The sequence below is a fragment of the Opisthocomus hoazin genome, chromosome 21, assembly GCF_030867145.1.
Source record: "Opisthocomus hoazin isolate bOpiHoa1 chromosome 21, bOpiHoa1.hap1, whole genome shotgun sequence".
In the NCBI taxonomy this organism is placed as follows: domain Eukaryota; kingdom Metazoa; phylum Chordata; class Aves; order Opisthocomiformes; family Opisthocomidae; genus Opisthocomus; species Opisthocomus hoazin.
Genome location: NC_134434.1, coordinates 5,278,744 through 5,422,101, shown reverse-complemented (window position 1 = coordinate 5,422,101; position 143,358 = coordinate 5,278,744). Strand labels below are relative to the sequence as shown.

Sequence of the window (143,358 nt, the reverse complement as noted above, 5' to 3'; positions counted from 1 at the left end):
GCCCAAGTGTTAAAGACATGGAGCTTGTCATCAATGGTGCTGCCTCTGGGTACTGCCCCCGGCCCTTCACCCTCCTCGGCCACCGAGCGTCCAGCCCAGCCGGAGGTATGAGGAGCATCCAGCCAGGATGGGTGCGACCCAGGGAGGTGGGTGTCTGCCTGGTGGCACCCTGTGACTCAGGAGCTTGCACAACCTTGACTGATACAATGGGGAGACCAAGAGGTGAATCTCGGGTGAATTCCTCCCACAGCAGATCTGCACCATGCCAGAGACCCACCGGCTCCGTCCATCCATCTGATGCGAATCACTCCTCAACAGAGTCTTTCTCTTACTTTGCCTCAGGCTCTCCCACCTGCATTTCTGGTTGGGCTGGCCCCTCACTCAGGCACCTGAGACACCCTGCTCTAGTCTCGACATCTCCAGCTATAAATACAAGACAATTTGCCCTGGGATTATCCAAAGACATGGACCCCAAGCCTCCTGGCAGCCTGGATGTCCACGAGGGTCGCCTTCGTTGGCGTGGCGACCCACGAGACCTCTTGTCCCCCCAGCACTCCCTGGGCTCTCCCAGGGGAAGGCAGCACCACAATGTTCTTCTCCCTCTTCACTGCAGGTCCCAGTCTACCTTTCTGAAGGTCACCCATGCCTGATCAATCAGGATCCCATCTATTTTGTGTATCTATTTGGTCCAGGTCCCTGCTTTCCAGTGTGGGCTCCTGCTCTGACCATATCACTGGGAGGATCAGGGCTGTGAAGGTCCTTGGCTCCTTGTGGATGAGGACACCTCAGACCTGGCCAGGAGGAGAGCAGAGAGGCTGGAAAACAGGGTCAGCAACTAGGCAAAGCTTTTGCTCCCAGGGCAGCACAAGGCTTATATGCCATTTAATTCCCCTTGGGGCTCGGGAGTCTGTGAGCATTGCCAGGCTCTGCTGAAGCAGATTTCTCTCCAGACATGGAGGAAAGCCTGGAAGGGGGTAACCCCTAACACCCCACAGACAGCTCCAGGGCCAGCGTCCCTGTTTGTCTCCACTGCCACCGGGTAGGGGACACAGCCTGCCATCCTGGCCATGGCAAGCATGGGCCCTGGCAGTGTGGTGGCTCTAACAGCCACAGCCCAGCAACACAGGGAAAGTCACTCTGGAAAAGCAGTGCTGGGCTGCAGGTCCAGAGTCACCCATTAATCCATCCCTGGGGGAGCTTCAGGTGGCGTATCTGGAAGAAGGGAAAGCTCACAATGAGCTGCTGTGATGTCTGACACTCCAGGGGCCCCAGGCAAAGAGGATGGGATGGGATGGGATGGGATGGGATGGGATGGGATGGGATGGGATGGGATGGGATGGGCTCTTCCCAGACACAGGAACAAGCCAAGGGGCTCTGGTTGTGCCTGGGTTACACAGCCTGGAGATAAGCCCCCTCCGGTATGCTGGCTCTGCAGCCCTCACACCATGTGTGACCCATCAGTCATCTCCACCTTGGTGCCTGCAGAGCCCCAAGCACATTCTTCAGGATTTAATCATCCTGATGAGGAGTGGGCAGGTTCCCAGGGCAGTGAGGGAGCCCGGCAGAGGGAGAGGAGAGGGAGAAGAAGAGAAGATGAATGCTCTGGGAGCAGAGGAACCAAACTGTTTTAGGTACTGTGTATAGCCCTGGTCGGGTTATTTATAAGGGCTGAGGTCAGGATCTCTGGATCAAACACACTCATTTCTGCTGCATGTGCTAACAGATCCAGGGCTCCAGGGCCCTGAGATCAACTTCCAAATACATCCTGGTCCCTGGAGGCACCGAGCCACCCTGCCAGCCTGGGCTCACAACCTCATGCTCACCAGGACTCGTACACAAAGGGGCCTTAGAGACAGCGCTGGATTAGACCAGCTCACAGGGCAGCGGGACAGGAGCCAGGACCTCGGCGCCAGCTGCCCTGTCCTCAGCACCGGCACGATCCTGCCCGTGGGGATAGAAATTTCATTCCCCAAATTATTTTCTCAATGTTTCCCTTCCCGAAGGAGGGGAAAGGAGATCCGCCATCCCTTCGACCTAGCTGGGACTTGGCCATTTGTCGAGGAGCAGCTATCCATCACCTCTCCTGCATGAAAGAATCTCACTGCCCTACTCCAGGCCAGGCTGCCACAATCCCAGCTTGGAGGCATCAGGGCTGGGGTCTGAACCAGCCTCTCCCAGCACCACTGCAGCTCCAGGCAGATCCCCTCAGCGAACGCTGAACACACTGGGCACAGAGAGTCCATGCTCCCGCTCACCCAGCCATTTGCTCTGCCCGGGAAAAGGCAGGTGTGGGGTGAGACGAAGCAGAACACAAACATTACGTTAATGCTGGCTGGCTCTAATCAAAAGCTGATGTTGCACAGCCCGGCCAACAAACATTGCTGGGGATCTGTGGGAAAAATGGGATCCACATGGCAATTCGCACTCCAGCTGCCGCCTTATCTCCTGGAAACGTTATCTCATGCAAACTTGAGCTGGAGCTATTTTATTTTCAGCTGACTAAAAATGTGTCAGTTTTATATTTATATATTAGGCCGCAATCCCATGGGAAATTAATTTGCCCAACAGCAGAAATTCTGTCATCGCACGCATCAGTCAGTCTGGGAATGGGGATCTCCAGACCAGGGCCCTGAAATCAGGGGAATGGCTTAAAATAATAACCATGGGAGGATGCAGGAGACTGAGCAAATTACGAGACTTCCTTCCCAACTGCAGATGTATTTAGGGGGCATTCCGTGGTTGATAAATGAATGTAGAACCAGAGGCTTGGTGAAACTCCTGTCTCAGCAGGTTCCTCCATGAGGAGGAAGGGCTTCAGCCCACGCACACTGTGGGATGGGGGGGACGGCTCTGGCTGAGGTGGCCCCTGCACTGCCCCTGTCCCAGTGGCTCTGCTCCAGCTGGGTGCCTGACTAGACCCTTCCAGCCAGCTGAGTGTCCCTGCAGACACCGGGCAGGGGACAAGGCTCTGGATCCTGGATGTCACTGCATCCCCTGCCACTTGCAGCACAGCAGCTCTGGGTGCCCGTCGTACACCCGGGAGTGCCTGGGCAGACTCCCAGCTGAGCATCCCTGGGTGCTTGGCAGTCCCAGGGGTGCAAGGCAGCAGCAGAGCCGAGCTCTCATCTGCACGGGGTGCTCGGATGGGCACCCTGCCTGGCAGTGGTTCTCTGGGACTGGGATGAGCCTGGCCCTAGAACTTCCCTCCCCTCATAGATGTCATGCAGCACCGGGCGCAGAGCATCCCCCAGCGCACCAGCACCACTCCAGACCTCCAGCATCATGCCCACCCCAAGCTGGGGACTGGAAAGTGGTCCAGAGGCTACTGGGACCGTGCCCTTCTGAACTGGGAGGTTGTGCTGGCTCGGCAGGCGTGTGCCTGCGGTTTTCCAGCCCCGCTCCCTGTGCCCAGCAGGTCCCCACGGGGTGACGCACGCGTCCAGGGAGCCCGTCCAAGCCGAGGGGTGTCGGGCCCTGGCCACGGAGCTGCCTCGTTGGACTTTGGCAGCCTGGACAGATGGTGTGACTGCTGCCAAGTCACGTGGAGGCATTTGCTGCCCGGACGGGTGTGTTTGCGTGGAGGGAGCAGTGGGGCATGAAGGCCCCGGGGTGGCTGAGGAAAGAGCCTAGGGGATGAGCAGGACATTTGAAGGCGATTCTGCCTGGTTTTTTTACTTTGAGAGAGGGATGGGATGAGAAGGGAAGGGAAGGGAAGGGAAGGGAAGGGAAGGGAAGGGAAGGGAAGGGAAGGGAAGGGAAGGGAAGGGAAGGGAAGGGAAGGGAAGGGAAGGGAAGGGAAGGGAAGGGAAGGGAAGGGAAGGGAAGGGAAGGGAAGGGAAGGGAAGGGAAGGGAAGGGAAGGGAAGGGAAGGGAAGGGAAGGGAAGGGAAGGGAAGGGAAGGGAAGGGAGGACATGGGCTTGGGTCCCAGCAGTGAGTTTCCCAAGCAGGGCTGGGAAGGGAGCCCTGTCACAGGGCTGCTGTTTGCCGTGGTGCTGAGCCAGCGGTGAGGGTCAGCATGGAGCATCCCAGGCATAAGGAGCTGCCTCAGCCGGGAACAGACAGGGCTCAGGGTGTAACTCATCAAGTACCTGGGCAGTGGCAGGCTGGGTCCTGGCAATGCTGTGCCCCTGTGCCGGGGGGTTCGCGCCCACTTTGCCACAGCAGCAGAGCCAGGAGCGCAGCAGGAGGCGGCAGTGGTCCGGTGGGGTGATGGGCAGTGCACAGACGGTGATGGGACCCAGCAGCATTGCAGCTGTATGAGGTGCCCAGGAACAGCCAGGGAAGGGACTGTGGCCCCAGATAGGTGGGGAGCTGCAAACCCCAGAGTGTGCCAGCACATCGCTGGGGGTGCCGCTGGGTGCTGACAGGGCTACAACCCACTGGGACCCCCATCACCACCAGCTGGCACCCTGGTGGGGCTGGTTTTCTCTTGGTGGGATGCAGCCTCCGAAGTCCACTGAGATACCTAGGACAGTCCGGAGAGCGCTGCTCCCCAAGGCTGTGCCCATGGCAGAGGGTCAAAGGTGAGGTTATTTGTGCCCTCAGTGGCCCAGTAGTGAGCGAGTGGCTGGCCCTGCCTGTCCCTCAACTCATACAGCCAGCACCACCGCTGCACTGAAAATGAGAATGCGCAGTAGCCAGCACCTCCCCACATCCATGTCCCTGAGCCACAGCTTCCCCAACAAAGCCTCTGCCACCAAGCCAGGCCTGCTTTCCCCAAACTAAGACCCATTTCTTTATCCCACAAGCCACCTCCAAACTCAAGACCCCCGTTTCTCAGCAGCCACGCATCCCCAGATGCCTCCATCACTCTCTCTGTTCCATTTTTCTGTTTCTACCCATCCTTAAGCCCAAAATGCCCTCTGAAGGGAGAGTGACTCATGCCACCCTTCACCAGGGGCTCCCATCCACATTCCAGCTGGGTCTGGGAGCCGGAGGGATCATCTGGGATCAGCTGGTGGAGTGGGACAGAGACCCCCTTCCCTTTGGGGGTGGCTCTCCCACAGCAGCGTTGCTGCCTTTCTCTGCTTTCCAGCTCTGCAAATAAATTACACTTCTTTTTTCAAATCCACGGGCTTCCTTTAAGCTTCCAAATGTTCCTGGGAACTTTTATCCTTCCCTCTCTGCTCCAGCCCCGCAGAGCGCGCGGTCTGGGCTCGGGTGCTATTATCTAGCCGGTTAATAACGCAGCCGAATCCCCCTAGGTTTAATGAATAAATCCAGCCTGTTTGCTCATGGAGACACTCCCACCATTGAAAGCACCCAGGCTGAGTTGGCGGCAGCCTGATTTATAGCCAAAAACACCAAGGCCACGCCAGCCTCTTCTTCTCCCCTTGTTTCTTTGTTTTAAGAGGAAAACTGTTCTCGGGGCTGAAGGGGGATTGACACAGAGGGAGGCCGAGATGGGCAGATGCTCCTGCGAATAACAGGGCTTTGTGGGACTCAGAAGTTCAAGTTTCACACGGTAAATAGAGACTGGCAGAAGCACGAGGCTGGAGCAGAGTTGGGAAGCACGCTCCCGAGCAGCTCCAAGGCTGACATAAGAGCAGCCCCGGAGCTGGCTTGCTCACCACATACCTAATTTTCCCATATAAGGCCAAGGAGAGCAATAACTCTCCTGGCAAGCAGATCAATAAAAACAGATGGTGGGCTTACAATTAGAGATTAAGCACATACCAATCCAGAACAAACAGGCCATAAATCATACGTGAAGGAGGGTATTTATAGTTTAGATCACATTCCTTAATTATTTCAAAATGGCCCAGAAAAGAAAATAATACAAAACTGCTCTTTTCTGCTTTGTTCTTGCCTTGCTTTTGCAAAGCTGCATTCTTTTCTTGGGGGGTGCAGGGGACGGGGTAGCCACAGGAAAGATGATCCGGCCTGGGCTGCTGGGGGAGGAAAGCGAAGGCTGTGAGTCTGGGAAGGAGCCGTGGAGCAGGCAGCGAAGCTCCGGCACGCAGCAGGGCGAGCGCCTGGGGCTTGACGGCGTGCAGGGAGCACGGCCAAGCACTGAAGTCGTCTGCACAGCCCCGGGTTCGCATCACCAGTGCCACATCCCCAGGTGGACCCGTGGGATGAAGGTGCAGGGGTTTCCCGCATGCAGCAGCTCTGGGGGCATTTCCACAGTGGGGGATGCTCCCAGGCCATAAGTCAGGATCTCCTGAAGGACAACGTGAGAGACAATTAGCAGACATTGGCATTAGCATATTAGACATTAGCACAAGTCCTTCTAACAGGGCGTTTGACCTTACAGAAGTGGCCAAGCACATTTTTTCATGCAGAAATTACTCCAGTGAATTGACTTGCTCTATAGAATGATAACACTCTCCTTGCTCTTGAGGGGACTGCCAAGCTGGAGGCAAATGCAATCTGACAGAGAGAAAATAGCAGCCAAAACTGATTAGCTCTGAAAATATACCTGAGCCCAGGATTTGCAAAGCACCTCTGTGACTCCAGCCCAAACCTCCAGGACAGTCAGGAATTATTAATTTTAATGGGAACGAGGTGCCCAAGGCCCCTGGGCAGTCCAGGATTCAGGAAGCCCCATCCTACTGCAAGTCATGCTCTGAACTCCCGAAATTATGTTGGGAGGATGGAGAGGTTTCCTCTTTGTGAACACAAAGGATTTCTCTGCCTAACTGCAAGAAGAGCTGTGTTGAAAGTAGGGTGGTATGGGGACAGGAGGCTGAGTGCTGCACAGCTCCCCTGTGCCCAGAAAGGGATGTCTCCCATCAGTGCCTCCTCCTCCTCCTCCCCTCTGCCCTCCACCTTCTCTCCCAGCACATCCCCATCCTTCCAGCTCTGCTGCTGATCGCCTCCCACCAGCCATCCCCGCAGCAAACTCCCCATGCCATTGCTGGCAGGGTTACTATTCTGCCAGGGCCATGAACTGAACCGGCCTGCGGAGGGATCTGGTGGGTCCCCATGTTGACCCATGCTGCCTTTAGCTATGTCCTGAAGCCCCAAGACTCTCGGCAGCAGGAGCTGAGCCCCATGCCCACTGCCTGCCCCCAGTTCAGGGGGAGCTGGGCTGTCGGCACCCTGTGGACATGGTGCAGAGGGAGAAACTCTCGCTCTGTCCCAGGCAGGAGAGCCAGGACAGCCATAAACATAAAGCAAGCCCTTTGAAGCTTGTCCTTCCCTCCCTGCTCTCTGGAGCACTGTCAAACAAGTGAGGCATGAAAGAGATGGCTGAGCTGATGGAGCTGGAGATCCTCCAGGACCAGGATTGACGGAGGGACCCAGAGCACAACGGAGCCGACAGCACCCAAGTGTCCGCCAGCCACCCCAGCATCACCAGCACCTCCCTCTTTCTCCGCAGCCCCTGTGCCTTGTCGGTTGGGAAACTGGGAAAAGGGAGCTATACCAGCTGGAGTTGAAAATGGTCTGTTGTTGACCAGAGGTGATTCAGGAAGAGAGACTGGCCGTGGAGCAGTGGTATGGGGCAGAAATCCACATCCATTTGCATGAAGCAACCCCATTAACACTGCCTAACACAGGGACATCACAAGGGGTCAACCCCATAGGACAAAATGGACCTCTCCCCAGCACAGCAGGTTGTGCAGAGCGGATCCAAACATCTCTGTGCCATTTAAAGTTCCTCGCTGGACAGGGCTATTTTAAAATGTCATCTGTGCCCTCCTCCCGTGTCTTCCCATGTGCAAGGGCTGTTGGGGGGGCACCATGCCCTTCCCCTGGCATGAACGATGGCTTTGCCAATTGCGTCGGCACAACGCTATTTATTTTCTTGCCACAGCTCTGCATTTTGCGGGTTTGTGGGGGGTTTGCGGACTCAAAGACATGAGAAGCAATCCCAGCTATGACGCACTTCTTGTGATAGCGATCATGCAGGCATTCACTGACAAGCAAGTCTAATCAGCACGCAAAATAGCTTGTTAGCTTCCCGCTATCATAACCAATCTGTTGACAACTTAGGCTTGCGTAATAAATCAGGACTTCAGATCATGAGGCTGTAATAACCCTCTGCAAACTGTTGCTGTGATTTTCACGGCAGCCCAGCTACTGTGCGGTGACTTTCCAGACCTGTAGTAGCAGCGAGGTCAAGGCGGGCTGTGCAGCTGCCATCGGGTGCTGTCGAGCTGCCTTCCTCCCGGAGACACATTTCAGCTCTGCTCTGCGTCTCAGAGGGCTGCGTAGTGAAGACGCTCCACTGCAGAGCAGGTAGAGGATCCCCAGAGCAGCGCTGGGGGCTATTTCACGGGCTGCCAAGATGCAAGGGCCAGGATCTTTCCCAGGAACCATGTAATTTACCGGCAAGGCTGTAACCCATGCATCACCTACTCCATGTGCTGATATAATTTCTTTCTTCCAGCGGAGATGAGGCCATCGTTGTCATGGTGCAGACACCATTTGCTGCTTGCAGGACCATTGACTCCTGACTGTCTCCAGCTCCCCCATCACCCAGCCACCATGGAACTCATCTCCCTCTCCCCCCGCCTCCACCTTTGCCTATGAAATAGACCAAAATATGCCTCTGTTTTTGCTGGATCAAGGTGGGAGCAAGTTTCCCCTTAAAATACCTCTTTGGGGGAAATGGTTTAATATTTTATTTGACTTTTAGTGAACCTTTTACATTTTTGCCCTCAGCACCTTTTTATGCACTGAAACATATTTTCATCATTTCCCTTCTTCCATTCAAAGCAAAGGCGACGTTGAAATCTTTAACCCAAAGCATTCACAAATGTTTCAATAATCAGAGGAGATTTTTCACGGGGGTGAAATTGCCTGTGAGCAGCCCCATAGCTGGGACAATCCCCATGACTGAGGAGCCTGCGGGGGTCAGTTGTCTGGGGGGAGCAAAGTTCTTGTAGCCCTGAAGCAAATGCTGTCCCTGGTTGTGCTTAATGCTGTGCTCTGCACCAAAAAGCCTCTGTCAGATGAACTGAGGAAGACCATGGTGCATTTTATGACAGGAAAGAGATGCCACAGATGGTTTCACAGGGTGTCACACTCTGCTGAGACCTGACAGAAACACCCTGGATGCAGCTGGATGGCAGGCAGGATGGACTGATGGATGGCACTTGCCCAGGTCTTTGCATGCCCGCTGCCATCCCAGCCCCATCCTAGGGATGTGGAGGTGTCTAACTGCGGAGCGAGGACCTGTCAGCAATCCTCTCCAGGCAATATTTAGCAATCCCCAGTACTGGGGATGCAGATGAGGTGTGAAGCATCGTGGTTCTGTCTCTTCCCACACTCCCGGAGTGATCCAGGCCCCGGTGATGCCTCAGCTCTGGACCTGCTCACTGCAAGCAGGTGAACATCTATGTTTTCAGCCTCCACCTTCTCAGCGGTCCTCTGCACTGGCTTTCACCCAGGCAAACTCTGCTGATGGAAATGCCACCCATCCCATCTTCATTAGTCACAGCCTTTCTCCACTGATTTGGGCACCTGCTGTTTGCAGGCTCAGCTGAACTTCCCCTGGGGACTTCTGGCAAGGAGAGGATGTCCTCTGGTCCGACAGCGGCTGTGGAGGGCTCGCGCTGGGACGGGTCCAGACCGCAGCGGAGCAACCACCTCCCCACAGGGCATTTGCATTGGTGTGAACGGTTCTGCAAAGCCCATCTCCTCCCTGGCACGGGCGAGGACAGAGCTATTTACAGGCTGTGTTACTACGACGGACACCGTGCCGGCCAACGCACAGGGATTAAACCAAAGCCCTTCAAATGCACCGTGCGAAGTGCTGTGGGGAGAGGAGAGAGCGACCCTCCTCGCCGGGCTGCCAGGGCCCCGGGCTGCCCGTGGAGCTGGACATGCTCTGCGGAACCTTGCGCTGCCCTGTGCTCACGTGTCAGCTCCGAGCAGACAGGCAGGTAGATCAAATGTGTCCCAATCAATAGGAATGGTAAGCTTGTCCTTGTTCAACACACTTGCTGTTGGTGGCTGTCCACTTGCTCCTGGGAAGAAGCAGCTCCTATCTGGCTGCTTTCATCTGATATTAAATCACTCCAGGAATCCTCCTCTAGCAGTTAGTCAGCCTCCTCCTCCCTCCCGGAAAAAGAAAAGCTGTTTTGTCAGTAAATGCGATACAAATCTCCCCTTCATCCAGATTCAAGGAGAAGCTAATAAAAATATTTACACAATCCTCATGATACTGCACTCGCCAGGGTTTTTGTGGTGTCCTGATTGCAGCAGGTCCCCTTCGAGCATCGCCCCAGCCCCATGGAGGAAATCCCAGGCTGCTGCAGCCCTGCTGCCCACCAGCATCTCACATTGCCCCCGTGCCCACTTTCCCGGGCTTGCTGTCCCCGTCCCACCCTGCTCTACCGCCTGCAAGGAGCCACGTCTGTCAAACAGCCAAAAGCCTTGCACATCCGCCGGAGCAGGGCTAGGCAATGTGTTCGTTCGCTCATCTGGCTGGGCTGGAGCAATTAAAAGAACAGCGCGTTAAAACCTGCAGTTCTGCACAGCACCGAACAGGAGACAGCACCTCACACGAACCCTGGCTACGGTCTGTCCAGCCGAGCACAGGCAGCACGGGGCTGAGCTGCCCATGGATCTGCAGATCTGCTTTTGCACATCCCGAAGCCTGAGGATCCCTTGCCAGGCTGAGCCCGTGCCCATTTCGCTCCGGGTGTGTGGACACCCGGCAGCCGGCACCTGTCTGGCTGGATGTCGAAACTTCGCGTTGCAGCATCCCTTGGGCAGGCGCATGGGCGTTTCTTCCACTTTTGTTCACACTGCAAGATCAGAGTGATGAAAAGAGCCACATCTTGGCCAGAAATGCCGACAGGCAGAGCTCCCCACGTCCCTGCTCATGAACACCACTCATGTAACAGTGACCCACAGTCATATCAAGCCTCGACTATCAGGTAGTGTCCAAGGGGACCTGCTTGGCCCCTCCAGGCCAACAGCTCTCCTGTGGTCCAGCAGCTCTCTGTCCATTCTGCCTCATCCCACCATACCCAACAGGTCTTGTCCATCTGAAGTTATCCCACCATACCCAGGGGCTGTCTGTTCACCCCACCTTGTCCTGCCCAAATATTCAGCTACTCCCACTGGTTGTGTTTGTTGTCAAAGACCTGCCTGGATGAAATGCCTGACCTGGTGGCCCCTTCCTCTCAGATTTGCAGCAGGGCTTGGTAACATTCTGGGTCATCCATCTAGCGAAGTGAATATGAGCTGCCTCCTGCAACACCCTCCAGATGGACATCATTGTCCCCAGGTAGATATGACCAGAGATGTTCTCATGAAGCAGTGGCAAATCCTGACTGAGGTCAGACCGAGACCTTGGTTTGCTTCTGTTGGCAGTTCACATGCCTCCACGCCCCCCACAGCATCAGGTTCTGACAATGGTACTGGTACTGGTGTGCCTTCACTGGTACTGGTGTGCGATTTCACCACGCGGACTGCAGCCTGGCTCCTCATTTTCCATCCATTCATGAAGCTGTGGTAATGAAGATTAGATGCTACATTTCCATTTCCACCTTTCACTGCAATTTGCTTAAATGTATTAGCACTGCCATGTGGCCCAGCCCCTGCTTGGCCAGGTGAGCCACCTCCACCAGCAATGCATTTCATTTGCATCCTTAGTAGCTGTGGTGGATCTGGGAAGGCTGTTTTAGACATCTGAGAATAAGGATCTAGAACAAGGTCATCTTTTTGGTTTGTTTTTTTTTTTTTTCCAAGCAGTATAAAGAAACCTGTGCTACTTTGCTCCTGGAGATAAGCTTTTCCTGCACCATTGTTACAGGCTGTTTTCCTTGATGTACTCTATTTTTGGCACAAATAAGCCCTAACATCCTTCTCTATATCTGTGTTCACTGGAGTCCAGTTTAAAATACATCTGGCCTTTATCTTAGATTTTCCAGTGCTGAAGCGATACTATATGTCCTTTAGACCTTATTTTTGTCTTATGAATCACCAGTCTTTAAACAAGACCCTACTGGGTCTAAAGAGCCCCTGCTAAACCACAGACAGTGCTGGGGTAGTAATGTAGCGACTCCCCGCCGTCTCCTCTCCAGCAGTAGCTCTGGCACTCGGTTTGCACCCTGCCAGAGTCTAGACGAGCATTTTTGATCCAACAGAGAAGTATTAGTTCAAGCTCTGGACTTTGCTCCCACGCACTTTTATCAAATGCTCTTGAAGTGCATTTGAAACCACTAAATCTCCTCCTGTTAACAGCCCATTTGCAGATGGAAAAGGTATTTCTGCAGTCTTGTGGGGGCAGTTTGTCAAGCAGGTTTCACTAATATTAGCTTCCAATAAATAAAGAAATTAAATATTCCTGCTGGTTTCTCCTGCGCTGGGGATTTTGGTGCTCAAGCACCAGGTTGGTCTCTGGTTCTCTGCTGCAAAGCTGGGTATAGGTGTCCTTCTGGTGTCTCACGGACTGACAGCTCCTGGAAGCATTCAGCCCCCCTTGCAGAAGAACCAAAGGTTATGAGCTGGCCACAGAGAAATTCTCATTGGAAAGTTAAAGGGGGTTGCAGCTTTTGGGACAGAGAGGGTCTGTCATGCACAGTAGGTCTTCATGGCCCAGGACGTGCCCCCCAATCCTGTTTTCCTTCGCAGCTTTGTGCTTGTCTCGTATCTCCTGGGGAATGCGGCACGCGTAATGCCCTCTGTGGGCAGGCTGAACCTCACGCCTGTTGCACATCTGTGTGGTTCAAGCTTCTAGACCTGGGGACATGGTTCCCAACACTACTCACACTCAAAGGTTTGTTGTATTCCTCTGTCATCGGAGGGGGCTGCTGCCATACCCCCAGCCTTATCTTTCAGACCTTGTTGCACTAACTTCTCACTTAGGCACATTATTTCCATTATAGAAGATTTATTCTGTTGTCTTCAATTTTTCACTGAGGCTTAGGCCAGCAACTCGGGTTGTTAAAGAGTGGCTCAGACCCAGGAATCGTGTTCCTCTACTCTTTCCTACTCAAAACATCACCTGTATAATATGAAATACCCCAAACACCATTATAAATGGCTTTATTTTTCTGTGCTACCCCCCAGTGCTGCCTACCACCCAAACGGTAGTGAGGTCAGCGTGTCCTAAATGAGAGCTCATTGCACATGCGATTGCTCCTGTTTTTCCAAGCCTACCTGCCAGAGCCCTGCTAATGCACACAACGCAAAAATATTTGGCATGAGTCACCTCCCCCAGAGCTTTTGCCCTGGAAAGCAGTGGAAATATTCCTCCTACGTATGTCGTACGTTGGGTCTGGGTGTGAGTGGAGAGTTGTGTCAGCTGCTTTCCCGCAGTGATCACTGCACACCTCCACCCTCGCGTGGGTGTCCAGAGGGATGTGCTGCCTTGGCTATCCTCTTAGACCTTCCTATGGGGAGGGACTGGGGCACCTCTGGGCTCTGCTACCTCTGCACAGAGTTGGGTGTCTCTCTGGTCAGGGGAAGATGTCTTCAAACTCCTCCTCTACAGCTCTAGCCCTCCAGCTAGCAAATATGATGCTATGAAAACTTTGTTCCTAGCACTTTTTGCCTGCTTACAGGTGCTGTTCACCCTTAGAACGCTCTTCACTGTGTATTTTTCAGTCTGTATCTACCTTTATGCTCAGATTGCTCAGCCCTTCATTGGGGAGGAGACCGCTGACCTATGAGGGATTTCCTGAGCTAGAGGAAGCACTGCCTGTGCTGACACAGCTCTGAAAAGAAAAACGGTCCTGAGTAACTCCTAGCCGCTTGTACTAATTTCATTTATTGTGTTCCTTGGGTTCACAGACACTCCCAGGCTGGCACAGCTCTGTCCATTCGAAGGGTTCGGTGTGGCCCAAGGCCAGCTCTGGGGCTCTAGGATTTTCACCCCTGGTTTCTGTTGCGGTTTGGTTTTGTGCTGGGGACTCAGTTTGCCTCCTTGCCAAACTGCATAACTGGCTCTCAGCCGCAGTCTGGTCTTCACCTCCTTGCATCTTCCACTTTAAAAGCATCTCGCTCCAGCTCTCGTTCGCCTGCTGAGAGCAGGATTCCAGAAACTTCTCCAGCAGCTTTATTGTTGGCTTTCACTGAGTTACACAAAAGCCATTAAGTGTCAAGTGCTGAAATTAGGCTGCCTCCACCTTTCCCTTCCTGTTGGCCTCCATAACCTGCATACGCAGAGGGAAGCAGCTTTTAAACCCTCTCTCCACCCTCATGGAGTTTCTCTTGCAGAGCTTTGACTGCTCCGCTCTTCCACTCCATGTATTTTTTTAGCTCATTTTCTCCTGATCCCATGGGAGGCTCAGTAGTTTCAGAGTCCAGGGCTGTGACAGAGACCTGCTTTGGCCTGATGGCTCTGCTCTGATGCATCAGTATGATGTAGAAAGCCTCTTCAGCAGCCCTGGGCACCGTTTCTCCACTGTGCAGTCCTGAATGAGGAGGGCAGCAGCATGTGGCACCTATCCATGACAGCCACGGCAGGACCAGCCTGGTAGAACCCCAGGGCTCAGGTGTGCTGGCCTGCGGCTGGGTGAGACCTCAGACCTGTTGGGATCTGCACCCCACCAGCCCTTGCCTGCTGACAGTGATCACCAATGCAGGCATCCCTATAGCACAATGTCAGGGCCACGCTGGCTCATCCAAAAACTCCTGGATGCTCCCCAACACTGTGGTCTGTCCCATCCACTCACCTGGCTCAGACCCAACACCTCCGTATCCTGTGGCCACTGCCATGGAGCAGAGGGTATTGGCGGCGTGGCCAGACCTCACTCTCCACCTCTCGGGAGCACAGCAGATCGGCTGGACCTTCCTCAGCGGTATCTCTGCCCCTTGGCAGCAGCATGGCCACCAGGGGGGCTGGCCCCATCAGCAGCCTTTGCTCCCAGAAATGCCCCACGCCGGGATCTGGCTGGGGCTCAGCACAGATTCCCAGACTAAACTCTTCCCGCCTGGCGATGAAATCACCCATCAAAAGGCACGCAGCGGTGCTCCCACCGCCAGCCAGACGTCTGCCATGGGCTGCAGGGGAAGGAGCTGGGAAAATAAACACATCTTCCTGTGCACGTACCCCGCTGCTGGGAGGATGCAGTCACTGAAACCAAACCTGTCCTCACCGCCCCGGCTATGAGCGCGGCCAGCTCGCCTCCTGGGCCATCAAATAAACACGTGTCCCTGGTCAGCAGGTACCAGAGTCACCTCCCAGGCAGGGACTTTGAGGGCCACAGGCACAATGTGCTTTGCCTGATTTTGAACATACCTGAAAATGGAGGTGGTCAAGGGATGGGGAGGAGCAGGACAGGGAGGGAGAAAGGAATTCCTGAGAAATCATGGGTGAGGATGGCTGGAAAATCACAGACCACAGGAAGATGACTGGGAGAAAGAAAGAATGAGCAAAAAGGAAGTATAAAATTTGGCCCAACGCCATGTGGACATTCCCCCTCTGGCAAGGTCCATGGTGAGGTAACACCTGCCTTGGCACTGCTCCCAGCAGCACAGGGACCACTCACACAGCCGCCAAGCACCGCTGGGGTCACTGCACCCTGGAGCCATTGTCAGAGCAGCATTGGAAGGACGCTGGGTTTGACCAGCAAAGGCTCAGCCCCAGTGCCCTACTCCAGAGCTGACCTGGCCAGGATGCTCTCCGCCAGGATGCTGGAGATGTGAGAGGGGGCTGAGAGCAGAGACGCAAAGACAGCACTGGGCAAACCACAGAAATAAAGAGAAAAACACTTCCAGGAACCCACTTCCCCACAAAACAGGGCTGCTAATCTCATCCTGGCATAGCCTTCAGGCCTCAGCTCTGCCCAAAGGCCACCCAGCTCCTAGTGCCCAGGAAGGCCCATCACGTCCCGTGATGTCTCATTGCTAAGGAAGAGTTTCAGCTCCTGGAAGACACACAAGTTGGCTCCTTCTTAATGTATTACAACTTAACAAGCTTGGACAAAGCAGCTTCAAGTTTCCCCCTGGGGAGATTCAGCGAAAGCTGTGATTTATCACGTTCTGCATGTAGCACTTCCCCGGGCCTGACTCCCATCCTGTGTCAAGTGCTGGCCTCAAATGATGCTAAAAATGCTCCTCTCCCCTATGGTCGCTGACCTGAACTTGACTCACTGAGCAGGGGGAGGACTGCGGCATTTCACAGGGATTTTATCCCTTCTTCCAAGAACACCAAAGCTCTGTGCAAATATTCATCACCCCTCCAAGGCATGGAAACACCGCTGCCATTTTAGAGGAGAAAATGAGTCATGGGACAATGAAGTGACTTGTCCATGCTCATACCAGAATGGGTCCAGCCAGCCCTGTGATACAGGAATTATGGGGAGCCCTCACTTCTGAGGTAGGAGACAAAATTTGAGGATTTTGCCACAATCCCCAAAGTCTTTCTGGTAAGAGAATACTTCCAATGAGGCAAACAGCAATAATCCAATTGGGTTTTCAAGCCAGAGAGTTATCTGAAATCCATGCCATCGCTTCCAGATATTTTTCTTGATGATCCTGTACGTGTTTCAGAGCTCCCAGGATGCACCTGTGATGCACAGTGAAATGCACTAATTACTAACCTGGAACTGGTTATGTTTAGGAGCATGAATTTATGCTGCAGGGTCATTTCAAGCTAACTGTAACAGCCTCAATTAATCCTTTATTTATGGAGAAGTAAACTGAGTGGAAACAAATGGAGGGTAAGAGGAGTCAGGATGCTTTGGTTCAGTTCCTCGCTTTTTAGTACTTTCACTGACCCTAGACATGACTTGGCAGAAGAAGGCAGGCCTGGTGGTGAAGATACTAAATAAGATTTAGGAGATCTGCATCCAACCCCTGGCTTTGTTGCAGATTCCCTGGGTGATTTAAAGTAAGACACCTGCTTAAACCTAAACCCACACAGCAGCACTTCCAGGACCGAGGTGATCTCTCTTATCAGGGTGAGCCCAAGGCTCTGCCTTCCTGGCATTAGGATGAGTGTGTTTCAGCCGTGCCAGCACAGAGGTCCCAGGCCAGGCTGAGGAGCCCTGCTTGTCAAGCCCCCATGTCCAGCACAGACGCCCTTTATTTGAGAATCCCATGCCCCAGCCATGGGAAGCAGAGGACTGTTGAGCTGCTGGAGCTCTTTGAGGGTTACCAGGGTGGATATACGGCCACCCAGACTGGGACGTTCGCAGTGCCCAAGCAGTGGTTGTGATCGGTGAGAAGGTCTTGGTCCTCTCCGGCTGCACAACCACAGATCCATGTGCTTCCCCAGTCCCATGCCGTGTATGGAGCTACAATGTATAAAAAGATCATCCAGCAGACTCATCCCACATTAAAGGTACTGCAAGTAAAACCAGAAAATACAGTTGTCTTGCCAGCAACCAGCAAGGCAACAGCCAAACCAGCCAAGCTGGATAGAAACCGGTCAGGTAGCACCACTCATCCAGGTTAGGCTGGGCTGGGAGCAAGGCAACCTGCAGGTTTAGGAAACACTTGTCAAGCTCCTTCTAGACACCTCCATTTGCGTGCCTAAAAGTCACTTTCAAAGGCATTGGCTACAGGCAAGGAGGACGGTGTGTGACCTCTCAGTCCCAGCCCCAGCAGAACTGGCTGCATCTCCTGGAGACATGGAAAATCAAGGTTTCTCCATCTAAGAGCTGCCACTGCTTGAGATGATGGCTACTCCGGGGGCTCAAAGGTGATGGAGGAGGGAGTCTGGCTTGTAGGGCTGCAGGATGAGGAACAGCAGGAACGCCCTACATGCTAGACAAGGGCTGAGGGATGCATACAGACCCTGTCTTACAGGAGTGTTGGTGTAGATGGTGTTACTTGCAGGGCTTGCTCAAGCATGACTTGTCTAGAAGATCTCGGCCCATTTTAGCGGATGATAACTTGGCTTTAGTTATTGGCTCCTTCAGCTTCTTTGCACTGACTTCTGCAAAAGGAGCGATGCCACTGGAGGCATTCAGCCTGGATTGGAGGTGGCTCAGGGGTCTGGAGAACTCAGAGATCCCTCTAAAAATGGAGAGGATCTGCTGTTCACCACCTCCTTCACTGCAGAAGCCAAAGGCCATTGGATGGAGCTAGCAGAAGACAATTTTGCTCTGTTCTGGAAATTGGAGACGTGACACAACTGGAGGGAAGATGCATGACGGGAAGTAACAGGGCAAAGGGGGGAAGGTGAAAATATCCACATCCAGGTGAAAATATTCACATCCAGGGATCCAAAGATCTTGTCTTCACCTCTGTGGCCATGTCATCAAAGCATCTATCTTCCAGGCCAGTAAATGTGAGCAGCTGCAGATGTCGGACCAAAGGGGTGCTGGAGTGAACCATGCTCCTCTGTCATCCTCTCCCTGTGCAAATCCAGTGACTTGGACTCCTGGCTGCCAGAGCTGGGAAGGCTTGAGAGCCAGTTTCAAGGCCTGCAAATGAAATCAGCCCTGTTCAGTCACCCATGGCTTGCCTGAGAAGTGATTCACACTTCAGACTTGGCTGCAAACTGTGGCTCCTGGGAAGGAGGAGATCTCTCATGGCTGTAAACCAAGGCGAGAAGCACTGAGCCACCAAGGTGGAGAAGGAGAAATGGCACAGAAGGGACCGAGGATCATTGACAGCCACAGTGGGACCGTCAGACTGCTGAGAAACATCTGCTCTGTGATATCCTGCTGAAGCCTGGCCAGGAGAAGGCCAACAATCTCACCAGTGCATGAGAGGTTCCTGGCTGAAGACCTTGACCGTCAGCTGAGAGCCTGGGCCAAGTTGAAGGCAGCCGGGCCAGGTGATATTCAGGTCTCCACTGTAGGGTCGCATCCCAGGAGCCAAGCACAGCTCGGAGATGTCAGCTGGGGAGACAAGTTGTGTGGTTCATGGAGGGCCAAGCAGGAGAAGGCTGGAGGTAGCTCCTGGCTGGTGGCCACCATGACGCTAGGAGAGCTCAGAGTAAGCTCAGGCATGGCGTATCTGAGACCCCCTCTTGCCAGGGTGGTCTCACTAACCACAAGCATTCAAATAATCCTCAGCTCAGAGTAAAAATAAACAGAGGGATGTTTCCTATCTGAGCCTTTCACCTTCACCAGCTTCTCATGTTCTAGTTGGTTTCTGCAAAGGGCATTTTGTTAGGAGAGGGGGGGGAACAACCTCTCTCTGCACGGTGCCTCTGCGGGGACTCAGGACAGTTGTGGTTTCTCCTGGTTGACCCTAGTGGTGTTGGTCAGCAGGACACAGAGTTTTCACAGCCCCAGGGTCCGTGTGAGCCCTGGGGTCATTGCCAGGTGTCGGCTGCCCACCCAGGAGGCCAGTCCCCGGGGCCAGCTGTGCACTGGGACTACGTCCCAGGGAAGGCTTTTGATGACAGGAGAAGGGGCTGTGGACTGTGAGAGCCACCAGAAACACCTGGTCCCGGCAATGGCATCAGCTGGGCTGTTTTTGAGGCTGGGCAGAACTCAGCCCGCAGACAGGACCTTGGGCAAATCCTGTCCTTCCCTGGTCCGAGCGGTCTCCCAGCCTACTCAGACCCTCTGTGTAGGCCCTGTGGCCATACGCAGAGAACCCACACGGGGTCTTATTGGGCTGCCCGCAGGTGATGGTAGCAATGGTGAGGTGCAAAGCAGAAGTTACACTGCACCCATTCCTCCAGCTCTCCACTCTCTTGCAGTGGCTGCGCATCTCCAGGTTAGGTCTTGCACAGGACTGCTGGGTCTGCACACCAGCACCTCCTCCTTCTCGCCTGCGACCCTCCAGCATGTCCTCAGCACAGGTCATCCCCCAGCAGGTCAGGGGAAGCTGGGCTGCAGGCAGGGCTGCCTGCGTTGCCAGCGCAGGGGCGGCTGCTCAGACTTGCTGAGCGCCGTTTATCTCCAGCAGCTCCCTCAAAGGCGAAGCGATGCCGGGGCCGATAGGAAACCGCTGAGCGAGCAGGGGCAGGGCGTGGGGCAGGTAACGCTGTGCCGTGACTCAGCCCTGGCTCGATCCCATTGATTTTCCACCCAGGCAGCCCATCCGAGAGCAGGGCAGTTGCTCCTGGTTTGGGATAAGGGCAGGACTCGGCTGTGTGGTCCCATCCCAGGGTTGAAGTAGAGTTTGGCTCCCATGCCAGCAGGGCAGCCTTTCCCTTCACTGCTGCTTGGACCACTCCACATCCTTCATCCCCCATGGGCACCGGTGGCAAGGAGCCACTGGACCCTCTCCGGCCCAGAGCAGGATCCGAGCTGAACCACACTGTGAAACACACACATGGGTGTTTGCCTTCAAGGGCTTTTCAGGTTTCTACCCATTATCCACTTGCCCTGCAGTTTTTACCAGGAAACACAACTTCTTCAAGCAGCAGAGGCCAGATTTTCAGCTGACATAAAGCAACATCCCCCAGCACAGCCTCCGGAGCTGCACTGCTTTACACCCGCTCACCACATGGCCCCTAGACGGGTATTTGTCACGGGCAGAACAGCTCTGCACCACAGCTCAGCAGCTTAAAAATATTTAAGGGACTTCTTCAGTGCTGGGAAGGAAAGAGCTGATGGCTGGGAGTCGGCCCAGCAGGCGCCTGGGGAAGGGCACAAGCGATGCAGAATCGTCCTCCACGAAAGGCGCAGGGTGCCGATGCGAGAGAGCTCATGGCCATGGGACGAGAGGTCGGAGCGCTGGGTGGGGAGCTGGAGGATGCTCGGATGCGCTTCAGGTCTGCGCCCCACCAAGCTGCAGAGCGTGCGTGTGTGAGAGGGGGAGACTTCTAATTAAAGCCAGTCTTTTCAGCGTTACCTCGGCCTGGGCCATCAGATGAGTTTGAATAGAAACAGAGCTGAAACTCTTGAAGCTGCTTTGGCAGGCGTAACAAATATTTGTGTGACATGCAAAAAATGGTATGAGGTTGGAGTTATGGGGGAGCTCAGATATCAGTAGTTTGGGGTGAATAATATTAAAAGGTCATTGCTCTTAACCTAAACCCAAATGTTATAAATCCAGGAAATTCGGAGCTGAGGTTAATCGTCAGGGAATTTCAGGCATGTCAGGAATGTGGAGATCAGGCACAAAACACCTGTAGTGCAACCAGGGAGGGGAGAAATGAAACACGTCTTTAAAAGCGGGTTACATCTAATCCAGCCACAACGGGTGTATCGTTCCTCGAGCGGAGAAAGCACCTCCAGCAAAGCAGAGAAAAGGAGGGGGGGGGTGTATGATTGTGAATTAACACACGCATTTGCACACAGCTCCCGTGCATGGTTTTGTGTGGTCCAGCCTGCCTGCACATGTTCCTCCCGCTACACGTGCAGGTTTTGGTTATTCTTAAGTAAGAGTGAGGATGTTTTAGAGAACAAGAGACCCAGGGGTGTGAAAAACAGAGGAAATTTAAATTTTTGTGCCTATGAAGGGAAGGGTGGAAATGTGAACAACTTTTCTGAGCTGGCAGAGAGCTGGAGGTGGGTGCTCTGGGCCATGGAGTGGCCAGGGTGGCAGCGGCCAGACAACTCTGCTAGGACCAAACTACGTGGCTTCACTCTGGCCGGGTCCGTGCCCTTTCTCATATATTTTTCAGCCAGGGATGCTGCCTGGCATGGGAACAAGTGTTTCTGCTGCAGGGACACTTTTGGTCACAGCAGCATTTGCAAAGTGGGGACCGGCCCAGTAAAAGCCAGTGGGAACTGGGGCCCAGCAGCCCATGTTGGAGAGACCGGAGAAGTTGCATGGGGCTGGCCGGGCACAGGAGCTGCCAGCCGTGGGCCCTGCACTGACGGGGCAGAGGGAGCGTGCGGCTTTGCAGCCCGGCTTGTGTCCAGCCTCCAGGGACACGGGGCAAGCCAACAGGTTGGGGTGAGTGCACAGGAAAGCACGGCTCTGCGGCTGGGCTTCTGCTGAGCTGTTTATTGGGATGGGCATTACCAACACGCACCAGTGCCCCCAGAAGTGATGCCGGGAGCAAAGGGCTCAGCCCGGATGGAAGATCCCTCTCGGGACAGCAGCTCCCCAGTGCCGGCGGAGAAGAACCAGCCAGCAGCGTGCCTGCAAAGGGGCTTCGCTCAAGGACACCTCCCAGCTTCCAGCTGTCACCTGCTGTTTGGATCCAGTCCTTGCTACCGGTGGAGCACCCCAGGAAGCCTTCGGACTTGCAGTTAATCCCTGGTGACAGTTTGCTGCCTGGATGTACGAGTGTTAACCCCTCCGGTGCTGGTGGCACCATGCTGGCTCGGCGGGTGGGTGGGCGCAGAAGGGTTAAGTCAGCAGAGCCGCAGTTAATCAGATTGGAATCCGGTTTAATTGCAGGTTGCCTGTGATCCTTGATGCCTGCTCTTACAAAGTGATGGAAAATGACAAATATTTATCCCAGTTCTGTCAGTGGCCCTTTATCTTCCCACACTGCCATCAGGCTTTTCCAGCCAGGCTTTCGGGAGGGAAGAGTGTAAGCAGATACTATATAAGGGTAAAAGCTGGTTTGGGCAGCTGTCAGCTTTTGCATTCACAGCATTCCTGGGAGGAGAGGCTGGGGGAGGAGGTGTGAGACACCGAGGTAGCACACGGGCACCCAGGTGCTGCCGAACTGGCTTCCTGGAGTCCCCACTGCCCAGTGTCCGCAAGGAGGAGCTGCCCAGTCCAGGGAGCATGGCAGAGTGGGCACCTTTGACAGGACGGAAAAACAGGGGGACCATGTTCTCCCCTGCTTAGGGAGATACACGTGAACCCTGTGTTAGGTGTTGGATAACCTGCAGTTGTCCTTGAGCTGGGGAAAGCTTTACTTGCTGTTTCATAGAGATGTGGAGTGGTGAATCGTGCTGCTGCATCGCCCTTACACCCTCACACGCCCTGCACCATGCATGCCGGGAGCACATGGGCAGGCAGAGAAAGAAGCCTTCGGGAAGGCACACGCAGAGGAAAGAAAGGCAGGCAAGAAGCTGCAGCAGCCACACCAGTATGTGCTGCTTCAGATATGGTGACATTGTGACCATGGTGGTGGCCTGGCCATGGGCTCTAACGTAGGGCCGAGCCCTCACCAAATAAACCAGGATTTCTCCCAGAGGAGTTGCAGTGCTATGAAGAGATGCAGTTGCAATCTGTTCCTGCAGCTGCAGCTGGGGAGGTCCATGGGGTTCCTTTACACCCCCTCTCCTGGAGCCCCATGATCGCCAGCGCATCCCCGTCCCTGTGGTGCTGAGCCCGGGAGCCCTGATTTTGAGGCAGGCGGCCAAGCGGGAACTCAGACTGCTGCCATTCCCCAGCTCTCCTAAAAATCAACCTGGCTTCTCCCCAGCTGCCCAAAACTCAGGTGGTTTGAGGGACCATGCCCTGACCGCTCTGCAAAGCAGCCAGCCCCCACCCTCCTCCCATCGCTGCCCGCTGGGGACACGGATGGGTGCAGGGCGAGACACCGTGCCGCTGAATGAGGTGCTCGTGGGGCAGCCGCTCGGACTTGGCTAGGCCAGTCCCACGCAGGCAGCGCAAGCAGCGGGACCCCATGTGGACCAAGCTTGGGGGGCTGCTGGAAACCCACTCTTTTGCAGCACTTCTAGCTGCTTCCTTTGGAAAACCTGGGCTGGGAACATGGAGATGTGAAACCATCTTCTGCTGAACAGGAGCTGCCCGGCCACAGCTGGTCTGTTGCTACATAAGGCTTTCCACAAAAGGGCTGTTTTCCCCCTCAAATAAAAAAAAGAAATACACAAGAGGACTTGAAATCTCTCCCTCCACCAGATGCCTTCAAGAAAGCGCATTTTTAAATATTGGAAACAAATGAATTGCATTCTGTCTCCTACGCATCGAGGAGTCCTTTGGCTACAAGGGAGCTCATCAGCCTTTCGCTGTTTATGGATTACCTTGCTACCGTGGGTTGCAATATTACCCTGAATGGGTTTGTCTCACAGACATCCTGCAATATCTTAACTCCCGTCAAGCGCTGCCTTTCTTTCCTCCGCAGCGCTTGGGGTTTGGACAGCCGCCAGCGTCCTCTTTAAACGTTACCAGAAGGGCTGGCAGGAATTCAGCCCTAACTCATTACAGGTCCCGCATACGTTCGGCTGGGGGTGAGGGCTGGCCTCTTTTGGGACCCTGACAGAAAACTTCAATTGAAAGGGAGGAGGGAGGATAAAGAGACCTATGGAAAAATAAAATTCCTGACAAGGATGTGTATATTAAAACCCCCCATTGGCTGCATCTCCTGTTGCAAATCGATAGCCCCGTCCCCTGCAGCATGGGCTGCCGCCATTGGAAATAGCTCTGGTAATTGCACAGACATGCTGATGACATGGTTATCCCACGTGTGCTCAAGCTGGGGATGGTGGGGGCTTTATACGCCCTGAAATAGTGGCTTTGCTCCCCCCCAGCCATCCCCCCAGCTAGTGCACCAGGGTTAGGAGTGTCCCCTGAGTGCGGTGGCCTCGGTATTTGTTGCTGGGGACTTATCATTTCCCTACTGCAGGGCTGAAATGAAGGGATTTCCTTCAACTTGAAGCTCTGCTCATCTCTTCTGTGCTGTTTCATCCCCTTTGGTGGTGTTTGCACCATGCAAAACCATCATTGCTCAGCACTATTTAAACACAGCCCCTGTGTGAGCACTCTGCCTCGGTGCTTATGATTTTACATTGAAAAATCCCCCGACTCTCTGCCCTGCAGGCACAGCAGCAGCAGGTTGGTCAAGTAGAAAATAATGCAATAAAAGAGTATTTTATTTTTCTGAGAATTAGGTTTAGTTTCCACCCAGTGCTGAGATCTGTTGGTGACTGAATAACAACACACATATAAAATTACAACTAAGACATAATAAATAAATAGACTAATGACAAAAATTTGAGCTACTAAAAGACATGAGGATTCATTTCAGCCTCTTTAAACCCCAGGGTGCAAATACATGTGGAGGAAGGAAGTCTCCGTTAAATATTCAGTGCTAAGATCCTTCGGTGGAGGTGGGGGAGGTTGCAGCGGCTGCGTCTCCAGATTGCCTTAAATTCGTTTGCTTGATAGGTTCATTAAACTGATGCAACTGGGGTATGTGGACTCTCTTCAGTCAGGCTGCGGACAGTTAAGTGAAGGTGGTTGCAACCGCTCCTGTGCTGATGTGTGACTACCTGCACCAGGAGCTGCACCTGGTTAACTGAACCCAACAGGGTTCATCCTTTAGCAAGAGCCGACCTTCCTATGGTGCCTTCCAGCAAAGTCAAAGAAGACCAAGGTTAACATCCATGATAATTAATAGCCTGCTTGTTTGTTTTACAAACAACCTTTTCAGATGCTCAGACCAATCTCATCCATCTTAAAGAGATAAGAAAAGGCACAAGTCCAATTAAAAACAAAATCATTGAATCATTTGCAAATCACCTTTATCTTCCTCCTAAGGCTCTACCAAGCATCATCACTATGGTGCTCGGCCATCCTCTGTGTCTGGGAGCTGGGAGCAATTATCGAGGCGTGTGTGTTAGTCCCTGGTTTCTCCATGGTCCTGACGTGGGCTGCACCCACACTGAGTGGGAAATGGGAACGCTGCCTGCACGGGAGCAGGGCGGTGATCATGGGAATGGGGCAGTGAAAATGGGAATGGGGAGATGATCACAGGAATGGGGAGGTAACCATGGGAACAGGGTGATGCTCATGGGAATGGAGAGATGACCGTGATGGAAGTACCCTGCTTGCCATAATACTCTGCCCTTTCAAGTCCTGATGTCATGAGGTAAGAAAGGTTTTTTTGTACCTCTGGCAGCCATTTCTGTGGAACCCAAGAGCTTCAAGCTCTTTGCTGTTGTTGTCTCCCACACTTCCTATGCAGTACCCATATTTTCTGCCTGCAGAGCTCCAAACAGCACCATTCACAGGGTGTGAACAAGCAATGAAGGTATTTTAAAAGTCATCCCATGTCTGAGCTGTCCCTGCTGGGATAGGCAAGTGCCTTCAGTGCTCTGCTCCAGCCCTGCGCCTATGCTGAGGTTGCCCATGGTGTGTAGGGGAGACTGAAGCTTTCCCCACCCAGCCCAGGCACGCTGCTTCAGGTCCCCATCTGCCAGCTGAGGACACCTTCACCCCTCTGCCCCATCATCCCCCAGGGCTGTGACCTGGGGACAAGCTACTCCAGCACAGTGGCTGGTGGGGTCTAGGCGCTGCTGGTGGGATCCCAGTGCTCAGGCCAGCACCAGTGCCACAGACGGGTGAGCACCCTGACCTTAACAGGGATATGCAAGCTCATTTTCTCCTTGGCATCAAGGGAAGCGCTGGCACCCATCTGACAACAGAGCTGGGTGCCGCAAGCTAATGTGCTATGTGGGCTGTGCCAGGCGTTAACTGCTCCTCACCCTCCTCATCCTCACTCGCCCAAGGGAGCTTGTTTGCTGGGACTCAGCAGAGATTGATCCCCCCATTCCTCCTCCCCAGCCCAGGGAAGGGGTTGGCACATGAGTTACAAACTCAATGACCAGCTGATAGCTGAGTATTGGCTTGCTAATTAAGCCATCAGGGTTCAGTCAATCATTAAATTGGATTCAATTAAATTGAATTAGATGGTGGCTGTGGGCTAACATCCCAGGGCAAGCCCAGCTGCCAGGGCCATGATGGGAACTCTCCGTGCAGCATATCCCAACAGAGCCGGCAATGTGGACCTGACAGGAGGATCACTGACTGCTTCCCTTTGCAGGAACATCCCCCAGGAATAATTTATCTCCCAGCCCGTATGCACTGGGCTTAGCTGCTGGGTTTCTAGGGGAGAGGGTTTCTCCAGCTGGCTGTTAACCAGCATCAGGAAGCTGGTGTCCATGAGGCCTGACCCTCCTGCTTTGAAGTCAAAGATAAATAGCCATAGAGGAGGCTTGTAAAGACCCACTGGCTCCTTTGAATGTAATAGGATAAAACAAACTGCGTGGGATAATTGATAATGAGAGGAGGAGCCCACCCTCCTCCCTTTCAGACATACTGTCATGCCCCTTGCTCAGAGATAAACTGGACCAGGGCAGAGATCCTTTATGCCTGTGAGACCAAGAAGCGATGTATCAGCATGAACGGAAAGGGCGAGCTGCAAGAGAAGAGACATGTCCTACAGTCACTGGGCCTGTCACAGTCTGCTGGATGCAGGAGGGTGACAGCAACTGGGACATGCTCCTCTGCCCCTGCCTCTGTGCTGGGGGCACTGGGACGCGCCCGAGGCAGGCAGCAGGTCCGTCCTGGACCATATCTGCTGTTCCACAGCACAAGCTGTGGTTTGCACCCTGGGAGAAACACTTGCACATCCACGTCAAACACCTCCAGGCAAAAACCTCGAGGCCAGCCTTACGGGGCAGAAAAGCCACCAACAGGCCCCAGAGCAGTGGCTGAAATGTGGCCATGCTGCTGAAGCCACCGAGCGGGACGAATGGCTCCCCATCCTGCCGGGGTCAGACACACTCATGCCCCGGCACTTGGGTCCGCTGACAGATGACCGGGACGGCTCCCGCCGGCCCAGCTGGTGAGTTATTTATTCAAAGACCAGAGAGGGGCTGCGGTGCCAGGCTGCTCGTGAGCAGGCGGCAGCTATAAAAAGCCCCGCAATTGCCTTCCAAGCTGGTGATTCAATAACAAAATGCAAAAGTAATATTAAAGCTGCCTGCTGTGCCAACTGCTGGCTGTCTACAGCAATAAAAATGCCGTAAATCAGCTCCAATTAAAGACTGCACAGACTCTAACAGGAGGCTCCTGCTGAAGCCAGAAAAATCCCCGGTACGCTGAAATCACTGGGGCAAACCCTGCGTGTTGTTGCTTGCCACTTGCAGGGGACTGGAGAAAGTTGGAGGGTGCAGTGCTGCAGCCTGGCCCTGAAAATGCTCTCTTTTAAAGTATGAGAGGGTTTTACAGGGTTAAGAGAGTTGACAGTGTCTGTGCCTCATACCCAAAGGCGAGGCAGGATGCAGGAATACTTTTCCATGGTTTTCCAGGCAGGCACAAGCTCTCAGGGTCAGATCTGACAAAGCTGAAGTTGCTGCTAGCCCTGGAAAGTGTTGGCACTCTGGTGGGACCTGCTGGCACGCTTGGGCACATCCAAGCCTTCCCTGGGTGGACCCCGAGGAGCACACGCCGCCTTGCAAGGCAGGGCGACATCCCAAACACATTATTTGTTCTCTCCTGAGGCATGCCAGCAGCCAGCAGCTCTCCGCTCTTGGTGGAAGGTTTCTCCTCTATGGTCTGTTGGATGCCATCCTTCAGCTCAGTTTTGGGCCATTTGCTTCTTGGAGTGGGCCCTGAGGGGTTTTTCTCCCCCATGGCATCTTAGGGCATTCAAAGAGCAGGTGGGAGGCAGGCATGTGGAGCTGAGGTGCGCAAGGATGGGCTCGGTTTCCAGTGCAGGTCCTCTCCTGGTCCAGCAGCATGGCCTGTGGGCTGGGGGATGCCTGGGGTAGCCCTGGCCTAAGCGTCCCCTCAGTTCTCAGCATCCCAGCCACCCTGGCATGGTCCCAACATCACCCCCAGCCCTGTAGAGAATGGCTCGCTCTGCCATGCCTTTGCTCCCTGGCCAATGGGCACGGCCAGGGCTTCCACCCAGGGTGCTGGAAGTGCCCAGATGGGAAATTTTCAGTACTGTTTCTTCTTTGCTGATACTTTAATTGGGTAAAAAAAGGACGGTTTTGGTTCAATCTCTGCCAAAAAGGAGCAAATGGTCTCAGATGGAGGTTCTGATCCAAGAGCAAGGCTTTGGTCCCTTCAGCCCGGCCAAGGGCCACTGTGGGGTGGTGAGAAATGGGCCCTGGGCAGCTGCCTGCTCCCCAGCCATGATGAGAGTACAGCTCTCCCATCCTGGGGCTTTGGTACAGTGAGCTCTTCCAGGGGCAGCCCCTCAGTTTCTGCCCTGACCCTCCAGCACACGGCCAGCCCAAACCCTGGACCATACAGGGGACTTGTGTTCCTTGGCGTCACTTTTGTATATGATAAATCTCAAAAAAACATACCTTTCTGGATTTTCCCAGCTCATTCTAATTTAGTTCAAACTAGAAAATGTTTTGTGAGCTCCAGAGCGTGGGCAGAGGGACAGGGGAAGGACAGTGAGGGGATAAATAGGGTTTCCTGCCAGGGTGGGTGCTGTGCCGGTACTGATGCACAAGCCTTGCCTGTGGGCAATGAAGATGGGGCATGAGAGAGCAGGCTACAAATAAATCCTACACCCAAAATGTGAGGAGAGGAATCTTTCCCACTGGGAGAGGTATGCGTGACGTGCTCATGCTGCTGGCATCTGAGCACCTAATCTTGCAGTTGTGCTGAGTAAAGGGCAGCTCTGGACGAGGCAGAGATCCCCAGAGAAATGTGTCCTTCACAAGAGGCTCCATGGGAAACTTCCACCATTTTCTTTACTTTTTTAAAATCTGCAAAATCTGGCTGGGTTGAACTAGATGATCTTCTGAGGTCCATTCCAGCTTGAACTACCTTCTCATCCTAATATGCCTAAGAAATATTTCATCTGGCCTTTCTACTACCTAATGGCTAAATCCTTTTTTCCTTAAAAACTGTACTGCAAGCGAGAAGTGCTTCTGCAATGCAAACTGGTGTAACTGGGATGATAATTTGGCCCGGTGAATTGCAAGCTCCCAGCTAGCCAGAAGTAAAAGGGCAGCTCCCCAAACCTGCCGCACGTGGTTTTCCTGGGGATAATTTCCGATCTCAGGGTGTGGTGAGCGAGGCGGGGGAGGACAGATCTCGCAGACAAGTTCCTGCTTTGAGGGGAAAAGGGAGGTTCAGATTTCTGTCTGTTTTTTAGCAGAGGCTTGTGAATGAGCCCTCCTTTTCCTTGAGGGAAGAGAAACACATGCCAAACCCTTGTGCAGAGGGTGGAAGGCATGGTTGCGAAAATCCTGCTCTGCCTTCCCAGCCTCTGCTCCTTCCCAGTGTGATGGATGGAGAAAGGGGGAAGGAAGAGAGAAAGGAAGGAGCGGGTGAGCACAGGTCTCTGTGGCTGTCTGGGTCTTGCTACTTGCATGATTGCAGCAGGATGATCCGAGATGGAGCTCATCCCGGGTCCTCTGCTTCAGCCCTCCACGCTCAAAGAGGCTTGAGATTTTCTACGGGGTTTCTCAGCTTCCAGCACAAACTGGTAGCAAACGGCCGCATGGTTTTTGGAGGCTTGCTCGGAGGGAATGCAAATCTTTCGCTCTGCTGCTTGGATCTTGACTCATTTGCTGCAGAGGTGGCTATTTTTGCTGATCTGACATCAGGTTCACAGCAGCCTGTCCAACCAACTATTGTGCAATCCCCTTTTGTGAGTAAGAAGCAGACTTTCCATTCCTGATTTAGCTAACTTTTTAAACTATCCAGGACTAAAATGTATGATGGGTGAGACAATGAAGCTCATATTTGACACCGATCCCTGTGCAGCGCCCTGGAAAACACCTCCTGTTTCAGAACGTTTCCTATTGACATATGAGATAAAATAAACAGTGCGGTCCTGGAGGAAAGCATGCTTCAAGAAATAAGTGTAACCTCATCTTACTGTAATTTATTACATCTCGGAAAGCTTTGAAACTCCAGCATTAAGCATGAGGCTTGAATTTCCAATTCCTTTCAAGCTTCTCCCATAGAAATGTTTACTATAAAGTAATTTTATTGTGGAATAATTTCTCTTTTATTCCTACACTTCTCTGTGTTTTGATCCCATGCAACAAAGTAGCCAGCTTTTTACATGCCTTTTCCTCGCACCTGCCTTCTGAAGATGTCAAAGCCCATGATACATCAAACATGATCTCACCTCTGAAATGGCAAACGGGCATATTGAAGTCTCTTCCCTTTGCAGGGTGAGTGAGGGCCGGGAAGGTACCGTGGCTGCCCAAAGCTGCAGCAAGTCAGGATTTGAGCTGGAAATCAAATCCGCATGGATTTTATTCACGTGTCCCCTTGTCACCACTAAGCACAGACCATGTCTGTGCATATGTAACTTCTGCATTTAAATATTTAATTCCAAACCCTGGGTCGCTGTTGTTCAGTACTTCAGGTTACTGAGAAAAAATTGACCCAGAAAGATGCTGAGATGTCCTGCTTTGCAGAGACGTGGGGCTCCTCGGGGAGGCCAGACCTGAGTCTGTAAGTCTTGGAGATGCGCCCAAATCCTGCCGCAGTCGGAAAGCAGGGTGGGGAGCGAGGACGCCAGTCTCTGCAGGAAGCAAAGGTGTCAAATAATCAAGGAACAGGAGTTGTTTGGCTTATTGGTGGATGCTGGTAGGGTTGTGGGACAGAACAAAAAGCTGTTGGATGTCGGTTTTGTGTTTTCCCCTTGCAGAAGTTCGTTCTGCCCAGCAACATCCAAAGCAGGCTGGGGATGGAGGCGCACACCACCCAGTGTGGAAATTAGATTTCCAATACATGCCACCAGTAGTAAGACCTTTAAATTAAAAATGAATGGAGCATTTTTTGCCTGAATTCTCCACATTGTTTAAAAATCTCAAGCACTGCTTTAAGCTTTAGTGGTTCTTATTTACCTGCTCAGGTTCCAGCTCTGGAAACACGCACGGGGATATGCTTTGCCTTAAGCACATGCATGCCCTAGTATCAACGGTGTCATTAGCCTTCTGTTTAAATGCAGGGCAACAATTTTAGGATTAGGGACTAGCTGCGTTTCTAATTCAAACAAAAATCCTTTACGAAAGATGTTTCTTTCTGCTCTTTCCGCTCTCCTGGGGAAGAGAAAAATATCCTTTTTCCCTCTGTCGGTTAAAGACATTCAGTGGATTTGGGGAATTCCTTCCTAACGCTGGCCTGGATAAAAATAATTGTGTGATAAAAATAATAACTCAATGCTATAACCCTGACACGCTCCACGTGGCATCTACGGGAGCCTCAAAGATTTTCCATGGAAATCATTTTCCAAATGAAACTAAAGTCTTCAACCAGCTTGTCTCTAAACAATGTTTTCTGCTTGATGTTTCTGTTTTCCTTTTAAAAGACACTGCGTGCCTAAAAATGGAAGTTTTGTGACTGAAGCCCGAAGCAGTGTGACGTGGAGGTGCTGACCCAGAGCGTGAGGGTGTTGGGATGTGGGTGCTGTGGTCACTGAGGGGTGACCGTAACCAGTGCACGATGCTGCTCCTTGGGCACGTGGTTTTTCCAAAGGGAACAAAGCACTCATCAGGCTGCTCCAGTTGCAAAGTCCTGGCACTGCTGAGGGGTTGCATCGCTCTGTGAATGCCGGCTGAGCACCTCGTGGAGACCTGTTGGCTGACTGAGGAAAAAACGTAAAACCTGGGAGATGTGGCACACTGGATACCTGTATTTAAGCAATCCAAAGTCCGCGCGGTGTTGGCCTTGCTCTGCTGCCTACGGCGGCTTGCCACGCAGCTCAGCCATCCCGGCCCCGGGAGTGGCAGTCCTTGCAAAGCAAAAAGCAGCTGGGGAGTAACCAGTTCAGCCTTTTGGCTTTCATCTACCTGCGTTTGAGAGTCAACACCCTTATTTTTCGGTGAAACAGGATGTACGAGACCTCCCACTGCAATGGTAATTAAGAGGGAGACTTTCATATAAATCCAAGTGCCAGGAGTTGCGCATGAACTGATTTGTGTGCAGAGATGAGCAGAGATGACCGAATGATTTCCAGCTCCGTGCCAGGAGCCTGGTTCCCCACGGTTTGCCTTATTGCCTCCCTTTTTGAATGGAGCAACCCGTCCAAAAACGTGAAGTTGTATTGAAATGGCAGGTGCTGCTTTGAAACACTTCCATTTCTGCAGGTAGTCCACAGAAAGTCCTGCTTCCTAAGCATAGGAGAAATGGGAGACATCCTTACTCCCGTCCCCAGGTGCTGTCTGATACCCCCAGCCCTTATCGGGATCCCCCACTGTGGCTTTGCCCCACGTCAGGCTTGATGCTCCCTCCTGCCGCTTCTCCCTGCTCCTCACCCCGCTGGCCGTCTTGTTCAGAACGATCTGACACAAATTCCGTCCACCAAAATAGCTCTGATTCCTGAGCCAGTCACATTTGCATTTGATCTGGGCGGAGAAATGTAACCTGCTGCTCCGTCGTTGGCAACCCTCGACGCTCTTCGCTGCCTGCTCACGTGGCTGGAGCGAGCCATGGTTGCGGTGAGAGGCTGTGCCCATTCCCTGGAGGTTGAATGCACCATATGTGATCCCTGAGAAGCGACCTGAGCCGGGGAGCGAAACATGGGAAAGATTTAATAAAAAAAAAAACCAAAAGGGAAGGCCATCACGATGTTGAAGCTCTCCTTCTTGAAATCCCAGGCAGTGGCAGCGCTGGAGCGTGTGGGCCAGCAGCCCCCCGAGGGCTTACACCCGAAAGCCACCTGGCACCGATTTTCGAAGTCCACGTGAGCCGATGAGACTCTCGAGATGCTGCAAATGGCTTTTTGTCGTATGCTGCACCCTCCTGCCTACCCGTCTGATGCAGAAAAGGTGCTGGCAAATGGGCGAGGGCTCCGAAACCCCTCAGGATGATGTTTAAGGGGAAAAACATGTATCTGAGCGGGAGCTCGGCCGGCTGGGGCAGAGGAGGCCGGGCTGCTGGGTGGCGGCGGAGCGGCCTCATGCAGCAGCACGCTTTGCTGAGGGGGCTGCAGGGCCAGCGCGGAGACACTCGACCGGATCCGGGGGCTGCGACACCACGCCAGACTTGCAGCGAGGGTTGGGTTTTTATTTTTAATAGTCAGGGTAATTAACCTCTGCGAGCAATTACTGAGGGCTGTGGCGCAGTTTCTAGACCTGGAAGTTTGGAAATCGGGTCCGGGTCCTTTTCTGCCGGACCGCCATCCGGACCAGGGCCTGGAAACCAGCGACCACCACCTCAGACCGGCACCGCTGAGGAGAGCGTGAGGCGACCCCCAGCCCATGGCCACGACGCGAAGGGCAGCGCCCGCTCCCAGCGCCCGGGATCGGGTTTCCCCGTTATCTCTTGCGTCGGTAGAAGCCGTCTCGGGGTCCGGGGTCCGACCATCCCCTCACCGACCCCAACGCGGGGACGCCGAGGGGAGGGGGAAGGCGGGTGAGTGAGGGGGAAGCGCGCTCCCGCACCGCGCTGCAGCACCGCGCGCGCCGCTCGCTGCAGCGCCGGGGACGCGCCGCGCCTCACGCCGAGCGTGCTGCAGCGCGGGGCGGAGCCAGCCCCGACAGGCGTGGCGGACGCCCAGTGAGAGGAGGGCTGTGGGCCGACGGGCGGGAGGAACCCGCCAGTCAGCGCCGAGGGGGCGGGGCGGAGCGGGGAGGCGGTGTTTGGAGGGTAGCGTGTGGAGGTTGCTATGGCCATGGCTGGAGAGCGGCCTCGTCGCGGGCCAATGGGCGAGCGCGCGGCGGCGGACGGACGTGTCCGCCGCGCAATGGGAGCGCGGCTGCGGCGGCGGCGGGGGCGGGGCCGGCGGCAGTGGCGGGCGGGGGGCGGAGGGCTCGGTGTGGCGCTAAAGGAGCGCGGCGGGCGGGGTGGGGGGGCGGAGCGGCGAGAGTGCTGAGGAGCCGGGCGGGCGGTGCGAGCTCCGGGCACGGCGGCGGCCGGGCGCTACGCAGGTGAGGCGGCGGCGGCGGCGCCCGGCGGCGGCCACGGCTCACCGGGGCGGGCTGCGAGGGTGGCGGGGTGCGCGGCCGGGCCCGCCCGCGGTGGGACTGGGGCGGGGCGGGGGCGGCGGGCCCGGCACACAAAGACCCCCTTGTGTGGGCCGCGCCGTCCCGCCCGCCCGCGCCGCCGCATCCCCCCCCCTCCCCCGTCCGCCGCATCGCCGCCGCTCCCGGCTGCCTGGCTGAGGGGAGGGTGGCCATTTTCTCCCTTTCCCGCAGCCTCCGCGCGGGCGGGGCGGCGGCTGGGTGGGGGGCGTGGGGCTGGGGCCGCGCTGCACGGCGGAGGAGGCGGGGAGGGCCGCTCCCGGGCCCCGCCGGGCCGAGCGGCCCCGACCGCCTCCTTTGTCCTTCGGGGCGGCGGGGCCTGCGGCCCTGCGAAGGGGGCTCCGCAGCCGCGCCCGCGGGAGCCCGGCGGCGAGCATCAGCCCTCGGCGGTGCGGGGTCTGCGGCTCCCGGGGCTGCCCCCGTCCTTGAGAATACGCGGGCCGCAGGGCGGGATTCCCGCACCACGCTTTTGTGTGGAGCAGCAAGGCCAGTGCGGGTTTTTTTTTTTCTTTTACTAGTCTTCTTTTGGGAGTGCTGGATTCCTGCATGAGAAACATGCTCATTTGTGTATTTCATTTGAATGCCATTGTTAACGGAGGAGCCGTGGGTAGGGTGAGCTGCGACTTGCTTTCCTGCTGCAGAGGGTCTTTTGTGATGGGCTCTCTGGCATTGAAAAGCCAGAGTGGAAGAATGACCCTGAAATCACCTGTGATCCCCTGATGTTAGGTATATTCCTCAGGAACCGGTATAAAGTCAGGCCACACATTCATTTCTTCAGCCTTTAATTCCGCCTGGGAACAATACCGGTTCATTTTGTTGTATGAGTTTTATCTGACCTCTAGGTTTTGCTATATCTTGGTGTGCAAAACCGAGACCAAGCTTATCATAAAAGCGTTTGGCTGCCGGTTGTACCTGGCCAGGGAGGTTTCGGAGACTTGACACCGAGGTGCCTTCGCACATGAGGGCGGCCTTGGTGTTTCAGGTCTTTGTTGGAACTTCAGCTGTAGGCCAGCACAGTGGAGACAACCAGCTTTCTCGCTTGGGCTTGGAGGCTCGGATATGAAATTTGTGGGCTTCTTCAGCCAAACATAGCATTCCTTGGCTAATTGATTGTCATTTTCCTGGCTGAGGAGTCCAGCTATCACTTAAGGTGTCCCCTTAATGGTTCCCTCTTTCTTCATTGAAGTTTTCTCTTGGAGGCTCTGCTAAAATACTTTGAATGTTGAGTCATCACCTCTTGATTTGAATTAAGCCGTCTGTGGTAAACGGACTGCTCCTCTAACATCTGGAGGGCTCAGTGACTTTGTGCTTACTTTACATTGAAGTTGGACGATGTAACGAATATCCATGCTGTAGATGGAGACACAACTGTTGTATGTAATTGCGTGTTCTTCTGAGGATGGGTGTGTTGCAGAACTTCTTCCATCAGGGTGCATGCCATAGTATGAAAGGTGACAAATGCAGTTTGCGAAACCTTGCTTGCATTTGAAGCTAACCTTTTGGTTACCTGCTGGAAGAGGCTGCCATTAGCGAATGTAACATTTTTTCAGCAGGGAAGATCTAGTGTGTGAAAACACAAGATATTTAATGACCTGCTTTCTAGGTGTCAGGCTAGACTTTGTTGCTCCTTGGGCAGTTACAGATGAAGCTGCTAGCTCTGGGAATCCTGGATGTGACAGTATTATTGACTAAAGATACAGTGGCTTCTCTTAGAGGTGAAGACGTAAAAGGAGGGTGCAGGAGCTCTTGTCTGCGGTTTTTCTTTCCCCTTCAAATTACCTGTGAAGCTTTTGGGAAATCTAGCATCTGTCCTTGCTGCCTCCTGAGCCTCAAGGTAAACCTGAGATCTGGAGACTTTTTTTGGTGATGTCAGCGCTCATGACTGAGAACAGAAGCGGGGTGTAGAAATGCAGTGTCTTGTGTTTTCAGAAGAGTATGAGCAAGGTTTAGCTAGCTTAGTGGCTTGCAGAAACCCCAAGTGTCTCAAGTTCTTGTCTGTAGTTGCAAATCCACATTTTAAAACCGTATTCTTGTGTTCTTCTGGTTACTGTAGTTAGCCATCCACTGAACACTTTGAATATTTGTATACCTATATACGTATTTTTTTACTGCTCAATTGAAGGTGGGTTTACTGGCAAGCTTTTGTTAAATTTTCTCTTCCTTATTTAAGTACAGAAGACAGATGTGTGTTTTTCCCGCTTGCAGTTCCTATGTTTGTTGCAATGTCTGTCTCTAGTTGGTGTACAATTAGAACTGGTTTATACTGGGTTTCCTGTACTGGGTCTGGAATTATACCTAACAGATCATTTTAACTTTTGTATGGCAGTTGGCTTATTCAGAGGGTGGCTGTGTGAATAGGGGCTCTCAATTGTATAGCAGCTTCTTTAGACTGTGGAAGAAACTAACAATGCTTCTTCACGTTAGTGATAGGTTATTAGGTGGCTGTGCCATAGCTCCGTTCATTTAATTGGTAAGAATATGGTATGTAACATACTCTTCGCTTTTTTCCTCTCCAATTTACAGGGTAACTGACAGTGGACACCTTCACTTCCTACAATGGCACAGAGATCTGGACAGGAAGATCCAGAGAGATACCTCTTCGTGGATAGGGCTGTAATCTACAACCCTGCCACCCAGGCTGATTGGACTGCTAAAAAGTTGGTGTGGATTCCTTCAGAGCGCCATGGTTTTGAGGCAGCCAGCATCAAAGAGGAAAAAGGGGATGAAGTGTTGGTCGAACTGGCAGAGAATGGAAAGAAAGCACTGGTCAACAAAGATGATATTCAGAAGATGAATCCCCCCAAGTTCTCTAAAGTGGAAGACATGGCAGAATTAACCTGTTTAAATGAGGCCTCTGTATTACATAATTTAAAGGATCGGTATTACTCTGGGCTCATCTATGTAAGTACTAATTATTAGATTCATTATGGGAACTAATTCAGCTGAACTTACCTGATTCCAATTCCTTTACCTATTTGAAGTGGAGGAAGAGGGTCTTGTCTCTGATTTTTGATTTTTTTTTTTTTTTTTTTTTTTTTTGTGTCCCTAGCACTTAAAATAGTCCAGGGTCCTTTTTCCATGCTGTGTACAGGCCAAGAACTCTGTTGTCATAGAACAAATAATAAAAAATTCTCCTATGGAACTAATACTACAAGCATCTTTCAAAAATAGAAGGCTAAATGGCAACTCTGGGTGCTTAGCTCATGCCACTCATGAGAGCACTTGCCTCAGACATGCTTAACTGATACAGTGAATAGTATCAAATGGCTTGTTTGAGCTGGCGAGAGATTACAAAACCTAACTTTGCTGAATTACTGTTGTTTAATTGTTCATATGAATAAGCATGTATCTTGTTTTAACTTGCTGTGTATTAAGAATGATAATAAGAGGCTATGCTATTATTTAAAAGCTGAACTTGGAGAGTGCTAGGAATGCAAAATGTCTTTTTGGAATCTAGTATTAACTTAGTGGGCCAGGAAAGAATGTGTTCAAGTGCTTAAAATAAACCAATAAGATAAAGCTTTCTTTTTCAGTGGTTTTGAAGCACCGTTTGGAACATCTGGCTTATCACTGTCTTTCTATAGAGTTAGAAAACGCAGTGCCATTGATGCTGCTTTTGACCCTGTTCCTTCCTTGAACAACATTAAATGAGTGTCTGTGCCGTACAGTTCAGAGTAGGTCCTTGTCTCTTGGCAAACCGATTGCATAGTGACTTGTTGAGTCACAGTATCGTTAAGAGCTACAAGTAGACTTTCTATCTTAAAAGAAACTGGAACATCTGCTGAAGTGCTTGGCTCACTTTAATAAACACTTGTTCTAAAGCTTAAATCCATTTTACTTAGTTCTGCTAGTTAGTTGGTGCATTTTCCCTTCCATCTAGGTATTATGGGGTACGTTTTTTGCTTGGCCCTTGGTAATATTTAGACTTATTGAAAATTATGCGTGACTTCAAAATATTCTTCATGTTTGTGCTTCTTTGTCCATTTACTATGAGGGTTTTTGGTTTTTACCCTTCCAAGGCCCTTACAGCAGAGCTGAGCAAAAAATACTTCTGGAATGCTTCCTGCAAGCTTATAAGTAGACTAATTGGGTAATTAGTAAGGACTGGATTGAAAATTAAAAGTAAACAAGTTGATAGGTCAAAAGTTTTCAGTATATGTATCAATCATAATTCTAGCTGTTATGAATTTCATTACAACTATTATAACTGTATTTCATTATGAAAGTTCAAAGCTGAAGGCCTTGAATGTCAAAGCAAGCTTTAGAGCAAGGACCCCGTACAGTAAACATAGCAGGAAATGCTGCTGGAGGATGGCGTTGAGAACCTGTCACTCTTCTGTACACACAGATGATACAGTACTGTGTTTCTTTGGATGAGTGACAAATTAAAAGACTCCCCTACGTGAAAGGGCTGGCTTATCCTACATGTGGAGTTTTAAGTGATATCCTATAAATGACTTTTTTTTTTTTCTTTCTATACCCCCTGCCCCTTTCTGCTTTTGTTCTTTAACTGTTGAGGCAGTCTCTAAAACTTGGTTCCTTGGTATTGAGGTACTGCTGTCACGTAGGAGGATTACTGCATCGGTATATTGCTAGTGACCTCTTCCGCCCCGAGCTGGAAGAAGTTGGTTAGGATCAAGAAGCTAATGGATTTCTTGGCCTTAACTGGAGGTCTGAGTTACAGGAACCTTGCTGGAGGATGCTGCTGTTACCAGGAATGTTTTTATGCAGATGTAATACTGTCGTCTTCTCTGAAGTTAAAACTCTGCTTGTTTTTTTGAAGGGGACGAAAAAGCAGTTGTGAGTACTGTTAGAGTACAGGCTGAATGCTGGCAAAGATCAATAGGCCACAGAGAGAAACTTCATCAAGAAATTGAGTTTGTGGGGATTTTAATGAGGTTCTGGTAGGGGTCTCTGTCGGGGTCCCTAAACTTCTTGCATGTGGCGCTGTGATTGCTGCTGGCTGCACAGCCTGGAGCAATTGCTGTTGCCTGCGTAACCTGCTTATGTTCCCTTGGTGTAAAGAAAAGAGCCGAAGTTAACTGAGCTGATCCAGTGAATGATGGTGGTTTGGCCATGACAAGAGTTGATTAAAGGTGTGTTTTGATTTCCAGATAGTACTCTTGTAATAACTAAACTGAAATCTTATATTTTGGTGTTGGTCTGAAGTAGTTAAGATGGAGGTGGTGAATCTGTTTTGGTTTTCCTTTAATTCACAATAGGCATCATGCAGTGTTGCCTTTCTAGGAAGTAGAAGGTGAAAGACTGTCAACTGAAGTAGATACATGTTTCCTTTCAATCCCTAGAAAGGAAACAAACAAGCCGAGGGATTTGGCCAGTGGGTCTAGTCATTGGTCTATAATCTGCCTCTTCAAGATGACACTGCTGGAGGAATAGGGAGGGCTGACTAAAGCTAGCTAGTGCCAGTCGACATGACCCGGGCAGTGATGCTCACTACATCAAGAAGAGTTTCAAGTAACATGTTAGTAGGGATGGTGAGGAGTTTCTGGAACTTCTAGCATTTCTAATGTCTGCCAAGTGGCATGATGTTGGCCTCTCGGTTGCATTATTGCTGTGCTGTTGGGGATGGACACAAGTGGAGAATTTGGAAGACCCATGGCTTCTAAAAGCATGATGTCAATGCTTGGTCTTGCCTTTATTTCTGGTCTGTTCACGACAGCACAGAAGATGAAAGGCAGCAGGACTTGTACAAGAGCTGCTGGGAAGATGGTTGGAGTGTAAACTACAGTGATCCCAGTTTTGCTCTGGAGGTGAAATAACTCAATTTCTTACTCCAATTTTAATGTCATCCATTCAATTTCTTGCCACAAGGTTAATTTTGAGTGTAACTGAAGAGTATGTTAAAAAAAAAAATATATCCTTTCCTAGAGAAGCTGTACTATCTTCGCAAATGTGTTTAGTATGTAATATATATATTCACCCCTGGGAATGGGACAAATTATCATTATGACTTCTTGCACTTTTTCTTAACCCATCAATGACAAAACATGATCCTGCAGAATCTGAGAGTCCCCGAGATGATCTCTGCTCATGTTTAAGGTTTCGTTTTCATGAAGTGCAAGTGCTGGTTCTGTGAAGGTGCAGCTGTCTACAGCAGTTTTTTCTCATTACTTCTGCCTTTGGTAGGAGCTTTCACTCTTCCTTGTATTTCACAGCTTTTCTAGGGATATTGGCATTTCTTGTGGCAGGGATGTATCATTTGAGTCGCTGATACTCTGAATTAGTCTCATGTCTTGCTGTAATGGCAGCTTCTCATGGGTTTTGCTTACCTTAAATGCTTGTTAACTGTTAATTTTTCAGCTTTGTATTCTGCCTGCTCTGCTGTAAAGTGGTCAGCTTTAACACTAGCTTCAGTGTGTATTTAGTAATATCCTTCATAGCTGTAGATCAGAAACTGGAGTTATTTCATTGTAAGGGTACCCAGGAGGAATATCCAAAGGCTTAGGCAGTCCTTTGAAGACGTGGAATAAACATGATTTTGCTTAGACTAGTTTTGTGGTGGTTCTTGAATATGCTTATACTATGATGAAGTGACTACCGGATATCTTTCTGGGGGCATTGCTTTAAGGAAGGCGTCTAGTTGTCAGAGGCTTTGTATCACCAAGGTCTATAGCCTGAGTGAGGAAACATCTTTATTTTTACATAACCTGCATGTATAATATCACTGTGAAGGTTTCTAGAAAGCAGCCCTAGATTTTTGGTTTCTGCTTAAGTCATGTCAGTGAACCCTGATTTCATTGGGCCGGGGGGGGGGGAAGATATCTTTGAATCAGACAATGAAATGTAGATAGCCACTGGAAAGAGTGGATGTTAAGGGTCCATCAGCCTTGAATGCTGCTAAGTTCTTAAGACCACTGTTGACTTAATGCCTTGTGACAAGCTATGATAGGCAAGATTACTGCTCCAGTAATTCTCCTTGTCACTGCTTCATGAGGTTTGGGGTTTCTCATGAACCACTTCCAAACCCTTCATGGTCCAACATGGTATCTGCATGTAGGAAATAACTGACTGCAGTTTTTAAGCTGCTGTGCTGTAAGCTGTAGAGGTTGAGGAGCAGTTTTGTTCATGGCTCAGAGGTTTGTGGTGTCAGTTTGATGTTGTGGGGAGTGTGTGAAGCCCAGCTGAAGAAGTAGCTTTGGCTGAGCCATAGCTGTCTCATTCAGTTGGAGCCCTGTGAAGGAGATGCTTGAAAAGGGTCTCTGGTTTTGGTGGTGAGGGATGGGGGAGTGGCAGGGGAGATAAACATGAAGGAGGATTTGGTCTGAAAATAAAGTGCTAGGAGGACAGATGCTGCACTTGGCAATATAGAGGGGAGAAAGGTGCTTTGATGGAAAGCTACAAATAAGGTCTGAAAGCTGCAAAGGAGTTTCTGGTGTAGCAAAAGGCATTTTCTCCATCTTGGCTCTCTATGCACTGCAATATCAACAACATATTACCTTCAGTGTCTATTCAGAAAGCTTATATATAGGCATGTCAGTTATGTTCAAAATTAGGCTTCTACTCAGTTTACTACACAGTTTGACTCATATAGCTGATCTGAAGGGAAGAACTGCATCAGTATTCTTTTAGAATATTTCAGTTATTTTTTACCATTTTGTTTGCTCTGCATTTGGAAGAGTGAGTGGCTACTTAGTGTGCGCTTTGATAGTCCTTTTCTTTCACTTCAGAGCAAGAAAATTCTCCTTTTTTATGAACTCTGAATGTAAATTTTGAGATACGCTATACCACTTCTAGAATTGCAAAAAGCGAATTGGTTAGTGTTCCTGATTAAATAGTGTTTCAATGGTTTGTTAGGCAGCATTCTGGATATAATTTTCATAGTATTTTGAATTATTAAATCTATTAAAAGCATTTCAGTTAATCAAAATGCAGCTGGTTGCATAGATCAGGAATGTAAAGACTGCATTTCTACTTAAAGGGAAAGCAGTATGTTCTTTGTATTGCATACACTGGCTGGAATTGGAATGAATAAACTAATGACTGTTAATACTTCTAAGTCTGGGCTAGGTGACACTTATTCCACCCATTTAAAGCTCTGCTTTTGTGTCCGTACCTCTTTTGATGGCAAGGAAGACCCTTCCATTTATCTTTTAAAGCATACTTTAAATGTCTAGATGTTCCTACCTACTCTATTATAGAGTGTGAAAACAACCTTCTGCTCATCTCGTTAACAGAAATATTTTATTAAACCAAATGGGTTTCTTGCTAAATGCACTAGTAAACACTAATAGTATGGATTCTGTAAGGGCTGGACACACCTTACTGATTTTCCAGAAAAGTATAACATCTGAGTTGTAGAAGGCTGTATTTTAGTGGTGTGACTGGTAAGTGCAGACCAGTATCTGAAAAGTTCCTAGATAAATGGCATGTTGTGGACTCAATGGGTCTGTAAATGTTTTGAGTTAGAAAAGATAATCAAACTGAAAGAAGGTATTACAGGACCGAAAGTCTGTCTTGTGCAGTCAAAAGTTCCCATTCTTGTACCAGGTGCAGTAAGATGGGATGAAGGAGTTGCTTACTCAAACATAGAGTGTAATTAAGCTACACTAAAAACTAAGATACTCAAAATCCAATGGATTTTACAATAATCTGTTTAAAAAAATGTTGCCCTTGCCACACATGTTCTAGTCTGGCTCTACTGGAGGAAGTCCATTGCCCACAGCTGATTGTATGTAGTGTGCTGATACCCCCATAAATCATTGCAATTACTGCTTAACTGCTTCATGACCTTGTTCAGTCAAAAGGATTAAAATTAATGGAATTTCTCAAATGCTTGACTTCCATTAACCCCTGTCAGTATCCAGACGGCCTTGTGCCTCGGTGCAACTGTGTTGGATATTCCTCTGGTGCAGCCTGTTGTAGGTGAAGTCAAGTTGGAGATGACTCGTTTTACTGTTCCTTGAGGAGGGACAAAAAGATGGTGAAAGCACTCTGGCGGAAAGGGTTAGATTCAACTTCAAAGTCCTTCAAGCTGTTATGAACTATGTGTCATCTTCCCTGCCCCCTCCTCCACTTTTTTTTTTAGCTAAGACTTTGTCAGAAGGGTTGGAAACTGCTTATGTAAGGCTGAAAGCTTTGGAACCTTGCTGCTAATTATTGCTCTCCATGTATATGCCTACTGGGTTTTCTTTCTACCAATAAAAAAGAAAACATGCTTACTGTTGTGCAATTAAAAATACTTCAGCAGATATTTTTTGATAATTACAAGTATTATCTCTGTAATTAGTCTGCAATCCTATGCTACTTTCACTTTTTGATGTACTTTCTATTTTGTTGGGGCATAAGAGGGAAAGAATGAGAAATATGCTGTAGTCCCTGGTTCCAGAATCTTCTGTGGGTGGAAGCTCTTATAAAACGGTGCTTGAGGAGCTGTCTATAAGCTGTAAGCTGCTGCCTCCTGTGAGGCCAGAGCGTAACCTAGAACAATCTGTGTTATTATATAAGCTTGTGTGTAATAATTGCTTTAATTTTCCTGCAGGCCTAGTTGAGAATGTTTCATGTTGCTGAGTATTGAAAGCTGGTATTAAAAGAACCTGTAAGAAATAGTTTGTTACTTACTTTCATCTTTTTCCTTAACACAAACCAGTCACTGGATCTAGTACCTAATATATTGCAGAAGTGGTGGTGTACAGATTGTAAGGGCTGCTTTGACATGAGAACTTGTTTTTAAATTAACTCTGATTTTTGGAATACTCATAAAAGTGATCAAGTTAAGAAGGTTCTGTGTAGGATTTTACTTTGTTGGAAATGTCGGAGGGATTTAAGGGAAGTGAATTGATGCTTTCCTTGCCCCCAGGCAAGCAGAATATGCAAAAATGCATGTTCTTGTCATAGATTCTCTGCTGCTATTAAAAATGTTAGATTAGCAACCTGAAAAGATGCAATAATTTGGATTATAGACTCCCATTCAAGTACTCAGTGGAATGCATAGTGTTGCAAGACACCCCTTCAAGCTGTATGGCTGTATCAGAAGTCACGGGTAGCCCATCGTAAGACTTCTGTAGGGCATTCAAGCTCCAACATGCAGCTATACAGGAGCCTTATGAAAGGACATTAATACTTTTCTGGCCCTGGTACAACCTAGGATCATGTTTAATATCTTGGCAGTTGCTGTGGCTGAAGCAGTCATGCTGTCTGAGTGGCTCTGACACTGAGCCTGTCTATCTCTGGGAGCTGGTGTATAACCTGCACTGCTGATCTAATGTTGTTTTTTCTCTCCTTAAACACATCACCTGAAGGCTATAAATGTGAAAATATGGTACTGGTGAACCTCCTCTTCAGTGCTAGCTGTAGAGAACATCTGTAGACAAGTCTTCTAAAGTTTGGGCTGTACTTTAATAGCTTGTAAGTGTTTTGTGCTGCTTGCCTTTCTTGCATGGATATTGCTCTTCAGTTGCCCTGAGTAACAGTCAATGGCTCTTGTCCTCCAGCCTCTGTCAGAGCTGAGGTTCCCCGTACCCTGCAGTGGATTCCTTACCCTTGTTGGTGCCCTTGACCCAACTTCTTGGGTGCCAGTAGGACTTATGTTTTTTTTAATCCAGCAGTTTGGGCTTGTGCAGAGATTTCTGGGTTCCAGTCTTGACTGAACATGGGCTTGGGTTGATGGTGCAAGGGCTGCTGTGGTGCTGCCTGGAGGGGAGGTGAATCGCAGCTGGGGATGAGCTGCTGTGCAACACAGAGAACATGTTCCACTCCAGGCCACAGTCTTGTTTTCCTCCTCTGAGGAGACTGAAGAGCTGTCTGCCTGCCCTGCTTTAAGGCTTGTATTTAGGATTAGGTAACTGCCCCATTTAAGGGGAAAAGGTGGTAGTACATGAGAAAACCGTGCCAAGCTCGGAGGACTTAATAGGTCTTGGACTATGAAAGGCAGGTCCCTAACCTCAGGAAGTGAAACCAGACAAGAAAATGTTATCATCGTGCAATTTATCAATCTGGAGAATGTGCTCTACCCTATTAGTGTATGGAATACTGCTTAAAACAGGGATTGCTTTCTGGGCTAGAAACTGCTGGTTTATGTTTTGGGTAATAATAGGAGATGTCTAGCAGCTTACTTCAGCTTAACTATTTATGTAGTGATAGAGTAAATCTGTCACTTTCTATATTCGAAGAACTAGAGATAAATGTTGAGCCTGGATACTTGGGTGATGCAAACTGATTGTTACAAATTCCAAAAATTTACCTGCGTCTTGCTAATGCACTCTGGAGTGATGCTTTAAAGAGGACTTTTGATGTTGTGGCAGAAGGAACCAACCTAACAGTTGTAACAGCGTATTCCTTGATGCAAAAACTGTAAAGCTGAGCTATTAATCTAAGGAATTGTACAAAGCTTTTGACACTAACACCACCGTATGTGTAAACACAGTGAAGGTTTGATATGGTTTGAAGGGAAGACAGACCGTGAAAACCTTTCTTGCTCTGGAGCCCACACTCCAAATTCAGAGCCTAAATTCCCATGTGCTTTTACCTGGAAATAATGCAGTCTCTATTTGCTAGTAGTTCACTTACATACAGCTCTTTCTCAGGTTGCTTACTGCTAGGAATACAATGTAGTTTTCTAGTAGGCCAGCACCAGGAACCTGAACTCTACAGCCTGGGGTAGCTTACCAAAATCCAAATTACTAAATGATGCACTACTGGATAAAGACTTGTAAGCATCTGGAAACATTCAAACTCCACAATTAGTGTCCTGAAGGAGAGTTTGTATAACAAACCTCTGTCAGAGCACTGCCTTAGGCTAGGCTCCAGAGACAAGTAGTTGAGAGTATGCATTCCAATATGCATTATTGCTGTTGTCTGTATCCTGTTCCTCAGTAAAGCAGAAATGTGTGTGTTTTCAAGCAACTAGGTTGTTTGCAGCTGAATCTGTGATCCTGAGGTGAATAAGCATCTTTACTTGCCTTTCAGTTCTTAATGTATGTATCTACCTCTGTCAGCTGAAAAACTCATGAAGTCTGGTTCTTCATCCAGGCTGGCTAGTTACTGTAGCTCTTCAGTGCTTGATCATAATTGTAATTCGGATCTGAGAGTTTTGGCAGAGTCCATGTGCTGCAGAATAGAGAGAAGGCACAGGGCATGACTCTGCCCCTTCAGCTTGTCTGAATGTTCTGGGCATCTTTAACAGTTGCATGGTGGTATTCATTCAGTAGGGTGTCCATTTGTAAGGCAGATGTGCAAGTATTCTGGTTAATTCTTTCTACGGCTGATCACCAAGAAGCTTTTCAAGATTTGTAAAGCAACCTCAACCTACTTTTTCACGTCTTCAGTTTGCATGCAGAAAGCCCATACGTCCATTTTGCTGTCGTAGATATAATAATGTACTGTGAGACTTGCAGATATAGCATTGCTGGATAGAATTTTTCTACCACTTACTTCCCAATTAAATTTGACTCAATAAAAGCATTCCTTCTGTGTTTATATGCCTACCAAGCCACAAAAGCAACCCACCAGTATGTTCATGTGTTGCTTTCTGCCATAGGTGATGGTCAGGAAATTTGGGAGCCATATGGGAGAACTCAGTTCCATCTTCCTTTGAATAAATTAAGGCTGTACAGTGTGGTGATGTTTTAAAAAAGGTGATTTTTAGATTCTGCAGGGAAACAGCAGGAAATTGAACCGAGTGATAAATGTGTATCAAGATGTTGGAGCTCAAGGTGCTGCATGTGACAAGCTATGTCATGACACAGACTTAATGGTCAGGGATAAAAGTCTATTGTTTAGATTTAGTTTCAAATAAATGAACCCCAGCACCACTGAAACAGTAGAATTTTGTGCTTCATAACTTCTAATTTGGCCCTGTTCAATATAGAGCCTCTTAAATGAACATTTTTCATTTGTCCAGCACATTTGCTGGTCTTCCTCTAGATTGGCTGAGTTATGTTGGTATCTAGCTGGACTTTGCTTATTCTAATCATTCCAAGTTCACCGATCCATCCAATTACTGCATCGGGAGATGGTCTAGACAGGCTTCCAGGTTAGGTATCATCAGTAGAGGTCTGAAGGATTGTTGATTTTGTTTTTATAAATTATTAATTCTTTGTGTAGCTAAATAGTAAAAACATTTACTCCGTGTCTGTGTTGGGGAAATAAACAAAAGATGCCAACTGGGGGAAGGAGGGAAGGATTATCTTCAAATAGCTGTTCTTATCCTAGTGCTTCAGATTTTTTTTTTTTTGTACTTACCAGATCAGTTTATTCATGTTTGGGGAAGTGCAGTGATACTGGGAAAAAAAACCCCAACAACTTTCCTTTGTGAATATAAAAGGACTGAAAGAACTGATAAAAGTTTTAGATGAATTTGCAGAGAGACAGAGGGGTTGCTTTTGGAAGAGGGTGGCTCTAATGTAGCTAGTGTATGCTACAGTACCCTTACAGCTTAACCACCAGTCACTGTTTTGAGAGTTCCCATCCACAGCAAGATCTGGAACTGCACCCCATGGAGGTAAATTGCAAGTCTTTGAAGCTGGGTGGGTGCAAAACAGACCAGGGCTCAGAAGTGCTGCTGGATTAGAGTCCAGAATCATCCTGGAGGAGAGAGGTCTGCTGGCTTAAGCAAGCATTGATGCCGTTACACTGGTTAGAGGGGTGTGCTGGAACAGATCTGGAACTGGATTTTGGCTGTGTGAATTCTTTTGCTTGTGACAAGATCTCATCTGCAGTCAGCAGTAACAAAGTCTTTTTTTTCATTAGATGTGGCTGTAGTGGAGAAGCACAGCTTAGGTGCTGCTCAGTGATTTTTTTTGAGCTTGGTGAATGTGTGCCTTCTAGTTTTTCTTATTTGAAGTCTAGAAGGGAAATCAGGCTTGTAGTAATTCTTGATGCCTTAGTGTGTCAGCTGTAGTGGTTGTAGATGAATGTGGGTGACCTCAGTTGAGCACAAAAGGGAAGACAACTGGCTAGGACTGAAGATCCAGTATTTATCAGTTAATTGGATCCCTGGTTAGGTGTAGCATCCTATTAAAATAACTGTCCTGCCTTCCCTCTCCCTTACAGTATGACTAGTGGCCGTGAAGGAGTTTGGTTGGGGAACTGATTCTGTTACCAGCCAATTCTTTTGGAAATTTATCTTCGGGAGTATCCAGCTCAGTAAGTTACTGCAAGGGTGCCGATGCAGGCAAGAGGGACAGTGGTAGGAACACAAGGCTGTAAACGAGGCTGTGGAGGAACTGCCCACTTGCCGACAGACCTGTGTTTATATTGAGTTAATGACTGATAAGTTGTTCATTATGCTTGGGCCAGTTGACCTGATAACATCTGTTTCCTTTCTCTTGAGAAATAAATACCTTATTACCAAAGGTGGGTAAGGCACTGCAGTACTTTTCATCCAGCAGATCCGGCCAAAGTGGAGAGATAACTTTTCTATGAGGACACAAGATGTCCTTATGTCAGGACATCTGGCATAAACCCAAGTTCTTTTTGTTTACCGGTGGAGTTCCCGACTCAATTCAGAGATCACCTTCTGTCTGTGTATCCAGAATCCCTTGTAGGTGTAGAAAGAACAGGGTACTTTTTCCTCCAGATAAAATCTTCTATATATTGAAAAAAAAGCAGATAAGGAATTTCAGCTACTGCGTTCATACAAATGTAGCAGAAATGTTCTTTAAATTAACAAATGTTACAGGAATCACGAGCTACCTACTTAATGCTGTAGGCTCTCAACAGCTGTTAATGCTGTCTGCTTACTGTCTCAATTCATCCTCTCCTCTCAGCCTGCAAAGGTAAGAAACACAATTTTCCTGACTTTCAGAAAGATACTCCCTGTTTCCATCAAAACCGATCTCTTTTGTTCCTATGCTAGTAAAGATGTGAATAGTATTAATGACCAAAAAGAACACACTTTCAAACCATGCGATGAAATAAAGGTGAATGGAGAGATTCCACTTTTCTTAAAAACCATGAGTTTAGGCTGATTCTGAAATGGCAAGAGTCATCTGGATGCCTTGGTTAAGGGAACCACAATGGATTAGTTCTGTTTTTTGCATAGTGCAAAACTGTCTGTCTGTGAGCTTAGCCTTTGATCCCTAGTAAGGCCCATACAGCCAGACCGTGCTCCTCTGTCCTTCCCAGGCAATGAAGTATGAGTGGCTGACTGTATACATGTTTCTTTCGTATATATTTGTATGATAACTTCCTTATAGATACCTTCAATGGAGCAGAAATTGACCTGTTCTGAAGGAGCCTTTGATACTTTGTTCACAGGGAAATGTGGACTTGTATATATTGTTGGCAATGCATGCTCAATTTTGTAAAACTTGAGGCGTTTTTTGACTAAACAGAAATGCCTCAATAAGAGTTAATGAAATAAGTAATGTAAAATTTGTTCTTGAGTTTCTTGATGTTATAGTAGTCCTGGTAACTTCTGTTCAGTAGCAACTCAGATAGCAGAGTATGAAACATTGTCTGCAGTGCCAGCTGCCAGGCTGTCCATCAGCTGGGGTGGGACAGTGGAGGGAATGACCTCTCCAGGAGGAGACTGCTTTGGGGTTGAGAAAGGCTGGGTGTCCTGGGTTTGGCCAGGACAGGGTTAATTTTCACCGGACTCCAGGAAGGGGCACAGCCGGGGGTGGGGGCTGACCCCACCTGGCCGAACAGAGCCCGGTGTTCCATACCCTGTGAGTCACGCTGGGTTCCGGGGGGGGCGGCTCGGCGAGAACTCTCTCGCGGCTCGGGAGCGTGCGGCGCCGGCGCGGTCTGAGAGAGCGGGTCTGTTTTTTGTTGTGTTTTCTCCTTATTTGTATCGTTGTTGTTCCTGTTTTCCCTCTGTTTGCTGTTCTGTTAAACTGCCCTTATCCCGACCCACCGGTTTCTGCCTGTTTCTTTCCATTCTCCTCCGCACGCCGGCGGGGGGAGGGGCGGCCGCGTGGCGCTTTTGTTGCCGGCGGCAGCCGAAACCAAAATACTGGGGAGCAGGAAAGACATGCCAATATGAAAAAACAGTAGGATTGCAGTAGTAGTCATGGTTGGAAATAGGCTTTTTCATTTTTCACATTATTTATTAGACTAATCAAGATGATCAGTTTCTTCAAAAAAACAAAATAACTTTGCACATTTTACTGAAGGAGTTGAACCTCAAAAACTGTCCATGGATCCTGTAATTTGGCAAATGGAAGGGAGATTTAAATAACTGTGGGAAAGAGATCAGATGTTGCACTTCATATTTACTCGTATTTATTACCTTTAAATTACTCCTTATGGAGGTAATTAGAGCCTTTCAAAAGAACTAGAAACCTTTAATTTGTATGTAGTATGTACTTTTGTGTTGCTCAACAAAACGGACCTCGATTTCATTCTAAGATAAATATTATGGAACCTGTGAAAAAAGTTGTCTGTTCTTTATGGTTCTATTTCAATACTGTTTACTAAAAGAAACGTTTATTTCTTTTCTTATTTTAAGACCTATTCAGGGCTGTTCTGCGTGGTTATAAATCCTTACAAGAACCTCCCGATTTATTCAGAAAACATTATCGAGATGTACAGAGGGAAGAAGCGCCATGAAATGCCACCGCACATTTATGCGATATCTGAATCTGCATATAGGTGCATGCTACAAGGTAAGGCCTAGTTAAATGTTACTTAACAGTTGATAACTCTTTGTAATGTACCTAAAAGTCAGGAGCTTCATTATCCAGCTATATAGTAATTTCTAACACAATGAAAAGCTTAAAAGGGGGAGTGTGTGTGTGTGAAGCTTTTAAACATTCAGAATAAAGATAACTTGGAGATTGACCCGTATTGGCATGACTTACTGAGATACAGATGCAAGCTAACACTGATAGGAAGTGTACTGTGCTAGCTGGTGGCACTGAAAGTTATAGTAGGAATACTTTCTTCTTAAAGAAAGAAGAGAAGATTAACGTCAAAATATGTTAGTGCACTAGCTTTGAATGAAGTAAGAATGAAAAAGTGTGATTGAAAAGGGAAAGCTAAAGTACGTTAATGACTTGTCTCACTAATTCTGTAAAAATCTTGGCGTTTTGGCAGCTGACAAATAATCTGAAGTGACAATGAGACAATGGTATGTGTTCAAAAAGATGTCAGGGAAATGCTTAACGGTGAAGATCTTAATTTTTTTTTTTCTCCAAACTGGTATAGGTCATATCTGTAGCAGAATAGAGAGAAGGTTTGTGGTGGGCATCTGCTTTGAATTGTGGCTTTAAGTCTGTGCTAGACAAATATGAAAACTGTGAATCTGACATCATATAGATGTGTTGAAATAAGTGCATGCTGTTGAAATTGTAGAAGTGCATTTTGGACATAGTATGTTGGAAATGCAGCTCATACTATCCAATGTTGCTTCATATTTAGGTGGCTGTTTTACTGATCTGGGAACACCAACAGGTTGTCTGTAGGAAAGTCTGCATAATGAACAGGCAGGTCTAAAAAAATGTACTGTGTTTTCTGCTCTAGACCTGGTATGGATGTACTGGAAGTAGGTTAAAAGCTATTTGGCCTAGCTCACACAAACTGAGACGACACTGTTTCTACTACCAGGTTAACCAACTACTAAAATGTAAATCTTTTTTTAAAAAGACATTTCCTGTCTTTAAATAAATCACTGTAACTCTTTGTTTCTTCAGTTGTGCCTTTGTCCTTAGGGCTGCTTAATAATAAACTGCTGGTTGCAGGATTGATAGTGCTCTTTCACCCCAGAAGAAACTATGCCATCACCACTGAGCGGGGTGATGCAGGGGCAAGCAATGGAAGAGCAGCAAGGTGGGGCCACCAAGAGTTGTCATGCTTCTCAATGGATATTTGGGGCTCTGTTTTAATGTGTTTTTATAGAAAAGAAAACCACAAAAAAACCTCAAAAAACCCAACAAACTATTTCCTACTGACCAGAATAATAGCCTCTAACAGCTCCGATCAGAGGACCCCTAATAATAAGTGTATGTGGAAGAACAGAACAAACGCTAGGATTATTTAAAGTAGTTTATTCCTACCAGTCTCAAGTGGTTTGTGGATAAGGGCTTCCCACTCTAAAAGCACAGTATCTTTTGAAATTGTCTCAAGAACTTTTCAAAAGTTCTTGAGATGAATGTCCTTTAATAAAGTAAGTCAATGTCAGTAGTTATCGCACTTCAGGTGCTCTACATATTTATTCACATACCATGCTAGTACTGATTTATATCTCTAGAGATCTTGCTGCATGTGCAGATTTTGCTATTTTTGGAAGATGAAATGAAAAAAAAAATTCACGTTGGGTCACAGTTTTGTTTTCTTTCCATACTGATATGCGAAGGCTTATATTTTGTATCAGAGCTGTTTCTCTTTGCTTGCTTGCTTTTTGATTTTGATAGTCTGAATTCATTTGAAAGAATGAAGCCATAGACTTGGAATAAGAATGGATGACAATTATGCAACAGGATCAGTTTGTTGGGGAGTAACTTCTTCAAGGTTAACTAAATCTGTGTTTCTAGTGCCGCTCACCTGTGTATTTTAGCAAGCGATTGCAGTCAGGCAGTGAACTTCCCATGGGTGGTTTCCCTTCACAATTGCATTGCCAAGGATAAGTAAAAGCTCTAGAACAGGCATGAACAGTTTTGTGCTTGTCAAATATCTTACTAAGCAAACTGTTCTTGTCTGATTGGGTTGGATCAGAGGAAGAGAACAACAGTGCTGCTTCTGAATTTATAATGGACTTATGAAACTGTTTACAGACACTGCTTCCTCTAGGAGGAAGATGGTGTACAGACTTCTTCTGGAGATATGCTTGCCTGAAGTACGAAACTCGCTATTATTTGTGTTGGTGTTTATATATAATCACCCTGGCTTTGGATAGTCTTGTGAAGCAGTGATGAGTCACGATAAGAATGACTAATGAATGTGTCTAAAGGGGGTAAGTGGAGGAGAAGCTTGGCACTAGCATTGCTCTGTGCTGGTCCCTCTTTGCTTACAGAGCCTCTAGATGGGACCTGCTACAGAGAGAGAAGCACTTCAAGCAACATAATTTAAGTCTTCATGTAAATAAAACCTGCAGTTACAACAACTAGGGTTTTCTGGTCATTAGGATGTCAAAGAATACTTAACAGTAGGAGATTATTACAATATGCAGTTTATCTTCTGGTTATCGATGTCAGCTACTGAGTGTGCTTAGAATTTGGTAGGGAGAGCTAGGTTTTCTGTGCCAGCCAAGTGTTTAACATAATGCACAAAATGTCCTTAATCTTCTAACTATGCCTTATGTTTTGCTAGACTTTCAGTCTTAAACTAATGAAACAGAAAACGTATATCAAACTTTTAGCTAGTAGAAAATAGGTCTCTAACCAAATACTAGCTGTTTTAATCGCAGCGATTCTGATTAAGTCCTCAACAGTCTCTGCTAGCATTTATTTGCAGCATAATCCTTGACCAAGATGCTTTTGCTGATAAGTTGCTAACATGTAGTTATAAAACTGTTCTTCTACAGCTCATGTCCACGTTTGTGCACATGTTGCTTTGGGAGGCGGGGGTAGGATGGTAAAGAGATAGTGAAATAGTGGAGATTAGTTCTTCCAGTACTATTCCAGTACTATTCATGATTTTGTTGCTATAGCATATTCATAGGTTTCTTTTGATAAGAATGACTTGTATGTTTCCCATATTTGACATCTGAAGTTTAATTATTACAATTCAAAACTGAAATTGAAACCATAGGAATGCAATTCCTTTGGATATGACCGTACCCGTATAGAAATACCTTAACTACCAGCTTAAGTCAATGAAAGTGGTTGGCTGTGTTTTTCTGGCCTGTTCAAGTATAATCCGGGTTTACTTTCCTTGTAGCTAATGGTAAACTACTAATTTTCTAGATGTTTGTGAGATCTGCTTACGCTGATTAACAGGCTACCTGGACCTGAGCTGTGACTCTGAGCAACTTGGTTTCTTAAAACACAGTTTTTCTGTGCTGGTAATCGGGTACAGGGAGTAACCTGTTACTCGGTAACTTAACGCTTTCATACCTTGAATTCAGAGCATGGATGATCAGCGATCTAGTTTCTGCTAATCTGAAGTTTTGTATGTTTCGAATATTTGTACTTCAACAACAAAATACAGATTTCCATTTAAGATTAGGAAAGCAAAAGGTTTTTTGGTTGGCAGAAACAACTGGTGCGTGTGCATCTCAATAGTTACTCCTTGTCTTAAATGTTGCTGGAAATACTCCATTTTGTTAAGCTGGGGATATAAACGGAGCACTGCACTTCAGTGTGCTCTGTGTTAGGATAAGGTTGTATGGAAGCATTGCTAACTGTCAGTTACCAAATTGCTTCTCTGTTCTTGTCCTCTGGAAGAATTTCCTGTTTAGGAAGGACCTTCAGCCCTGCCGTCTTCACAGGTCAGCTCCCATCTCTTCACAGGTCAGCTCCCATCGTGCCCTTTGGGGAGGAGAATGGGCTGGAAATCTATTACAGCGCTTGTTAAACGTGGAGGACAAAGGGACAGTGGGGGAAGGGCTGTAAAACAGAGAGTATGTTCAAGAAGCTCAGTTTGCCATTTTGGAGACAGAATAGTATTCTCTGGAGGGATGTGTTGGATTAGTGTAGGCTGTCACAAGAAAGAGGGAGGTGCAGAATTGTTTTTAATGGCTGCTGCAGACAAACAGTTCAGTGGTGTGCAGTTGCGGTGCACTGGGGGTTTGAGGCAAGTTTTGCAGAGAAAAGCAAACCTCATTGATAGCTGGATCTCACACATCTTGTCTTTTCTGCAAGACTTGTAGTAAGGATTCAGTGTGAACACACTCTTACTGAAAACAAGCAAGACTCTGGCTGCATTTTGATTATGACAGTCAGGATTTCTCTTCAGAGACTCATTACCTAGTGCCTTGACCTCAGAATATAATAACATTCAGCTTTACATACTGGATTTCCCCTCTCTCATCCCTAGTAATTGTATTTCAAAGTAGTGTGGGACTAGGGTAAGTGTTACTTCACAGGTGGTTTAGTGGATTTCTCCTGTGCTTTCTCTTCATTTTCCTAATGTTATGTTGAAGCAGCAAGTACACATAACCCAGGGGCTTCTGGGCATACTGATGTTGTTTAGCCCTAGACAGAAATCAAATGCATAAATGCATGGGGTTGGGCTTGATGTGCTTCACAGCAGAATTCTAGACTGAGCTTTTCACACCTGCTGGACATTTGACATGGTCGTAAGGAATTGGTGTCCTAATCCCTGTGACAACACTGACCTTAATTCTGTTTCGTAATACAATTTGCAAGACTTGCTAGTGTTCTGTACCGCTAAAAGTTGTAAGCTGTAGGAAGAAAACGTTTTGACAGGAAGTAGGATTTTCTTAAAGAAAACTAATTCTGTAAATCTAGTAGTTCATCTATGACTATTTTACTAGCAAGGGAGACTTGATTGTGTGAAAGCAGCACTAACGTAAATTTTTCTCTAGTGCTTTTACCATACTTGGCTTTCTCTTCTCCCTCCTCCCTTCCTATTCTCCCACTGTATGTCCAGAGGAAGCATGGCACTGTCTGCCTCTTTGTTCATTGACTCTTAGTGCTTTGGAAGAAATATTAAGGAAATCTTGTTTGCTTTTTGTTGCCAAAGACCAGCTTGCTTACTAATATTACTCTTGTATAATTATGCTTAGTCTCTCCTTTTTATCCTGTTTCCCTGAGGACATCTTGATGAGCACTAAATTAGCACTGATATTTCAGGACTGCCTTTAATCCTGTTGCAGAGAAGGTTTATCAGAAACAGCATAATACATGAACGCTTGGTGTTGAAGCCAGTACTGACTGCAGATGCAATACTTCTCTGTTCAAAGACACTGTATTGTTCGATATTTTTAGTTAATCTTAATTTAAGCCCTCCCTTTGGGGACAGCCCCCCAAGATGCAGAAGGAGTATATAGAACCTGTAATTTGTACAATTAATATTCTTGCTATTTTCGTTACATCTTGACTTACCAAAGATTCCCCAAAGCTTTTTAACTAGTTAAAGTTTGGGATGGCAATCTAAGCAGAACTTGCTGCTTGATAAATGTAGTGTTAAGGATTTATAGGTCTCTGTTACACTGATTTCCGTGTTTCCACTCTGTCCAATCAGGCTGGTGAGGAATACAAATACCGAGGTGACAATAATGTTAACATCAAGATTGGTTTGTATACCAGTAGGAATGTAATATACAGTGGTCTTAATGGCTGAGTGGAGGGGAAGAGATTCTTGAAGCAAGAAATGAACTAGAAAAAACAGAAATCCATCATGCTGAAACAGCCTTCTGCCTCATTATTTCCAAATTTGGAGTAAAATGAGAAATGCTTCTGTCAGCTGAACCTACTGTGCAATGTTTCATCTTGCCCTTACTCTTCCCTTCTGTCTCTTGATATTAAATCTGTGTGTGCTTCAGTGACTGTGAAGTGATTTTCATGATTTAAATTATCACCCCTTGCTAGACCATCTCTGAATGACATCAGTGGCCATTTCAATTCAGTTTGTTCAACAAGTACTTGATTTCTAGAACTAGGTTATAGTATACAGTCTTGTCTTTTTCTTAACTTTTTTGTTACTGTTGGAAAAGTTATAGTACTTTAGGAACTTGTCACAAGCACTAACCTTTGTCTTTCTCTGTGTCAAAATGTGTTTGGATCCTTGCTCTTTTTTGGTGTTCAACCTCAAGGTTACAAACTTAATTAGGCATAGTGGTATTTATAGTAAGCAACTCTTTTCTGAAGGCTCAGATGCTTGGGAGTGTCACTTGAAGTGCTTGACTTAAATGTTTTTGCGTAATTTCAAGAAATAACTTTCTTTTATTTAAAAATGAGACACGAGTCACAGTTGTTACATAAAGAATTCTTAGTTTCATCAATGCTTTTGTCCCCACTTCTGAAGTGAGGTGTTGCAGAAGATTAGTCAGATCTGTGGTCTTTTTGGTTGATATTCTGACCAACTGATGATGATTTTAACTTTAAATCTTGCTAAGCAAGCTCGCCTCATAATTGAATTGTGACTGTGCTAGCCTACAGACAAGAAATCAAGACTAAGTGCATTCAACTTCTGAAATCATTCATGAGATGAATCATTTTGTGCATATTACTCAGCCAGCACCTGCTTCTACTCTGAAGCTTTAGTTTAAATTAAACTCCATTTGCTTCTAGGTAGTTGTGAAACGGATAATTCACTTCTGCTTGGCTTTAGCCTTCAGATGACGTACATCAAGACATTATTGCTTGTGCAACAGAAACTTAAATGTATTCCAGTCTTGACAGCCCATTGCACTGTAACAGCACTGCTAGGTGTTGCGTATTTTGCACAATAACTGGTTCTTGTCAGTCATGTCTGCATTCCTCAGGGGTGTTGAACTAAGAGTTCAGCTATCCTGCTACTGCTAGCAATTGCAGTAGCTCGTTTTTCCTCCCTCTTCCTCTTTACTTAAATGTCTTTGTTACCTCTGGCAGGGAAGCATCAAGAAGTAGGAGCAATTTTTATCACTTAACACGTGGAGAGAAGTGGTGAGGGGCTGGTGGTGTTCTGCTCTTTGTCTTCAATGACCAAAGGTTCACATCACCAGCACGACTGCCAGTTTTTATCTTGATGTATATCTGACTTCCTTTCACTTGTCCATATGTGATGCTTTCGGATATTTGGCTGCTTAGGTCAGTCCTGACAGACTTTATGTACCTTCCTCAGTGATTCAGAATTGCAAGGTGTTGTGCACCTCTGTACTGTTTCATAAAGCAAGGTGAACAAAAGCTCGTGGCTTTCTGAATACTCTGGGGCATTAAAATTCTTTGTATTCTAGGGCTTTTTTCAGAGTGATGGTAAAGCTGTCAGATGATGTGTAGAAGGGAAATCCAGAAGAAAAAGCAGGAAAAATTGTCTACCTCTCTAAGTGTGTTTGCTCTGAAGCTGCTTAGGGAAATTCTCAGGCTGGGAATGTTCCTTTGAGGAAAACATCAGGGAATCACTCTCAAACTGAAGGGTTAGTAAATAGAAAAACGATGGTAGCAAACTGCAAGTACCAAAGTCCTAATCTCAGGGATGGAATAGCTGACTAACAGTGCTGCATGGGAACGTTTGGCAGAGAGCATTTGGTACCAAAGCACCCAGGTGTTAGCTGCTGGGTGCCATCTCTTTGAGATTCCTGTTCAGATCTGGGAATCTGCAGACCGATATACTGATGATTGGTGTCAAACACGTTGGTTGAAACAGTTCCAAAGTGTAAAACTAGCCTTTGCAGGAACGTACATGTGCATATACGCATATAATTGTATACAGAGACTCCATGTGGGTTTTCTAAAGAGAGTTCATGCCTTGCAGATGCGTTGATCTGTGGGTGAATCTGTACAGACAAGGGAGGGATCTCTGTTAGGGCCTGTGTGGCTTCCCAAAAGTAATTTGATAACGATCCTAATCAGAGGGTCTTAACTGTAATACGAGGAAAGGCCTTCATATGTGTAAAGAACTGGTTAAAGATTGGTCGATCTTGTCCATTGTTTTCTTCTTTTTACGGTTTCACAGGTTTATTGCTGAAAACCCTGTGGAACCTGCAGTCATCATGTGCGTGCTTCTTATTTATAAATGTCTTGCCTGGAAAAGAGAAGGGGTTGTGAGGGGATACTTGGCTTATATTGTTATCTAGGGTAGCAAAAACGAGAGCCTGATGTGAGAAACTGTACGGGATGTTAAAATAGCATGTGAGACTGTGTACCACGCCACAATGGCAGTGTACTGGGGGGAACGGACTTTGTTAGTAGTGTTGGAGCTGTTACTGCTTGAGTAGGAGCTGTAGGGGATCATAGAATAGAATCATAGAAAGTTTTGGGTCGAAAGGGACCTCTAGAGGCCATCTAGTCCAACCCCCCCGCAGCGAGCAGGGACACTGCTAACTAGATCAGGTTGCTCAGAGCCCTGTCCAACCTGGTCTTGAATGTTTCCAGGGATGGGGCCTCCACTACCTCTCTGGGCAACCCGTTCCAGTGTTTCACAACCCTCATTATAAAAGAATTTCTTCTTTATATCCAGCCTAAACCTACCCTGTTTTAGTTTAAAACCATTACCCCTCGTCCTGTCACTGCTGTCTCTACTAAAAAGATTGTCCCCATCTTTCCTATAGGCTCCCTTTAAGTACTGAAAGGCTGCAATCAGGTCTCCCCGCAGCCTTCTCTTCTCCAGGCTGAACAAGCCCAACTCTCTCAGCCTGTTCTCATAGGAGATGTGCTCCAGCCCTTGGATCATTTTTGTAGCCCTCCTTTGGACCCGTTCCAACAGCTTCACAGGATGAAACAGATCTGTGGAAATCTAAATGCAGTGTTCAGCAATGATTATAGGTCAGGTAGGGAATGTGAGGAGTAACTGGAAAAGAAATCAAATCAGGAAACACTTTTGCCGTAGAGTTTTATAATATATTTTATCTTTGACACTTTGTGCAGCTCTGGCCTTCACTGCTTTGGGCGAAGAGGAAATATGACAGGAAGATATTCAAAAATGAGCTGAAATGAACAAAACTGTATTCAGCATGGGAATGATAATTTGGGCCAGATTTAAGAGAAGTCTAAATCTGAAGAGTGGCACAGGGAGAGGGAACAGTGATCCTCACCTCATCTCTTCCTGTGAGAGAGCAAAGGGTCATTACTTGAAATTTGCAAATGACCATGTTCAAAACAACAAAAAGAAGCATTTTTTTTAACAGCATAGATAAATTGTGATAGTCTGCACCTCAGGATATAGGGGATGCTGAAAGCCTATGCTTGTCCAAAAAGCCATTTGAGGAATACGTGAACCTGAAGTCTGAGGATAATGGATCAGGAAATTGCAGGAGAACTTGCTGGTTACTGGGAAAGTGTGGTGGGGAATCACCTTTGCCCTGCTAATTTTGGCTCTGAGGTTATCTGCTGTTGGAGTAGGATACTGATTCCAATTGTATGTGGTCTTTCTTGCTATGTCAGTAAGTTTACTTTGTAAGCTGCATATAGAAGTGCACGTGGGTTAAATGGTAATTGTCTGTCTTCATCGTGCTGGTGGATGGTGGAGTGCGATGGCTTCATGTGTGCCTCACTGCACAGTGCACGGAGTGGTAGCGGTGCAGGAGTCTGCTGCAGCGGGCTTCCAGGAGGCCGAGGAGACCACTGGAAACTGTAGCACAGCTGTTTGTTATGACTGCATGGAGTTTAATTAGTCTTTATTGGGGTGCTTTCCATAAGTATTATTTCTTACTCCACTGAAGTGATAAACTGGCTGAGAAGAGGCAACTGGGTAAAATGTCATTGTATCTCTTTTTAGAGCAGTAATTGTTCATGGTGACATTCAGCATTTCAAATGAAATAGATTTAAAAGATGAGGTTAAGTGTTTTGTGTTTTTGTTTTTGTTGGTTTTTTTTTTACCCTCCATAAATCCACAGGGGAGACATTGGCTTTAGTACAGGAATGAATTCACAGTAGTTACTGGGTCAAAAATTCCTACAATGATTATCCTCCTTTTTCTTGCATCTTTTTTTTTTTCACATCTCTCTCTTATTGAAGACTAAGGCTGGAAGAGAGGGGGTATTAGGTGCTGATAATAGATGGAGAAAAGTTATAGTTGGTGGGGAGATGCTCCTCTTGTTCCCTCCCTGCTTTCCGTAGGGAGATGTTATGTCCCTTAGGGTAATATACGCTAGATTTTTAGATCGAAGCAATATTAAGCTATGTAGAGGGAAAGAAAAATAATCCAAAGTATTTTGTAAATGATTGTTCATGACCATTTCTGATAGTCAAGGATTACTTTAATTAGCAGCAGAGAAAGTGAAGCTGTCAGATGGATGTTAGTGGTTTGTAATTCCAGAAACAAATGTTTGTGTTGGGTCTATGTGTACGAGGAAGAGAGAGAAGAGGATTTCAAGGACTTCTACCTCTGTATATAGCTTAAGGAACATATGATGCTTATGTTTAGGAAAATGACAAAGGGGAGACAATGCTTGTGTGTGTGTGTGTGCGCACAAGTGCATGTGAGTAAAAACTCTTTTGACCTTAAAGCAATGAAGGTCAATGTCTTTCCTCCAAAGGAAAGCAGATTTGAATATGCCAATATACCTGTGAATTTTTCTTTGAAAACTGAAGGACGGGTTTATTTTGTGCAATTTCAAATTGTTGTGCTGAAATAGAGTTTTTTGGGAACTTAATGACAGTTTAGGCACAAGAGGGTAGGGAAAGTGTGGTGTTTGTCCTCTGAATTGTTGTAAGTTCTTTAAAAACTATTCAGAATCAAACCTAAAGGAGATCTGTGTATGAAATATAAGAAACTAGCATTAACTTGGGTCCTTTGAGGAAAGGATTGTAAAGTTTGAACTGTCTTGCTGAACTTTAGAGATTCATCCCCCTCGAACCCCCCCCATCTTAATTACAGACAAATGTTTATCTTGAACATTGTTTACTGTATGAAGTCGGTGGTGCTGTACTTTTCCACACTCACAAGGAAGCCTCAACAGTTTGGCATGTAAAATGGTGAAAGCTCACAAGCTTTTGTCTCCTGAAATGTCTCAGGAGACTGTAACAGTGACTTTTACATGCTCTCTTGGGAAAGTGTTTTAGAACTTCTTATGATGTTCAGTGACTGGAGAAAGTAATGACTCCACTGCTGAAGTACAGGTATAAGAAATATATACAGCAAATCTGGGACTTAATGAGTATGCTTATCTGAAAATATTTTCAAAGGCTTGTTATGAGTCTTGGAAAATAGCCATCAGAAAAATGCTTACAACTTTTTAGCCTAGCTATTGCTAGGTGGTGTGTTAAAATCCCTGGTGTGTGTAGTGTGGCTGAGCTTACTGGGGGTGGGGTGATGTGCTAGATGAGCTGTGTCCGGCCCTGTGTGTGACTGGGGACAAAAAGCCAAACCGCTGACTGGGTTGTGTTGAAGTTAGAGAGCCTAGCTATGTACTGTCATCATACTTGCTATCTTTCCAAACTTGTGAAGTTCAGGCATAATGAAACAGCTTGGGAAGAGCCCACTAAAGTGAAAGTTGGTTCACAGCCAGTTTTAAGTGATTAGTGCTTTCTTATTTGTTTGGGAAGGAGAAGAGCAAAAGTTAAATGAGTGAGCTTAAATGGCAGATATTGCAATTAAAGGACCTCCTTGAATCATTGTTTCAGTTGACAGTGTAATCTTTGTCTAGGCAGAATTGTGCTACACGGGAAACAGGGCAGTTTAAGCAGCGTTGATGGAGAACAGAAACCACTGCTATGCTGAATACTCTACAGTCTAAATAAACCTTTTCCAGCCCGTGGCTTGCCGACTACTACTAATCCTAGGTTACTTCTAAGCAGCATGCAAATAAAAACTGAAAAGTAAGCATAGGGACAACCTGTGTAGAAGACTTAGGAGCTGCTCGTGTCTACTAGGAAAGGTCCATGGCAGCCACAAATCGGGGCGGCTGAGGACTGCTCGCCTGTGTCATGAGAAGAGCAACAGGCGTAAGCAAGTCCTTGCAGCTCTAGCTGAAACCTTTTAAGAAGTTACTGCCTTATGGATTCTTACTGCCCTTCAGCTAAGTTAAAGCACTAAGCACTTGTGTGAGAACCATTTGTTGGCTTTGACAGATATCAGTTGTGTAAGCTGTTGTAGCTGGCCCCACTGGCTCGATGGAGTGGTGTGCTGGGAGCACTCTGTCGAAGTTGTTTCCTTCTTCATGTAGTGGCTGTTCGTACGTCTCAGCCATTGCTGTCAGCGTGGATCAGCCCTTGGGACTGTGCTGTTTTCTCTGGTGTTTCTCCAAACTGAAGGCTGACTCGTATTCTCTTAAACTACAGCAGTCACCGGTTTCAAAAGGCTAAATAAATTTGGTACTAGAATAGATTAGCGGTGTTTGCAAGTTGCCTTATAAATCCATACCTGTTTGAATGAATTTGTGTGAACAGGTAACTTCTGCTCACAAATGTAGTAAATGTTTCAGTTTCTAAGTTAGACTTACTAAAGCTTCTCCTAACAATAGTTAATAAAGGTAGTGAGGGACTGTCAGTGAAAACATAAACCATCTTTGAGCTTCTTCAAGCTTAAAGATGACTAAAAAAATTCAAATTTGATCTGGTATGTAATGGAGAAGCTACCCACAGCTTCATTAAGTGGGCAGGACATAGTCTAACAGCTATTTGTTTTCTCCTTTTGTGCTGATTCAGCCCTGGCTTGCAACTCTGAAAACAAATGTCACAATTTTTTCTTGAGGAATTTGGGTAATTTCAAGCAAATGTTGCAAATACCAAACTCGTGACTTCTAAAATAGCCTCAATTCATAGCTTGGCATACCCTTCCGGGGTGTGAAGATGCTGCGTTAGGTTAGCCGCTTGTGCTCTGTCTGTGCTGGGGCGCTTGTGCAGCAGTTTGGGCGATCTGGGGTGAGCAAGGGAATAATGAGTGTGGTCATGAAGTCTGCTGTAGACATGCAAGAAATACTTGTATTCACTGCTACAGTTCACTGTAAACAAGTTGCAGGGTAAATTGTGACTGGGGTTTGGCTGACCTCTGCTTTGCTTCATTTGCTAATAATTAACTCCATGTACTTAGCAGTAAGTCAGCAAGCAAAACTGAAGTGTGGCTGTTGTGATTTATCCCAAATCTCACATCTTTTAGAGTAAGGGGTAGAACCACATTTTTTTTTTTTAAAAAGCTTTTGTTATTTTAACTTCACAAATAACAGGAACACCTACAGAGTGTCTACATCAATGCCCCCACCTCACAGTGCAGAGGTGCTTTCTCAGTCCTTCACTAAAGGCTTGGTGGTATCTTGGAGTCACTAGACAAAGTACATGAAAGAGGCAAGAGTGAAGTACTGGTCTGTCAAAAGTGGTTTGTGGCAGTTCAGCCTGACGGCTTTCTCAGATAGGCTGGTTTCTAGGTAGAGGAAATGTAGTAGACATTGGCTGTCTGTGTCTTCTATCGTGATACATAGGAAATATTAGGTAAACAGGCAAAGCTGGGAATTGATAGTTGATTTAAAACAGCACTGTTGTGTTTTGTCTTTGAAGTGGACAGTGTTGGGCTGGACAGGGAGTTTTGATGTAATTCTTCATGGACTGGTGCCTAAGCTAGCATTGGGGGCTTGCAGTGTTTTGTGGAACAAGTGCCTGAGCACTGATGAAGCAGAACTGATAAATATTGTTGTTCTAAATCTTAAAACCACTGGATGTCCATGAGGAGTGGAGTGCACCTGAATTTGATCTTACTTCTAGTATAAATTAGTGTTGCATGTTTTAGGACAAAGAATAAGAACATCTGCAAGTCCATTGCTTGACAGGTTCAAAGAAAGAAGTCTTGGCTGTAAAATCTGACCAACAGATCAATAAGCTGATGATGACAAGGCAAGAAGAAAAAGATAAATGCAGTTTCAAGGTACATCGAGAGATACTTTTTTTTCCACTAAAGACTACTGGTGTCCTTGAATGCTTCTGACCTCCAGAGGTTCCTTCATGCTTTTAGAAGGATGGTGCAATGATTCTACTCACCTTTCTTGAAGATACCTGTGATGTCTCCATCCTTTTAGTCACCTGAAACCTCCCAAAGAGTAACCTGACAATGATACTGTCCTTTAGCACCGGTGGATGCATTGCATCAGATGCTATAGGCATGTGTAGATTCAGCTTCCTTAAATAGTACTGGCTTGATTAAATTTGGGTATTATAACTTCAAATGTCAACTTTATAGTGTTAGCAAATTACTTGCTTTCTGAAGAGTTCACTCGAATGTTTAATGAGTTACTGTTGGCAAAATACTGACTGTATTCCTGTAACCTGCTCTTGTCTTTTTGTGAAGTTGCAGAATGTATGTTGAAGAGTGAATGACTCAGCTGTACGTAGATTATTGCACAACTAAAGGTAGAGGTGAAATGTAGGATAAACAGTGCTGTTGCAGAAATCTCATGGTGAGCATTAAGTGTGTCAGGGTATATTTGGTCTGCAGTAAGGTAGGTACTCAGCAAACAAACTTGTGCCTGTCAGTCTTCCTATTATGTCTGTTTTAAGTCACTTCATAGTGTTAAGTGTTTGATGATAGTTTGTGGAGTAACTAGGCAACATTTTAAGGACAAACACAAAATATAAAGGCATGTTTCATCTCTGTAACCAGATCTCTGTGCTTATCAGTCTAGTAGGACTTGGTTTAAAGAAGAAAAAGTTATTCAGAGCTTGGAATTGAAGAACGGCAGATTGTCAGACTACCTGTGTGCTTTATAATGTTATGTAGCATTTATGACCCAGTCCTGTGAATACTTTGGTAACAGCAAAATCTGTGCTGATGGGAAGGTCTGTTTCCTCCAGGCAGTGACCCATTTTCACAAAACTTGTCAGCAATCCAGTTTTTAAATGTCCTTGAATAGATTGATATTCGAGCCTGTTCACCTACAGTAGAGGACAAATATACACAGATCTTCCAAGCCTGACATCCACAACAAACAAGACTATCAACCAGGGAACCAAGCTTTTCTTGGTTATGGTCTATGGCACCAGAGCACTGAATACTGTCTAAATATAAACAAGAACCCTCCACCACCCCCCCCACACCACTGCTTCTTTTAGAAAGATAATTTCTCCCATCTGAGAAATATCAAAGAGGTTGCCTCTTCCACCCCAACAAAAGCAGCAACTTTTTTAGTTATGCCTGCTGCAGAAATGGGACTGGCGCTTTATCACTGGTGAATAGATATTTCGTGCTCTGGAGAGATGAAAGGAAAGGCTGTGTGTCAAAATGGATGATCCACAAGAGTCTTGCACTTGGGTTTTGGTAAGGACAACCCTTGATGTACCTGCAAATAAGAACCGTTGCCCTCTCAAGTTTCCTGCTGGTTGATGGCTGGATGTGTAGAAACCCACAGCATTTTCTTCAGCCTGAGTTGGGAAAGCAGATTAATACTCGCATACATCTGTTTTCATTGCTTTTCTAGAATTAGCCTTTTTATCTTGGCACACTTAATTCATGTTCTTAGCTAAATAAAGGCTGGATGCAAAAGGGAAGACGCTTATAGGAAGGGTGGTAGGATTGCGAGACAGTCAATGTTTGTATGCAAGCTACTGTGTTTGACAGGAGTTGTAGTTGCAGTTGAAGTAGTCAGAGATAATTTAAATTTGAAAGTAATACATCTGTGGAATTGTTTTAATAGATTTACATATTTCTGCTAAGCTCAAAAACTGGCTTTCTAGTTGGGCAGTTCACTGTGGGATAGCTCCAGATGGCTGCTTCCATTCGTTCCGCATCAAATTGTGAGGGATAGATGCTGATGGGGGCATTTGCAATACTTAAGATGTCAGTGTAGTCAAGGGCAATTGGAGCAAAGACAGTTGTAGAGGGTGGGCATCCATTTACTTGTAAACTCTGTTCTGTGAGAAAATCTGTGCTTGCAATGCTACTGCCTTTGAGTTTCCGTAGGAAGCTTGAAGACAGATTCTTCCTTTTCTGTTTGATTATCTTGTACCAATTTATGAATGACTATGGTGTGACCAAAGCAGAATGAAGTCGTGCTTTTAAGAAAAGCTGCTTTGTTAAAATACAGTCATTCCTTTGTAGGCAGCCTCTATGGCTTTGAGCTATGACTTCTCAGAACATCCTGCCTGAACCAATTACTCAACAAATGTGTTTAATGTACATCTGGAACTTCCCCCAGAGTTAACAGGGGTTTTATTGGGTCTGGCCTATTAGTTAAGGGGGGGAAAGAATCCTTCTGTAGTTTGGCAAGAGAAGGGATGGGGAATAAGGTGTTTTGTATTCTGACAGTCAAAACTTCCTGCATTATATTATATATACATAGTAAGGTAAACATCAGGATCTATTCTTACTGGATTTTCAAATAAGAAAACACAGCAACTCTTTTGCAGCCAAGCTACAGGTTTGTTTGAGGAGCTGCCAACTGCTGTCCCCAGAGCATGTTTCTCTGGGGAGACGAGAGCAAAGTGGGGTTTGAGAGTGTAGGGGAAAAATGGCTTTCAGAGCTGTAATTCTTCTTGTCCTTCTTGTATTCTGGTAATTCTCCTTGGTCTCTCTTCAAAGCGTTTATACTGTTCAGTGTTGTACGACTGGGTTTCCCTAATGTGGCGGCTGCTGCTTATATCAATAAGATGTCTTTCAGCTCTACAGTAGTAGGTGTTAACACAGCAGCTGATTGTTGCCTTGATGTGTGAGAGTCTTCCTTTGGGAAGCAAAAGGAGAAGGAGAGCAAGAGTGAAAGAAACACTCCGATGTCTGATACTTCCAGATGCTAAATATATAGCTTGAAATAGTGTAAGCTGATCTATTAGCCACTGCCAAAAGAATACGACCCCCTCCGGTTATTCGTTGCTCTGTCTCCCTTGTGCTGGCTGCTCCTTTCTTCCCTTTTGTGTATTCTGATGGGATTAGTTTTCTGGTAGTATGACTCCCTGATCAGCTCGTTGTGGGTGGAGGTTCCATCAGCTACTTGAACTAGCATTGTGTGCTTCTGCACAGCTGGCTGCTGGTTCAAAGGGTGGAATAGGATGGGGAAACTGGGCAGGGGAAGCAGAGACATCAACAGAAGCTCAAGTTGAATTACAGCAGTGGGGGAGTTTCAGCCTAAGGCTACTGTCAGGTTGTATTGCCTTTGTGCTTCCAAATTCTTCCTTTCAAAAAGACATACTAGTCTACAGAAAGCTTATTTCATAAGCAGAAAATCAAATTTTGCTTTTATTCATAGTCTCTGCATCATTTTGGAACTTTGGTTTTCAAATTGGGAATACTGTGGTAACCCTTCTCTGTGCAGCTTGAAAGTTAGTCTTCGTTGTAGTTTGAGGACCTTGGGACATATTTTTAATCCAAGCTGTATATCTTTAAAGTGAACTGGTAGATTCCAATGGGACTTGTGTTGGTTTAAAACCAAAAGGTTGGTCTTATGACATAGCTTGAAGTAAGAGCTTGGTCCTCTTACTTCATGCCCTCCTACCACGTACTTGTCCTCATGTTTGTGTTCATCTGGTTGCCTGACTGTATTAAAGGAGTATCTTTGATTAGTGAGATGAGCCGCTTTGGAGCCTGTCTGATCATCAGTTAGAGTTTGCTCAGAGGACAGAAACTGTGCTGTTGGTAAGGCAGAAATGTGACATTCTTTCCCTAAGAGACTGAAAATTGTTGGTTTGCCTCAGCCTTACAACGAAACTATTGAGTTAGAACTTGAAAGGTATTGATGCTGATAGCAAAAGTTGTGTTACCTGAGTTGTCTTAAGTGCTTTTTCCCCCCTGCCCTAAATTGTCTGCATATGTGCTGAAAAGGTAACATACCCGTTGTCCAGACTATCAAGCATTCCAGCCCAATCCACTTTCTCACCCTTTGCAGGGAGTAAGAGACATCTAATGTCAACTTTGATAATCAAGAGAGTAGTTTATATTTCCTATTTCTGTTGCTCTAAAGGTTGAAGGCAAGGATTGTCCACTGACTTGTTCTGCTTTTTACTGCTGCAATTTGCTTATAAATCTCAAGGGATTTGTTGAATTGGTCTAGTCTGTATATATTCCTACAAATCTGTCTGATGCTAGAGTGATGTTATCTCATGAAGACCTTACTAGAGAGAGATGGTTTTGGTCTGTTCTTAAGAATCACGAGACATATGTGGAAACTTAAGTGTTTTCAAAATATTTTTAGGTTTCCATGGACAACCACCTCAAAACTCTGTGGCTTTAATAAAAAATTGCCATTAAAACTTTTGTAAAGGAGGGCAGATTATTTTGAAGATTTAGACATGTTCTCTGCCATAAATATCTGTCTTGTCGGCTGCCTGCTGCCCTTCACATTGAAGCTGGGTCAGAGGATCACGCAGTTTTTTGAAAGTATTGTGGAGATGTATGCCCAAGGATGAGAAGTTTAGTGCTTCTTCCCTGCCCTAGATAACAAACCTTGTAGAAGTGCCAGATAAGGGCTCGGTTCTTTCAGAACACAGGCTAACACATATGTATTCAGAGCTCTGAGGAGTCTTTAGGAAGGGGACCAGCTCCTTTGACATCAAGACTACAGATAAGTTGTGTTAGCTGGGGCAGGAGAAAACCAAAACAAACTGTAAATAACTCTTCCATGTTAGTTATACTGTCAGAATCTTTCTCAGAATGAGTCCGGAGAGATCAGCTCTTTTTCTCGGGATAAAATGCAGCTGGTATGTGATGATGCATAAAGCAGCATCCTGAGCCTTCCAGCTGCAACTCTTTGTTATTGTTAGTTGAGTGCTAGATGCTGGAACTGGCTTTTAGCAGAAGTAGGTGATCAGAAGGCAAAACTTGAAGCTTGCTATTGCTCTCCACTTTGATGATGAGTTTGTGACGTTCAGAGTCCAGGTGAACACAGAGGAGTGGGTTTGGAGTAACATACTTAAGTACCAGATAACTTTCTAATGTCTGTGTCAATTCAGGCTCCTGGACATTGAAAATAAAGCTCTGCTGCACTTGCTGGAGCTTCTGGCAATGACAAAATACATACAACTGTCCAGACTCGTAGACTTTCTCTAGGACTAATTAGATAAGAAAATTCATTTATACAGTGTCTTGCACGTTGTGGAACATGATCTTTGTGGGTAAATTGACAGGCAAAATATGTCATTATACAAAGCATTGACAAATGCACATTGCCTTTAAATAAACTTCTTTCAATTTCAAGGCAAGGGTTACCTGTGGTGTGAAGTTGTTAAGAAGTGATGAACTGAAGAGTTGTAGTTTAGAGGAGACTGTATTTTTTTGATGAAGTGACCTAGCTACAGTGATAGAGTTAGAGTTAATCTTGGATAGTAAGAAAGGGGAAAATCAAGTTGTCACGTTAGAAAAATGTCTCAATAAATATTAAACCAAGTTAATATCAACTTTCCACTCTACTCATGGTACCAACTTGGCATTCATTCAGTAGTTTCTTCTAAAAGAACAAATGATTTGTACTGTCCTATGTTATCTTGACTTTTTTTTTTTTGCTGGTGTGTGGAGTTGCCTGTGAGGTGCAGGAGTCACTATTAGTGACTCCTGGAAACAGGTCAGGGTCAGAAAGTTGCACTTTTTTCTAATTTGTGCTGACAACTGGGCATACAGTAAATCTGACTTCTGCTGAAGTTCTGGGGTTTGCCTCCTGTTGGGTCCCAAAAAGTTATTTCTGAGAGGACTTGCAAGACCAGCTGCTGTACATCAAAACCAGAAGAACATACTTTTTTTTGGACTGCTCTCTTAACGTTGCTATTGCCGTACTCCCACTGCTTTTGCCTGCTCTCAGCTTTTATTTCTTTCAGTCACAGGCTTCCCCTTTACTTTTTTTGATGTGTCTGTACAGGAGTTGCTGTACATCAGGCAGGTGTAGGAAACGATCCAGTACCATCCCTGCAGGCTTGTGGGGAGTATTGCCAACTTCTTGAATAGTATTTTCATTCCTACTTTTAGTAGTCTAAAGTAATATTCTTCTGCTCTCCTGCTACAATCATTCTGCTCTGTTAGTTACGCTGTAGGTCGGATTTCTGGAGCTAACACCTGCTTGCAGGACATGGCTGGGCCCAGGGGTGCAGCCTTTGGCTTGCGCTCCTGGTGCGGTGCAGCCCCGTGCAGTTTGTCTGCAGAATGGGCAAGAGGATTGCTGCTATTTCTTGCCATTGTCAAACAAACTAGTAGAAGGGGATCAAAGTACAACTGTTTGCATGTATTTAACATTTTTCAGTCGGAAATCACCTCATATTTTCTGTCACACTTGATATTACAATGTAGTCTAAAACTTGCCGGTAGTACAGTTCACAAGCCTCTGGTTTAGCCAGTTGTGGCAATACGCAGCAGCATCTGCCTGCCTTCAAAGCCTTGTCTTCATGTCCCTGAAACTTTCTATTCATAAACTAATATAACAATAATTTGCTGAGACCAGATCTCTTTTAGCTGCTTTGCTTTTTCAGATGTGTGGTGTCTGTATGAACATAGCCTATTGATCCAAGGTAAATGAGGGCTGGTGTGATCTCAGGTCTGCCGTCTGCCAGTACAATTTTTTGTATGGTGTATGAGGGCACTAATTCAGCTCAATACAAATAAAACAAACAAAAAAAACCAGTTTAACAGGCACCTTTCCTGCTTGCCACTTGGCTGTGCTACACTGATGACATGAGTGCTGGTGCAGTTGGAGGAATGGGGACAGGGCACAATTGCCCCTTCAACAGAAGCCTGTCTTTATTTTAGCTGCATACCCTGGTCACCAGGCTCCCTGGCAGCCTGTGCTGATCTAAATCCAGGCATCTGGCTCTGCCCGACCGGCCGTCCTGCCTGTCTGGGCTGAAACTTGTATTTCTGCCACTCTGTGACAAGCCTGCTGAGGGAGCTGATGTGGCTGAACACAAACTGTTCTTGTATCTGGGTGGTTCATCAGGCAGTGTAATGAGGGGAAACACAGCTCAGTGCTGGATTGTTTTGTTATTTTTGTACACACTACCTAGCTAAAGTTCAAATTCTGCTTTAATACCAGTTGTTATCCAATAGCGCTATGAACTTGGCTCACTGTGGGTAGGATGACCAGTTTCATACGGTTTGCAAAACTCAGCAGTAATTTGCAACTCAAGTTTAACTATAGTTTTTCTGGACCAGTTTAGAAACAGTGTGAAAAGTTGTTAACATTATTCTACTTACCAGAAATGGTCATAAATGTATTGAGGTTGTATATATGGCCATAGATCTGTTTCAGACCTTATTAAGCATGTGGGTAAGTTGCCTTGTAGCGACTGAAGCTGTCTGTTCAGCCTGCTGTTATTGAACTCCAGGTCCTCGAAGCAATAGTGATCATCACCGATTGCTCCCTTTCTGTGGCCCATCAGAGTGTCATGTCAAGGAGAAGGGGTGCATGCGGAGAGTGGCAGGGAGTCTGACATGGAGTAGTTAGCTTTACGCTTGATCAAAATAAAGCTTGATTTGTAAAGTAATCCATTACGAATTACCAGTCAGAACAGAAAACCCGTTTGGAGTTTACAGGAGGCAGCTGTGGAGCTAGTGACAAACAGCTGCAGTGTAAAAGCAAGATCTTTGTGATGCAGACTTATGAAAAAGTTGTTGAACTCATTGAAAACCCTGGCTCAAACAGGGGTGGAGAACACCTTTAACTGAAATGTTGTACTTCTTTGCAAGTGTTTTTGAATGTTTTGATTATGTGATTTTTAATATAGAGTATATGGTGTTGAAATATATTCTGTAAAGAACCTGTAATTATGAAATACCTCTTGCAGGGTAGAAGTGACCTTCTGGCATTCTTTTCAAAGGTCATGAGTGTAGCAGTGGGTGTCACAAAAGTGCTGAGCTGCACCATATTGCAGAGTTTGGCTCTGTTCAGTATTTCCCTGGATGTCCCTTTGACAAGTCTTTAATGAATAGGTGAAATTATGGAAGCACTTTAGGCTTATGTGTTAATTCAAAAAGGAAAAAAATGCTGTAGAGTAAAGCACTTGTTTGTTGGGGATGTTCATGCTATTTCAAAGTGTCTGGTCATTAGTATTGTGTATGTGAAACTGTTTTTTCTTTTCTTGCTTAATACTTACGATTTAAAATTCTTTGATTAATCTGGGAAAGGGTGCATACAGAATAAAAGATGTTGGGACAGCTTTGTCTGAAGATATGGTTAAAAAGGTTACTGTGGATTATTATTGAATAAGCCAAAATTTTGGCTTTATTGTATGAAATGGCAGAACTTTTAGGAATGTCTGAGCTGTTGTTTGGAGGGTTGGGGGTGTGAACTGGAACATGTAAAGGATATTGTAAAAATTGCTTGAAAGCATCCTTAGAATTGTTGAGCTGATAAGCTGAAATTTTAAAATTAATTTAAAAGAAACTGTCTTGCAAATTACAGGATAGTATAAACAAAAAAGTATAACCATGTTTATTCTTGTTTTGCAGACCGTGAGGACCAATCAATTCTCTGCACGTAAGTGAACACTTTTAATTTGGGCACTTTTGGAACTCTGTGTTGTGAAAGGGGTCTTTGATACAGCCGTAGTAGTCCAAACTTGGTCTTTAATCTTGACAGGCAGTGACTAATGGTTAAAGACGTAGCATGAAGTCATACTTAATGTGGGGATATATTCTTTTAATACTGTAATTCACCTTATTGTAAGTTTTATAGGCATGTGCCATTTAAGAAATGTAGTTTAAAACTGTCAGTCAAGAGAGCTAAATCAGAAACAAAAAGTGTTAAAAAGTGTACATCTGTGCAAAATGCTGTGCTGTAGCTACTCAGTGTGTAGTGCCGGAGGGGCATGTGAATCAAAAGTTGGTCTAAAAGCCCTGCTGAGCAACAGCTTGGCTTTGGATCTGCTTCAAATGGGGGAACTCTGAACAAGTTGACACTAAGGTTTCCTGTTGCTTTCTCTGTGTGCACCTGAATTTGCCCAACCCAGGAGCAAACTTGTAGCTTCAGCTTGAATTTCTCTGGGATCTGGAAATGCAGTGGTGGGGTAGTCAGAAGAGCACGAATGTGCTTTCACGTTGATGACACTACTGAGCTGGCTTGTCTTTGGGCTGCTGTTAGAAGGGGTGGTCTGGTTTCCTTTCTTCTTCCACACAGGCTGTGTGTTTCTGCAGCCTCCTGTGCTAGCACTGGGGGTTGGCAGCCAGCACAAGCCATTTTGGGGAACGAAGCTGGCAGAAAACCGACCTTGCCACAAAATGATGCTTTTTATCAGTTCCATTCTCTGGGTATGCACTCTGTGGGCTCAGAGGAGCGCTGGCCCTGCAGCAGGAGGTATGAACATGCTACGTGTTGGTAGCAGCCTGGGTATTAGGATGGTTCATCTATGTTGTGAAACCACACCTTGGCTCCATTCTGGAACTGCTTGCAGTTGGCAGTCGTGGGTATAACTTAACATATTCAGTGATCTGAGGGAGAGAGGGAAGATGCAGTAGCTTGTGTGCCTCTGGCTTGGTTATGTGAGCAGTTGACCGTGCTGTGTGCCAGTGCATACCAGCTGCATTGAGGCCATAGTTTGTGAGGATGTCTGCTTCCTGAAATAGCTCGATGGTTAGATTAATTGCTGGAAAGAGACCTGGGTTCACTTTCCTTCTTGATGTGGAAGGATTCAAATCTTCATCTTCTGCTTCTTACAAAAGTGCCTTAACTATCAGACTCTGTATAAGGCTCAAGGTGGATCCTTTCAAGCCATGCTTTTTTGAACTATGGATACTGTGAATACAGATTCGTGGGGCCTGAAGGACATGGAGGTAAATACAGTTCTATAGCTAAGATAAAAGTTGATCCAGTATAACACAGGCTTGTCTAGGTCTCTTAGCAGGATTTCTGTTTTCATGTGATGACTACTTCATGTGCAATGTACAAAACAGCCCTCAGAGTAGGGATGGGATCCCAGAGCAAAAATAAATGCTCTGTTCTTGTGTGTTTGTGGACGCTTCGACAGTAGGTGCTTGCCTCAGGCAATTTTTTTGAAGTAGCTTCATGTTTTGTGCCTGCGCATGAACCTTGCACTCCTTTACGTGGTCAGCGGAGACCACAAAGGTTGCAGTGGCAGTGCTGCAGGATTTAGTGAATGTCTGATCTGTTCATTTGCAAAATGGAAAGCCTTGAGCTCTCTTGCCTTCAGTTTTATTATTCCCTCACCTGTAAGGTTGCCATAAGCTTTTGATCCTTCTGTACTGAATAGACAATTGAACACTGTTCTGTATCCGGTACGGCACACTTCAGCATGAAATGTCTGGACCTTGTGACAGGTTCCACACCTTGGCTAGGCAGTTGGTAAGCTGCTTGCTTTACATCCATTTGCAGGGAAAAGCTTGCTTCCAGATGGTGAGGGGGGTGTGAATGGACACATGTCCTTACAGTCAGACCTCAGGAGAATGTGACCATATCCAGCACTGAAGTATGCAGCTGCTGGGGACTGCTCTGAGTGCAGTCCTAATATGAAGAACGTCAGAGATGGCCTTGAGGACTTCTCTTCTGTTGGACATGTAAAATGTTTGGTGACAAATCTACTACCCCGTGTAAAATTTCAGAAGCTGGTGCTAAGAAGCAGTGAATAATACATCTCCAAAGGATTTCAACACTGCCCTGGAATCATATAATGAAACTCAGTATTGAAACTATTAGTACCATGACACTGGACAAGTTTTGCTACCTTTAATTTAGTGTCTTGATTGTACTGGTGTTAAAGGCTACACTGAACAGGAGTGTGGCAGAGTCTTAGTAAAGCTGAGTGTCTGAATAACAGATCCCAGGCTCTGTTGGCTGTCTTGCTGCTTTAAGTTGCATTTCTTGCTGAAGTACTTACACAGCAGCATAAAGAAAAACAAGGTTAAAAATGTCAGTGTCACTGAAGATGGTTTACAAGGAAATACAAACTTTGTCAGTAATGTGGATGGATCTGTGGCCTCAGAATTACGAAAGGTAAGGCATTGTATCTCCAGACTGGATGTGTGTGACCAAAGAACACCCAGTCTAGGTCTTACCTTTTAAGACTATGAAGACACATAATGTGATAAATGCTAGAATCCAAGGTGTTTCTGTCATCTTGAAGTTGAAAACCAAAGTTCCACTGAAGCCTGGGAGATCTTAGTAACACTGTGTAACCATCAGCACCATGTAGATGCTGACTGTAAAAAAGGGTAGTAGGGGTTGCCAGACTGCTGTTCAGGTTAATAAACACTTTTAAGAGATTTGTCTTAGGCTGCTTTTCAGCTCTGTCTCCAGAGAGAAGTGCCGTCAAAGCCGTTTGTATTCCCCTGCTTGTATCTTTTGAACAAGCAGGCAACAAAGACAGCTGCGTACTGCACTGTCGCGAAAGTGGTTTCCCCCATGGGCTTCGTGGGAGAGCTGTATTCTTTTGTCTAAAAAAAGAGTACTAAACTGAGTACTTGACATCTGGTTGGTTGGATGGTTAAATCCCTTTCATGAATGGGACAAGGCCATGGCAAACTTGCTTGTGTTAGCAGTCCAGAAGGAGGTCTCATATTTTAATTAAGCGGGAGCTTCTTGGGCTTCCAGGACTTCTGTTGCATTGCTGATTCTGTCGTGAAAAGGTAAGCTGTGTGTGTTTCCCTTCCATGCCACTGATTTTAGAGGTCTTAGGCTAGGGCAGGAATAAAGTGGAAGAAGTTTCTTAACCGCACTGGAGGTGGTTTCAAGAAACTGCTTTGGCAGTTTGCACAAGACTTGAGACATCTTCTCATCCCAGACTTGTCATCTCAGGACCTGGATTGCCTGATTGCCTCTGATCTTTAGTAGAGCTGAAAGTCATCAGAATACTTTTTCTTTTCTCCAGTAAGAGTGGTTCAAGCTAGCTAGTGAGAAAGAAGACATCCCTTGTGCACTTAGATGAGTGAGCAGTTGTGGTGTGCCTGTCATTTTCCTGACTCCCACTGCCTTGACCGTAATTGTCTTTATGTACATCCTGATAAGTCTCTCCCATTGCTTGATGAAGGTCTGTCTGGTTAGCATCTTCACTTATCTCTCCCTACCTCTCTAGCTGGTCAAGTTTCTTTCATTTTTACCTACCATGGCCTTTAGAGTAGGGGGGCCAGATCAGCTCTCGGGTACTGTGTTTGAATGACAGTTTACGAGATCTCTGGATCCAGTCCCTATTTCTTCTTGACATCCAGGAATGCCGCTCTTGTGAGCTTTCTTAGGTGCAAGATTGGTGCTATTTCAAGCCTCTGGGTTTGTTTTCAGTTCTTCCTCTTCAAAGACAGTCTCTGCGCTGTTCCCAGATGCCTTCCTTTGTTTGGTTCTAACTTAGTGAATGTCCGATCCATTCATATTTACCTTGGAAAACCTTCAAACTTTTTTCTTTAATACTGTTATTACTTCACCTGCAAGATGACCTTAAGCTTTTGATCATTCTGGACTCAACTGACAACTGAATCCTGATTTATATCTGGTACACATGGTGTTTTTTACCCTAGGCATGAAAGTGTGTGACTTAAATCTGGGGCTGAGGCTGTTTCATTGTCTTCACCTGTCTAGATCTTTAGGAAATACCAGTCTGGTTCGCCTGAAAGGCCTGCAGTTACCTTCGTGCAGTCACTGTTGTAGTAAATAGCTAGCTGTGTCCAGACAGGTCATGAAACTGCAAGAGTGTTTAGTGTATCTTTTAAAATAGTTAAACCACTTTTGTAGCTTCATTAAAGAATGTCCTATCTCAGATATTATGTAGACACATGGAGATTTGTTCACACTTTGCTTCAGGAGTAGCAGGGCCTAATGATCCAGGTCTGTTCAGCAGTATACGTATATGTATATATATATGCAGGTGGATCTTCGAGGTATACAGTTTGCTGAGAATAATCCTAATCTTTCTTCCCTCAAAGAGAATTGTGCTGAAGAATAGCATGTATTCCATTGAAGTGCTGCGGATACAGGCATTCATCTAAATGCACTGTGTGGAGTGGGCTAGCCTGATGAACGGTTCTCCAAGCATGCGTCTCATCACATCTCATTTTGAAAGTAGTGGGATTACTTGGAGGCTTCCTGTCTTAACTTCATCACCTGCTGACATTCCATGAGGAGTTTGGGTTCTGATGTGCCCTAAAAATGAGGAGTTTTGCATAAACTGGTGATCTTAAAGTTAGTAATATTTTTTCAAAGTCAAGCTTAATACCAGGAGGGGAGAATACCCTCCGCTGCTGCATTCTCTGGATGCTTGTCTCAACAGAACATAATGTCCTTCACCTAACATGGAAGCTGGTTCTTCGGTAGGGTATTGCTCAGATTGCCAGCTGATGTGGCTGTAATTCAGTTCTCCAGTGCAGATTTGATGACATAAATGACTTCCTGCTCTTGCTGGAGAAAGAAGAGTTGGCTCTGAACATAAAATGGTGTGGCTTCTTCCTCTCTTTTTTGTTACCTTCCATTCTCTTCCCTTTCCACTCTCCATCTTTAAAGGAACCAAATATAGACAATTTCATTGCTGAGGAGACTAGTCTACGGGGCTTTATTCTGAGTTAGTGGCATATAAATTTATGGATATTTATGAGCTGACTTCCTTTCTTCTGATCTTTTTCATTTGTTTTGTTATGCTCCTCACTTTCCACCAGCCACATCTGTTCTTGGGAATTGGATAGTACTTGAGCCCCAGGAAGAGTTTGTAGGAGAAGCTTTTTGATGAAATTACTTAGTATAGAGAGGCTGTTCTCAGAGCGAACCAAAGTCATTTTCCCATGTCTGGAAGGACTCTGTCTGCTCCGCAGCATAACCCTGATTTCCTTAGGTAGTGGGGATATGATTTCTTACGGGCCCTTTGGCCTTTCACCAACTGAATAACCCAAATACGTGCACAGGCACATACACCTGCAGTTGCTGAATCTAATGGACAATTTATCAGACGCTGGTGGAAGCCAGATGATTGCCAGGTTAATGATGAGGTGGGAGAGCTGAACGAACAATAATGGTGATAATTTCTTCTTAGTTTTGAAGCTGGATGGTTGAATCTTGGGATGCTAACCACTAGCAAATTGTCAGTAAGGTTGCTGGAGCGCTCTGCTGCTTTGTAGTTTATCAAGTTTTCAAATAAAAAGCAAATGAGCAACCCCCAAAACCAGCACTTCTCTGGGAAGCTAGACTTGGCTAACTTCCATCTAATCGGTCCCTCTTGGTTGGAGTGCAAATGGTAATTTGTTTAGGATCTGTCTGTAAATTCTTAGTTTGTTGAAAAGAAAGGAAAGCATATGTAGTTCCAGCAACTTCATGTTCCTGCTAGCTTGTAAGTACATTATCAGCCTGTATTAGCCCAGCATCCATAAAAAATCAATTCCAGAGAAGTGGTGCTGCCTTTGCAATGTGCACGTAACTCACTATGTTCTTTCATTTCTGTAAGATGTGAAGTTGTGATGAACAGCTTTGCAGACTTTTTTTTCTTTTAGAAGCTGCAGTTGCTGATGTTTTGCTAAGTTTTGTTGTTTCTCTTTGATTATTTCTGTGTGTTAATGTTAAATGGGCATGCCAGGCTGCTGGAGGTTGATGACCATAATGAAGAAATTTCTGTTGTGGTATAGAAGGAATCTGAGAAATATTCAAACCTTTCGTGGCTTTGTCTTTAGCTGCAAAGCAACTTTTCAAAAGTCAAATATGAAAATGTGCTGCACTGCACTTTTTAAAGCTAGTATGTTCTAAATTGGAGAATCCTACCACAAGTGTATGGTATTCTCAAAACTGAGACTGGGCTTGATAAACAGTCATTTAGCAGATGCATGCAGCCCTACAAGGATATCTAATCTGAATTGGCTTCAGTAGGAGTGGTGGGGTGTGGAGGGAATAGAGGCTGCTTATTAAAGGACAACAGCAGCAAATGCCAAGCATTTTTGTATACAACCTCTGGCTAGAGTCCAGCTTGTAGCATTCCCTAGACAACTGGTGTTGAGATGATGTGAAGCATCTAGAGAGAAATGAAGGAGCTATAAAGCAGCCTTGTAAATAGTAAAGCCAATTAGGGACTCTTCTTCGCTAGTCCAAACTATCAGTTATACCTCTTTGTTTCAGAAAATTAGCCAGGTAATTAAGACATCCTTTTAATTACAGGTCTTGACTGTAAATAGCTGTTAATTTGTAGCTGGCGGAAGATCTGCTCAGTTGTGTCTGAGAATAAGTGTCTCTTCTGTTCATTGCAACTGCTGTTGTGAGAAGGACAAAAGACAATTGTCGGGGCTCTTACGCAGTCACTTTCTCCTACAAACAATTTAAGTGCAGACTTCCATGTTTTGGTGCTTTATGTAAGTGGTTGCTGTGTATGAAACAAGGCACTGCTGGCCACAGGACCCGTGAGCAGCAGGTCAGGATTCCTGTGTCTTGGGAAGTCTGGTATGAGGAGAACTTGCCCATGTGTCAAGGTGGTGGTGCTGCTTCTTTGCTTCTGCTTCCAGATGATTTTCTGATCCCAGAGCTTGTTGGTGATCAGGAATGATAGAAATAGACTGAAACTCCTAGGGCAGAGGAAAGGCTTGAGTGATCCAGGCCCTCAGCATGGAAAATACTGGCTGCTTGGGTTAGTTTTTCAGCAATTTAAGTCACAGATATGATCTGTAATGGGACAGATGACACTAACTGCATCTGACCATCCTAATATACTCCAGATGTTTATCTTTGCAAATATTGTTAGCTTGCAGTAGACTTTGTGCAAAGGTAGCAAGAGGAAGGGAAGTCTGTCTTTGAATTTTAAAGCTTTCTTTGCATGTGTCATTTTGTGTCCTTCTGTCTACGTGACTCGCAGCACTACACTGCACGTTCTGCGGAGCCCCTGATCTGCTAGTGACATTAACGGCTAGCTGGGTGGTGGTGGAAGGGTGCCAGTTCTCGCAGTGCGATTTCAGTAAGGAATTTCAAACTAGTTAAGACTTCCCTAAAATCCAGAAACTCATTTACCAGTTCAGGAAGAGGTGGTGGTGTTGCCTTGTCCTGCCAGTGCTGAGTGCTGTATGTCCTGGGTTTGGCCAGAACAGGGTTAATTTTCACCGGACTCCAGGAAGGGGCACAGCCGGGGGGTGGGGGCTGACCCCACCTGGCCGAACAGAGCCCGGTGTTCCATACCCTGTGAGTCACACTGGGTTCGGTGGGGGGGGCGGCTCGGCGAGAACTCTCTCGCGGCTCGGGAGCGTGCGGCGCCGGCGCGGTCTGAGAGAGCGGGTCTGTTTTTTGTCGTGTTTTCTCCTTATCTCTATCGTTGTTGTTCCTGTTCCCTCTGTTTGCTGTTCTGTTAAACTGCCCTTATCCCGACTCACCGGTTTCTGCCTGTTTCTTTCCATTCTCCTCCGCACGCCGGCGGGGGGATGGGCGGCCGCGTGGCGCTTTTGTTGCCGGCGGCAGCTGAAACCAAAACACTGTAGCTGTCACAAGAAGATGTGCAGATGTTGCAAACCTGCCTGACAATAAGAAAAGCAACTGTTTTGCTACCCTTTTCCTTTAGAACAGCGTCTTTCCCAGGCAGGCGTTTGACCTGTTCGTGGAATAACAACTGCCATTAGAAGTGGGCCGCATGGGAAGAGCATGCTGTTCTCCTGGAAGTCAGGAGACTGGCTTCCGTTCCTGCGTGTTGCTGATTTGCTTTATGACCTGCGAGTCCTCTCCCGCTATGTTTGCTTTACTTGTTTTCTCGATGGCGATCTGTTCAGCAGAGGAAACGCCTTTTACTTCTGTGCAAGATCTGGGCTCAAGTTGCTCGGGGGGGAAATTGCAGCTGGTTGAGAAGTCAGTCACTAATTTTTGCTAACCAAATTGTAGCTGAGATAAATTTGCCTGAAAAGTACTTTCCTTTATTGGAAAGGACCCTATAGCTTTACACGCAATGAATTTAAAACCATGTAGAAACTTCAAAGTGCTTATGCCAGCTGAGCTTTTTGTATTTTAAATGTGTTTGAAGCTGCTTCAGAGCAGAAGCTTTTGCTGCTCTAGGGAAAAAAGCTTTAATTCTAGATACTGCATCAATTTACCAGCGACTGTTAGACTTTCCTTGACCTGTCTCTGTAATGTAGTTTGTAATGGAGAGATCCTTCAGTTAATTGATGGAATAACCTTGTACCTCCAGCTTGAGGCTATTGCTAAGCACGGTTTGCTTGCTTGGATGTGCTGTTTGCCGTAGCCCCTGGCTGGAGTTGATACAGCATTTGAATTCGGGCTGGTAAGGTTTTGTTTCTAGTGGTAGTGGAATTGAGACTGAAATAAAGCAGGTGAAATTACGACCTTACTGAAGTCATTAGCAAAGCTGCCATTGACTGAAGTAAGGCTAGGATCTCAGCCAAGGGTTTTGGTTGTTTAATTTATGGTAACATATTAATTGAGTTGTATTAAAACAAGGTTTTGAAAAAGTTAATCTTTAGCTTCGTGATACAATCTCCATTCCATAAATATTGTACATAGTGTTACTAAAAGTTTACCTTTTTTGGGCAGGTTGATAGAGGTAGATTTTAATTTATTTTTATAATCTGTGTGTTTGCACTCCTAGGAAAGAACTAAAGTACGCAGATGTCATTATTTCTGTAAATGAAAAGGACTTAATCCTAAATCTTCTAATTCTTTTCTAGTATATGGCAGCAGAGCTATCTAACACTCTGTCCTGCAGGAAATATTTGGCATACTTGTAAGCTCCAGGGAGAGGAGAACTAGGATGATAACATCCATTAGCGTTGCTTTTGAATGAGAACTTGCATAAAGACTTTCTCGAGAAAAAAAAATCACTATTAGATTTAAAGGCTTTTTAGCAAAAGGAATGTATTGCAAGCTTTCGACCTTCCTGTGCTGTATGAAGCTTTACTGGTGCATATGCCAGAAAATCCTTTGATTACTGGACTCTTCCAATGTGTGCTGCCCTTCTAGAAAGTCGACATCTGGACTGTATTTATTCTACTATTTTCTCGTCACTGGATGTGTCAGAGTAGATTTTCCTCCTTTAAATTTTGATAAACTTTGTTTCTATGATTTGGCAGAAAAGATTTTGTGCAATTTTAAAGGCACAACCAATAATGCGTTCCCAAGCTCTGATGACAGTTAGAACAAACGGTATTGTTTTAAAACGTAAATGTATATTTTGCTGTACTACTCTTCTTGCTTCTCTTATATGCTAGAATAGTTTTAGCATTAAGCATATTTTAATACACATCTAGAAACAGGCAAGACTGCTTTTGTTATATTATTATATTGCTTGAAGTCATGAATTATGTTAATGTAAACACTGTAGTAAAAGGGAGACTATATTGGCACCTGAGGTCTTTTATTCCTGCTTGTCAGTCTTCACATTTGTCTTGTATGTGGAGACTCTGGCCTGGGTAGAAATGGGATTTTTCATTAAGAGTCAAAGTGTGTTCTTCCACTTGTAGCGGTCCCAAAGTACACCCAGTTTGTGTTGCACATCGATGGTATCTTGGCAAAAAGGAAACCGAGTTATCCATTAGCTAATTCTCAGAGTAATCTTCTTTGTAACCAGCTCTTCAAGTAATACCTTCCAAGTTTTCCCATGCAATGAGCAAAGCTAGCATAGTCAACAAGTTTCAAGGAACTACTCTCTCAATCACTGGAAAGTTTTGACTAATTGAGCACAGTGATTTTTAATCTCTGGTATTCTGTATTATTTTTCAGTGATGTTTGTCTTATGAGGAACAATGGAACAAAATGGTTTTGGACAGGTTGATGTAGTTGCTTCTGAGAAGCAAATGCCATCAGTAAAATCAGGTGCCTTGATTAACCCTCTAGTATTGCAGGTCACAACTTGGTAACTGAGGCTGTGATAAATATCCCATAGCTTGTCTGCAGAATCAACTTTTTTTTTTTAGTGTTTTCAGTTAAAAGTTTTCTCCTGCAAAACCTAGGGACTGATACTGTTCTGTCAGGTCAGACAGATAAGCTGTTTCACCTGAAGTTTGTACCTAGCTCTTGTAGGCTGCTTTTCCGTGATGGGTTTGCTAAACTGCTGTGAGTGCACTTCCTCAGTCTCCATTGCTGCTTGCTCATGGGTGGAGGAGTGCACATATGGCCACCTCATAGCGAGAGGTCACCTCTGCTAGCGCAGCTGTCCCGTGGGCTTTCCATCATTTGAGAGGGTTAGAAAGTAAGAAGAAATGAGATTGTTTTAGAGTCCATTCTCTTTGAACATCTGGGGTGATATCATTTCTGTATATGCAAAGTTAAAATTTCAAGTGCTATATTGTCTCATTTTTGCAGAGGTTAAGTGTAATGTGAGGATAGGGATGCTTCTAAGCTGCCTATCTGATCAAGAAGTGCAGGTCTGAAGGTACTAAATACCCAAGTGAATGCAGACTAGCTACAAAACTGATGTATGCAGCATGGTGGAGGAAGGTGAAGACTGCAAGAATGTGCTTAAACTCCCCCTGCTAAATTAACATTGCTGTTCTGAGTATCTTAGCTGAGAAGTATGCAAGCATGCAAAATGTACACTTGTCATTCTTAAAGTAGTTGGTTTCCAATCTTTAATTTCTGAAGGACTGTTGAATGATGGAACTACTTTGACTTTTTCCACACAAATCCCTGTAATGAAATGCTTTTCTGCTTCACACCTGTCAGAGTTGCTAGTGGCAGTCACTGTCTCGCTTGAAATGGGATCTTTCTCCAGTAATTTACTGCCAGTTAATCATGGCTAAGTGAGACCTGGTAATCCCATTGACGTGTGTGGACTTATCTGAAGACAAGACCTAATTTTTATTTTTTTAAAAAGAGCTGTAGTAACATCATTTGTAATTATAGTGATATGAACTTAGTCACGCTTCCTGCCTACAATATCATGTATGTAAACACTACAATAAATTCTGTCTAAACATGTTCTGCTTTAACTCTACCTCCGTCTTAAGAATTAAATGTGCATTTGCTGTCTTTATTTATCTGTGTACTGTACCACTCTGCACTAATAAATTCATTTCTTAATGAATTCATGTAGCCATGTGGCCAGAAATATATTTTTTAACTAGCTAAGAGTCTGTGATAAGCAGTGCAAAGAATCTATTTCTTTAAAATATGTTTTACTGTACTTTGAAACTGGCTTCTAAAGATACTGAATGTTTCCATCAACTTGGTAATACTCATAACCAGCTCCTGGTATATACAATATATTAAAATGATGCTAAATATAAAAGTGTGTGTGTATAATGATTTTAAGAAAACTAATATATATGTCTCTGCACTCTGAATAAATCTGTCTCTGGACTTGTGATCAAGGCAGAGGACAGGGCTGTTTCTTGTTACTTAACACAGGAATTCAGGCACATAGCAAAAAGCTTTTAATCACACTAATGTGATGCATTGTATCAACATCTTAATGCTAAGATGATCTTTAGGATGAAGAAAGTATTTTAAACAAACACCATGTAGTTCCCTGCAACATCAGTGCTTTTTGTTCTAGACAGTTAGTGAAGGTCTGTTGTGTAGTCAAAGCCGTAAATGGAATGAAATGAGGTTGCTTTAAACAAAGGTTTCATAAGTTGTTGAAAATTAGTTTTGAGGAAAATGTCTGAAATGTTTTGCAGAGGTGAATCTGGTGCTGGGAAGACTGAAAACACGAAGAAGGTTATTCAATACCTTGCTCATGTTGCTTCCTCCCATAAAGGAAGAAAGGACCATAATATTCCCGTAAGTTGGGATATTTTATCATTTATTTATTGTTCTTTTTGAAAACTACCATCTTTGCTTTTATAAAAACCATAACTTTTTTATTAAAGATAAGCTGTAATGTAATCTACATAATCTTCTCAACCGTTATTTTCTCTTTAGTAGGGGCTGAAATGAGCAGTTACATTAAAATTTCCAGTTAATGTTAGCTGTTTAACTTCTCTTCTGAAATTAAAGGCTTTATGCAACCATTGTAACTAGGAACGGTATCAAAGCTTTCTGATGCAGTGTATGCCAGTTTTCCAAAAATTTAATTAACTTGGGCAAGTCTTAGTGAATTTAGTTCCCACAGATGCAGTTTTCAGTACTATATTTGTGAACAAGCTTTCTGTTCTTTCAAAAATTATCTTGTAGATAGGAAAAATCATCAAGCTTCAAAGCTGCTGTAGACTTGATATGTCTACAAGCGAGCAGCTAATAAAAAGCTCTAGTTTTATTACATTACAGACAAAAGCATATGCACTTATGTCAGAGTCTTGGGTTTTTTGGTAACTTGTCACTAACTGATTTATGTAGAACTTTCTTCAGATTTACTGCTAGACTTCAAAATTCACAATGAGTTTTTATCAATATTTTGCTTTACAAGATATGGATGGGTTTGAATATCTGTTGCTATGAGTACTTGGATCTCTTTGCAGTGGAATATTAATTCAACTTGCTAGAAGCAAGTGGCTTGCTATATTCAATACTGGCGTATGTGGTTGGAAGTTTTCAAACTATATCAGACTCAGAAGCATCAGCTTCTGTAATTTCTAGTGTATAACACTTAATATTAAGATATTCTGGAATGTGTCAAGACTCAAACTCCTAGAAAACCAGGAGAGGACTTTTGACCAGTCTGTGAAGAAAAAAAAGCAAGAATTTGAAGCTGGAGAGAGGGAAAGATTGCTCTGCAGATAGATTTGGAGGCCTTAGGAGGATGCTGTGACTGGAGTGTCGGCAGCATTAGCTGTATGTTTATGGCATTGTCATGTGCTAGGGGAATACATGGCTCTGCGGAAGGCTATTTAGAAAGTCATCCTTCAGAACTTGTTTTCTGTGTGGGTTTCGATTTATAAATATTCTTGGATTTATGGCTGTGCAGCCTTGAACAAAACTAGTGTTTTTAAAATTTCTACAGGAGTATAATTGCCTACAACTTTTTTTGGGGGAAGGGAATTATGCAGAGAATGGAACTGCACAGAGTTTGTATACCAAGTACTTCTAAACACACTATTGACAGCTTGGAATGCACCAGGTTGAAGAGACTTATGTGAGCCTTTTGTCGAGCCTCCTTTCAAAATATGCTTCCCTTTAAAGCTGAGTTTTGAAAACCTTGTGTGATGAAGATTATACAACCTTTCTGCAAAACTTTTCCTGTGCTTAACCACTTAAACAGTCAAAAATAGGGGTTTAAAAAGTACTCCTTGTTTGTTTGGCTGTGTTTCCATAAGCACTTTGTGCCAGTACCTGTGCTAAAAGTAGTCCCCTTTTTGAGTTTTGTCATCGTAACAATTCCTGTGGCCACTCACTGGGCTTGGAGACTGCAGGCTCAAACTACTGTTCTGAAAGTCATAGAATCATAGAATGGTTTGGGTTGGAAAGGACCTTAAAGATCATCTGGTTCCAACCCCCCTGCCATCAGCAGGGACATCTTCCACCAGCCCAGGTTGCTCACAGCTCCATCCAACCTGGCCTTGAACCCTGCCAGGGAGGGGGCAGCCACAGCTTCTCTGGGCAACCTGGACCAGTGTTTCACCACCCTCATGGGGAAGAAATGAAGTCCATCTGGCTTTAGATGAAACAAGTTTCCTCTGTTTGTTGCGTGGCTGCATAACTGATATGAAGTGAAGGCACAGAAAAAAGCTGGGGTGGAAGATGTTGGTGAAGGGAAGGATGAGTTGCTCAGTCTAATGCAGTGCTGGCTAATTCTGTTGAAGTTGCTGGTTGAACTGGAATCTAATTCTCTACTTAGCAGCGTGATCAAATGGGACAGGAGTTTAAGGTGGTGGGTGTAATCAGCTGCTTCATGAGCCATCGAAGACTGTCACGATGAAGACTGGAAAAGTTTTTATTCTTTGTAAAACATAGTTCAGACACAGTAAAAAGAATAGGCTAGTGTCCTGAATAGAAGTTTGATACTTTGATTGTGCGCTTCATTCAATGCACTGCTATAGTAAGCACTGAATTAAGTATATGTTTATGAAAAATGCAAAATGTTCATGTAACCTAAACCATTTTGAAAATACAAATGAGTCTCGCTTCTGTAACAATTAATTTTTATTTATATACTGCAGATGAAGAATGTCTAATCTACACACCTAACACTCAAAAGTTAGGAAGTGTCAGAATTGGTTATATTTATGCAGCCCTAACTTGTTCCTGTTCACATATACATTAGAAAACTGTAGAGGGCTGGTGGTGATCCGTAGTATCCATCTGTACAGCCTTTGCACTGACCTGTGCACAAAGATGATGCTAAACAGGCTTGTTAAATAGACAGCAAGTCATGGATTTACTTTTATCCATCCTGTAACGAATAATTATCAGTGCTATGCATATTACTGAGACTTCTGAAAGTTGCATGGATTTTTTTTATGAACAATTTGTATGCTGATGAATGAATAATTATCTTCCCGACACCATTCTGAAGTGTAGGGTTAACTTTGTCTCTTTTGCCTGACAGGCAAACCTTTACGGGGTGCTGTAGAAGTATTACAAACAAACGCAGCCCCCAGTTTGACACCTCAGGCCATGGCCAGAGTAACAGTAATGGTCTGCCATGCCACAAGTACTCACCACGTACGTTCGCCAGCGGCACTGGCTGTGAAATGTTTGGCTTATGCAAGGAGCATCACATAGGAGCTCTACTCATCGCTTCAACAGCCTTCTTGTGTCTGGCATTCAGCTGTTTGTCTGTGACACTTTTCTTTCCCAGCCGCCCTGTTTCATCACAGCTGGTGGCTGTGTGCCTGCAGGGGAGTCCTGCGTAGCCCTTGGCACGTCATCCCCAGGCAGGGGTCCTGTGGGGAACGGAGCCAGTAACACAGTGTAACCACGGAGGGTGGAATTACAGCGCCGAACAGCCTGAATACTAACGTTTCCTAGTTTTTGAGTGTTTGAATCTGTAGCCACACTGTCTCATTTCTGTTTAATCACAAAGAATGTTAAAGGTATTGTCTTGGGCACGGTGCTAGGAAATGTGGGTGGGTGGTGGTGGTAAAAAGGTAGAAGAGAAGCTTTAGTGCTTGTGGGACTTGGCAGAGCTAGGTGAGACTAGGGTAGTCCCTTAAATTAGGAATTGAGTCTGGGCTTTCTAGAGTCAGGTGATGGAGAGAAGGGAGAAGCGCATGGCAGTGAGTTATGAACAGGCTCATCTATAGACTGAAGGTGGAATGAAAGTGAGCCTGAATCCTTGTCTGCAGTGTGCTTGGTTGAGCATCAGAACTAACACGTGTACAGTTCTAGTTGGTGCGCAGCAAGGGAGAAAAGATGGAAGATATCTGTTGTAAATAACTGGAAGCTTTAGCTTCACATCCAACACATCTGCGCTCTAATGAATTTGGGGGGAGTGGGGTGGTAGTGTTAAGAACTTTACCAGTAAATCTGAATATTTTATCTGCACCAGGCATATTGTGGTTTATTCGGTTGTTAACCAGGTCATACATGGACCAGCTTTCTAAAGGCAACCATTGTGCTTTAGCCTGGGCATCTCAGACCAAAGGTGACCCACACTGGTATCTGTTGGTCTGGTCAGCTATCCCATGCTCCTAGGCCAGCATAGGAGCCTCTCTTGCCTTTGCTGTCAATTATTCCTCTGTAGACTCAGGTGGTGTGGAGAAAAGGTTATTTAGAATGAAAGGGCGAGGAAGAGAACAAGGATAGGTAACTGGTGAGTGGAGGGGGGGACTCGTGTCCAGAGAGGGTTTTTGACAGATTAAGCAAGGAGGGTAGGGAGTAAACAGAGTCTTCTAAACTACTTGGCTTTGTGGCTCATCAATCCTGTGTGCACTAAGTGGCATGGGAAAGAGAGAAAAGAATGAAATCGTGTTAATGCATGTGTTAGAGCTGCTTTAATATGGTTAAGTAATGAGTCCTAATTCTGACTCTTGGGCTCTGCTTTAGTTTAGAAACTTTGTGTTTTTGAATGGGGAGGGAAGTCAGTGCAAAATGTAGGAATAACTAAAAAAAAGTTTGCATACACAGCTTTCCAAAAGAAGGAAAAGTGCTGGTTGTCACTCACTGTCTGGGGGCTGCCATGAACTTGCAGGTTCTCCAGGCTGCGTGAGGTTAAGGGGGTACTCTAAGCTGGACTGTGGACATACCTGGACCCTATTCATGGTCAGATACCTGAAATGGGCAGGTGTGTTCCATCGTGGTAGTGTGTGAAGTAAAGTTGTATAAATAACTGCATCCATCTACCACTGCTGTATCCAGTTCTAGGCATTCTGGTACTGTGTACCTCTGGTTCAGGTGAATGGAATTAGACTTTTGTTCACTTCCCTGCTCCTCAAAGCCTTCATACCCCAAACCCACTCTTATTGTCACTAAAATTCAGCTTTCTAGGTGGTGCCGTTTTAAGCTTCAGAAATAGAAGCATAGAATCACTTAAGCTGGAAAAGACCTTTAAGGTCATCGAGTTCAACCGTAACATAATTACTGGTACTTGCAGGTTAATGATGGCTTTCAGTGACTGCATTTGCCTTTGTAGCTGAAATACTAAATTGTTTAATCTGTTTTATGAATTTCAGAAGAAATATAATTGGCTTTGAAGTACAGGATCATGGGTAGGCTCATTCAGACTGAAGCTCCCCTTGGTGAGGATTTCCCAGATGAGCTTTAACTGCCCTAATTGAAACACAGAAGTTAAGTGTGTGTCTGATTATGTTCCGTTCTGTTTCTAAGTGAGGACAGAAATGGACACCCTGAGGGAGCAGTCTGTCCTGTCTGAAGATAAGCAAAGGAAATGCCTCTTAAGTTCCCAGGTGTACCTATCCTTCTCCAGTGATTTCGGAAGGAGCGGTAGCTTCATACTGAAACATCTAACCTTATTTTTAGATCCTGAGTTGTTTTCTGAGCAGGTATGATGCAGCTTTGCAAAATTCACATCACTTAGCTGAGTAAACCAAACCTTTGCTAGCTGCTTTACAGAACTCTGTCAAAACCTGTTATTCTGCACTAAAACAGTGCTCGTTGCTAGTTATTTAAATTAGTAGACATAAACAGAAGAAGTGTGCGTCTGTCTTGGTGTGAAAATTTCTCGTGGTCTGAGTTTCACCACCGCGTTTTCTCCCTAGGCTCTCTGGTGTGAAGCTCAAGATTGTTAAATTTGCTGACTGAGACAAGGGAATAGGGGAATTGAAAATTTCTGCGTTTCTGCAGAAACTGCAAATTTGGATGTTGGGGATTTTTTTATTTTGCTTTATTACACTCATGTTCCATTTACCCTTTTTTCTGGCAAAAGTTAAAGGTATTCCAGTTTTTTAAGACTTTGCTTCTCATGTGGACAGTAATTCTTGAAAGAAAGCTTCTGTCTCGATTGTAGGATTGCCTTTCTTAAGTACTTGAAGTACAGGGCAAAAACAAAGCCACAGGCTCTGTAGGTATTGCTTTCCTCTTGGTTCTTTCATAACCTTTTTGATTTTTTGAAAAATAGTGATGATCTTATTCATACAAAAACACCTTGCAGTGACTAAGGCTGTCGAGACAGTTACTTGGTGTTGTGGGTTTATTTTTGTTGTTGTTTGTCAAAACTGTGGAAAGCAGTGCATGACTAATTAAACTCTTGTCCTTTTTCCCTGCTGCTCAAGGTCCATCTATCATCTTGTGTTTTATTTGGAATTAGTCCTTTGCATAAACACAGGTTTTAGTATTTTGCGCATGCAATGATGAGCAAATAACTTCTTTTCTAAAATTAACTTGAACAGTTTCTATGAAGTGAGTATATGGTTAACCTAAACCTACTGACTTTAATAATTTGGGATGTAACTTGCAGCTGGAATGTTTGCTTGCTAACATATGCATTTGTTTGTTTGCAATGAACAGCCCGAATCACCTAAACCCGTGAAACATCAGGCAAGTGTTTTTCTTTATGCTTTTAAAGTTATGTAGGTGAACTGATATATATTCTTCTATTTTCTGTCAACTTGTATTTATAATATGTGGGAAACTTTGTAGAGGTATACAGTGAGTAGTAAACTTTGTAAATATTTAACTGGCTTTGAGAGAGTGGACTAGTGAGCAGCTTACAAGTTCCTCATCATTGCAAAGCACTGCTCCCCATTTTCAAGTGGTGTTAGTCCTGAAGCAAGAGGTTCACCCTCTCTCTAGCTGACCTTCTCCAATATGCTGTGTGTAGACTTGGTTCATGTGCTGCTGAGGGAGTGCAAAACGCTCTTTTGGTATTAAATAAAGTGCTAAAGAGATGTATTAATGGAAGCTACAAAATTCTTTTGATTAACATGCTGTTTTGTCTGGATATTTTTATAGTTTCTCAGATAACCTGATAAAGACTTTGATCTCAAGCGTAAAAGGCTTGGCATAACCAATCATCTTCTGAAGTCAAGTGTTTCGCCTGACTTTCTAGGATAAATGGTGTGAGCGACGTGGTACCTATTCAGTGTTGTTGCCTAAATTAATGATTCCTCATTTGAGCTTCAACTACTCGTATTCCTTGGGTTGGCTGGACTGCTGTGCAGATAGCTCTGCATCTCTCCTGCTCCCCTAACCCCTCTCTCTGTGGGCAGCAGTAGTGAGTCTGGTCCAGGGCACCTTTGTGCACGAGAGCAGGAGCTGCAGTACTCTTAGGGCTATGGAGCGGACTTGGGAAGGAGCATAAGGAGGAGGGTTAGGAGGAAATTTAGGGTAAGGCTGTAGAAGGAGACAAACAATTGGTGCCATGTGTTAGGCAAGATAAATGCTCCGCGCTCTAACCTGAGATGGTAAGTGATGCCTTTTTCATGGGCACGAGGTTTTAAATCAAGAAAAATCTTTGCAGCAGCTCCATATGGTATAAGCAAGGCTTGGTAACTAAAGAAGCTACCATGAGTTAATTTAGCTGGTTGTATTCTTCTGCTTACATTTTCCTGAAAGCTGACTGTACTGCAACTTAAACTGTAGTGGAAAGGAAAATAATAAAAAGACACTTCAAGTTAGGTCTGGTATACTGGAAGCAAAAAAATCTTATGGACAGCTGTGATGCCTTTGCTAGTGTGTGGTAACTCGTTAAACCTCGGTAACCCAATCATGCATCTGAGCCCACGGTCTCATTTTCAGAAGTTACAGACATTCTTAGTATTTGACTTAATCCTCCCTCCTTGCAAACCTCAGTCAATTCTAAGGGTTTTTACAAAAATATTTCTCTGTTCCAAAAATAGACGGAGCAGTGTTTAGTTTAACCCTCCTTTTGCTTAGAGCTAGTGTGTCAGGGTTGAAATAAACCGTTTGTTGGCAAACATTTTAAATGTATTGGTGGAAACATGCTAATCCAGAAGCGTTGATATTGCATAAACCATAATCATTAACATTTCTGTTTCAATGTCATTTTGAACTACAGAGTGGATCCATGTTGTATGTGAGTAGCACGTAGTTTTCCCTGCCTCACCCAGGCTTCACAACGAACCGAATCACTGGGATGCTGGTTTTTCTGAAACTGAGACAATAACCTGTCCTTATCTTGATGTTGCCCTGCATGAAGTATTGCATGACTTCACTTTTTCCACAATACCATGATACTGCTTTTTCCAAGTTCTGTTTAGATGCCTGCACGGGAGACATGCCTGTAGGACAAATTTACACTCTTTCCAAAGCACTGAATGCTTCTAAAAAAGAGAGTTAGTTTTTGGCTGTAAAGCAGTCTATCTAAAGCTGAAAACTACTAAATCGAAGCCGTTTAACGTAGTGTGGGAGGGTTGCTGTTTCGTGGTGATGGCTACAAGGCTGCTTGTGAGTGCAAACTAGAGGCTGGCTAGGCTGTGATCGCTGTGTTTGTCCTCACTGTTTTCACCCACATCTGAGGACCCAACTGAATATTTCATTCAAATCCTCAGAGATGATCGTAAAAATGAGCTACTAAGAACTTTACTCATTCTCCAGCCAAATGGGAAAAATTATTTTATGATGCACTGCAGAAATTCCTCTGCGCAAAACCAAATTAAGGTTATGGTACACAGAAGCACTTTGAAGCATGGACGAAGCGTGGCTGCAGTGAGATGCTTTCGAGTGGCACAACGATGTTCTGTGAAGGAGTCAAATTTTGAAGTCGGTGTGCTTTCTTTTCCAGAATAGCTAGAATTTGAAATGTAAGCTGTGACATGCTTGCTGCGTTTAATATACGTAGTGTGGTTTATTTCAAGTTGTGTACAGCATGGTAAGCAAGCTTCTCATTTTTATACTTGGTGTCTTAGCAGGAGCTGACAGCATGGTTGGGAAAGGGGAATGGGAGGAATGGTGTAAGCAAATGCTTTCTAGCTCTCTGATGCATTTACGTAGGAAATTTTTAGAATATAAATTGCAGACTTGCACGTAGTGGTTATAACAGGGATCTAGTTTTTCTCTAATTATGGATTTTTTGCCAGTTTAAAAGTGCTCCGGAGAACTGTAATGCTGGCAGACCTAACATACTGTGCATAGGCACTGTGTCCTCAGTAGTGCTTCATGTGCTCTGGGCTAAGGCTCACACAATTGTTTCTTCTTTGGTTACTTCAGAATTCAGAGAATGTGTAGTCCCAAAGGGAATATATTTAGAAGTAAACAAGTTTTGAGTAGATAACTTGAGGTCACATTAAAGAACAAGCAGCTATTGGTTTCCTGGAGGACTTGAAATACATTTCGATATACATATAAAAGCCTCTTTTAGGTGTTAACTAGTGAATTTTTTAAATTCCTGTGTAAGAATTTACTTCATATGCAAGCTTTAAGAGACTTATGTTTCCCATTCTTTGATGCTCAGACTGGGGCCTTTATTCATCTCTGTGCTATAAATGATTGGAAAAAGCAGGTTTATGAACACAAACATCAGTTTTTGAGACTACATTCCAGATAGCCTCACTTTTTTTTTTTTTAAACCATCCTTCAGAGCAGGAAGGCAATATTGTATTTTCCTATGCCCATCCGTGCCTCCTGGGCTCATGGAAGCAGCACAGACTTTTTTGTTACCAGACCTCCTCATGGACAGCAAATGTAAAAGCCGTTGTGCAATTTCCTTAAGATAAGTGCTTTGATTTCTACATCCATTGGCTTGAACTTAAACACTTAAAATGCATTAAACATACTCAGCAATGCTGGCTGAATTGAGCAGTCTGAACATGATCTTTGTATTTGGTGTTGCTCAGTTCCCATTATGCCTTTCTGGCGTGCTGCTCAGGTGCTTTCAGGTCAGAGATGCTGCAATGATCTAAATGTCTGACTGACTGAAAGTGAGTATTTCGCTGATTTGAAACTAAGTTTGAGAATACATATTCCAAAGTAGCTATATTGTCAAATCACTGAACAGGAAGCTTAAGAATAACCTCGCACTACAATATTAAAACAGTCAAATTATTTTTTCCCCTTAAGCACTCAAAGTCTGTGCCTAATTTCATTAGCCCTAAATGTGAATTTTCTAGTCCATGTTCAATGATTTTCAACATCTGTTATGTCTTATTTGGTCACTGCTCTGTGTGTGTGTATGTGTGTGTGTCTAAAAACAAAACAAACCCCTAAAAACTCAACAAAAAAACAAAACACATTCTTCACTGGATGGAGGAGACGTATCAGCGGATTTAGAAGTGAGGGGGAAAATGATGAACCCCTTCTGAAGGTGGCATCACTGCCACAACCTGGGTAAAATGACTGTTGGGAAGAAGCAGAATATAGGAACCCTTAATCGCCTGTGCGCCGTGCTTATGTCCCTTTATTTTTCTGTTTGTGTGGTTTTTAGGGAGAGCTGGAGCGTCAGCTGCTTCAGGCGAATCCCATTCTGGAATCCTTTGGGAATGCAAAGACAGTGAAAAATGACAACTCCTCCCGCTTTGTGAGTTACTCCTTTTCTCTTTAGAGCCTGTAAATCTGGATTACTGTTGTTCCCTTTTTAGGAATCAAGCTAACTAATATCAGAAGCTTTATTTGTTCTTTCCTCCATGAATTCAGGTTCTTTTATAATGCTTTCTGTAAAAACATAACTATGCCGTAGAGCTAAACTGTGGCTTGTGTGCACAAATTACTGCTGAAACTACTATAAAGCATGAAGGAGTACGGCATCAAGGTGGAATTTGGCTAGATAAGTAGCCTTCTTGTCGATAGCTATGACTTCATCAATGGATTGGTTTAGAGAGAACATTCTCAATTTTTTTAAAAAACCACAAAGCTTGCATATAAAACCTCCTCTAAATTTGCACACCCTTCTGCTCTGACTGATTTACTGAAGGAAAGTCAAAAAGAGAGTATGACTTACTCAGGGTGTTGGGCACTCCTGTAACTGGTTGATGTTTTCGCTGGGTCAGTACCTTGTGTTCAGATACTGTTTGTGTGGCAGATAAACAGTCTTGATGTGTCCCATTGTTTTAAAAATAGTGGTGGAACTTAGGGTGAGTAGCTATTTATCACTTCTTAAAACTTCCTTTGCTTTGAAGGGGGGAAAAATAGTGCCACCTCCTATTTTTGGGGAAAGATGTTTTTAGTACAACTTTAAAACTGTATAGGAGGTATTAAATCTCTTTTTCTTGTGAGAACACAACTAAAATGTGCAGAACAAATGAAAGATTTCTTGGCTGCGTTGACATTTCAACAATTGCTTGGATTTATAGTGTATGAACTCAGCTCCAGCGATAAGGACTCTGGGAAACTGTATGATTAAATCCGTTAGCCTTTTCAGTCAAGAAGGGAGACCGGAGTACTGCAGAAATTCAAACTTTGAGAATTTTATAGGCACGTTATTTACACTATTGCTTGGTGCTTATATGTGTTTGGTATAGGATTTATAATATCAACGGGTGTCACTGTGCAGTAATTCTACTTTCTTACACGTCTTGAATCCATCAAAGATTGTACCAGTTTAATGATGATACTGTTTTCCTAAAAGATGTTAGCATCTGGTTTGTATTATATTGAAATCTACATTGCTATCATGAACCTAATCACTCGGATGGCTCTAGCTCTATTTTTACGAAGGAGCAAGTATAATGCACTCCAGATGGTGTCATCTCATGCAGAGAAATAATCTTTAGTAACAACCATTTTAAAACCTGACTTAAAAAACATATATCCTCCCACAAAGTGAGAAGTGCTGTTGTTCAGCCCATACAGGCTTGTCAGTCTTCACTGTGCAGTGTGAGGATGCCAGCCTGTTCCCTGCTTGCTGATGATACCAGATGGGGCTGAAATAAGGCTGGTGTCAAATCAATTATTTTGTTCTTTTTTTTTTTCTTCTATCAAAGGCAGTATTCTCCTTGTTTTTTAGGAAAAGAAGTCTCTAGTTTACAGTTGACAGGAGAATGGGCTTACTGAGTTCATATTGCAGAACTAAACACTTCCTTCTGATGTGGTTTTTACAAAGCAATGTACTTGGTGCTGTAATGATGGTATAAACAGAATTCAGTTGTTAGATGACCACTACTACAGTTTTTAACTGATAAATTAAAGATTTCATAGCGAGATTGGCTAGCACTAGCCAAAAGGATATATTAATTTTGCTTTTAAGAAGATGAGCTAGATAAGTGACATCTGTAGTAGAGACTCCAGTGATGACTGAACTTTGAGGCAGGGAGCGTGTAGGTCCCCTCTTCTGGTATGTCAGCTCGTTTAATGACTGCATTTCCTCTCAATTATTTTTGTTCATGGAACTGGTAACTTGAGAGCAGAAATTAGATAACTTTTAAGTGTTGAGCAGAGTAAAGTCGTTCTGAATTATATCAGAAAAAGCCGCTGACTAGACCTTACGTAATGCTTCATGTCTGTTTTCACATCTAATGTGGCAAATTCAAGCCATGTCATTAGAAGAAGGCTATGGTACCTGTTCTGGGTAACAAGTTGTCAGCTGCCATTCTTGACATGCTAGTGCTGGCACATGCATGTTATATCTAGTCTATTGGCTGAATTTCGGTAAAATGTCAGTTCATTCTTTGACAGTTATAGGTTTCTGGAATTGTTACTGAGCAGAAAGTATAAATGCTTCAGGTACAGGCTGAGCTTAGTGTTCTGTTTCTTCATATTTAGTCTGAGTTCAAGTGCTGGTGCCTGACAGGATATGCTTGAAAACAAGTCTTGTTCCTTGGCGTGGCCCTTCTGGTGCCACTGGCTTTCCAGCCAAACTGCAGATTAAGCAGTAGGAGGAACCATTGAAGCTAATTTAAAGTATTGCACCAGTTTTCTTGAAACTTGTAGAAATCGCTTGGAGTTAAAGATGTACAACCACAGTCACGGAGCAGTTGCTTTGCTCTGACACTAAGCCAAGGTAAGGCTGGTAGGTGGGGTTGTGCCTTTCTCTGGATTCGCTGGTGTGATTGGAGGGAGAAACTTGGTCACTCTTGTTCACACAAATCTTTTTGACGTGAATGGGCTTTATCAGGGAAGTTGAAGGGTAGGATGTTCTGGTAAGACATTGCAATAGCTCAAAAGATTGCAGCAATTTGTTCAGGCAGAAGTCTACAGCATGGCAATATACCTCCTGGTATACACACTTGCTAGGTTGGGCCATTGCTAGAATACATATATTCTACAGGACTGAGTAGAATATTTAATATGAAAATCAGCAGTACAGTCCCTGAGCTGAAAGGATCTGCCAAACAGGAATTCACTTTAACTTATTAATATAGCACTAATCAGCAGACTTGAGATAAGTGAGGATTTGCATACTGATTGTAAAAGCGCTTTCAGAAGGCCTCCACAAAAGATACTGGTAGGTGGCTTTGTGCAGATACCATCAAAAGAAGTGTTTAAGACAGGTCGTAGCAAACTACTGTGATGGTCCCTAATCTCCAAAACCTGTTCATGTGTGGACAGAGGACTGCAGAAATTGTGTGCTATGAAAATGGAGAGCCCAGTGTAGTCACTGGCTGTTTCCATTGGTTTCTTCACACCTTTGCAACCAGGGGAATACCTAACAGTTTCTTGAGCGCAAACCTGAAATACAGTAATGGTGCTGTTAAAAACAGTCCAGCTCTGAGCCAGAGCATGTTGTCCTGTTGGGTTTGTTCATAGCCAAATGACAAATCGGACAGGGGAGCCGATGTGGCTTAGAACTGGTATAATCTATCCACTTGCAACCACTTTCTTTCCAAGAGCTGCTCTGTGTGTGGGCAATGTGCTTTTTATTTGGTTCTTAGTGGAGAAAAGGAGGCGTGTGTGGAAGAAACGGGTATGTTGTCTCTCTCTGTCCTTTCTTTACCAACTGCTAGAAAGGAGAGGCTGTGCAGATAGCAGCTGTCCTGGTTTTGGAAGTGGAAGAAGCAGTGTGATGGGCTGGGCAGCACGGATTGCTGCAGATAAGGCACTCTTAGGCACCAGTGAGTTTGCTTTAGTAATATGTGCACTTCAAATCTCAGTGTTCCTTTCAACCTTGGACAGCATGTGCAGTCAATGAGAGAAACTGAGATTCACTTTCAGAAAAAGTTTTTAGAAGTCTGGATTACAGGCATCTCTAGAATTCTCTTTCTTTGCTCTTCAGAAGGTGTTTGTGTGCAGTGTAACATATTCCATTGAAACAACGGCTGAGCACATTGAGGGGAAAAGATTTCATTTGAATTTGTGTGAAGTGCTTTTTATATGAATGCAAGTGGGATTATGTGTTTATTATATAGACAGCATTGTTGTCTTAATAAAAATTCGTAATTACAAAAAATCTCTCTTTTTGCAGGGAAAGTTCATTAGGATTAACTTTGATGTTACTGGTTATATTGTTGGGGCCAACATCGAGACATGTATCCTACTTAATGCCATGTCGTTGTAAAATGCAAGGTTCACGATTTGTTTTGCTTTTAACCCTAGAATCTATTGGAATGCAGTGAAAGGGTACCACATGTCTACATTCCTTTGACAACATCCATCTCTTCCTTTGTTTCAAAACAGCAGATCAAATATCACAAATTCAGCGTGCTTCCTCGTGCTCAGAAATTGGATACCCCAAAATTTAGCCCTCTGAAATCTGCTGACTCTTCAGACTAGCCTTAAAACCAGGGTATGTTAAACAGACAAACCATTGAAAGTGTGCTTGCGCTATGAACATTTCTAGAAAAAACACCTTCCTAATCAGAAGCTGAGCTACTGTATTGTGCCAAAAGCTTGGTTTTGTTCTTGTCAGCACTGCAGGAGCAGCTCTCTGCCGGGAAGGAGGTGATGCTCATTATAAAGTGACAGAGCTGGAAGTGCTGGGATGCCTTCTGCTTTCTTAGGTCTTCTGGATACCAGCATAGACTCAATAACATGAGACCTACTAGCAACTAATACTGAAGCCTAATTTAATTTTAGCTTTAAGGTTCGTTTTTATTTATGATTGTGTAAGAACAAGTAAAAATACTTGCACTGAAAGCCTTTGTCTAAAGTTGTTCTCTTCATACTAAAAATATGTGTGTATTTTTTTTTTAGTTTGTTTAGCCTCTTTCCTGGGGGAATAGCAATAGGGTGTTCATAAAATTATGAAATTGGGAGTCTTGGTAAACATTATCGTGTGGGTATGAATCATAAAAATGCTGCAGTTAAGCTTTCATTCCGTTGCCATGAGTTAAACTGCTTAATTTTAAATTCATTGAATGTTTGGAACTATCATAAAATCTAATTTCCCAATAAGGCTGGGAAAGTTCTATAGTTATGCAAAATATGCTTTAATGATAAATGATTTTTTCATTCAGCACGGGAACGAGGACAGTTTTTGCCTTTATGAAAGTTCAGATGAATTGTTTTGCTTAGAGCTTTGTAAAAACAGGAGGACTTAACTCTTAGGGTGTGCTTTCTTCATCATAAGAACTCATTCTTGCTCGTAACCTGTGTTATTTCAAATCCCTGTCCCACGTTGTTTTACAATGTGGAATATCAAGAAATAAAAACTTAAATAACATTACAGCTTATGGCAGTGTATTAGATGCTGTGTGCTACTCAAATTGGATTTGGGAACTGTTTAAAGACAGTGCAGTTTGTATGTAAAAACTTAGTGCTTGAAAGAAATTACAAATGCAGTTCAGATAAAGTACTTTTGAGTTCAGCAGCTGCTGGGTTTTTGGTATGAAGAGATCTGCTCTGACCACAATAGAAGTGATTGAAAAAGAACGGCCAACTCCCCCTCTCACTTCGACTTCAGCTGATCCATTACAGGCACTTGTCAGCTGCGTGTAGCAGGGAAGTGCAGTTGACATCCAAGAAATGACCTTGCTGAAATGAAATGTGGGCTTCTACCAGTCTGAATTTGAGATCTCATTTAAAATTACTGAAAGGTCATATTAGACATAGTCCCGTCATTACTATTAAAGTTCTGTTTGATCTTAAAGTAATTATATAGCCTGCAAGTTTTGTTTGCATTGAATGTTTTTAACCAAAAACTGTAAAGATCCTTGACTAGTTATAATCAGACTTGTTGGAAAAGTCTCGCGCTGTTCGTCAGGCTAAGGATGAGCGGACGTTCCATATCTTCTATCAGCTACTAGCTGGAGCAGGAGAACACCTGAAGTGTAAGTTTGAGGATCTTGTTTTGTAAACCTCTGGCTTCTGCCTGCCGCGTTTGTTATTTCAGTGTTAACACCGTTGTGTTTGAAGTATTCTTTGGTCTTGAAACAGTGAATTTTAAAGGAAGAATGAAAGCCAGGTGGCTTTGTTTTGAAATAACTTCTGTGTTTTATCAAGTATGCTGTCAAGCAACTGTAGCGTTTCAAGCCAGTGGCTCTTACATGACGAAGACCAGTTTGGGCAGCCTCTAGCTGGGAATCACTGGATTGAAACTGCAGTGCTCCCAGCTGATAAATAACAAACCTGGTCAGCAGTGACAGCCGTATCTGTTCTGGACCACGACTTCAAATGGGGTAGAAAAGCAGCCATTTTACAGAAACGTAATGAAACCCTGCAGCCTTCTTCAGCCACTGCAGTACTATGTTGGTTATCTTCTGCTCTGCTTTTTTATTCTTTTCCCCTCTTGGGAACTGGGAATTTCTGTTAGGTTGTGATAAGTGAAACTGTATAAAGGTGCAGACTTCAGAGAACTGATGTGTTTAGCATCCATGATGTGGTAATCATCAATATCTAACCCCATTTCTGCCTGTGTCTGTTACCTTTCAATAGAGATACTGCTTTTAGGATATTCCAAATAGGGATTTGAGATTATGCTAGATCTGAGTTGGGTAATGTTCTGTTTGCAGGCTTAATGTGTTAAAGAACTAATGTAGGTTGCTACAGATGGAGGTTCTGGGTATCTGGCTTCAGTTTCTAAGGTATACTCATATTTTTAGAGTTTCAGAAGCTGTTGTAATGGCTTGTAGCTGTATTTGAGGAACTGATTTTGTAAAGCGTAGTTTGCGCATTTAGTGAGAACAGAGTACTCTGTTGGGTGTGAAGAGCATTTCTTTAGCTTATTTTTCTGTCTCTTCCCCTTCCCCCCAAATACAGCTGACTTGCTGCTTGAAGGATTTAACAATTACAGATTTTTATCTAATGGCTACATCCCCATTCCTGGGCAACAAGACAAGGATAACTTTCAGGAGACTATGGAAGCCATGCATATTATGGGATTTTCGCACGACGAGATCTTGTGTAAGCTACTGAGCCTTTTGAATTTGTAAAGTGTACTTTTTTTTCTCTTGCGCACACACACTTGCTAATTTAATGTCGCCAAATTTAATGTTGTATTGATGTCGTGACAGCCTGCAGCAAATGTTTGCTTAACATGATAAGAGTTGAAATAAAGCCATTTGCCCAAAAAGTGCAGTAGAAACTTTATTTCCTTTCTGAACTCCTACTTAGAGTTTGGAAGGAAACTGACACAAGTAATAGGAGAAAAAATTGTTAAGCTGACCTCGCTTCAATAAAACTGTTGCATATGTCTTTTGTTAACACAGCAATGCTGAAAGTGGTGTCTTCAGTGCTACAATTCGGAAATATTTCCTTTAAGAAGGAGAGAAATACTGATCAAGCTTCTATGCCAGAGAACACTGGTAAGTTGATCACGTTTGTATGGCTGCCTTTAACTTGCGCTGTAGCTTTCTTCCTGGTGTTGTTTTGTGGCATATCTTTAAAAGTACAGAGGAGTCTTCTGAGCTTCCTTGATAGCGTTCTGTGCCAAAAAGAGGCCTTGGCTGTTGCGGTAGTAGCCAAAGGGCAATCATGAAAACCCTCCTCTTCCGTTCTTGTAATGCAGATAAATTTAAGTATCCATCAACAGAATTTATGCTGTTTGCATTGCTTCTAAACTTCGAACAAGTATTTCAGTTGTAGTCTTGTTTATTGCTGTCTACCAAGATTTAAGCACTAGGAAAAAGAGCATACTTAAATCGGTTTGTTTTCTTTGGTTCTTGACAGCAGTTTTCTTGCCAATGATAAGAGCCTTGGCGCCAAGCACAGCTTCCATAGTGAAATGGCTGAACATAAGAATGCTGTATTTAGGAAAGTCTGATTTCTGAAGTGGCATGGCAGTGTCACTAAGATTTAACTTCAGTTTGTCTGTTAGTACCTTCAATGTGATCAGCATTTCGAGGAGCGTATTTCTTCACAAAAGAGAGCTGCTGAAGCAAATCTCAGGTTTCTAATTTGCTACATAGTACCAGCCTTTTAAATGCTTTCATGGAAAGCTGGCTTTGAGAATTGACATCAGTGGAAAGAGCAGTGAGAACCATCGTTCGCAGGACCCGCTGCACAGGCACAACTCAAATTCTTGGCTGTGTCTTGTTTCGTAATTGTAATAAATCACTGTGCATGTAGGCTGCCTGCAATGTCCACAATTTTTGTCATTTCTCAGGGTGGTGGCCTGCTGCCCAAAGTGCTCCAGCAGGCAGGTATGGATCAAAGATCAGTAGTCATTGACGCAACATTTGGCAGGCAGTTGGCACTTTGAGTTTCACAGTGAGGAAAAAGGTTGGGTGATGGATTAGGTTTTTTGTCTTTTAGTGCCAGCTTAGACAACTTCGCTGACTCATTGTCCATTTAGAAGGTATGATGCAGAAAGAAAACGATGATACTTACTTCCTGACTGTCTTACTTTTGTTGTATTGCCATTGTATTTTGGACATAATTTCTGAATTATAATATTGGCTATAAATATTGGCTATAAATATATTGATACTATTAGATACTTACAATGCTGGATACAAAATTCTGAATTATAAAGCAAAGATGCTGAGAAGCTCAGATCATGGTTAAAGCATGTTTCTGTTCTCTTGTATTCAAAAAAGCTTATTTTAGTTGTGGCCTTTTTCAGTATATCTTTCTGAAGACACTGAGTGAAACTGATCTCTCCCTTCTTGTCACCTGTATTGTCACATCTCACTGTAATGGGTTTCCCTAGTGTCTTCCAGAGAAGTAACTGTAGCTTGATAGTGATTCACCTCATTTAAAGGGATGTGTCTGAAACAGGTCAGGTTGGTGTCTCCGTAGGTGGGGAGGAAGTTGCATGGGTAGTGGAGATTTGAACCTATTCGAAGAGTACAGAAAGCAAATTCTACCCTATAGAAAGTAAATATAGATAAAAAAATACGGATTTTAAGTATAGATACAAGAGATAACAAGAAAGCCATATAGCCTTTATGGATGAAGGGGAGGGAGAAGCTGTATTTAGAGAAGACTTTCATGCTTACCAGATTTGGAAGAAGGCTTTCTGCTGAAAGGGCAGAGGTTCATTAGCAACCTCATTAAAGTTCGCGCTTCAACTGTGATATGAGCTTTTCAGTATCTTTGTTTTATAGTAATTCAGAAATTTCTATCCAAAATCCAATAGTAATAAAACACAAGTCAGGATAGTTGGGGCTTTCTACAATTGTACCTTTTAAATGGACCGTCCTCAGTTATAAAGAAACAAGATGAATTACACTTTTTAAGTCTGAGACTAATCAAGCTGTAATAGCGTGAACCAGTCCTATGCTTAGAAGTCAGAGCTTTGACTTGAAAATGGTTTTGTTTCCTTCAGTCAAACCTCTGAAATGGTGGCAGCCGCCGCCTTCACTCTCTGAATTGGATGTGATTTTTAGTATTACCTCTGCTATGGTTTACTATTGTTACTGTTACCTAAGCTATGGTTTATTAGGAACTGGAAATGTAGGGCCAATAAATTCCATGTCATATGTTCATGAAAGAGGAGCAGAGTGTAGTGTTTGGAGTACTGCATGGGGGGCAAAAACCCCTCCTTCCTCTAGACTGTAATCTCTTTATATAGTGTCCGTTATGCCACAGTACCAAGCTGATGCTTACTGCTACTTAAAAATTTCAAGTTCTTGTTTGTTTTTTGTTTGTTTGAAGATTGTGACAGCACTTGGTACTTGACACTTAGGGTTGTAAGTTTTGTCTGAGGTGCCGATGTGTATTTTTATACCTCAAGCACAGAAATGCTCCCGTGTGTAGCTAAAATGAAAGGAGTGCTCAATTTGTGATGCTACCCTAATTTCACTGATGAAGTTGTGTGTTGATTCATGAACCCTCCTAATGAATATACGGCCAGACAGAGAATCTCAACATTAAGAGCAAATAGTAGTGTTTTCAATACTAGCACAAAAGAAGAAAGATACAGAGGAAGCTCTTACATATTTCTATTAAAATCTGTTTTCCAATGCTGATTTGTGAAAATAGATTTTTTCATTTTGACAGTAAAACTGACAGCTGTCAGATAAAGATAAAGGGTTACAGTACTGATGGGAGGGTGGGGAGGGCTTCCTGCTGAAGGGCAACACTTACCCAGGCCTAAAAATACCTTTAGTGTCACTTTCATTTTTAGAAGTATGGAATCATAAACGCCTCACCTCCTGGAAAATTTATTTAGTAAAAGTGATTGATGCAGCAAGAATATGTGATGATGGTGTGGGTAATGTGTAATTTCAAATAACGAACATGACACCAGGAGAGTTCATGCTGTCTAAAGAAAGCGTGCTGCTGCTTGCATTGTTATTCTATAGAAAATATTGCAAGCCCATGTTTTATAAAGTTTTAACAACGTATTTTGATATAGTCTGTAATAGAAGCATTACACTGGCATAGCTGCCTAAACTGAAACGGTTCTTAAACAACAGTTAGTATGATAGAGTTGATGTCCTCATGCTGTGCTTTTTTGTATGGAGATGAGAAAATGAATGTTCCCTATTGAAGTAACCCAGTGAGCGCTTGTAGGTGGGTTATGGATGGTTATGTGACTTCCCTGCAGTTTCATGATATCTGGTCTTTTCTGCACTCCTGTAAGAAAATTCAGTGGTCGACTTCTGTGGAAACTTCCCTCAGCCTTTGAGACGGGAGCCCTGCAGCTGCGGGCTGTGTGGTGGCGGTGGTCTGTCCGCCGGACAGAAGCGCGTCTCCCCGGCTGATGTTTCGACTGGGAGTTCAGTTGTTAAGTTGGCCCACGATGGCCTTTGTGGGTAGCTTCATTGGTGTTTTGAGCTGCTGTAGAGGACTGAAGCACTCTCATTTATTGTTTTGGTCCCCAGTCGCACAGAAACTCTGCCATCTACTGGGAATGAACGTCATGGAGTTCACCCGGGCCATACTGACACCGCGCATCAAGGTGGGCAGAGACTACGTGCAGAAAGCCCAGACCAAAGAACAAGTAAGTGTTGGTGCTTTATAGGCGAAATAAAACTGTACCTCATCTTGATTAGCTCTTAATAAAGAAAATTGGAATAAAGTGTGTACTGCTGTCGACTTTGATTAAGCCTACATTATTAAATATTCTTATGGTAAAAGTCAGTGGTAGAATACAAAAAACTTTCCCTCTTCTTGAACTTATTCTGGTTTTATCTTTTAATGCCACAGTTGTATGTATCAGACACACAGAGCTTTTGGTATTTTTATGGAACAGTTTAAAAACAAATTTTTCATAACATTAATCAAACTGCATGCTGTTTCTACTGCTTGTATTCATTCCTCAGTGATTTTGATCGGAAGTTGCTTTTGGTGACTTCTCCAGGGTAAATAAATTTTCCTGTTTGAATTTTCAGGCAGACTTTGCAGTGGAAGCTTTGGCAAAGGCCACCTATGAACGCCTCTTTCGCTGGCTTGTTCACCGCATTAATAAAGCTTTGGACAGGACCAAACGACAGGGAGCGTCTTTTATTGGAATTCTGGATATTGCTGGATTTGAAATCTTCGAGGTACTTCAAAACACTGCTAATCAGATTTTTCTTTTCCCTGTTAACGTGCATTCAGGACTAAGTTTAGAGCTACTTAATGCATGCATGGTCCAAGGCTGCAGGAGGGTTTTGTTTTGTAGCATGCAAATGCTTTGACAACCCTAAATTACAGTGCTGAAAAGTCATACGTTAGTCTAAATGATTTTTATACATGATGGGTTTTCCTACTGTACATTATTTCATTATGGGTAGCAGAGAACATAAGAGATTTGAATAATGTGTTTTCCAATATTCTTCACAATGTATCTGAATGTTGCAGAGTTTTGGGGAATTTCCTTGTAAGGGCAAATTTTTTACTTCCAGATACATGATAAATCCTGTCACTGAATTATTCTTGCTTGCTAATGTTATTTTTGTAGTTGAACTCCTTTGAGCAACTCTGTATTAACTACACCAATGAGAAGCTTCAACAGTTATTTAACCACACAATGTTTATCCTGGAGCAAGAGGAGTATCAACGAGAGGGTATAGAGTGGAATTTCATCGACTTTGGACTGGATCTGCAGCCTTGCATTGACTTAATTGAACGACCTGTAAGTTTATGCATTAATAATGCTCTAAGGAGAAGAGCTTTGTCTTTTACTGTTGGAGTGTACAGAGATTCGTGTGGAGCTGTCACAAGAAGTGAATTGACTTGAAGGCTGAAATCCAAAGTCTGAAATACCATGTATTAGTAAAAGGATTTGTCCTTATGTGATTTTGCCCTGATGTTAAGTTAGAACACTGGGCTAAAGTTATTAAGCTACTCTTTTTATACTTTTTTCCCTAGTACTGAACAAGTCTTTAGTCCTGTCACTTTCATATTGAACAATGCCATTGCATTACTGGAGCTCAGTTAGAAAGGTTTTCAAGACTTCTGATAAAGTTTTTTCATTTGAGATCAATAGCAAAATTTCTGAAACTTCATTTAGGGTAGAGTTTTCCCCATAAATGTGTCTTGCAAGTAGGAAAGCAGTGTCTTAGAGGTGGTTTTCATCACTGTGCTTTTTAACGTATTCTTCTGGTTGCTCATTATGTGGAAGCTGAAGAGGGCTTCAAAGAGCAGGAGGAGCATCTGGGTTGGGGGGAGAAGAAGGAGAACAAAGATCATAATTCCTGAAAGTTACCATTCTTCACATGTCAGCGCTATGCAGTCGAAATTATTTTATGACCTTTTAAATTAAACCTAGGGCATTGCAGTTACTACTCCCTACGTTTCTGTATGTGTATTCTAGAGTACACATATGTACGCATGTGTGTACACAGTATGTGTATTCGAGAAGGTAAAATTATGTGTATTCTAGAAGCTGCCAATGATGCATTGCATCCTGAAAAGCCTGTGAGCCACGTTGTTGTTTATCTTTAGAGAAGGAAAAGGGAAATCTTACCTTAGTTAAAGGTTTGCACTTTGTGTGTGGAACTTCAGAAAGTTGTGCCTCCTTGGAATGTAAACTCTCTGCCAAAAAGCCGGAGGGGGTAAGTGTGGATGCGTTCAGTATGCAGATGTTTAGGTGAATGTCCTAAAATGTGTCAACTTTTTTTTTTTTTGAAAAGCAAATGTCAGTGCCTTCATAATGGTTCTGTAACTGTGATACGATGTAGTAGGTACACAGAAACATCTCTTGTCAAATGTGTAAACTTTACATTCACTGGAAACTTTTGTAGTATAAATTATTATAAACTTTTTTCTGTTGCTTTCCTGTGTACATCAGTCTGTCTTCCCTGAGGAAGATGATTCTGTCAAACAATTCTACAGCTGCAAAGTACAGGCGTTGCTTGTTCCCTCGTTCACTTTAAGGATAAACAAACCTTCAAGTGGAGCGCTTAAATTGTATGGAAAGAGGGAGTATATAAAGCTGCGCTGGCTGCTCAAGCTCAGCCTCCTGAGTCTTTTTGGGTGCTGCTGCTGGATATCAACACAGGGCTTGGCAAGGGGAGGCTTGGTGGCTGCCACAGTAGCATCAGGTGGCTGGCAGGGAGAATTTTTCATTTTCGCCCACATTAAAGCATGACATTAACTACTGTGGAGATGAGGGTGAGCTGTTGCGTGCATACATGTCACAGAAATGTTTGGAAGGTAACTCTGGAGGTCATCTATTCCAGTCTGTGCTCAAAGCAAGGCTCTAGTCAGCACTAGATCAGGTCACTTATGTCTGGCTCCAATGTGCATTGGAATGAATTTGTTTGGACCAGTCAGTGTTGTTCATTGAACTGGACTCCTCCACAGCTTGTTTTAATTTAAAGAGAATTTGAATCCGTTCAGACAACTTTTTATTGTGACATTCAATGGTGTGTTTTAAATATTAAAATTTGAAATAGATCTATATATGTGTAAAATATTAACATATATTAAATCAAACTGGATTTCAGGCAAATCCTCCTGGTGTGTTAGCATTACTGGATGAAGAATGCTGGTTCCCTAAAGCTACTGACAAGACATTTGTGGAAAAACTGGTCCAAGAGCAAGGAACCCACTCCAAGTTCCAAAAACCAAGACAGCTAAAGGACAAAGCTGACTTCTGCATTATTCACTATGCAGGGAAGGTAAGGGGTAAATGTTAAATAATTGGTTAGAAATGTTGGTTTTGGGAAAGTACTAAGTGGTATAGCTAGCAAATTTAGAAATACTTGTGCAGGAAGGTGGCCTTGTTTCATTTTCTTGAACATATTCAGGAGTGCTCTAAAAGAACTCTTGTTACCAAATAGACAGAACTGAAAAATACAAATAAATTACGCAAATATTTCAGTTTAATTTTGTTGTCAGGTCTTACAGGTGAGTCTTTCAGGACTTGTATAGAAAGGAATCTCTTCTGAACATCTGTGTTTCCAAGTTGATAGTAGTGCTCGAACTAGGGCTGTCAGTGCCTTCTTCACTTTTATTTCCTTAGTTCATTTAAGTTTTTATGTATATCCCCTTTTATGGGTAAGCTGATATCTTTGTTTTTACTGTTAGTGCAATCTTTAATCTTCTGTTGAGGGATGGGGCTCAATGGCGATGTGAACAGGTCCATGAAATAACTGCGTGGTTCTTGTCAGCATTTTGTGGAACCTTCATGATCATCAGGTCGATTCCATAGGACCATGCTATGTAATTAGTTTCTTAAACAGTTAAAACTTAATCCTAGTACCAGTTTTTACCCTGATATTTAGAAGAAACCATGTGAATGATTAACAGCCATCCTTTAATTTTTGTTTAAAGTACTGATGGCTTGTTAACTATTCTTTAATGTCAGTTGTGCCAAGTAGATAATTGTAGCAAAAATTGAAATAAAGAAATTATACATTGTGTTGTTTCGATGTTTAAAACAATAACTTAGAAACAATTAAGTTGTCACTGTTACTGCAGTTAATAGTAGATTAGTTGTGAAAGAAAAGATTACCTTTAGGTAATCAATCAGAATGTGTATTTCTTTCAAAACTAGTATCGTTTGTAAAATAGCTTTTACGACAAGAAGTACTAAGAACGACAGTCTGTTTGGTTTTGGATGCTGGAAGCTTTGAAGTGTGGCTTTTCTTCCAAAGCCCTTATTTAAAAATAGAAAATTCACAGTCTGTTTGAAGCAAAAACTTGCTAGTCTGTATAGAGGTGGTCTTGGATGTACAGAATTTTAGGGCTCCCTTTTGGGTTGGGATGAAACCATATTGGTAGTGTTGAGTTTAACTGCTGAGGTATAGTTTAATTACAAACCACAGAATTGGCTCTTTCAAGATAAGAGCTTTATTTGTTTTCTTTATAGAACAAAGTGTTTAAGTATAACTGCAGTAGTGCAATTAAAAAAAAAAATCATGTTGCAGCACACTCTTAATTTACCCTGCTAATTTAGATGAAGTAATTGGGATCTATACTTGGAGGTGTTTTTACATCTTCACAGTGAACAGTGAAGCCTTATTTTGGCAATAATGCCAGGCTGAAAATGTATACCAGCTTTGCAGGTACTCGTGGATGAAAAGCTGGACACAAGCCGGCAATGCACACTCGCAGCCCAGAAAGCCAGCTGTCCCCTGGGCTGCATCCCCAGCAGCGTGGGCACAGGGCGAGGGAGGGGATTCTGCCCTGCTCTGGTGACACCCCCCCTGCAGCCCTGCATCCAGCTCTAGAGCCCTCGGCACAGGACAGACCTGGAGCTGGTGGAGCGGGACCAGAGTAGGCCCCAGCAATGATCCGAGGGCTGGAACCCCTCTGCTGGGAGGAAAGGCTGGGAGAGCTGGGGCTGTTCAGCCTGGGGAGGAGAAGGCTGTGGGGAGACCTTGTTGTGGCCTTTCAGTACTTAAAAGGAGCTTATAGGAACGATGGGGACAGGCTTTTTAGCAGGGCCTGTTGCAATAGGACAATGGGTAACATTTTTAAACTAAGAGGGGAGATTTAGACTGGATATAAGGAAGACATTTTCTACAGTGAGGGTGATGCAACACTGGCACAGGTTGCCCAGAGAGGTGGTGGATGCCCCATACCTGGAAACATTCAAGGTCAGGTTGGACGGGGCTCTGAGCAACCTGATCCAGTCGAAGATGTCCCTGCTCACTGCAGGGGGGGTTGGACTAGATGGCCTTTAAAGGTCCCTTCCAACCCATACCATTCTATGAAAAAGTCAGACTGCTAAATTTTTAAGAAACCTCCCATTTACTCTTTCGAAAGCATAACAACTTTTTGTGGTACTTTGTTCTAAGGAGGCACAACATACTCATAGCAAGTAAACGTCAAGAAGAGAACAGGAGGAGAACATCAGTATAGTATTTTGAAAGCTTTTTTTTTTCCATGCTGGTAGATTAAAGCTGAAGCTGGTAGTCTATCTAGTCTGATTGTGTGCAACTTGGCTACTCTACAGGTAGATTACAAGGCGGATGAGTGGCTGATGAAGAATATGGACCCCCTGAATGACAACGTGGCTACACTCTTGCACCAGTCTTCTGACAAATTTGTTGCAGAGCTTTGGAAGGATGGTAAGAGATCATGCTCGAAGTACACAAGCTGTTAGCAAATTTTTTTTACCTTGGTTGAGGAGGGGTTTTTTCTTTGTGCCTGTTCTCTCCTCACCCTCCACCTCTACATTGTAAATATCTACAGCCTTTTCTCTATTGTGTAGCACCAAAAGTACAACAAGGAAGCTGGGTTTCACCTATGGTCCCTTGCACATGTACCATTTCTGAGTAGCTGCTTCTCATGTTCGTTGTTTGAACTGATACTCACTTACTACTTGTTACCCTGTGTCCAGTTTCATTTGTAGAATCTTGTCCAAAACTCTTAGTTTGAATTTCTGCAGTTAAGTCCTGGATGTAAACAGCTGTAGTGGTACTTGCTGTTTAATAAAATGTTGTCTTCTGTGAGCACCAGCACAGTTGTTTGTTGTGCAGTGCTGGGTCGTGTCCTGGAAATCCGCATTTCCTAAAATAAAATTCATTAACAGCCGTACTAATGCTTACATATTGCATATTAAAATCAAATGCAATATTTTGCTGTTTTAATTGTACACTGCTGTTTAGCTAGTCTTCCTGCACATCATCTTAAAGTATTTATCAACATTTTTACCAGAATACCCCAAGAAGCAGAAACAGCCAAAATAAATACTTATAAGGACTTTTTCATTATGGTTTTTAACATCACAATATATTAATTAGAATATATTTACATGCCACGGTATATAAATCTTGTAGTTTCTTATTCCAGGAGGAGATTAATCTTGTGATATAGATGATGCTGTAGATTAATACTGAGTTTCCCTCTTATTCTCAGGAATACTTATTTGGCTCTGCTACAGAGAGCAGTTTTAATGAATATATAAAGAACTTTTTGGTTGGGGATCTGCTCCTTTCCTTTTGAGTACACTCACGAAGCAAAAATGTTTTGGTCCAAATATGCAAAACCTGCTTACACAGATAATTGAAATGTGCATGGAATATGTTGTGGCCTGATTGCTTTTGTAGCACAGTTAAGTCTGTTTGCAATTGATAAACCTGTTCTGTATACTAACTGAAGTGTCTTGTGTATCTGCTCTTCTGTCTTTCTGTTTTTGCTGTTTCTCTGCCTTAGAGATTCAGAATATTCAGAGAGCCTGTTTCTATGACAATATTACTGGTCTTCATGATCCACCAGGTGAATGGATGTAAAAACAGTAGGCCTACTAAAGGCAGGGCTGTTGTATCTACAGGAAAACCATTTTTGCTCGTAGGCTTGCATGAACTCTTCATTTCATGCTAAACTTAGGTATACCTCCACAAGGCAAATGGTCTCCGAGTGCATACCTATTCAGTTGCTGCTGCATACATATAGCATCTATGTATTTTATGCATTGCATTTAAGCATTGCAGATAAAAAGGTTTGTTGCTTCCTAGTTCCATGTTGAGATGCAGAATTGCTTCCTAAGCGAGAATTCTGGTAGCTCCAAGCATTTGAGAGAATGCATAAGCTTTGTAACACTATCAAGCTTCTTTCTGCAGTCCAACATTGACGAAACTCTGGAACATTTTAGAACGCGGATGTATTTTTGGGGGGGAGGAGAGCTGAAGAATGTGTTGAAGTATCAGAATGAGTGCTGCAGTTGTAGTGGCGGTAGTAAGTGAAATAAACTTCTTCCAGACTTGTTGGAACTGTTCTTTTTTTTTTAAAAAAAAAAAAAAAAACAACTTAATTTTAATATTTCCATTTGTAGAAGCTGCACGCATTTTTTGAGGTATTGAGAAGTCAACAAATCCACTTATTTGGAATGTCTGTTTGAAGACGCTTTGAATATTTTATGCAACCTCTTCCTGATTCTTCTTACATTCCTCTCCTCAAGTTTAGAAATATGTGTATGTGAAGGTTGTGCCTTCAGATTTTTGATCTTTATTTGGGTTTATCATTTAGTTTGCTACATTACGTGCTCGAGGAAGCTAGTGGTGTTTCCTCTAGTAATTACTAGAGGGCTTGAGTTCAGAGGCTTTAGCCAATGGATGATTGTCCAATCATGCTGTTCAGTGACTGCTCTTAAATGGAAGCCTTCCCTACAGGTTAACTTTAATAATCCTCATTGAAATATAATTGTATTATAGCTGGAGGACAGAGGGGAGCAAAACAAAAGATGCACAATTAACAGATATATTTACAAAATTTTAAAAAGTACATGGCCAAACAAAAGCTGAATGGTGTCCAGTCATCGGTGGTATCTGGTGGGTGCATGTTTCTAACACTTATAAGCTGCTGTGTTCATCCTCTGTAGGACCGAGTCCCAGTAATCTCTATCCCATTTCTGGTTTAGAATTGAATTCTGCTTCAAAGTAAATATTTGGGATATGATCTTATGAACAACTTACCACCTACTTATTCTTTTAACTTTAATAAGCTGCTTAGATTCTTGTGTTCAAAACTGTGTGGAGGATCTGGGCTCTGCTCTATACTGCATGAAAGACTTACAAGTGATTATTCAAACTTGTTGCCCTGTATTTTTTCTGCTTTTATTTTTCCTTTTTTTTATAGACCTTTTGAAAACCAGTTGAGTACAAGCATTAAATAAAATGCTGTCGCTTATTTATTGTATACAGAACTAATTCTGGTAGCAAAGCATAATTCCCTCTGCTTTGGTTTGAAGATATAGTTGCTTGTTTCTGGCTGTCCAGGTTGGATTTCATGGACAACCAATGTATGTTGTGTATTTGTTCAGTACTAAGAAGTGCTAAGTATAATTATTAAGGTGTTAAGCCCTCTGAATATTTTTTTAGCAAGCTGTTTAAATAATTGCTGACATGCACATGGAGTCATGTTTCCTGTTTTTGGCCTAAAAGTTTTAATGATGGCAGTCAGATTTCTAATTTGTGCTTCTGAAGAAGAAACCATAGAGATCCTTAGCCAAAATGTTCAAAAAATCAAAGAAAAATCTCTATTCTGATGCTTTATGGCAGCTTTGAAGTGCTTTGGTGTGCAGTTTTCCTGTTTTGAAACTTGTCTTTGGCTAGGGATGTCTTTGCAGCTGTGTATAAAACTTGGAGGAATTCTTCAAAAGAGCAGACTAGCAGAAGTCTGGCAGATACTTTTTTTTTTTCCCCCCCTCTTGTCACTGAAATAACATTATTTCCAACTCTTCTGTAAATAGTTATGCTTTCAAAACACTTTTGAATATTCAGTGAAACTCAGATTTAATCTATATAATTACCTTAAGTGACTCTTCATTTTAAGCAAATATGCACAGATGTCTAATTACAAATATTCAACCCAGAAATATTTTGCGTTGTAAGAATTCAAATAATTGCCAGTTTCCAGGCAACTTTCTATCTCTTAAAAGCTGACTTAAAGAAAATGGCTTTACTGGTCATGTAGAACTGCAAGTAAAGAGCTGGATATTTTAGTCTGTACCTACTAAAGCTACACTCTCCTGCTGTATAAGTTTGTGGCTTTTGGTTCCACTGCTTCTGCACAGCGTCCCCAGTACATGCTGACTGCCTTGCCTACTGATGGCATCTTCTGTCATTTGTTCCACAAAGCTTCTGCTGCTGCACTGTTGCTCCTCTTTCTGCCTGTCTTTATACCTGACAAATATTGAAGTCCACTTAATTATTTTCTCTTGTCCTTCCCAGTGGATCGCATTGTGGGTCTGGATCAGGTCACTGGAATAACAGAGACAGCTTTTGGCTCTGCGTACAAGACCAAGAAGGGCATGTTTCGTACTGTTGGCCAACTGTACAAGGAATCTCTCACCAAGCTGATGGCGACGCTCCGAAACACTAATCCCAATTTTGTTCGCTGCATCATTCCGAATCATGAAAAGAGGGTACGTACTACAGACCACTCCCCTAATTCTTTTTCTTTAGTAGAGTCTTTACTTGCATTTTGAGGTACACGTGCTGACTGTCTTCCTGTTGAAATCAGAAGCCAGGCTTCACAGTTTTTTGCACTGGTCAAGTATCTTCTTAGTATTTCCCACTTGTCTGCTTACTGAGACAGTTGACTTTGTAGAGGGTAGCCCAAAAAACTTAAACTACAGTCTTTCATGTGTACAAATTAAAATACTAAAAATCATGCTTGGTTTTTTTGTCCAGGCTGGAAAATTGGATCCACATCTGGTTCTAGATCAGCTTCGTTGTAATGGCGTTTTGGAAGGAATAAGGATTTGTCGGCAAGGATTTCCAAACAGGATAGTGTTCCAGGAATTTAGACAGAGGTAACAGCAGGAACACTTTTTTACTGTTTTTCTTTTTTAATGAGATGAAAATCCTTGTTAAATAATTGTAGATGCTTCCCCCATCCAACTGGAAGAAAGTCCAAAACCATTTGTGAGGTCAAAGTGGCTTGAATGTGAAGCAGTTGAATTGCATTGGCCCAGGCTGCCCAGGGAGGTTGTGGAGTCTCCTTCTCTGGAGATATTCAAGACCCGCCTGGACAAGGTCCTCTACAACCTACTGTAGGTGACCCTGCTTCGACAGGAGGGTTGGACTAGATGACCCACAGAGGTCCCTTCCAACCCCTACTATTCTGTGATTCTGTGATTCATTCTAAAGACACTTCTGGAAAAACTTTCTGGAGGGATTCCTTAGCTGTGCACTTGGAGACTATAGCTTTATGAGTGTAGAAGAGTGTAGCTTACTGTTGAATGTAAAGGCGTGTTTTTCATTTGACTTAAAGGTACGAGATCCTTACTCCCAATGCAATTCCGAAAGGTTTTATGGATGGTAAGCAAGCCTGTGAGCGTATGGTAAGTGTTTATACCTCTATATATTGCTAAAACACTGATAAGTTGAAACAAAAATTGTCCTTTCATTGGCATAAAAACAATGTGCTTGCCTGTCCATTTAGATCAGAGCATTGGAGCTGGATCCTAACTTATACAGAATTGGACAGAGCAAGATCTTTTTCCGAGCTGGTGTCCTGGCACACTTAGAAGAAGAACGAGATCTGAAGATCACAGACATTATCATCTTCTTCCAGGCAGTCTGTAGAGGATACCTGGCTAGGAAGTATGTGTGCTCTTATAGTTTGATTTTTCTCATGGTCATCTTAAATTTCATGATAGGAGCTATGCATTAAAACTTTCATTTTGGGAGATTTTTCTTAAGAAAGTGTGTTGTCTGAAAAACTGTAGTTGTATCTGGGGTAAATAGGTGAATATTCACCTAATGGGAAGAATTTGTACCTTGGTTGCATAGCAGTATCTCCTTTATTTAATTTTCCCTTTGACACATGCAGCTGTTTACAGCACAGTGATGGCTGCAAAAAAAAACAAACATCTCTGCTTGGCTGGAGGCTCTTAGAGATACTCTGGAAAGCTGCTTTTTTGAAATTAAAGGACAGTTCAGCATCTCATCCATCCTGATTTTATCTGTTTAAGAAAAACATCTGTTAAGAGTAAGAACAAATAGCATTTGTAATTATTATTTCGAAAATGGTGAATCCAGCTCTTGTTCTTCCCCTTCATATAAGGATTGAGTACTTGTAAATCAGTGCGGTCACTGAAGCTTAAAAATAAGCCTGTTTGTGGTCTGCAAGTGTTCTAGGGTTGGGTAACCTAAAAGTTAAAAACACAGACAGGTGCTCAGCTGTATTTAACATGAAATGTTGTGCTCTTTCTGTCTTCAGGGCCTTTGCAAAGAAACAACAGCAGCTGAGTGCACTGAAAATCCTGCAGAGGAATTGCGCTGCATATTTAAAGCTTAGGCACTGGCAGTGGTGGAGAGTCTTCACAAAGGTTCATTGTATTCTGTCACTTTTTTTGTGTTTTGTAAATAAGTAGGTGCAGGTTCTTACTTGGTCACTTCAAATCTTTGCAGGTGAAGCCTCTTCTTCAGGTCACTCGTCAAGAAGAAGAACTTCAAGCCAAGGATGAGGAGCTAATGAAGGTGAAGGAAAAACAGACAAAAGTGGAGGCAGAACTTGAGGAAATGGAAAGGAAACATCAACAGGTTTGTGCCCAAGATCAACTTTTGTTATGTAGAATGTATATTGCACTATACCTGTGAGGGAGCCGTGTTAGGGAAGCTCTTGTGAGCAAAAGCAGTGTGAGTCAGGAGAGCTGACTCCTTTCACACACTGCTAAAATCTGGAATAGGAAGGTTTAGTATGAACTACTCCTGCAGGAATGCAGAAACATCATGTTAATGAAACGAAACTTTTTTTTTTGGCCTGTCCAAGTCTACAGGAGAATTTCAGTAGCAGTGTCACTTTCCTTTTCATGTGTGTTTTCAGAGTAGGATACTTCTGTGGTGTGCATGTGCTGCATAAGACATGTGGAAGCAATTATGACTATTATTGGACAAAACTGAAAATGAATTTATGCTGATAAGTAACACTGATATTAATTTAACAAATAGGTGGAAGTGTCAGTAAAGCTAGACATGTATTTATTGCTGTGGTAATTTTGAGACATGATAGAGCTGGGATGGATATCTAGAATGGCAAAGTGTCAATTCCAGTTGATGAAAAGGCTGGAAGGCGTGACCTATGGGGAGTGTCTGAGGACACTGAGTTAATCTTAGTTTGGAGAAAGGAGACTGAGGGGAAACCTCATTGCTCTCTCAGCTTCCTGAGGAGGGGATGTGGAGAGGGATGTGCTGATCTCTTCTTCCTTGTGTCCCACGACAGGACATGTGGGAATGGTTCAGAGCCGCCTCAGGGGAGGTTCAGGCTAAATATCAGGAAACATCTCTTTACCAAGAGGGTGGTCAAACACTGGAACAGGCTTCCTAGAGGTGGTGATTGCCCTGTGCCTGTCAGTGTTTAAAAAGCATTTGGACAATGCCGTCAGCAACAGGCTTTAACTTTTGGTCAGCCCTGAAGTGGTCAAGCAGTTGGAATAGATTATTGTGGTAGGTCGCTCCCAGTTGGGACTAGTCTATTGTCAAGTTTAGACAGCAAGAAGTGGGGTGTTCCAGTTCTGTTCTGGTGACTCCAAGTGCCAGCTTCAGCCCAGCTACCCATGGCATTGCTCTGCCACTGTGCAGGGGTGAGCGCGAGAAGCAGTCCAGGGAACAGGCACTTCCCTCGCCTTTTTGCTGCTGGTGGAACACAGCACATGGGGTAGGCACAGTGGGATCTGTCCTTAAACTGGGAGGACAAGTGAGTGAATATTGCTGTAGCCACACTGTGAAAGCTGGTGTCTTCTGGACTACTGATAAAGTCCTCTGCTGAAAGTCTTTGGGTGAGGATATTGACCAGGGAGTTAACTTGGCCTTGAAGTAACTTTGTCATACGTATAATCTCTCATGAGAGACTTTGAAATGTCATTTTTACTGCTTTACTACCTTTTGTGCATAATTGCAGCTTCTAGAAGAGAAGAACATTCTTGCAGAGCAGCTACAGGCTGAGACGGAGCTCTTTGCAGAAGCTGAGGAGATGAGGGCTCGCTTGGCTGCCAAAAAACAAGAGTTGGAAGAAATTCTCCATGATTTGGAGTCCAGGGTTGAGGAGGAAGAGGAAAGAAACCAAATATTGCAGAATGAGAAAAAGAAAATGCAGGGCCATATTCAGGTATGCCTCTTGGTAACTGGCAATGGAAAAGCGTGCAAACAGGACAGTGAAGGATGGGAAAGCTCCCTCAGCATCCCTGGGGCACAGAGGAATTTAGCTCCTTAGCACCGTGTGTAGAATAAAATCAATTTGAATTTTTTTTCTCTCTTCTCTTCTGGGGTTCAAAGTGTGTTTAGCTTCTTGTGGTCTCCAGGCATATGAGGGTGAGGAAAGAAAGAAAGAAAAAAAAAAAGTCAGAATGTCCTGTTGGTAGCTATAGGATGTGCAGATAGAGTATTAAAGGTAGCAAGCACTTCTGAGAGGGGAGGAACTGGGAATGACTGCATGGGGCTTACCTGCTTGCTTACAGGAAAAAAGGCTGGTGGGGTGATGTCAGTTACGAGGGAAATGCTCCTTTTTGACTTAAATCCAGTGAATATCATGAAGAATATTCCTTCTTTGACTGTTATGAAACTAAGACAACTTCATCTCCTCCAAGTTACTTGGGGTTGGTTTTTTTTTTTTTGTGAAAATCAAATGATATAGATGCTTCCTTTTGAATACACAGAGACCTTGAGAAAGGTAATACCTGAGAACTTACCTGTCTTTCAAAATACTCAAGGTACTTGAAGGGGAAATAAATCCCGCATCTCACAGCTCTTGATGCCTTTTAATAAGTGTCCATTAATGTGTAGGTGAGAATTTGTGTTATACTAGGAAGTCTTTGATATAAAGCCTGATTTGATTGGGTTGTCACTAAGTAGATTTTTTTTTAAAGTGCAGAATTAGGAAGGTGAAAGAGTCTGAAGTGAGCGCGTGTTTCCTAGGCAGCAGATTTCAGCTGAAGCTGAAGTACGGAGTATAAAATATCCCATGCATATCACATGGCCCTTAATTTCGTTACCAGATCATTGATGCTATAAATGAATCTAACAAAGTGAATGCATTTTTAGTGTTAGATGGGGCAGGTGGCTTTTCAAAATAGTGGTTTGTTTTGTTTTTTTTTTACCAAGTTAAAAAAAAAAAAAAGAAACCTAACACATGGGTGACCTGGAAAATGTACAATGCAATTGCCTTTCTTCCCAGGACCTAGAGGAACAGCTTGATGAGGAGGAGGGAGCTCGACAGAAGTTGCAGCTTGAAAAAGTGACAGCTGAAGCTAAGATCAAGAAGATGGAGGAAGAGATCCTACTGTTGGAGGACCAAAATTCCAAATTTCTGAAGGTGAGACCAGTATGCGTGGTGGAGATTCTGCTCTTAAGTGATGGTAGTACCAAGTGATAGCTCTCAAAGCATTTCAGGCTGCTGTTGCGTTATCTATAGAGTCTGCGCCTGAAGACTTGTGGGGTTTGACCAAGTGGAAGCTGAGACACTGAGAGCTTTAAAAGGGAGATATTTGCCATGCATTCTTTCCAATTCCATGGGTCTTCCAAACCTAAGAGCTGGAAACAGTGTTTATCATAGCTACTGTTGTTCATTGCAAACAGAGTTCCAAAAGTGTAAAACAAATGCTGTGCTAAAACCAGACCTCCTGTGTGTTCAATTCCAAGTCTCGCTTTCTTGGAAAACAAGTGTTCATGTCTCTGTATGGTTCCAGTTGATCCGTAGTCTTGACAGGTCAGTCACTTGAAATGAAATCTGTATTATATCTGGTGTATGAGACCTCTGTATGGATTTTGTATATTCAGTTATTTGTGTTGCTTAGAGACTATTGTTGTGGAGTCTCCTTCTCTGGAGATATTCAAGACCTGCCTAGACGTGGTCCTGTACAGCCTGGTCTGGGTGACCCTGCTTCGGCAGGGTTGTTGGACTGGGTGACCCACAGAGGTCCCTTCTAACCCCTACAATTCTGTGATTCTGTGATTCAAATTGTATTGTAGAAGTTATTCTTTCTCCCCTTTCTCATGGCTAGGAAAAGAAGCTGATGGAGGATCGAATTGCTGAATGTACTTCTCAGCTGGCTGAAGAAGAAGAAAAGGCCAAAAACTTGGCCAAACTCAAGAACAAACAGGAAATGATGATCACTGATTTGGAAGGTTTGTTCTTGCTACATTTGCTTGTTAACAGGTTGTACATCATGCGAGAAAGGAGTGGATCACTTATTACAGCGTATGCAGTATCTGGTCCAGTCTGCTAAGTGTAACTTATATGTAGATACCTTAATAGCTGTTGCTTTTATCTAAATCTTGAAAGAATAATTTATTGCTTGCAAGCCTTGTTGCATTTGGCTGCTCAGTCTTTCTCGTGTTTAATTTGTTAGCTTTTCATTTTTGAGAATCCATTTTATTTAATGATGCACTCCAGAAATTCATGTTGTTGCATGCATCCCTTAGTAACAAGGTAAAACATCTGTCTCTTGGGAAGGCGCTACACTTTTCTATAATAACACATTAGAACAACACATTTCTGGAAAAATGTTAGTGGGCATTCATGAGTCTTCTAATATTTTTTGAATAAGCAAATCTGAATTGTTCTGCCTTTCTTGATGCTTTGTTTATCTAAAATGGTTCAATTTCTTTGGCCATTTATTTCTGATTGTTTTGCCTGTGTTGTCACAGACTAAATTAGCCCTATATGTAACCTTTCATGATGTTATGGTGGGTTTTTTAATTACTTATGGTTGTAAATAGGTATTGTGCAACATTAATAAACTGCCAAGCCAAAGTTGCAAAATATAAGGCAATGTTGCTATCTGCCCTAATTTGGAAATACTTTTTTCACTTACTGTTATGGGCTGTCTTGCTACATATTTTAATACTGATGTGCTTATGGAAAAATACCAAAGTTTAGTCTTATCTGTGTAGGAAGGTATTGAAGTAATATGAATAATAGATGATTGATGTACCTTTTATTTCAAAAGCCTATTCAGGGACTTTAAGATGGGCATAAGTAAGCTGTACTCATTGGAAAATAATGCTTGAGTAGTTGTGTACTTAAATTGGGACTAGTGTTTCTGAAGATACTTGACAGATGTGGTTGGTTATGGTGATGTTCCCAGAGTGATGACCTTAGAAATGGAAATTAAAGCTTAAATATAAGGCATGCAGCTGCTTGGCTAGTAAAGCACAGTAAAATAATACTCTTTGAGACAATTCAAGAAGCCATGAAGGTTACTCTGCTAGGGTCTTGACACTGGTAAGTACTGAAATTTGGGGGGGGGGAGGCAACAAAAAACCACAAAACCCAAAAAAAACCCCACTAATTCAGTTTACTGTGAGTTTTCCCCATTGCGAAATTGTCTTATGACACTCTTCTGTCACCTGCCAGAAATATAATGTAAAAACAGAGAAAAGTGCTATTTTTTTTTCGAATGAGGAGCTGTTTAGAGAAAAACAATGTTACTTTTAGATTGTCTGGAAAATCCCAAATACCCCTCGGTAGCTCTAAGATATGATTCTTGAACATGGCTCCGTTTCCATGTAGATGATGTCCTGATCTTGTAGCAGGCTTAGGAGGGGTGTGAGAAACCCCTGCACTGAGAACCCACAAAGTATTGAACAAGTCTAATAACTTACATTTATTCTAATAGATGTTGAATTGTGCTAATACTATGCGAAGCAAAACCTTCCTGTGACTTAAATATATTACATACCTGGTCATTAGCTAACTGTAGACAATGCAGCCAGTAACTATCTTAATCAGACCATAGGCAGATCATCTAAATGTATTTTATTTCTAGGGCACTGATAACTGGATGGTTTTCACAAAGAAATACCTTAGGGCAGGAGTATCTTGGCTACACAAAGAAATTACTGGAGGCTATCAGGGTTGCAAAGTCTTGCTAAATATCAATGGGATGTGAGTTAGTGGTACAGATACTTGCAAAAATTGTTTATCCAAGTTTTCTTTAAGTTACACTATTTTCCAGTAGACCTTTTGGAGTCTAGCCTAGCCCTTCCACAACTATGCAAGCCATAATTTTTTCCAGTCTGTAGTTCTTCATTTTTGAATCCTGATGTCTGCGATCACCTGGCCGAGCAGCTCAAACTGCTCTTCTGTTAGATTCTATTCCTTATTTTTCTGTCAACATGTGATTATGTTTGTTACCTTACTTCAAACTTTTTTCTCCAGTCATTGACTTTTTCTTGACTTTCTATCTGAATCATGCAGTTCTACTTTGCTATTTCATCTTTCCCAGTCACCCTTCCAGCTGCAGTCTGGAGAAAGAATTGACGCAGTGTATATTAAACTTCCCACCCTTCTTGCTGTCCCATTGCCCTGCCCCTGAACCTTCTGAGGATAACAACAGGAAAAAATTGCTTATAAATATAATCCTTTACTTCCATAGAGCGCTTAAAAAAGGAGGAGAAGACCCGTCAAGAATTAGAAAAAGCTAAAAGAAAACTTGATGGTGAAACAACAGACCTACAGGACCAAATAGCTGAGCTGCAAGCCCAGATTGAAGAACTGAAGATCCAGCTGGCCAAGAAAGAGGAAGAACTGCAGGCTGCTCTTGCTAGGTCAGATCGTGATGGAGCTTTATGACTACAGAAGTGTGGTAGAAACCTACTTTCCCAGACAGAATTTCAGCTGACTGCAAACTGATGAGTTAAAACTGGGAGTGTTCAAGCAGAAGCCAGTTCATGTTTGTACTACAGCATCTCTAGACACCTGTGTGTTGTGCGTAGACAGGGCAAAAAAGGAACTCAATCTTTCATCACTATCCTTGCTCTATAAAGCTCCAAAACCAATGTTTCATCAGGGCTTAATAGCACTTTGGCTCTGGAAGCTTTTTAGTCTCCCAGAGTTCAGCCTCAGGAGGGGGAAAAACATGTAATTGTCGAGAGTGTTCTTAGTTCGTCCAAATACTGGATAATGTCTGTCCAACTCAAAGATCTGTGTGGTAGTCTCGCAGCCACATGTTATAAACTAAACACCACCTGAGTTTTCTGAGTAATGATCTATAACTTTGCAGGAAGAGACAGTCCTACAGACAAGGGTGCATTTTTGGGAGTGTTGAGGTCTACAAAACTGGAATACCTGAATGCAAACTGGAAAGCTTGATCATTCCAGTAGTGCATCTGTAGTACCTGGGGCACTGTGCTCATTAGGATCTTGAGAATAACAGTGCAGTAGTGGCTTTGTCTATGAAATTTTAGGAGGTGGATTTTATTCAAGTGGGAAAGCTGAGTTATTTTTTGAGTACATAACTTATACTAGACTTATGAGAAGAGATCTGAAGCTATGAAATATCATTAACTGTTGTGGTTCTGTTTAACAGAGGTGATGAAGAAGCAGTTCAGAAAAACAACGCACTGAAAGTGATAAGAGAGTTGCAGGCTCAAATTGCAGAACTGCAGGAGGATCTTGAATCTGAGAAGGCATCTCGCAACAAGGCGGAAAAGCAGAAAAGAGATTTAAGTGAAGAGCTGGAGGCTTTGAAAACTGAACTAGAAGATACCTTGGATACCACTGCAGCACAGCAAGAGCTGAGGTAGGATCAGGTGTCTGTATAAGCAGGCACCATTAAAATTCACCTTGAATTTACAAAAGACTAAAATGTTGATTTTTGATAACTATTGATGCTTCCTCTAGGACAAAGCGAGAGCAGGAGGTGGCTGAACTGAAGAAAGCAATTGAAGAGGAAACCAAAAACCATGAAGCACAGATCCAGGAAATCAGGCAGAGGCATGCTACTGCCCTGGAAGAGCTCTCTGAACAACTGGAACAGGCCAAAAGGGTGAGCAGAAAATTAATTACAGAAATACATTTTTCAGTTTCAGGACTCCTATAAGTAACATAAGTGGCATGGTCACTTCCAGTGATATCTGCAGATCTAAATTGTCCTCTGTACATACTTAACTACTGCAGTTGAATCAAATATATCCTGCTGGTTTGAACATATAGCAACTTTTCAGATAGATGCCAAGACTATCTAAAAGTGTTTGTTAGACCTGGAAACAGTGCACCTAGAGATAAATTGATGTAGTACTTTTGTGGGAATTCTCGAGCAGCCTATGTGCTTATTTGGTGAAAAGCAGTTCTCTGCCTAAGTGAACTGCGGAATGGTTCCAAATAAGGTAATTGTCATGTCGACACTCACAAATAACAAACTGTGAGTACGGGTAGTGTAAAAGTTCTTCCAGCCACTCTTCACTTTATGCTTGTACCGTGACCTCCAGTGCTAGATATCTGTGGAGTATCTTGCTGATTTGCAGAGTTATATTGTGTCTCTGGTAACCCCTGCCAGAGCAGAGGAAGCGGCACACCTGGACAGCGTGGTTCCTACTAGTGCAGCTTCAGTGTCTTGTTCAGAAGTAGAATTAATCCAACACTGCCAAAGAAAAAAAAGTATCTCTAGCTTGTAAAATTTTATTTCTAGTCATTCACAGATATATGTGTGGACAGTTCATATACTGTAGTAATATTTTTGTGTAGGAATATTTCAGAAGCCTCCTTAGTTTAAAATACTACGTGAGAAATATAGTAGTTAAATCTGATGGAAATTATAGTTTATTCACCTGAAAATCTTACGTGTTTCCTGTGCTCCTTATTCATTAAATATTCTCAATAAGAGCATAAAAAGACAGAAAAATACCCTACAATCTTAAACAAAGGTCCTGTGATAAGACTGTCAGTTCTGGCAATATAGTAAGAATGGCACTTAAACATCCCTTATGGCAATTACTACCTTTTTAAAAAGGTTTTTGACAAATGTCAGTGCAGTGGTGAAAAGTGCTTTATTATGCACTTCCAGGCTGCTATGCCTACTAAAATCAGGGCAGCTGTAGCTGATATCTTTCCTTTTATTTCTGTGAGATGAGCCATGCTGATCTGTTAATGGGCACATTCCTTCCTGCTCAGTGCTGCTCACATGGTCCTTTTACAGCACTGACATCCCAGATCTTACTGAATTCATAGAAATATCTTCTGGTCCTCACTGTTACCTGTGATATCTGAGAGTGGATTAACTTGCATTACCTTAATTTTTTTGGCTAACATATGCAAAATGTTACACAGCAGGATTTTAAATGCTCCCTACTTACAACTTGCTGAGCAGTTGTTTTATCTTTGAGCTTATAATCCTGATTTGCTGGACTGAATATTTTTAGCAGAAAACTTTATTGATATGTAAAAAAGTGTTGAAGTTCTTTCCTTTTGTTTTTCCTAGTTCAAAGCAAATCTTGAAAAAAACAAGCAAGGCCTAGAGTCCGACAACAAGGAGTTGGCCTGTGAAGTGAAGGTACTGCAGCAGGTCAAGGCAGAGTCTGAACATAAGAGGAAGAAGCTCGATGCTCAGGTGCAAGAGCTAACTGCTAGGGTCACAGAAGTAGAAAGAATAAGGGTGGAGCTGGCGGAGAAAGCTAACAAGCTGCAGGTAAGGCTGTATGGAATTCCTAAACTGCTGAACTATACACAAGAAAGTAAAAGCTTTAACCATATACAGAAGTGGCTAGGAGGAATGACTATCAAAGATGCAGCTAGGTCTACAGGAATGGGGACTGTAGTTGATGTGGGAGGCGATCTCAGTCATGTACTCGTGTACTTGAGGGGCTTGAAAGTGGTGACACACCTCAGATAGCTGGAGAGCCATGACATGAATCCTGAACTTTTTGGACTATGTAAGAATCACAGTGGCTTTGAAGTACATGGCTTCCCATTTTGGAGACCAAATCCTGTAGAAGGCTCTGCTGACAGCTGGCCAACAGGTTTTTGGCTTGGATGTGGAGTTGAGTAGAGTGGGCTGAGCTCATTTGTAGGCTTGAGCAAAAATGTACTGATTGATGATGGCCACACGTTTCCTTTTGTGCTTCAAAAGGAACTTGACAGATAGAGATTGCAAGTAAAGGGCTGTTCCTCTGCGAAATGGAGAAAATAGACAAAATGCAGTCAGAGCTGACTTCTTAGCCACAGCAAAGAGTATTATGAGTAAATCAAGCTAAAGTGCTTGAAAAAGGGAATGGCCCCATTCTTTTTGGGGGAAGCGTTTTGGCAGTCTCTCACTGTGTATACAAGTAGCATAGCCTAAAATAGCAAGAATTGGCACCTGGCATTGACCTTTTCTCTTGCAGTGATGCTTTAAACCCAGCTGCCACCCTGATAATCCTTGAATTAATGGTACTGTAAAATACACGGTCCTATAAAATACATGATCCTATAATGAAAAATAGCTTTAAATATGATTGTAGATGTTGGAATGACATGCTCTGCTAAATATCATGGCTAACTCTTATTATGTTCTGTCTTAAGTTCAGGACTGACACGTTTCTAACCAAACTTCAGTATTCTTAGCTTGTTGTACCTGGGATGTGTTGTTGTCTTGCCTTCCATTGAATTTGTTGAGGTTTTGTGTTCCGTGTCAGATGTAGGCTTTGCCATGGATCTGCTGCGCGTTATTACCTTTAGACTGCTTGCTTTGCAGAACGAGTTGGATAATGTCTCAAGTCTCCTGGAGGAAGCAGACAGGAAAGGCATTAAGTTTGCCAAGGATGCGGCTAGTTTGGAATCTCAGCTTCAGGATACACAGGTGTGTGTGCAGTGAAGCTTGAACTTAGCGCTGAAGCTTTGTTGCTCATTGAAATGCTAACTGCATAACAGAAAATACATTTTCATTCATGGTTTGGAAAGCCCCATGGGTAGAAGCTGTATTTCCTATTGAAGTCTAGTGAAATGCGATGTATGATGATTGCTCAGCTACATGTGGAGCCAGTTTTTCATTATCTAAGATTTACTGCTTGATAGACTGTAGCCTTTCGGTTTCTCTTTTTTATTTCTTAGTCTCTGTGGGAGATAAGTATTAAGTCAAAAAAACCTTTCCAAATAGGATGTTAATGCAAATAAGGTCCTTGGGGTGTGTGAAAGGCACGAGGGACAATACCCTGTCTTTTACTGACTTAGGCTGAAGTTCTTTACTGACTTCAGCTTAAGTTGTTGAAACTGCCAGTGTTTGGTTTTTGGGTTAAATAATGCAGCTTGATACATGTATTCATCACTTAAATATACTCTCTTTTTTTTTCCCCCTGTATAAAAATGCTAATGGTGACTATTTGAGTAATGTTCATTACAGTTGGAGAGTTCTGTGAGGAATGGGGTGGGGGAAGAGAGGGCTGGTGGTTACACTTTTCATTAGTCTCGGTTATGACAGAAGTTTCAACTGCCAGATTACAGCTGTCTTTAAACTGACCTTTACATTTAAGCAATGCAGTGAATCTTGAAAGCATGCTGTCATTGCAGGATTTGTTGCTATATATTCGTCTCAGGTGGTTTAAAATAGGGACTCTATATGCTTGTCGGAAAAGAAAGATATATTTTGAAGGCAACTGCTGTGCTTGTCCCTTTGAAGATAGAAAAGTATCATCCATTGGCTTCTATGAACAGACAGTGGCATGGATTCTCTGAGAAATACGCTTCATAAAGGCTTAAGTGTGCCCCAAATGATTGAGCAGTACCTTTTTGAAAACCCAAATTACGGATGGCTTCATAAGCATGTCGTTGTACAAAGCTGCTGAGAGAAAAATAATCAAACCTGAACCTCCAAGTAGAGTAATGGAGGGTGGTGGGCCAAGGCCACACTTAACATGCTATGAACCAAACTGAACTTTGAATATGCCTGTTTGTGTAACAGGAGCTGCTTCAGGAAGAAACCCGCCAGAAACTCAACCTGAGCAGTAGGATTAGGCAGCTGGAAGAGGAGAAGAACAACCTGCAAGAGCAGCAGGAAGAGGAAGAGGAGGCCAGAAAGAATTTGGAGAAACAGATGCTTGCCTTACAATCACAGGTAAGCTGTTGTACATGGCAAGACTTCTGTAAGGGCTGCACGTTCCAGGTGAGATGAATTGGTGTCCTAAACCTCTTGGAAAAGTGTCATGTAACTTGCACGTATGCTCGACCACACTTTGGAATAAAATTTTCCATGGACTTTCTCAATTGCCATAGTGACCAGTACAACTAACTGCAGTGGACAGGACTTTCCCCTACTTGGACTCCTGTTAGCTCATAATTTTTGTGTTACTTTAGCTAGCAATAACACCTAGTTTTGTATTTTTGACTTGTTGCCTTTCTTTCCTTTTCATGATGCACCAAGGAACATTAATTTCTTTTATTTAATTTCAGTTGGCTGATGCTAAGAAAAAGGTAGATGATGACTTGGGAACCATTGAAGGCTTGGAGGAAAACAAAAAGAAATTACTGAAGGACGCGGAGTCCTTAAGCCAACGCCTAGAGGAGAAGGCAATGGCTTATGACAAACTGGAAAAGACAAAGAATCGCCTGCAGCAAGAGCTGGATGACTTGATGGTAGATCTAGATCATCAGCGCCAGATTGTTTCTAACCTGGAGAAAAAGCAGAAGAAGTTTGATCAGGTAGTCTAGTTTCCTGTCATCTTGCTGATTTCTATGATTTTTAAATGGCATCTTGTTTGTGTTGATTGATAAATCTTTTGGGAGCAGCTTGGCCTTTGTTAGGAGTAACTTGTCGCTTCTAATTTCAGTGAGCTAAATGCCATCTTGGAGTCTTGTTAGATCAAGTAATAAGCTCTTTATATACAAAAAAGAAATTCTATTGGAACAAAAACTTCAGACTATTATTGTAATCCCTCAGGATAGACTAAGAAAGGGTGTGAAGACTGAACGATGGAAATAATAAGAAAATTATTTAATCTTTATTAGTAGCTTGCTTTCCTCACCTCATTCCAGAGTAGCTGTAGCTGTTTTCTTACTAGCCTTTGGATCAAGACTGAGAGACTAGACAGCTCCTGAATGCTGGTTAAACTTAGAGCATTAACCACTTCAGTGACTAAAACACCTGAGGCAGGAAGGACCTGATTATAGAACTGATGAGATGGATTAATTATTTCTTATATTCAGATGCTGGCAGAAGAAAAGAACATTTCTGCCAGATATGCAGAGGAAAGAGATCGCGCTGAAGCAGAAGCAAGGGAGAAGGAAACCAAAGCACTGTCTTTGGCTCGAGCTTTGGAAGAAGCCCTGGAAGCTAAGGAAGAGTTTGAAAGACAGAACAAACAGTTGCGGGCAGATATGGAAGACTTAATGAGCTCGAAAGATGATGTGGGCAAAAATGTAAGTAACTTTCCACATCCTGTTTTGTTATGAACTGCACAGGGAACAACACAGGAAAATTCCCTGGTTGGAGAAGTGTTTTTGACACAAATATGGAACGTTTTGAGGCTGATTTGTAACCCAAAATTCTGGAGGAATTAATGCTCAGAACAAGAGGGTGGTCTCTATTAAGATGAGGCCTGTTCAAAAGATGTGAAGACTTGGAGAGCAGCAGTTGCTGGCCAAATGCCTAATGGCACTTGTGCTGGATTTAAGAGCTTGTCTTACTACTACTACTTTTTCTCTGTGATATTGCACAGCTCATCTCTCCATTTATCTGCACGGATGTTTGTTGGGTTCTCTAATCTGTATCTTAGAGATGCTGCTCTGCCTGTTCTGATTGTCCAGTTCGGAGCATCACAATGTAGTGTACTGAGTTCATATAATGTCTACTTTTGCTGTTAACTGCTGATTTTGAGAGGGTCTGATTAATGTTTGTGGCTTAGGTCCATGAACTGGAGAAGTCAAAAAGAACTTTAGAGCAACAGGTTGAAGAGATGAGGACTCAGCTTGAGGAACTGGAAGATGAACTGCAGGCCACAGAAGATGCTAAACTTCGTTTGGAGGTGAACATGCAAGCTATGAAAGCCCAGTTTGAGAGAGATCTACAAGCCAGAGATGAACAGAATGAAGAGAAAAAGAGGATGCTGGTTAAACAAGTATGTATCTTACTGTGCTTCATAGTGGGAAGGGCGTGATGATCTTTTGACAAAGCTCTATGGCTTCGATAACTTGCTACCAGGAAAATAAAACTCTGTGCTTAAAGATCCCATCCTATAGAAGTCCCAAGCACAATTCTTTACCAACAATCGAATAGGTCTTGTTGTGGATTAGCCACTGTTAATGTTAGTCTGCCAGTGATGGTCCTCCAGTTCGACTGTACCTTGCCTCAAAAGCAGTCAACATGCAAGTAGATTTGGCTGTTGCTGCATGGGTGTCCTTCAAGCCCGTCCTGTTTGGTGTACAGCAACAAATCCATGGATGCCGACATAGACTGAAAGACTGTAATTAAGTGAACAGTTTCTTAAATGAAAAACGTAGCAAAGATTCCAGATTTGCCGGACTTGAGTCTCTTCAGATCTGCTTTATGATACTAGAATTCTAAAGAAATGCCTTTAAAATTTCATGCTTGTAGGAGAAGATAGATCTAAATTAACATTTCTAAAGCTTTAAGGAAAAAGCACCTAATATTTTAAGATTTATCACAAGAAAACAAAAACTTACTGAGAATCACCTGTATAGAGATCTCCTAGAAATAAAAGCATTGACCTGGAAGGCTTTTGAAGTTCACTGCAATGCTGAATTGCTGTTGTCTTGCACTGGACAAGAGCTCCTGACCTGGCATGAGGAGGGAGGCTTGATTCAAAAGAAATATATTCTTTCATGTTGGTAACCTGTGGCACTTCTGGTTCACTTTTATTGTTGTATGAGTTCATCTTAGTTCTTGTTAGTTGCTTTCTTAGATACTTTGCTTCTCTGTTTTCTTTTGAAAAAAAGAAAAGTTGTTGGTGTATAAATTCTAGTAGCACATCTGTTTCAAAGAGAATTATTTCATTTTTTTTTTCTTGAGAATGTGTGGTGATTCTATGTCGTATTTTCCTCTTAGTGGTTCGATCAGAATTAGCAACATCTGCCCCCAAGCCATACCTAAATGTAGACAGATGTACTGGGCCAGAAGCTGATCATGAAGTAGCTGAACAGATGAAATGGAAATGCTTCAGACGTTGAGCTCTTTTCTTTATTTTCATTTTGTCAGTTCAGAGATCTCTGCTTCCAGTTTGTGGATTTGTTTTTGCCGTCTGCAGTGTCTTCCCATGTAGCTTGAATTCTGTAGGCTCTTCGAATCGAGTAATGCTAATTCTGATCTGCAAAGGCATTTTGGATTCATCAGCCATTTTGTTAGGATTTTGTTTGCTCTGTTCCTGGAGCTTGAGCCTGTTAAATGCCTTGATTTCACAGGTGCGAGAGCTGGAGGCAGAACTGGAAGATGAGCGCAAACAGAGGGCTCTTGCTGTGGCAGCCAAGAAGAAAATGGAGATGGATATGAAAGACCTGGAAGGTCAGATAGAAGCTGCAAACAAGGCTCGAGATGAAGCAATCAAACAGCTACGTAAGCTCCAGGTAGGCACAGCAAATCAGCTGAGCTGCTTTCCCTCCTGCTGACAGTCTGTCAAGGGTGCTGCTTTTCATTACATACATTTGTAGTGTGAAGGCAAGAAGGAGTATCAGACTCGGCTATGCTGGCATACATCACAGAGTATCTGGCCTGAACTTATCAGCCGCTCAAAACTCCTCTCATCCTTTTGTTGCTAAGGAGTTAAGATTGTCCCCCACGTACTTCTATTCAATAGTCATCATTTTCAACGCTTTGCATAAGGATTTACTGAGGATTGCTTTTGAGGCTGAATCTTTAAAATTTATGGTTGTTTGTATCTTTGAATTTACTGATTTCAGCTCAGCTCTTGCTGATTGCTACTTCCTCTAGTTGAGGAAGCCAAAAATGCTCCAGAGAAATAGGAGGAGTAAATTTTAGTTACTTTGAAAAAGCTCCAAGATGCCTATTCTTTTTAGATTGGCAAGAAGAATCCAGTACTTGTGTCAAGGATTTATTTCCCATTCCCAGAGAAATACTCCGTCTTTAGTAGAGTTCAGTTTTCCCAAGGCTTTCAGTGCCATGGCCCAAAGCTGCAGGAGTATGAGGCCGTGGCAAGACCATGTAAAGCATAGAGCAAACTGCATTGCTTTTCTGCCCTGTCCACTCTATTCCTTGGCAATCCTACTTCAAATCCTACTTCAACTGAATGAGGGCAATTTTGGAACTTGGTCCAGGCGCTGGATGAGAAGGGAATGGAGATTAAAGCAAGAAATGCTGGTACCTAGCAGTACCGGCTTCTCTATTCCCAGAGGCTGAGTCAGCCACAGAGTTCATACCTGATCTCTGTACACTTTCATGCAAGCACCTGAAATAAGTGGTCTCATGACTGGTGGTATTGCGAAGGTACAGGTACAACTTAAATGCAGTTTCTCCAGCTTTATTCTTTTAGCATCTGAAGTCAAACTTGTGTGAATTAAGATATCAGTCTGTTAAGTGTCTTACGGGAAGGATAAGTATGTGCTTCTACGTTATATGTGCAAAATGGTGAATTGTGGTACTTCTACACTGAGAAGTTTCTTACCTTGAGTACTTGTAATAGGTTTTATCAGTCAATTTAAGTAAATAGGTTTGGTTTTTTCCAAGACAATTGCAAGAGCATTACCTATCTACTACAAAGGTATCTCTACTACCTCTACTAGAGGTTTTTTCCTACAAGAAATATACTAATAAATGAAGTGAAGTCTTCTAATGGGATATTTCTGATGAGGAGTGAGTGATGGAAAGATGAGAAAATGAAGGGTTTAGACTGAAAGAGGGTAGATTTAAATTGGATATAAGAAAGAAATTCTTCACTCTGAGGGTGATGAGGCACTGGCCCAGGTTGCCCAGAGAAGCTGTGGCTGCCCCCTCCCTGGCAGTGTTCAAGGCCAGGTTGGATGGGGCTTTGAGCAGCCTGGAAGGTGTCTCTGCCCGTGGCAGAGGGATAGAACTCTGATCTTTAAAGGTCCTGTCCAACCCAAACCATTCTATAATTCTATGAAAATAAGAACTGAAAATAAATATATTTAAGTGGAATGAAGCCACTTTAGGAGGAAGGTCTTGCCTCCTAAGGGCAAAAAAGCTTCAGAGCTACTAATAAATCTTGTGGTTGTCCTGCTGTATCATGGCTTATTCTTTCCTCTGCTCTCCAACTGCAGGCTCAAATGAAAGACTACCAGCGGGAGCTAGAAGAAGCCCGTGCATCCAGAGATGAGATCTTTGCACAGTCCAAAGAAAGTGAAAAGAAGCTCAAAGGTCTTGAAGCAGAAATACTCCAGCTCCAAGAGGTGAGATTGAAATCCAAGAAATCTGTTTTTCTTGCTAGAGAAAAAGGGAAGGCCAGAGTGTGTTTGTTTTTTTTTTTTTTTAAAAAAAAAAAAAGTAAAAAGCCATCCAGTGAGTTCAACAGAAAAGTGGGAGCCTGGAGATGTTTCTCTTCCTCTCTGCCCCAGGTCATTAGTGAGCTTCTTATAGCTTTGTAGGAATCCTTCTAGTAGTCTGGACTTCCTTTCCCTGCCTGGGTAGCAGGGAAGCCTTACTACTGCTTAGACAGATTTCAAGCCTCACTAAAATTTGCAAGGTGGTTTGAGAGTCTCTGGAAGCTGTGGTGCACAGTGTCAGTACTAAAACTGGTCACTGGAAGTATATGAAAAACCTAACAATCTCTCCAGTACCGCAGTGGACCATTTAAGTCTGTGGAGGTTTATCTCTCTGCTATCTGAGGTCCTCATCCCTTTCTTTTACGGGCATCTGTTCCCTCATTGTTGGCAATTCATGTAAGAGCTCCAAGTCGTGCTACATATCGCTCTCACTTATCTCCGATTATCTCCGTTGTCTGCCACAAGGTTAAACGTTTGAGGTTTGAAGGCAACAGAATTGCCTTGTGTGAGAGACGGCCTCTTTTTGCCCTGTTAGCTGCAAAGGTTGAAGCAATCACTCAGCTTACACTGCACTTAATGTTTGAGACTTTTACCTACAACTTACTAGAGCTTCTCCATGTCATTCTTTCACAGACTTCAAACTTGTCAGTCTTGCACTTGCAGTGCATTAGATTGTCCTTCTTGGTGAATGTCTGGGTGTTTCTACCACTCAATACAATTTCACAATACAAGATTCAGCGCTGTTATACTTTTGTGCTAAAAATTCATTTTCTATACTTTGCTTTCAGTCATGCTACGTACTCTGTAGGAACCTAAAAAATTTGCTTAATTTAGTGCCCACGTTATACTTAATGAATTAGAGCATGTGACAGAACGGTTTTCTCCTCCTGCTTAGGGCTTGAATGTTACTGGCCTTTTCAGGGGATGGGGAGAAGTAAATTCATAGTAGTCATGTGGCAGTTACGGGAGGGAAAGATCAAGGTGATGCGTCCTGCTAGCTTTTACAGCTGTTGGTTCTGTTTATCCATTAAAAGACCTCGGCGATATCACACTTCACAGCATCTCCCAGAAGTTATTAGAAGGCATAATTGTTTGCAGAAGTTTTGAGATTCCTAATGCTGTAATGAATATTTCCTAAACCTTCACAGGAGTTTGCTGCGTCTGAAAGAGCTCGTCGTCATGCTGAGCAAGAAAGGGATGAGTTGGCTGATGAGATTGCAAACAGCGCTTCGGGAAAGTGAGTCATCAAACGTATTAATTGTGCATCTGAAGAACTTCTGGCACCAGCAGCTGCAGTTCTTGGTAGCCTGCTTGCAATTTCTGTATTGACCTGTTGTCCCGATAAAAATTCCTTCTTGTTACGAAGAGAATTGCTTACACAGTAGCTTCTCGTTACAGTTTGGAATGTCTAAAGTATCAAAAGCAAAATAGCCGGTTGCTTTGTATCAGATCTGAGCGTGTCTTGACCCAAATACTTCTTTTCTAGGTCAGCGCTGCTGGATGAGAAGCGCCGGCTGGAAGCTCGGATTGCACAATTGGAGGAAGAGCTCGAGGAAGAGCAGAGCAACATGGAGCTTCTCAATGAGCGGTTCCGAAAGACCACGTTGCAGGTGAGTCCGTTGGTGGCAATGCTGTAGGGGCAATCTATGTTTCAGTGTGCAGATAAGTGGAGGATCTGAATAGCACCAAATGATCTTCTATCCTTCTCCTCTGAAAGGTTGACACGCTGAATTCTGAGCTAGCTGGGGAGCGGAGTGCTGCCCAGAAGAGTGAAAATGCACGGCAGCAGCTAGAAAGGCAGAACAAAGAGCTGAAAGCCAAGTTGCAGGAACTGGAGGGATCTGTGAAGTCGAAGTTCAAGGCAACAATTTCTACTCTAGAAGCCAAGATTGTGCAGCTAGAAGAACAGCTTGAGCAGGAAGCCAAGTAAGGAGAAAAAGAAAAAAAAAAATCTGTTTGCTTGTGTTTGCCATGTCTGAAACCTCTGAGCCTTAGGTTTTTGTAGGGCTGAGATATGAGCTTCCGGCAAAGGCATTGGGGTTTCTGATCAGGAAACCTACTGTTTGGGGGACACATTTTGACAAGACAGCTGCAAAGTAACTGGGGTTGAAATTTTCAGAAACTATTTGCTCCGTAACTAAAGCTGCTGAATTAACTTTGGACATTAACCAGGTGAATATGTTGACTGGTAGTCCCAGGATGCACAAGGTGATGCAGAAGTTTCTTGAGACAAGATGAAACATCGCCTTGAGACACCAGGTCTCTTTGGTTAGAGGAAGCCAGTTGAAGAGCTTAGGTGTGACAGCTTTAGTTGGTTTGAGATGAATCCTGTACTCTGCAGAAGTCTTTCTGCAGTGAGCTCTTCCTGTCTATCCTTGTCATCTTGGTCCCCCAAATATATGTATTATTTTAAGTTAGTTCCTCCCAGAATCTGAAGGTCCTATAACCATCTCTGTTCTTTTTGTGCTTTTGCCTGTATGGGAGGCACATGTTACTGGTTAGCAATAACTTTAAAGCTGCTCTGTTCAATCTTGTTGCGAAGAAGCACCTTTTTATCCCTCTTTTGAGCCTGCATACCATACTGGTATTGCTCCAGTGCTAAGGCTTCGTGCTTTCAAAGCTGCATCCCAGCCAACCACCAGCACGCTAAAACTGTCTCTGCTGTTGATGGTGGCAGGCGTGTTAGGAGAACTCAAGTATCAGTTACACCATGAGGCGAGAGCCTTTCAGAAGGAGCAGATTTTGTCTTTCTGGCCTTCAAGTACTGGGACAAATGACGGCTTTTGATTATTCTAGGGAAAGAGCAGCTGCTAACAAACTGGTCCGTCGTACGGAGAAGAAATTGAAGGAAGTCTTCATGCAGGTGGAGGATGAGCGTCGACATGCAGACCAGTACAAGGAGCAGGTAGGTGGAAGGGCTTAGTTTTTGAGGCCTGTTTCTCAGAAAAGGTAAATAAAACCATACTTTAAGTAGGAAGGGCTTGCTAAGAAGCATGTTAATGAAAAGATGTTGGGGAATCTATCTTGATGACTAAACCACTAGAGTAGTTCCCAGCGGTCAAAACTTCCCCGTGATAGCTCTGATGTGATGGTCCGTTACGCATCCTGGTCTCCCAGACCCAGGAGCTCCGCAGTGTTTCCAGGAGCCTGGGCTGGAGTCTGCAGTGAGGCTGTGTTGGTTCATCTCCAGCTGGAGTGGTTGGGTGGACAGGATGTTGGCTAACTCCTGGACGTGGCGTTGCAGCTGTCTAGTTTGATCCTGAGTCCCTGGGTTTATATTTCAGATGGAAAAGGCAAATGCCAGAATGAAGCAGCTCAAACGCCAGCTGGAGGAGGCTGAAGAGGAAGCCACACGTGCAAATGCTTCCCGACGTAAACTTCAGCGTGAGCTGGATGATGCCACAGAGGCTAACGAGGGCCTGAGCCGGGAGGTCAGCACCCTGAAGAACAGGCTAAGGTAGGTGGTGCCAGTGGCGGTGGGCAGGGTTTGTCTGAGCCCTCGTGTGCCCACAGACTCTGCAGTGCATCCTTGGGGAGTATCCAGCTGTGGCGCTGCTGGTGTTAGGGATGTTCAGCTCAGGAAGTGTGGGCTGGAGGAGTGCTCAGTGCGGTGGATTGAGAACTGGCTGAATGGCAGAGCTCAGAGGGCTGTCATCAGCGGCGCTGAGTCTGGTTGGATGCCTGTAACTAGTGGTGTCCCCCAGGGGTCAGTACTGGGCCCAGTCTTGTTTAACTTCATCAGTGACCTGGATGAAGAGACAGAGTGTACCCTCTGCAAGTTTGCTGATGACACAAAACTGGGAGGAGTGGTGGATACACCGGCAGGCTGTGCTGCCATTCAGCGTGACCTGGACAGGCTGGAGAGTTGAGCAGAGAGGAACTTGATGAGGTTCAACAAGAGCAAGTGCAGGGTCCTGCACCTGGGGAGGAACAACCCCAGGCACCAGTACAGGCTGGGGCTGACCTGCTGGAGAGCAGCTCTGTGGAGAGGGACCTGGGTGTCCTGGTGGGCGACAGGCTGACCATGAGCCAGCAGCATGCCCTGGGTTCCAAGAAGGCCAATGGTATCCTGGGGTGCATTAGGAGGAGTGTGGCCAGCAGGGCGAGGGAGGTTCTCCTTCCCCTCTACACTGCCCTGGTGAGGCCCCATCTGGAGTGCTGTGTGCAGTGCTGGGCTCCCCAGTTCAAGAAAGATGAGGAGCTCCTGGAGAGAGTCCAGCGGAGGGCTGCGAGGATGAGGAGGGGACTGGAGCATCTCTCCTAGGAGGAGAGGCTGAGGGAGCTGGACTTGTTCCGCCTGGAGAAGAGAAGGCTGCGAGAGAACCTAATAAATGCTTATAAATATCAGCAGGGTGGGTGTCAGGAGGAAGGGGCCAGACTCTTTTCAGTGGTGCCCAGCAACAGGACAAGGGGCAATGGGCACAAACTGAAGCAGAGGAAGCTCCAGCTGAACATGAGGAAGAACTTCTTCCCTCTGAGGGTGACGGAGCCCTGGCCCAGGCTGCCCAGGGAGGCTGTGGAGTCTCCTTCTCTGGAGATATTCCAGCCCCACCTGGACACAGTGCTGTGCAGCCTGCTCTGGGTGACCCTGCTTGGGCAGGGGGTTGGGCTGGGTGACCCACAGAGGTCCCTTCCAACCCCCACCATTCTGTGATTCTGTGATTTTCCAGTGGCTGGTACCAATCCCTTATTTTTCCATACCCACTCCAGTGGGAATGTCTCAGCATTTTCCTTGAGAGCAGCTCTTGGAGATCAAGGTCTCTACCGAGTACAGATGGGAGACAGCAGTGGTGAGGTTGCTGCAGAACAAAACCATCTCGGGGGTAGAGAGAGGCTTATAGGAGCGGCAGGAGGGGTGCAGCGCAGCGCTGCACAAACGAGTAGTTGGTATTATTTTAGAGACCCTGCTCTGTTTAGGACTTGGTCTGTGCTCGGTGCTTGTACAGAGGCAATATTTTAGGTTGCTTGGGACTTGCAAAATTAAGATGATGGTACGAGCTAAGCAGGAATACCAGAATACTGGAATGTTTGCGCACAGCCTGTCTTCTCCTTGGCCAGAGAAGGGGTTTCAAGACCCTGTGTGTGAAATTTGCCCCGTGGCTGGGGGCAAACCGTTCCCCCACGGTTCAGTGCAGAGGTCTTCCCGGAGCAGCCACCAGCATGGGGCCGTGGGCTGTGGGTGAGCCACGACCCTTCATGGATTGTCTGGTTGCTGTTCGCAGGAGGGGGGGCCCCATCACCTTCTCCTCGAGCCGATCCGGGAGACGCCAGCTGCACATCGAAGGGGCCTCGCTGGAGCTCTCGGACGACGACGCGGAGAGCAAAGGCAGCGACGTGAACGAAGCGCAGCCGGCGCCCGCCGAGTAGAGCCCCGTCACACCGTTTGCATGCAGAGACCTTTGACACAGCAGTCAGCAGGAGGAGGAGGACTTTCCTGACCACCCAACTGCCTTGTGGCCATCAATCTGCCTTATGAGACATCGGCATGCTACAAGGTTACTTATCTTAGGTCAACTATGTCTTAAGGCTCTCCAGCCTCACCATACTGTACCCTGCTTCAGATATAGTTACAACTGCTTTTTTTCTATAGTAAATAAAATGGAGTTGTCTCTGTTCAGTGCATCTATTTTCCAGATACTCATTGTAAAGCCATTTTATAAAGCATCATGTGAAGGATGGAACTTTTTTTTTTTATCAACACGGAAACTTCATTCCCAGAGGGTAGGTGGTTGGGGCAGACCCGTCGTCATGACTATGCATGCTTTGTTGTACAGACAGCATCCTTCCGTTTCTCCTGTGCTCAGGCGGCCCGTGGCTGTATCGAGTCTGGTGGATCATTGAAGACCAAACTGCACCTGTATTTTTTTTTTTCTTTTCTCCTAATTGTTGTGATCGGCACACAATCAGCGAGTGAACTGTGAAAAGGCCTTGGGAAGTGTTAGAGGGAGATGTAGGGATGAACGAGTAGCGTCCATTTTTAACCTGCAATACCCTTTTGAAGTGTTCTCAGCACCTGCTTCATCAGTTAGCGTTCCTGCAGTACAGGCAAACTGAACCAGCGTCGCCGTTCCTCATCTGTACAGTACTTCTGCGTTTGTAGAGACCCGCTATCACCACGCCCGACAGATCTGTGTATATATTAAGGCTACTATAATGTGAACACCAGTGGAAAATAAACAGACAACGCAGGCGAAATTAATTTATTAATTTAGGGCCGAGTGAGTTAGCCTTCAAGCCGCAGAGCCGAGCGGCTGCACGGTGCGTGGAGGCTGAGGCGGTGCGGCGGCTCCGGCGGGAGCGGCTCCGGGGCTGCGCGGGGCGGGTGCGGAGCCGGCGGTGACAGGGGTTCAGCGACGGATGTTGCCTGCCTAGGAGTTGACATGCCAGTGGATGTGAATCCTTTTTGTTGTTGTTGTGTGTTTTTTTTTTTTTATTTTGAACAGTATTACAGCGAGTAGTTAGCATTCTTTTTGTTTAAATAGCTGAAAAACTGACATTACAGAAAGTGCCTTAGACACTACAGTACTAAGACAATGTTACATATATAATTTGCCTATATAACAATGATTTAATGTATTAATTTTGACTGTGCTTCATATCACGTACCTCTCTAGTCCAAGTGGTATTATTGATATTAGTGACAATGAATCAGTGTTAACTAGGAACCTTCCTCTGCCACATACTCAAAAACCGTGGATTTCCTTTTTTGGTTAAAAGCTTTAACATCTGTCGCAAAGGTTTTGTTGTGTGTGTTTGGATACTTTTAATCAAACTGGCTGTTGACCACCAGGCATCTGACTGCAAATATCTTGTTTTCTTGTATACCCATATTTCTAGACAATGATTTTTGTAAGACAATAAATTTATTCATTATAGATGTGGCCGCCTGCTCTGTTTACTTACAGGAAGAGCTATCTCCTGAGGCTGGCGTAGACCTTAATAAACAAGAATATGACTGGAAGCTGCATTTACCCTTCTTCCTCTTTTGTTTGCTCAGGGTTTTTTTTCTCTTTTGACCTAAGTACAGTGTAAATGGCCTGGTCAGGCCTGAGCCTTTGTGTTGCCATTAGAGTCCAAAGTCCCCTCCTGCTGACCTGCAGGGCTGGGACCCAGGCAGAGGCCCCATGGCTGCCTTCAGCGGGGTCTGGGCTTTCTGCTGGGCGGTGGAATCTCCTGTTTCGGAGGTCCCAGTGTGCAGTACCTGCTCCCCTGGCCCAAGGCAGCGATGGTGCTGGGTAAGGCGAAGGCTGGTACTGGTGCCCTGAGGCTGGTCCCTGCACAGAGAAGGTAGACCAGCGGGGGGAGCTGATAGGAGCAGGGAGATGGTGGGCTTAAAACTGGAGTGAGAGGAGAGGGGGGGGGAGGGCTCTACAGTCCAGGGCTCCTGTCGGTGGTCCCTCTGGTCCCAGCAAGCCTGGGCTGAGGGAGCCTCCAGCACGGAAGGGCTGCTGGGGACCAGAGCTGATCCCAGGCACCTGCTCCTGGAACCCAGTTCAGTCAGGGGTACCGTTACCTCAGGTGTCTCCTTCAAGGCAGTGGCTGCTGCTCCTCCTGCTGTGAGGACCATACTGGGGAGGGGGCAGGGGCTGCTGAAGGGCTTTTCCCTGCCTCTCTCATGGCTTCTGTACCTCAGGGCAGGGGTTGGGCCACTACCAGGCACAAACCCAGGCTGGGTGCAGAGAACGGGAGCGAGAGCAGCCCTGAGGAGAAAGGCTTGGGGTGCTGCTGGGTGAGAAGCTGGACACGACCCAGCCGTGTGTGCTCACAGGGCAAGGGGGGGATTCTGCCTCTCTGCCCCATGCTGGTGAGACCCCCTGGGGTACAGGGCTCGGGAATGTGAGGGCCTGGCTGAATGTGAGGATGCAGGTGAAGCTCCATCAAGGAGGTTGCCCAGGATGAGTCAGCATTACGGCTGCCTCAGCTAAGAAAAAAAAGGAGGGTAACTGTCACAGGCGATTCCCTGCGGAGGGGAACAGAGGGCCCGATCTGCCGACAGGACCCATCCCAAGGGAAGTCTGCTGCCTCCCTGGGGCCCGGGATGTTGCTTGGAAACTCCCTGGTCTGGTGTGGTCCTCTGACTGTTACCCCCCTCTTGGTAATGCAGGTTGGCAGGGACAAGATTGCGGAGAGAAGTCCCAAGGCCATCAAAGGGGACTTCAGGGCACTGGTCGAGGGATCGGATCGGGGGGCACAGGTGGTGTTTTCCTCCATCCCATCAGTGGCAGGGAACAGCACTGAAAGGGGAGGAAAGCTCACCTGGTTAACAGGTGGCTCAGGGTCTGGTGCCATCGGCTGAATTTTGGCTTCTTTGATCACGGGGAGGTGCACACAGCACCGGGCCTGCTGGGGACAGACGGAGTACAGCTGTCTCAAAGGGGAAAAAGGATTCACTGAGAGGGCTTTAAACAAGGTTCCAAGGAGGATCACATCACTAGGGATGAGCCCAGGTGTGTCATGGCAGGGTCAGGGGGAGATCGACAGCCCAGCTCAAGTGCATCTACACCAATGCACGTAGCATGGGCAATAAACAGGAGGAGCTGGAAGCCATTGTACAGCAGGACAGCTAGGTTGCCATCACAGAAACATGGTGGGACAGCTCGCATGACTGGCATGCTGTCATGGATGGCTACAGACCCTGCTTCGGCTGGGGGGGGGGGGGGGTTGGACCAGATGACCCACAGAGGTCCCGTCCAGCCCCCACCACTCTGTGATTCTGTGGGAGCCCTGCAGCCAGCTTTGGAGCCCTCAGCACAGGACAGACCTGGAGCTGGTGGAGCGGGGCCAGAGGAGGCCCCAGCAATGATGCGAGGGCTGGAACCCCTCTGCTGAAAGGAAAGGCTGGGGAGAGCTGGGGCTGCTCAGCCTGGGGAAGAGAAGGCTCCGGGGACACCTTAGAGCAGCCTGAAGGGACCTCAGAGAGAGCTGGAGAGGGTCTTGTGACAAGGGCATGGAGTGATAGGACAAGGAGTGATGGCTTCAAGCTGCAAGAAGGGAGGATTTGATTGAACATGAGAAAGAAATTCTCCACTCTGTGGGTTGTGAGGCCCTGGCCCAGGCTGCCCAGAGAAGCTGTGGCTGCCTCCTCCCTAGCAGGGTTCAAGGCCAGGTTGGAGGGGGCTTGGAGCACCCCAGGCTGGTGGAAGGGGTCCCTGCCCATGGCGTGGGGGGCTGGACCTGGATGACCTGTAAGGCCCTTTCCAACCCAAACCATCCTATGGTTCCATGAACATGCAGAAGGCCCAGGCTCTGTGCAAGAACAGCATCCTCTTACTGGGGATTAAGGGGAGGG

General features: G+C 44.6%; 1 protein-coding gene across 1 annotated transcript; it reads left to right on the top strand.

The window, feature by feature from the left end:
- Positions 1 to 34,190: 34,190 nt before the first annotated feature.
- On the top strand, positions 34,191 to 141,024 carry MYH10 (myosin heavy chain 10). The gene is made up of 43 exons (XM_075440658.1): positions 34,191 to 34,272; positions 36,889 to 37,266; positions 50,777 to 50,933; positions 73,151 to 73,178; positions 85,217 to 85,319; positions 91,383 to 91,412; positions 95,257 to 95,349; positions 99,169 to 99,232; positions 100,874 to 100,972; positions 101,901 to 102,044; positions 102,350 to 102,445; positions 105,911 to 106,029; positions 106,421 to 106,573; positions 106,972 to 107,145; positions 108,962 to 109,135; positions 111,418 to 111,532; positions 112,620 to 112,682; positions 115,136 to 115,329; positions 115,598 to 115,719; positions 116,181 to 116,250; positions 116,352 to 116,512; positions 117,132 to 117,240; positions 117,323 to 117,454; positions 118,812 to 119,018; positions 120,084 to 120,221; positions 120,910 to 121,033; positions 123,286 to 123,457; positions 124,219 to 124,431; positions 124,533 to 124,677; positions 126,109 to 126,315; positions 127,360 to 127,464; positions 128,563 to 128,715; positions 129,051 to 129,299; positions 129,804 to 130,016; positions 130,502 to 130,714; positions 132,015 to 132,176; positions 133,848 to 133,976; positions 135,218 to 135,306; positions 135,556 to 135,679; positions 135,787 to 135,995; positions 136,866 to 136,974; positions 137,354 to 137,526; positions 139,292 to 141,024. The coding sequence occupies exons 2-43, from the start codon at positions 36,922 to 36,924 to the stop codon at positions 139,434 to 139,436; spliced, it is 6,024 nt and encodes a 2,007-aa protein (XP_075296773.1). The 5' UTR covers positions 34,191 to 34,272; positions 36,889 to 36,921; the 3' UTR covers positions 139,437 to 141,024.
- The last annotated feature ends 2,334 nt before the right edge of the window (positions 141,025 to 143,358 follow it).

What these genes read in the sequence shown, in the direction of transcription:
- MYH10 (XM_075440658.1), top strand. Translation starts at nt 36,922, where the DNA reads ATGGCACAGAGATCTGGACAGGAAGATCCAGAGAGATACCTCTTCGTG. An exon ending in TGGTCTTCATGATCCACCAG is followed by an intron (nt 112,683 to 115,135) that starts GTGAATGGATGT and finishes TGTCCTTCCCAG; the next exon opens with TGGATCGCATTGTGGGTCTG. An exon ending in AGCAGAAGAAGTTTGATCAG is followed by an intron (nt 129,300 to 129,803) that starts GTAGTCTAGTTT and finishes TCTTATATTCAG; the next exon opens with ATGCTGGCAGAAGAAAAGAA.